This window comes from Cherax quadricarinatus, chromosome 76, assembly GCF_038502225.1.
Source record: "Cherax quadricarinatus isolate ZL_2023a chromosome 76, ASM3850222v1, whole genome shotgun sequence".
Classification (NCBI taxonomy): Eukaryota; Metazoa; Arthropoda; class Malacostraca; order Decapoda; family Parastacidae; genus Cherax; species Cherax quadricarinatus.
The window spans coordinates 20678794-20804741 of record NC_091367.1 but is presented as its reverse complement, the minus strand read 5'-3'; the positions used below and the strand labels follow the sequence as shown (position 1 = coordinate 20804741).

At 42.5% G+C, this 125948-nt stretch overlaps 1 protein-coding gene across 2 annotated transcripts; it reads left to right on the top strand.

Moving 5' to 3' along the window:
- Positions 1 to 30178: 30178 nt before the first annotated feature.
- Positions 30179 to 123074, top strand: LOC128703667 (zinc finger protein 630-like). Of its 2 annotated transcripts, none has more exons than XM_070101353.1 (2): positions 30179 to 30430; positions 116067 to 123074. In XM_070101353.1, the coding sequence occupies exon 2, from the start codon at positions 116282 to 116284 to the stop codon at positions 117233 to 117235; it is 954 nt and encodes a 317-aa protein (XP_069957454.1). In that variant the 5' UTR covers positions 30179 to 30430; positions 116067 to 116281; the 3' UTR covers positions 117236 to 123074. The 2 variants fall into 2 exon arrangements, with proteins under 2 accessions (XP_069957454.1, XP_053654398.1); XM_053798423.2 differs by lacking the exon at positions 116067 to 123074 and adding an exon at positions 33344 to 41791 and having other exon boundaries at positions 30181 to 30430.
- Positions 123075 to 125948: the final 2874 nt, after the last annotated feature.

The following is a 125948-nucleotide window of genomic DNA, read 5'->3' as shown; positions in this document are numbered from 1 at the left end:
GTGGGAACGCCGGCTCAGTTACCCTCGTTCACCATGCCTCGTCGCAAGTCAGCTCTCACTCCCCGGAAAATTGGGACTCTCCTCTTCCTATCTGATAGTTCTGACACTGATGGAAGTGGAAATGAAGATGAATTCTACGGCTTTGATCAGTTAGTGACCAAAAAGAATGACCAGGATATCGATAATAGTGCAGAAAACCCTGACGATCCTCAACCTTCTACCTCTGGTGTGGGCACTCGTGACTCACGGTCGGTTGTTCCTCATCGCAAGAGAAAACTAATATTTTGTGGCCAGGCCTCTGACTTCAGTAATGATGATGATAGTGACGTGGACTGTGATTTTATTGCGCTCGACGATCAATCGAGTAGTGATAGTGAGGAATCATATTCACCAGTGAAGTGTCGGTATGTTCGCCGCTGCATGCGCTCGGGTAGTGTACCCTATGCTGTGCCCAGGGGACGGAGTACATCCCGGAGTACATCCCGTGGCCCAACACCAGTTTTAGGTAGTGATAGTGAGGATGATGTGGCTACACTTGGCATGAATAGACCACAGGCATCAGTGGATGGTGTTAGTGGTGATGGTAGTGGCACCGCCATGCATGACTCACCAGGCCACGCTGGGACCCACGCTGCTGACTCGTCAGTTCAAGGACAAAGCGGAGCGCCAGCCACCAGCCCACCACAACCACAACCACCCGCACAACCAGCCTATGATGTCCAGTATCCACCAGCAAACCGTATGTGGGATTGGCAGCAAAATCCCAATTTTGTTCCCAAGCCTCACCACTTTGATGATTCTCAAAGTGGAATTCTACCTACTTGTCCCCTTGGAACCACGGCCAATGAACTGGAATTCTTTGAATTATTCTTTGACCAGTCATTGATGGAAATTATTGTCAGGGAAAATAATAAGTATTTTGAGTACACCATGGCAAATACGATCTTATCACCACAGTCAAGACTACACAGGTGGAAAGAGACGACTGTTGCAGAAATGTATTTGCTTTTTGCAACAATAATGCTTATGCCTCACGTCTATAAGCATAATATAAAAGCATACTGGTCCACAGATCGGCTAATTTCTACCCCAGTCTTCAGTGAAATCATACCAGTGAACAGGTTTATCTTACTCTTACGTATGTTGCACTTCTCTGACAAAACCAGGCCTGACAGAAGTGACAGGTTATACAAGATTAGAATAACTTGAAGGACATAACTTGAAGACAGTAGAACTATGTACAGAAGATGAGGTAATCAGTCCCTCAACCTAGGAGTAGGTGCAAAGAGCACCATAGTCTTGGAGATTCTGAAGCAGAAAAAAGGATCCTGGCACTTATATAGTAACGTCAGGTGTAGCAGACGAGGGCATATTCACTGGTAGGCGGGATTCCCCAGTGGAAGTAGGTCCTTCCCAAAGAGATGGGTTAGTTGTAGTAGTAGTTGTCATAGCCGTGAAGGTTATGTACATGTCCTCAGAATTAAGATTCCATGATGTTGCAGTGTCTGACAAGTTGTGTATGAATGGTATATAATACCGACAAGATGAGATTAAGACACATGGATGGCGAAACATCTACAATAAAGATACCCAGATGTTGCACATGTGTCTTAATCTCATCTTGTCGGTATTATATACCATTTGTACACAACTTGTCAGACACTGCAACATCATGGAATCTTAATTCTGAGGACATGTACATAACCTTCACGGCTACGACAACTACTACTACAACTAACCCATCTCTTTGGGAAGGACCTACTTCCACTGGGGAATCCCGCCTACCAGTGAATATGCCCTCGTCTGCTACACCTGACGTTACTATATAAGCACCAGGATCCTTTCTTCTGCTTTAGAATCTCCACGACTATGGTGCTCTTCGCACCTACTCCTAGGTTGAGGGACTGATTACCTCATCTTCTGTACATAGTTCTACTGTCTTCAAGTTATGTCCTAGAATTTGTATTGATAAAGCCACTGGATGGCGAAACGTCTACAATAAAGATACCCAGATGTTGCACATGTGTCTTAATCTCATCTTGTCGGTATTATATACCATTCGTACACAACTTGTCAGACACTGCAACATCATGGAATCTTAATTCTGAGGACATGTACATAACCTTCACGGCTACGACAACTACTACTACGCTTTCTTGATAGTTGTGACAGAACCCACAGGCATAACACCAGACACAAACATCTCTACGACATTCCCCGTGTCCGACTAAACCTTTACAAAAATTCAATGTATGTCAAAGGCCCTAAAATCTGGAATACCCTACCTGAGAACTCTAGAACTGCAGACACATTCATCACCTTCAAAACTACCATTAGAAAACATCTTATCTCCCTGATACACCCCGTCAACTAACTACACGAATACCACCTGGTGGTTCACACTTACACTCGCTCACTCATTTGACCATAAACAGAAATATTAATCTCAGTCTTAAAATAATGAATCCTGTGATACTCCAATACTGAAACTATATACTGTGCCAAAACAAAAGCATTCACATTGCTAAACTCATAAACTAGTATTTAGTCACTTAGCCATAAGACCAACTTACCTCATAATTTGTAATATTTTACAATTAAGAATAAAACTAAGTATGCCCGAAATGCCTAGCCATGCTAAGCGTTCTAGTGGTACACTCTGTAATCACAATTTTACTACATGTAAACCAAACAATAACCAAATTTCTGTAAACTCAGCATTGTAATCCTTATAGAGAATAAACTTTGAATTGAATTGAATTGAACTAACCCATCTCTTTGGGAAGGACCTACTTCCACTGGGGAATCCTGCCTACCAGTGAATATGCCCTCGTCTGCTACACCTGACGTTACTATATAAGCGCCAGGATCCTTTCTTCTGCTTCAGAATCTCCACGACTATGGTGCTCTTCGCACCTACTCCTAGGTTGAGGGACTGATTACCTCATCTTCTGTACATAGTTCTACTGTCTTCAAGTTATGTCCTAGAATTTGTATTGATAAAGCCACTGGATGGCGAAACGTCTACAATAAAGATACCCAGATGTTGCACATATGTCTTAATCTCATCTTGTCGGTATTATATACCATTCGTACACAACAGATGTCACATTGTTGACAACCATTCACCGTAATGAAATGCAAGACAGTGGCAAAGTTGATCGAGTGACTAATGAACGTATTCGAAAACCAGTGTCAGTGATTGATTATACACAAAACATGCGCTTGGTTGACAAGTGTGACATGCAGATTGGTTTTGTTGACTGTGTTCGTAAGAGTTACAAGTGGTACATGAAACTTTTCTTCCATCTCATGGACATTTCAATGCTCAATGCATATAATATGTACCAAATAAAGACTGGCAACAGACCACCGTATGGTGAATTTTGTTTGTCTGTTGTCAGACAACTCATAATGAAGTACCAGGTAACAACACCTGCTATACAACATGGTCCTCGAATTCCTCAGGATATACCCAAGCGTTTGAGGAGAGAAGGTGATCATTTCATAATACAGCTTCCTTCAACTCAGAAGAAATTTGCTCAGAAGAGATGCATTGTCTGTGCACAAACAAAACGACGGCAACAAAGACGCAAAGACACTCGGTTTATGTGTGAGGAATGTAAGGTGCCTCTGTGCATGGTGCCTTGTTTCAAGGAGTTCCACAAGCTCCAGCAGTTTTAAAACCATGTCCAGTGATTGTAAATATGTAAATATATGATAGAACATTAGTATTATACAATATTTGTGCATGTTTATTGTAATAAACAACAGTGGTAAACAATAATATGATAATAACTTTAGTGCGGTTATTGTGTTCAATACAGTGAGTTTATATATATACATTATATACAGTATTGGTCTCTCAGGCCCCAAATGTTAGTAGGAATAGAAAAAAAATTGGAAAAGAAAAGAAAAAATAACTAAAACCACAAAATAATGTAATGCGCGTATGTGGAATTCGTCGATGTTGCCGCCACCACATCATTTTTGACAAACTTCTTGGCACTGTATCTCGGTAAGTACTGATCAGATTTTTTTTTGTCTTATTACCTTCACAAAAACATGCTCTTTAATTCTGTAAGAAAAATTAATTTTTTTTTTTTCTTTCAAAATTTCTTTGACACTGGAGCACCACTTCAGATTTTGGCCTTGGACCCTGAAAGGGTTAAATTACCCCAGCACACCCAGGAAGTTTTCCATAAACCTGGTACCACCTTTGAGCAACACCTCGTTCCCTAAGTCTGGTGCCAGAGTTCTGGCTGATTATTCAGATACCTCTGATGTTCACTCATCCTTGACCATGATTTCGACTATTCTTCCTTTATTGTGTTGATTTTCAGATCGTCTGCACGTCACAGAACAGAACAGCTTGAGACCTCCATTCAGGTGACCCTGACCTGTAATTGGTGATGCTGACCCTGTTGCTGCTGCTCCTTGATCATATTCTCAGAAACATCCTTCTTGAAAATCTTTTCCCCTCTAATCTTTATTTCAGAATTGCTCCTGAACATTGTTGTAAGCATTCTACACAGGTTTTGCAACTACATGGGGAGCCCAAGACTTGTCATGTTCTTCTAGCACCACTTCAAAATAAGCAAGATAAGCTTGTTTGGCAAAATCTGTAATGTTTTTTCTTTGTTTTTGAATAGAATATTCGCCCCAAATGTAGCAAAATACATTGGGATTGTTTAAGCAGGCTCTTTGTGAAGAACTCATGTTTATCTGGAAAATATAGTAAAATAAAGGTTACAATATTGTCACATGGTTGGTGTTGATACAGCGCCTCTTGTTAAATATTAAATTATTTAAAAATAAAATCCTAATCCTTTTTAAAACTATTTGTATATACAAATTGTCACTACATATACACATGTATGGGTAAGTTCCTTGTTAATTGAGGGTTAATATGCAATATCTCACAATCTAGAGCCATTGTCGAATTCAGCAACCTCAAAATACCTTAAATACCTTCAAATAAATTTGACAACAATTTTTTGTTGTTCAGTAGTGTTATCTGTAACTGGTTTCTTCCTTGCATCCACCACTCTTTTCAGTAGGTCCTTTTCAAGGGGGGCTCCTTGGCGTGGTGAAGAGGCTCTCTTGGTCTGAGGAATTAGACCTGTCAGTCTCCTTCCACAGACTGAACCTAATTACCCCCCCCAATCCCCCCTTTCCTATCCCATCCTCCTCCTCCCCACCCCTCCCTTTTGCCCTTCCTCTTTTTGGCTTTGGGATTTTTCCCACAATCGCGCTAGTTCCTACCTGGAGTTTACCTGGAGAGAGTTCCGGGGGTCAACGCCCCCGCGGCCCGGTCTGAGACCAGGCCTCCTGGTGGATCAGAGCCTGATCAACCAGGCTGTTGCTGCTGGCTGCACGCAAACCAACATACGAGCCACAGCCCGGCTGATCCGGAACTGACTTTAGGTGCTTGTCCAGTGCCAGCTTGAAGACTGCCAGGGGTCTGTTGGTAATCCCCCTTATGTGTGCTGGGAGGCAGTTGAACAGTCTCGGGCCCCTGACACTTATTGTATGGTCTCTTAACGTGCTAGTGACACCCCTGCTTTTCATTGGGGGGATGGTGCATCGTCTGCCAAGTCTTTTGCTTTCGTAGTGGGTGATTTTCGTGTGCAAGTTCGGTACTAGTCCCTCTAGGATTTTCCAGGTGTATATAATCATGTATCTCTCCCTCCTGCGTTCCAGGGAATACAGGTTTAGGAACCTCAAGCGCTCCCAATAATTGAGGTGTTTTATCTCCGTTATGCGCGCCGTGAAAGTTCTCTGTACATTTTCTAGGTCGGCAATTTCACCTGCCTTGAAAGGTGCTGTTAGTGTGCAGCAATATTCCAGCCTAGATAGAACAAGTGACCTGAAGAGTGTCATCATGGGCTTGGCCTCCCTAGTTTTGAAGGTTCTCATTATCCATCCTGTCATTTTTCTAGCAGATGCGATTGATACAATGTTATGGTCCTTGAAGGTGAGATCCTCCGACATGATCACTCCCAGGTCTTTGACGTTGGTGTTTCGCTCTATTTTGTGGCCAGAATTTGTTTTGTACTCTGATGAAGATTTAATTTCCTCATGTTTACCATATCTGAGTAATTGAAATTTCTCATCGTTGAACTTCATATTGTTTTCTGCAGCCCACTGAAAGATTTGGTTGATGTCTGCCTGGAGCTTTGCAGTGTCTGCAATGGAAGACACTGTCATGCAGATTCGGGTGTCATCTGCAAAGGAAGACACGGTGCTGTGGCTGACATCCTTGTCTATGTCGGATATAAGGATGAGGAACAAGATGGGAGCGAGTACTGTGCCTTGTGGAACAGAGCTTTTCACCGTAGCTGCCTCGGACTTTACTCTGTTGACGACTACTCTCTGTGTTCTGTTAGTGAGGAAATTATAGATCCATCGACCGACTTTTCCTGTTATTCCTTTAGCACGCATTTTGTGCGCTATTACGCCATGGTCACACTTGTCGAAGGCTTTTGCAAAGTCTGTATATATTACATCTGCATTCTTTTTGTCTTCTAGTGCATTTAGGACCTTGTCGTAGTGGTCCAATAGTTGAGACAGACAGGAGCGACCTGTTCTAAACCCATGTTGCCCTGGGTTGTGTAACTGATGGGTTTCTAGATGCGTGGTGATCTTGCTTCTTAGGACCCTTTCAAAGATTTTTATGATATGGGATGTTAGTGCTATTGGTCTGTAGTTCTTTGCTGTTGCTTTACTGCCCCCTTTGTGGAGTGGGGCTATGTCTGTTGTTTTTAGTAACTGTGGGACGACCCCCGTGTCCATGCTCCCTCTCCATAGGATGGAAAAGGCTCGTGATAGGGGCTTCTTGCAGTTCTTGATGAACACAGAGTTCCATGAGTCTGGCCCTGGGGCAGAGTGCATGGGCATGTCATTTATCGCCTGTTCGAAGTCATTTGGCGTCAGGATAACATCGGATAGGCTTGTGTTAATCAAATTTTGTGGCTCTCTCATAAAAAATTCATTTTGATCTTCGACTCTCAGTCTGGTTAGCGGCTTGCTAAAAACTGAGTCATATTGGGACTTGAGTAGCTCACTCATTTCCTTGTTGTCATCTGTGTAGGACCCATCTTGTTTAAGTAGGGGCCCAATACTGGACGTTGTTCTCGATTTTGATTTGGCATAGGAGAAGAAATACTTTGGGTTTCTTTCGATTTCATTTATGGCTTTTAGTTCTTCCCGCGATTCCTGACTCCTAAAGGATTCTTTTAGCTTAAGTTCGATGCTTGCTATTTCTCTGACCAGTGTCTCCCTACGCATTTCAGATATATTGACCTCTTTTAGCCGCTCTGTTATTCTTTTCCGTCGCCTGTAAAGGGAGCGCCTGTCTCTTTCTGTTTTACATCTACTCCTCCTTTTTCTTAGAGGAATAAGCCTTGTGCATACATCGAGTGCCACCGAGTTAATCTGTTCTAGGCATAAGTTGGGGTCTGTGTTGCTTAGTATTAAGAACATAAGAACATAAGAATGTAGGAACACTGCAGAGGGCCTACTGGCCCATACGAGGCAGGTCCTTATCAAAACGATCTCTACCTAAAGCCACCCAAGAAATAACTCCCGTACCCAATGACACCAATCAAACCCAGCCCCTCCCACTCATATATTTGTCCAGTCTCTTCTTAGAGGCCTGGTCACAGACCGGGCCGCGGGGGCGTTGACCCCCGGAACTCTCTCCAGGTAAACTCCAGGTTAAAGCTACCCAAGGTCCTAACCTCTATCACCCCACTGGGAAGACTGTTCCACGCATCTACAACTCTGTTAGAAAACCAGTACTTACCTATGTCCTTTCTAAATCTAAATTTATCCAACTTATATCCATTATTTCTGGTTCTTACCTGGTTCGACACCCTCAGTACTTTATTAATATCTCCCTTGTTTATGCCTGTCATCCACTTATACACTTCAATGATATCTCCTCTCGTTCTATGCCTCTCCAGAGAGTGGAGATTTAAGGCTTTAAGTCTATCTTCATACGGGAGGTTGATCCTTGTGGAACGACACTAGTGACTAATCCCCATTCAGATTTCACTCCATTAATGGTAACTCTCTGCTTTCTATTGGTAAGCCATGCCTCAATCCATGCTAGAACTTTACCTCCTATACCATGAGCTGCCACTTTTCTTAAGAGTCTCTTGTGAGGTACTCTGTCGAAGGCTTTACTAAATCCAAATAAACAATATTATATTCCTTATCAATGTCAACTGCCTCAAATGTTCTATTGAAGAACGTCAGTAAGTTTGTCAGGCAGGAACGACCTCTCGTGAATCCATGCTGAGATTTATTTATCAAGTTATGCTCTTCAAGGTGACTTCTGATAATGTCAGCTATAATTGATTCTAATAACTTGCCCACTATAGATTGAAAAACATTATTGAAAAACATCTTTCAATTCCTGTAGTGGTACTGTCATTCTGCCCCATACCATAGTCCAACAGAATTTCCAGACATGTGGTAATAACATTCTTGAACAGCTGGAACTCCAGGATCTCCCAATCCTCAAAGTAGACACTTATGTCCTTCCTGCCCGCGGGCAGAGACGATAACCTTGCAATGTGGCTCGATTAGCTTTCAACAGTTGTGAACTCCCGTCCTCTGCTTATGTCGCGGGACATCAGTTACAAGTTCGAAAAGTGATCCCTGGAGGTTACCTGGAGGTTATTCCGGGGATCAACGCCCCCGCGGCCCGGTCCATGACCAGACCTCCCGATGGATCAGGGCCTGATCTACTAGGCTGTTACTGCTGGCTGCACGCAGTCCAACGTACGAGCCACAGCCCAGCTGATCCGGCACTGACTTTAGGTATCTGTCCAGCTCTCTTGAAGGCAGCCAGGGGTTTATTGACAATTCCCCTAATGCTTGATGGGAGGCTGTTGAACAGTCTTGGGCCCCGGACACTTATAGTGTTTTCCTTTAGTGTACCAATTGTGCCCCTACTTTTAATTGGGGGCATTTTGCATCGCCTGTCCAGTCTTTTACTTTCGTAGGGAGTGATTTCTATGTGCAGATTTGGGACCATTCCTTCCAGGATTTTCCAAGTGTAGATTATGATATATCTCTCCCTCCTGCGGTCCAACGAGTACAAGTCAAGTGCTTCCAAGTGTTCCCAGTAGTTAAGGTGCTTGACAGAACTTATACGTGCAGTAAAGGATCTCTGTACACTCTCTAGATCTGCGATTTCACCTGCTTTGAATGGAGATGTTAATGTACAGTATTATTCCAGCCTAGAGAGAACAAGTGATTTGAAAAGGATCATCATTGGCTTGGCATCTCTCGTTTTGAACGTTCTCATTATCCATCCTATCATTTTCTTTGCACGTGCAATCATGGCGCTGTTGTGATCCTTGAAAGTGAGATCCTCAGACATTGCTACTCCCAGGTCCCTTACATTATTTTTCTGCTCTATTGTATGGCCAGAGTCTGTAGTATACTCTGTTCTAGTTGTTATCTCTTCCAGTTTTTCATAACGGAGTAGTTGGAATTTGTCCTCATTGAACATTATATTGTTTACCATTGCCCACTGGAAAACTTTGTTTATATCTTCTTGGAGGTTAACCGCGTTCTCAGCAGATGACAGCCTCATGCAGATCCTAGTATCATCCACAAAGGATGATATGGTGCTGTGATGTATATCTCTGTTTATGTCTGATATGAGGATGAGGAATAAGATGGGGGCGAGTACTGTGCCTTGTGGAACAGAGCTCTTCACTATGGCAGCCTCCGATTTAACTCTGTTGACCACTACTCTTTGTGTTCGATTTGTTAGGAAGTTGAAGATCCATCTCCCCACTTTCCCAGTTATTCCTTTAGCATGTATTTTATGGGCTATTATGCCATGATTGCATTTGTCAAATGCTTTTGCAAAATCTGTGTGTATTACATCTGCACTCTGATTTTCTTCCAGTGCATCCAAGGCCATATCATAGTGATCCAGTAGTTGTGAGAGGCAGGAGCGACCTGGCCTGAACCCATGTTTCCCTGGTCACCCAGCGAAATATTGCAGATCTATAGCCGAATGCCCAGTCTGTGGTGCTCACGACCATTCTGATACGTTTTGCAGTCAACCTCCATCTTGCCTTAATTGTCATGAGGCTCACCCTTCGTACTCTCGCCATTGCCAGGTCTACTTAAATGAGCGTGAAATCCGTTGCCTCAAAGAGGCATAAGGTCTCCCTTATGCTATGGCAGTTTCTCATCATCGCCTCCAAGGGAGAATACCCTGTGTTTCTTATTCTCGTGTTTCAAAACGTCCCCCCACTTCTGGGGTCCCATCTTCTGCAGCCTTCTCTGTGGTTACCCCTCCCATAGCCACTCCGGTATCTAATCCTTTTGCTGTCCTGGCTCTGACGTCCCTTCTACAACACCTCAGTCTGTTTTCACATCTTTGTGTCCTTCCTCACAAGTCCCGGTATTGACAAGACCTCGTACAACACCTTATACCAATTGCCCCTCTACTTCTCAGAAGTCCAAAAAATCCCCATTGCTCAAATCTTCTTTGCCCCCTCCTTCCCTTCATCCACCTCTGCATTTTACCTTTCCCCTTTCTTTGGCTCTATTACAAGTGTGGAGGTTCACCCTCCTCCTCATACTATGCCTTCCACCCCCATCCCCTCCCAAATTTCTCCCTCTTTGCCACCTCCCAGGTTTCTGCCTCTTCTGTCCCCTCCCACACTTCTTCTCCAGTCCCCTACACTCTTTCGTCCCCCTCTACTATGGCACAGTCCATTACTGTCCCAATCTTTACTCACCCTCCTCCTTCTACCTCCAATATTGTCTCCCATACATCTTTGAATTCAGAAACACTTGAAGCCATTTCAAAATATATTGCAGAGACTAAACCTTCAATGGACACTGATCCACCTGTTCCTTCTCTTCCCTCTCCTCCATCTCCACAGCTCCATTCTTCGCAACGCTCCATTCTTCACAACTCTCCGTTCCTTCGCTGCTTGAATGTCTTCCGATGCCACCGCACGTTGACTTTTCTAACTCCTCTAGTCCGTAGGTGCCCTTCCCTACAGATTCCTGGCATTTTCCTCATTGCCAATCATGGCCAATTTACAGTGGAATATCCACGGCCTCAAGGGTAATCAGGGTGAGCTTCAGATGTTGCTTTCCAGGTTTTTCCCTGTTGGTGCTTGCTTACAAGAACCAAAATTACACTCAGCTGTTTTCCAACCTATCTCAGGCTATAATTTATTGTATTCTTTGGATCCTTTCTCAAATGGGACCTTTAATGAAAGTACCCTTCTTCTATGCAGTGATATACCATACTGTCAACTATTTGTGCATACCTCGCTGCATTACACTGCATCCCGTATCCACTTGAATAAGTGGTTTACAATATGCTCTTTATATCTCTCTCCTTCTCGAGCATTTTCTATCCCAGATTTTGCCTTTCTTGTTTCATCCTTACCACCACCACTTCTGTTACTTGGCGATTTTAATGCCCACCATTTCCTCTGGGGGGGTCTCATTGTGACTCACGTGGCATCCAGTTGGAGGCTTTTCTCGCCTCTCACCCCCTCCATGTTTTAAATATGGGTACTCCCACCCATTTTGATTCTTGTACTCATACTCTCTCTTGCATCGATCTATCAGTCTGCTCTTCCTCCACTGCACTAGACTTCACCTGGTCTGTTCTACCGGACTTACATGACAGCGATCATTTTCCAATCATTCTTACTTCTTCATATTCACCACCTTTCATTAGCCCTTGCTGGCAATTTGATCTGGCAAATTGGGACCTTTACTCGCAACTCACTGCTTTTAGTGAGGTTCCTTCTTCATCCTCCATTGATGAGCTCCTACACTTCTCGACGTCAGTTTTCACCGCAGCTTCTCATTCTATACCCCAAACCTCAGGCAGGCATTCTCAGAAGTGTATGCCTTGGTGGTCTCCTCTTTGTGCTCGTGCAGTACATTTGAAATGCACTGCATGGGGCAGGTACTGGCACAATAGAACCAATGAGAGACTTCTTGATTTTAAGCAGAAGCATGTGGTCACTCACCGTGTCATCTGTGATGCTAAACGCAATTGCTGGTGAGATTATGTTTCCACCATCACCTCTGCTTCCTCTATGAGTGCAGTCTGGAAAAAAAGTGAGGAAATTGAGTGGTAAATACTTTCCTGACCCGGCTACTGTTCTACGGGTTGCCGGTGTTGATGTAGCGAACCCTCTTGACGTTGCCATTGAAATTGGCATTCATCTGGTCCGTATTTCCCGGGAGCTCCATCTATGCCCCTTGTTTCTTTCCTCAGTCTGCCAGAGAGTTAGTACCCTTGGACTTTTCTTCTCTCAGAGAAGAGCAGTATAATGTGCCTTTTACACTTCAGGAACTGGAGGCAACACTCTCAGCTTGCCGATCATCGGCAGCTGGGCCTGACAACATTCATATTTGGATGTTACAACATTTACATCAGTCAGCCCTTGTAGTCTTCTTACATCTCTTCAATCTTATTTGGTCACAAGGAGTTCTTCCCAGCTGTGGAAATCCGCCATTGTTCTCCCTTTCCGCAAGCCGGGTACTACCGGACATGATGCCTCCCACTATCGTCCCATTGCTCTTACTAGTGCAGTTTGCAAAGTGATGGAACGTCTGGTAAATCGATGTTTAATGTGGTATTTAGAGAGACAACAGTCTCTCCACTAGTCAATATGGCTTTCGTAAGGGCCGATCTACCATAGACCCCTTACTACGCTTGGATACATACGTTCATAATGCCTTTGCATTATGAACGTATATGACACAACTTATATATGACACAACGTATATGACACAACGCATATGACACAACTTGGAGGTATAATATTTTGGCCCAAGCCCACTCCTTAGGCCTCCAAGGCAATCTACCATCCTTCCTTAAGAACTTTTTAACTTCCCCGGACTTTGTCCAAGCTGAAGGTGTCCATCAGGGATGTGTTCTGAGCACAACACTTTTTCTCCTTGCTATAAATGATTTGGCGTCTGTTCTTCCATCCAGTATTTGCTCATCACTCTATGTTGATGACTTCGCTCTTGCTTGTGCAGGCACTGACTGTCGCCTCCTTACAGTTTCTCTCCAGCATGCGGTCGACCGTGTTTCCAATTGGGCCACCATGCGTGGGTTTAAATTTTCCAGTACGAAAACTCACCAAATTACTTTCACTAGATGCTCTGTCATCTCCAATCATCCTTTGTACCTCTATGGCTCCCGTATCCCTGAACGTGATACAGTCAGGTTTCTAGCTTCTCCTCTATCTGGCGTGGCAGGGATTTCAGGTGGAATCCTGTCGCCTATGATGTATCCTACTGGGGATCTGTATAACCCAATTCCTTCCCTAAACGTCCGTCGTGTAGACAGGAAGTCATCTATATGATTGGCTCCCACCAGGATACCTGCATTTCTGACTGTGTCAGTAGTAATTCCCTGGTCTGCCAGCTTCACATCAAGGTCTTTCAATTGCTTAGCTGCTGCAGCAAGACCTCTCGCTGTAATTGCCCTGGGTAATGTCTCTACCACCAAGGCTGTAATGTCTCTGCGATGTCCACCTGATTTGACTGTGACATCCACCACATCATAAGATTTGGGTGGGACCTGACTTATAGCCCCTCCCAACATCATACTAACTTTCTTTGTGGCCTTCAACTTTAATTTAGCCACTAACTTCTTTGGTTGATCAGGCTCTGATCCACCAGGAGGCCTGGTCACAGACCGGGCCGCGGGGGCGTTGACCCCCGGAACTCTCTCCAGGTAAACTCCAGGTTATCAAGGATACTTGTGCTCCTGGGTCAAAGAATAAATGGGTTGTTTTGGACTTGTGCCCACTCACAACCTTTGCCATGACTGTAGGTAGGGCAGCACCTCGGTGATTCTCACTCGGATTAGAGACTTCACTCCCACTAATCACGCTGGCTACCATTTCAGGCACAGACTCACTTTCTATCTCTACCTGAGAGATATCCCTACTAGCCTGGGGTTCCCTTAAATTATTGGGACATAGTGCAGTATGGTGCTTACCTTTGCAACAGACTCGACACTCACTGAGCTGGGTGCCACAGTCTCTCGCAAAGTGTTCCCCACAACACTTGAAGCAGAGTCTCAACTCCCTTAGTCTCTGTTGCCTACTGTTCAGTGTTATATACTCCGGGCAACTCGTGCTAGCATGTTCGCCTTCGCAGAACACGCATATTCTGGCATGAGTGCCTCTGAGGCTCTGCTGAGAGGTTCTTACCTTAGACACTTCTTTACCATAGTACACTCCAACGTTAGTCGTACGAGCTTTAGACTGATCTCTCGAGATCTTTGAGTGACTGTCTGGGTTTTTATGTGGCGATGGTGTGACTCTTCTCTCACACCTATAATCAAATGAGAAATGAGATCTCCCAACCCCTCAACAATTTGTTTTATCGTGAACCTATTCGTCCGATATTTTAAGTGTAACTCATGCACTGTCGTGCTAGCCAGTTTCCTCTGAATCACCTGGCTAAGGACCCATTCCGACTTACCCCAATCATGTAAATCTTTAAGACTATTCGTCAAACTCATAACTTCGATTCGGAACTTCTCTAGGCTCTGACGGTCATGGCGACAAGCCTCTAGATCCAACAATCGATAAAGTATAGCTACCTTTATCTCCTCAGTGTTGCCAAACGTGTCCTTTAATTGGTCTTTGGCATGTTGGCAATTAGTGTCAGTAATCTGGTAGTGCCGGACCGCAAATACTGCAATTTGACGGCATCTGACAAATCGTTCCTGTCATCTATCTGGGCTTTAAACTGATCCCAGAAAGCAATGTACTCAGTTAGGGTTCCGTCAAATGTCGGTAAATTCAACTGGGGCAACCTGGGCAACATATTGACAGGTGTGTGGCTGTTTGGGGTACCTGCGGTGTTCGACACCACCCTTGGAATACTAGCCTTTATTGTACTTAACTTATCTTTGTACATATTCATCTCCTGATGACAATCTACATCATCCTTAGTGAATTCGTCCAGAGCCTGCTGAAGACTACCCTGGGATTCATTATCCTCAATAGCCTGTAGCTCATATGCTGAGAATGCTTGTTCATAGGCTTCCCATTTTTCCCCCAAACTCTTCAAGCAGTCTTGCAAATCATCGCAGTCTACATTACTGCATTGGCAAGTAGCCTTGCACCTGTTATGCATTCTGTTCAGATGCCTGGAGTTACCTGGAGTTTACCTGGAGAGAGTTCCGGGGGTCAACGCCCCCGCGGCCTGGTCTGTGACCAGGCCTCCTGGTGGATCAGAGCCTGATCAACCAGACTGTTGCTGCTGGCTGCACGCAAACCAACGTATGAGCCACAGCCCTGCTGATCAGGAACTGACTTTAGGTGCTTGTCCAGTGCCAGCTTGAAGACTGCCAGGGGTCTGTTGGTAATCCCCCTTATGTGTGCTGGGAGGCAGTTGAACAGTCTCGGGCCCCTGACACTTATTGTATGGTCTCTTAACGTGCTAGTGACACCCCTGCTTTTCATTGGGGGGATGATGCATCGTCTGCCAAGTCTTTTGCTTTCGCAGTGAGTGATTTCCGTGTGCAAGTTCGGTACTAGTCCCTCTAGGATTTTCCAGGTGTATATAATCATGTATCTCTCCCTCCTGCATTCCAGGGAATACAGGTTTAGGAACCTCAAGTGCTCCCAGTAATTGAGGTGTTTTATCTCCGTTATGCGCGCCGTGAAAGTTCTCTGTACATTTTCTAGGTCGGCAATTTCACCTGCCTTGAAAGGTGCCGTTAGTGTGCAGCAATATTCCAGCCTAGATAGAACAAGTGCCCATGCCCTTTGTATGCCGCCACTGATCGTTTTAATTTTGTTAACACTGAACCAGACTCTCCTGAACTCCCATCTGCCATTGTCGAAGTTTAATGAGGAGTGTGACACTAATTGTACTTTACCCAGTCCACCCCACAGCACGTCACGGTGTTAGGTAAGAATGAACGAGTCTCAAGGCTTCTCAACAAGCTTAACAATTCCCTTTGTTATATTGATTCTACTGTGAATAAAAAATGTACACTGTTAGCTCTCAAATCCCAATCAAAATGTGCATCGATGTGAAAGCTTAACCTAGCACTTTCCTGTACAATGCCAGCAAATAATTACAGGACTTAACCTAGTCTCAGGTACAATTCACAAATCCCACATTAACATGAATCAAAGACAATGAAAATCACACAATAAAAAGTGCAGTATACAAATTAAAATCACTTGGTTAACACAAATAAATTCAACAATTCAACTTGTGAAACAGCAAATGAATAATGTGTGTAAACAGCTTGACCTAGCTTACTCAGTCTAGCGTGGATGGTTGGATAAGGTAAATCCTAACCTAACTAGTGTGCTAGCTTAATTTAACCTAGCTTTAGAAATCCCTGTAAATAATAACTATGTTAAATCTGTCCTAGCTACTATAACTGTTGTAAATATTGCACAAGCCTAGCCTAACTGTGGCTACCTTGCAAATCCACTGTAAGTAATTAACACACAAGTCTCCTACTCTGGATTACTTGTAATCACTGTAAATAATTAAATTCACAAGCTTCTTTAGCCTACCTGGCCTGCCTGTAAATTACTGCAAATAACAACTACTTTTGTATAGTCAGCTTGGCCTAGCCTCTGTGTAACTCTGGGCCTATTTGTGCTAACTTAACCTAACTCTGTTAAACTGGTTCCTAACTGTGGCCTAGCTATGATAGCTTAACCTAGCTATTCCACATCACGGTTTTCGAAGGACCACTTTTGTGAAAATTTGTGTGGACTGCCTCCAAGTGAGTCGCCTACCCTGGCAAACTGTTGACACTGAGCTCTGAGGTGGGTACCTCAGCCTCACAAGTGGCTTATAGGACAGGTTTTCACAAATGATTGAAGGTGCAAGAAACTCGCCTGCATGCACATATAAAGGACTAACTTATTTGGTGTTGCAGCATATATCCTGATCTTCAACTTCCCTAAGCTTAGCCTTAGCCCCTTTGGACTTCCCCTCAGAAACCACGTGCAACCGGGAGCCTTAATTCCTGCAATATTCAATCATTATTAGTGACCTGCCTGCACCTCAGAAATTCCTATATCCAAGAGGGTGTGTATCCCCTAGTACAACTATGCAGACACGGACACTAGCTTCTACATAAACGAGAGACACTGGTACTTACTGGGCATGCACTCCCAGCTGCAACACAGGCCCACAGATCAACTCGCTCACAAACTCCCCAGACACTGGCCAGAAATCTACGAGATAAAGTGGAGGTTTTGTCTTACTGTATGGGCCTGACAGAGGAGGTCATCTACGGTGCATCGAGGTGCCTCTACCTGATTTCCCCTGGTCTGATCACGGCACGTCTTGTCCAGTTGGAGTCTATCTTAAGAAGAATGAGCTGGTCTCTCTTCCAGACCCTCGTCTCTTCGTTCAAACTAGGGCTGCCAGTTCTCCCTAGCTAACTTATCCTAGTGTTTGCCTACATTATCAGCCTATTACTACCTATGTTAAGAGCTTAGGTCTACATTATTATTATCTACAGTTGCCTTAGTAAACCTAATATTAGTGTACTAACAGTAAAACTACCTACTCCTTCCCTGAAGGGTAAATCTATAAATTAAATAAATGCCTACCATCAATCCACTCGGGGAGAGAAATGTGTTTGTTTGGGAGGGTTTAAGGGCCACCCAGCTCAGCCGTTCCATTACGGCCATTCTGGATCTGTCCTGTGGAACTTTAGGGACCAAATAAATTTCCACAACGCCTGTATGGCTTTCCTAAGACACACAAGCCTGCCATCCCACTATGGCCTATCACCTCGGGCATAGGGAGTGCACCACACAGACTAGCTGGCCACCTTGCCAAATTACCTTTCAGCACTTCTGGGCACCATCAGTCAAGCCCACCTCAAACACTCAGGTGACCTCTCCCGAATTTCCAACCTAAATGTTAAAAACAAAAGCATGGGTTCCTTCGATGTCACAGCCCTCTTTACCAAAGTTCCTACTGATGCAGCAATCAACATTCTGAGACAGAGGCTCACTGAAAACCACGACCTCCCTTTACCTCTTCTAGATTTCATCAATCTAGTGGATCTTTGTGTTAATTTCAACTTCAAGTATCAGGACAACTGTTACAAACAGTGCTTTGGGATGGCAATGGGCAGCCCGCTCAGTGCTGTGCTTGCCAACCTCAACATGGAAAACCTAGAGACAGAGAAATTCAGCAGCCTCATTTCCAACACCGTCACCTGGCTAAGATACATTGATGATATATTGGTTTTCTATCCAAGACGTCTCGATATCCAGGCCCTTCTCAACAAGATCAATGCAGCCGAACCATCAATAAAGTTTACACTTGAACTCGAAAACGATGGCAAACTTCCTTTCCTCGACGTTCTCCTGTGCAGATCTCCCGACAGTGACAAACTTCTCTTCAAAGTGTATAGAAAACCTACCAACAAGGACGATCTTATACACTTTTATTCACACCAAGACAACCACACTAAAAGAGGAGTCCTCACTGGCTTCTTCTTGAGAGCTCTTCGCATCTCTACCCCTTGTTTTCTTGAAGAAGAATGTACTTACATAACACAAGCCTTTACACATCTTCAGTTCCCATCTTCCTTCATCCAAGATTGCAGACTCAAGGCACAAGCTATCCTCAACAAACCGCCCATGGAACAACCACCTAAGCAGTTCATAGTGCTTTCATGCGGTGATGTTGCCACGAATACTCGCCGGGCACTTGCTATGAATAACATTAATGTTAGGTAAGACACATATGCAACAGTTAGGTATCTTTATTATGAAACGTTTCGCCTACACAGTAGGCTTCTTCAGTCAAGTACAGAAAAGTTGATAGAAGCAGAAGATACTTGAAGACGATGTAATCAGTCCATCACCCTTAAAGTTTTGAGGTGGTCAGTCCCTCAGTCTGGAGAAGAGCATTGTTCCATAGTATGAAACAATAGTATGAAACATATTGTTTCATACTATGGAACAATGCTCTTCTCCAGACTGAGGGACTGACCACCTCAAAACTTTAAGGGTGATGGACTGATTACATCGTCTTCAAGTATCTTCTGCTTCTATCAACTTTTCTGTACTTGACTGAAGAAGCCTACTGTGTAGGCGAAACGTTTCATAATAAAGATACCTAACTGTTGCATATGTGTCTTACCTAACAACCTGTCGGTATTTTATACCATTTTAATGTTCAATAACATTAATGTTTCCACCATAAACACATCTATCAAAGACCTCACTACGAAACGCAGCCCCGCACCTCTAACTTCTACAGCAGGCATCTACACTATCCCCTGTGGATTCTGTCCCAAGAAATATGTAGGCGAGACAGGCAGAGATCTTGCAGTCCGCCTGAATGAGCATCAAAATGCCTCTAACAGAGACGATGTAAGGTACGCCTGTGTGCTCCACAGAGACTCCACGGGGCATTTGATGAACTGGAATGAGGTACAACTCATTCTCTCTGAACCAGACCTCAGACGCCGACAGTGCCTAGAAGCCTCACTAATCACCGTCACCGACGCTACAGAACGTAATACTGGAAACTACAAAATTTCAAAAACATTGGCATACATGATACTTAAGTACCACCAACCCAACAACACAGGAGTCACATGATTTCATCGTCTACCCATCCTCATCCCAACATGACATTCTTCAGGTCACCGTGCGTCACTCACACCTCACTCTCCGCCTATATATATAATGTCTTTCTATCTCTGTATGTTAGAAGTGATCAAGGTCCCAGGACCAAAACGCTTTCTAATAAATATGTCATAATGTTTGCTTATGTGTCTTTCTAAACCATAGATAAGGTCTTGGGGATATCTCTCCAAGAGAGAACCCACAGTAATGGATTCAAATTAGACAAGTTTAGATTTAGAAAGGATATAGGAAAGTATTAGTTTGGAAATAGGGTAGTTGATGAGTGGAACAGTCTACCTAGTTGGGTTAATGAGGCTAAAACCTTGGGGTTCCGTGCCGCATCTGCACTACCAGTCGCACCGAGGGACCTCTTGGGTGCGGAGGGGGATATGTGATCCCTTTCATTCCTCCAATGAGCTTTTTTTGGAAAAAAAAAAACCTAACCACGGAGCCCCATGCACTAGTCAATGAAATTGCAAATATCGAACTTAAGCTGAAGGAATCTTATAGGAGACAAGAATCACAGGAAGAACTAAAAGCCATAAAGGAAACTGAAAAAAAAATACTTCTTCTCTTATGCCAAATCTAAGGGAAAAAACAAAATCCAGTATTGGGCCCCTGCATAGGCGGGATGGGACATACACAGATGATAGCCTCTTATCAACTGGGTTACCCTTACTGAGGTACTTATTCCTCTTACCTTGATGTGAGGAACCACTATTACTGATTCCTTTCACTTGATATGTGCCTATGTAACCCTTAATTATGATTATTGCCACTGGGATTATTTTTCAATTTTGAGACTTGCCAGATACCTCAGAGTCATTATGTGTCATATCCTTACAACTGTTTGGCTGACTGGTCTGCAATTGAACAATTAATTCTTGCCGACCTAGTTATGGAAAATTTTATAGGGGTTATCGGTATGTACTTCAACATTACATGCATACAAGTAATCTCATTGGGAGACAACAACCATATTGTTTACCGTAGTCACCCAGTGTAGACATGTGAGAAAACTTAGCCACCCCTGGTCACTGCAGGTAGCTCCTTCAACCTCACAATCTTACCCATATCTGTCCGAGACCAGTAGGAATTGGATAGCATCCACAAGTATGGCACTACTAATTAATTGTGGACTGTATAGATTATATTAGTTTAACTGAATGAAGGGGATGGGGGTAGGTTACGCATGGGTATATCCATCAAGGAAAAACACTTGTATATAATACCACCACTTACCAGATATTCTCTGGTGGTCACTTGATGTAGCTGGATCACCCACAACCTATCCAATTACAACATACCTAACTGGCCAGTATCAGTCTGCTATAACTAGAAGGGTTACTTAACTGTGGGTGATTGATGCTCCTTATTTCCTCCATTCACCATCTCATTTCGATGTCCTGCTACACCGACACGGTTCTTATTCCAGCAGGACGAGGTATCCGTTGGTTTGTCCCGGTTTAGAAGTCGTGACTCCATAAAAACTTCACTATCCTCAGGACAGGAACCACGAGGTAAACACGTGCACACTCACTCGGAGAACAGGCGACTTATTTCACTTCACACATTCTCTTAACTTAGTGTTATTATCACTGATTACTTCACAGCCCACCATACGGTTTAACGTCTCATAACTAGTATACACATTAGAGGTCAATCCATTAAGCTCTGAGACCGATGAGTGATGATTAAATCACGGGTATTTTCCCCTGGACACACTCCATGGCGTCGCACCAGTCACCACCAGTCCTACCATTATTCACTAATTTTACCACTTATTACAGCGGTCCCGTAAATCACGTTCCCTCATTCTTCACCAGGAACAGTTACAACACTTCCTATTATGAAGTGAGGCCTATATTAATCCTTAGGCCACCGTGAACGCCAATTTCCTGGTCCCATGCTTTCCCAGCCTCTTAACTCCATTCAAACCACTCCCGCTGCCTCATTCCCCGTCTCGACCTCTGCCCTGCCCATCAGCGCAGGCGCAGAGCTCCCTGTTGGTTCCATTCCATTTTCAAATACAGTTTTTTGACATATATCAACACATTAAACACCTATTAGGCACTATAGCTTTGGAACATTAAAATATTTTACTAGTAGAGGTGTGTGCAGTGAGAAAGGTGGAAATACAATTCTGCACACTTTTACCTTTCATAAACCCAACGAGGTAGGGGTAAAGTTGGTGTCTGATTCTGTAGTACAGTCTGTTAAGTATCATTCTTTCAAAAGTTTTACAAAGACAACTAGTTAGGGAGATCAGTCTAAATGTATCAGGCTGTTGGGGCTTAGGGATAGGCACAATGAGACTATTGGTCCTGGAAATAGGAAGAAAGCCCTCAGTGTAACCCTAGAACGCAGGCGGGAGAGATACATGATTATTTACACTTGGAAATTCCTAGAGGAATTAGTACCATTGGATCACTACGACAATGTCCTAAATGCACTAGAAGACAAAAAGAATGCAGATGTAATATATACAGACTTTGCAAAAGTACTATTAGTACTATTGGATCACTACGACAAGGTCCTAAATGCACTAGAAGACAAAAAGAATGCAGATGTAATATATACAGACTTTGCAAAAGCCTTCGACAAGTGTGACCATGGCATAATAGCGCACAAAATGCGTGCTAAAGGAATAACAGGAAAAGTCGGTCGATGGATCTATAATTTTCTCACTAACAGAACACAGAGAGTAGTCGTCAACAGAGTAAAGTCCGAGGTAGCTACGGTGAAAAGCTCTGTTCCACAAGGCACAGTACTCGCTCCCATCTTGTTCCTCATCCTCATATCCGACATAGACAAGGATGTCAGCCACAGCACCGTGTCTTCCTTTGCAGATGACACCCGAATCTGCATGACAGTGTCTTCCATTGCAGACACTGCAAGGCTCCAGGCGGACATCAACCAAATCTTTCAGTGGGCTGCAGAAAACAATATGAAGTTCAACGATGAGAAATTTCAATTACTCAGATATGGTAAACATGAGGAAATTAAATCTTCATCAGAGTACAAAACAAATTCTGGCCACAAAATAGAGCGAAACACCAACGTCAAAAACCTGGGAGTGATCATGTCGGAGGATCTCACCTTCAAGGACCATAACATTGTATCAATCGCATCTGCTAGAAAAATGACAGGATGGTTAATGAGAACCTTCAAAACTAGGGAGGCCAAGCCCATGATGTCACTCTTCAGGTCACTTGTTCTATCTAGGCTGGAATATTGCTGCACACTAACAGCACCTTTCAAGGCAGGTGAAATTGCCGACCTAGAAAATGTACAGAGGACTTTCACGGCGCGCATAACGGAGATAAAACACCTCAATTACTGGGAGCGCTTGAGGATCCTAAACCTGTATTCCCTGGAACGCAGGAGGGAGAGATACATGATTATATACACCTGGAAAATCCTAGAGGGACTAGTACCGAACTTGCACACGAAAATCACTCACTACGAAAGCAAAAGACTTGGCAGACGATGCACCATCCCCCAATGAAAAGCAGGGGTGTCACTAGCACGTTAAGAGACCATACAATAAGTGTCAGGGGCCCAAGACTGTTCAACTGCCACCCAGCACACATACCTGGAGTTTACCTGGAGAGAGTTCCGGGGGTCAACGCCCCCGCGGCCCGGTCTGTGACCAGGCCTCCTGGTGGATCAGAGCCTGATCAACCAGGCTGTTGCTGCTGGCTGCACGCAAACCAACGTACGAGCCACAGCCCGGCTGATCAGGAACTGACTTTAGGTGCTTGTCCAGTGCCAGCTTGAAGACTGCCAGGGGTCTGTTGGTAATCCCCCTTATGTGTGCTGGGAGGCAGATGAACAGTCTCGGGCCCCTGACACTTATTGTATGGTCTCTTAACGTGCTAGTGACACCCCTGCTTTTCATTGGGGGGATGGTGCATCGTCTGCCAAGTCTTTTGCTTTCGTAGTGAGTGACTTTCGTGTGCAAGTTCGGTACTAGTCCCTCTAGGATTTTCCAGGTGTATATAATCATGTATCTCTCCCTCCTGCATTCCAGGGAATACAGGTTTAGGAACCTCAAGCGCTCCCAGTAATTGAGGTGTTTTATCTCCGTTATGCGCGCCGTGAAAGTTCTCTGTACATTTTCTAGGTCGGCAATTTCACCTGCCTTGAAAGGTGCTGTTAGTGTGCAGCAATATTCCAGCCTAGATAGAACAAGTGACCTGAAGAGTGTCATCATGGGCTTGGCCTCCCTAGTTTTGAAGGTTCTCATTATCCATCCTGTCATTTTTCTAGCAGATGCAATTGATACAATGTTATGGTCCTTGAAGGTGAGATCCTCCGACATGATCACTCCCAGGTCTTTGACGTTGGTGTTTCGCTCTATTTTGTGGCCAGAATTTGTTTTGTACTCTGATGAAGATTTAATATCCTCATGTTTACCATATCTGAGTAATTGAAATTTCTCATCGTTGAACTTCATATTGTTTTCTGCAGCCCACTGAAAGATTTGGTTGATGTCCGCCTGGAGCCTTGCAGTGTCTGCAATGGAAGACACTGTCATGCAGATTCGGGTGTCATCTGCAAAGGAAGACACGGTGCTGTGGCTGACATCCTTGTCTATGTCAGATATGAGGATGAGGAACAAGATGGGAGCGAGTACTGTGCCTTGTGGAACAGAGCTTTTCACTGTAGCTGCCTCGGACTTTACTCTGTTGACGACTACTCTCTGTGTTCTGTTAGTGAGGAAATTATAGATCCATCGACCGACTTTTCCTGTTATTCCTTTAGCACGCATTTTGTGCGCTATTACGCCATGGTCACACTTGTCGAGGGCTTTTGCAAAGTCTGTATATATTACATCTGCATTCTTTTTGTCTTCTAGTGCATTTAGGACCTTGTCGTAGTGATCCAATAGTTGAGACAGACAGGAGCGACCTGTTCTAAACCCATGTTGCCCTGGGTTGTGTAACTGATGGGTTTCTAGATGGGTGGTGATCTTGCTTCTTAGGACCCTTTCAAAGATTTTTATGATATGGGATGTTAGTGCTATTGGTCTGTAGTTCTTTGCTGTTGCTTTACTGCCCCCTTTGTGGAGTGGGGCTATGTCTGTTGTTTTTAGTAACTGTGGGACGACCCCCGTGTCCATAAGGGGGATTACCAACAGACCCCTGGCAGTCTTCAACCTGGCACTGGACAAGCACCTAAAGTCAGTTCCTGATCAGCCGGGCTGTGGCTCGTACGTTGGTTTGCGTGCAGCCAGCAGCAACAGCCTGGTTGATCAGGCTCTGATCCACCAGGAGGCCTGGTCACAGACCGGGCCGCGGGGGCGTTGACTCCCGGAACTCTCTCCAGGTAAACTCCAGGTAAACCAAACTTGTACACAAAAATCACTCCCTATGAAAGGAAAAGACTCGGCAGACGGTGCAATATCCCCCAATGAAAAGCAGGGGTGCCACTAGCACGATAAGAGACAATACAGTAAGTGTCAGGGGCCCCAGACTGCTCAACTGCCTCCCAGCATACATAAGGGGGATTACCAATAGACCCCTGGCTATCTTCAAGCAGGCTCCAGACAGGCACTTAAAGTCAGTACCTGACCAGCCGGGCTGTGATTCCTACGTCCAACAGTAACAGCCTTGTAGATGAATGGTTCAGAGAACCGACATGTTGATAAATTAGACACATGTGCAACTCTTGGGTATCTTTATTGAGGAAGCGTTTCGCCACACAGTGGCTTCATCAGTCCATACATAGGAGAAACTTGAAGAACAGGAGGAGAATGAGGTAATCAGTCCCTCAACCTTGAGTCGATGTGTTCAGTCCATCAATCTTGAGTAGAATACGGCATATGAGCGGAGAAGCAGCTTATAAACCATATGGCAGGAGAGGTGCAGCAGTCATAGGTAGTGTCACATTTGTTCAATGTGGAAGTAGGTCGTGCCCAAGAATTAGGCAAGCGAAGAATTCCTAAGTAATAAGATCCCAAGAAGTTGCAGTGTCTGACAGGTTTGTAGATGAATGGTTCAGAGAACCGACATGTTGATAAATTAGACACATGTGCAACTCTTGGGTATCTTTATTGAGGAAACGTTTCGCCACACAGTGGCTTCATCAGTCCATACATAGGAGAAACTTGAAGAACAGGAGGAGAATGAGGTAATCAGTCCCTCAACCTTGAGTCGCTTGCCTAATTCTTGGGCCGGCCCGGTCTGTGACCAGGCCTCCTGGTGGATCAGCGCCTGATCAACCAGGCTGTTGCTGCTGGCTGCACGCAAACCAACGTACGAGCCACAGCCCGGCTGATCAGGAACTGACTTTAGGTGCTTGTCCAGTGCCAGCTTGAAGACTGCCAGGGGTCTGTTGGTAATCCCCCTTATGTGTGCTGGGAGGCAGTTGAACAGTCTCGGGCCCCTGACACTTATTGTATGGTCTCTTAACGTGCTAGTGACACCCCTGCTTTTCATTGGGGGGATGGTGCATCGTCTGCCAAGTCTTTTGCTTTCGTAGTGAGTGATTTTCGTGTGCAAGTTCGGTACTAGTCCCTCTAGGATTTTCCAGGTGTATATAATCATGTATCTCTCCCTCCTGCGTTCCAGGGAATACAGGTTTAGAAACCTCAAGCGCTCCCAGTAATTGAGGTGTTTTATCTCCGTTATGCGCGCCGTGAAAGTTCTCTGTACATTTTCTAGGTCGGCAATTTCACCTGCCTTGAAAGGTGCTGTTAGAGTGCAGCAATATTCCAGCCTAGATAGAACAAGTGACCTGAAGAGTGTCATCATGGGCTTGGCCTCCCTAGTTTTGAAGGTTCTCATTATCCATCCTGTCATTTTTCTAGCAGATGCGATTGATACAATGTTATGGTCCTTGAAGGTGAGATCCTCCGACATAATCACTCCCAGGTCTTTGACGTTGGTGTTTCGCTCTATTTCGTGGCCAGAATTTGTTTTGTACTCTGATGAAGATTTAATTTCCTCATGTTTACCATATCTGAGTAATTGAAATTTCTCATCGTTGAACTTCATATTGTTTTCTGCAGCCCACTGAAAGATTTGGTTGATGTCCGCCTGGAGCCTTGCAGTGTCTGCAATGGAAGACACTGTCATGCAGATTCGGGTGTCATCTGCAAAGGAAGACACGGTGCTGTGGCTGACATCCTTGTCTATGTCGGATATGAGGATGAGGAACAAGATGGGAGCTAGTACTGTGCCTTGTGGAACAGAGCTTTTCACCGTAGCTGCCTCGGACTTTACTCTGTTGACGACTACTCTCTGTGTTCTGTTAGTGAGGAAATTATAGATCCATCGACCGACTTTTCCTGTTATTCCTTTAGCGCGCATTTTGTGCGCTATTACGCCATGGTCACACTTGTCGAAGGCTTTTGCAAAGTCTGTATATATTACATCTGCATTCTTTTTGTCTTCTAGTGCATTTAGGACCTTGTCGTAGTGATCCAGTAGTTGAGACAGACAGGAGCGACCTGTTCTAAACCCATGTTGCCCTGGGTTGTGTAACTGATGGGTTTCTAGATGGGTGGTGATCTTGCTTCTTAGGACCCTTTCAAAGATTTTTATGATATGGGATGTTAGTGCTATTGGTCTGTAGTTCTTTGCTGTTGCTTTACTGCCCCCTTTGTGGAGTGGGGCTATGTCTGTTGTTTTTAGTAACTGAGGGACGACCCCCGTGTCCATGCTCCCTCTCCATAGGATGGAAAAGGCTCGTGATAGGGGCTTCTTGCAGTTCTTGATGAACACAGAGTTCCATGAGTCTGGCCCTGGGGCAGAGTGCATGGGCATGTCATTTATCGCCTGTTCGAAGTCATTTGGCGTCAGGATAACATCGGATAGGCTTGTGTTAATCAAATTTTGTGGCTCTCTCATAAAAAATTCATTTTGATCTTCGACTCTCAGTCTGGTTAGCGGCTTGCTAAAAACTGAGTCATATTGGGACTTGAGTAGCTCACTCATTTCCTTGCTGTCATCTGTGTAGGACCCATCTTGTTTAAGTAGGGGCCCAATACTGGGCGTTGTTCTCGATTTTGATTTGGCATAGGAGAAGAAATACTTTGGGTTTCTTTCGATTTCATTTATAGCTTTTAGTTCTTCCCGCGATTCCTGACTCCTAAAGGATTCTTTTAGCTTAAGTTCGATGCTTGCTATTTCTCTGACCAGTGTCTCCCTGCGCATTTCAGATATATTGACCTCTTTTAGCCGCTCTGTTATTCTTTTCCGTCGCCTGTAAAGGGAGCGCCTGTCTCTTTCTATTTTACATCTACTCCTCCTTTTTCTTAGAGGAATAAGCCTTGTGCATACATCGAGTGCCACCGAGTTAATCTGTTCTAGGCATAAGTTTGGGTCTGTGTTGCTTAGTATATCTTCCCAGCTTATATCGGTTAGGACTTGGTTTACTTGGTCCCACTTTATGTTTTTGTTATTGAAGTTGAATTTGGTGAATGCTCCCTCGTGACTAGTCTCATTTTGTCGGTCTGGGGCTCCTCGCATACATGTCTGAACCTCAATTATGTTGTGATCTGAGTATATTGTTTTTGATATGGTGACATTTCTTATCAGATCATCATTGTTAGTGAATATGAGGTCTAGTGTATTCTCCAGTCTAGTAGGCTCTATTATTTGCTGGTTTAAATTGAATTTTGTGCAGAGATTTAAAAGCTCGTGTGAGTGTGAGTTTTCATCAGAGCTGCCTCCTGGTGTTATTACTGCAACAATATTATTTGCTATATTCCTCCATTTTAGGTGCCTTAAGTTGAAATCCCCCAGGAGCAAGATGTTGGCGAAACGTTTCCTCAATAGAGATACCCATGAGTTGCACATGTGTCTAATTTATCAGTAACAGCCTGGTTGATCAGGCCCTGATCCACCATGAGGCCTGGTCACAGATCGGGCCGTGGGGATGTTGACCCCTAAAACCCTCTCCAGATATACGCCAGGTCTCCAGATATCAAACCTAACTTGCAACTGTCCTTGGACCCCTGCTCTTCCTCATTTACATCAATGATCTTCCAAACGTGTCCCATCACCTGAAACCCATTCTCTTTGCTGACGACACGGCTTATGTCATCTCTCACCCTAATCTTGCCACCCTCAACTCCATTGTTAACGAGGAACTGCTCAAAATATCAACTTGGACGGCAGCCAATAAACTTACACTTAACACTGACTAAACCTACTATATTATGTTTGGTAGCAGAGCAGGTGCTGCGCAACTTAACATTAAGATCGACAACACTCTAATTGCCAGACATAAAGAGGGCAAATTCCTAGGCCTATACCTCGACAACAACCTGAATTTCAGCACCCATATCCAACACATATCAAAAAAAGTATCCAAAACAGCTGGGATCCTCTTCAAGACAAGATACTACATGCCGCAAAATGCCCTTCTCACACTATACCATTCACTCCTTTATCCATACCTCACCTATGCTATTTGTGCTTGGGGATCAACTGCAGCAATACACCTAAAGCCAATAATAACTCAACAAAAAGCCACAGTAAGAATAATCACTAAATCCCATCCAAGGCAACTCCTTCCTCCCCCCCCACTATTCATAGATCTAAACTTACTCTCTGTTCAGAACATCCACACTTACTACTGTGCAATCTATATATACAGGACCTTAAATTCCAATATTAACCTTGACCTAAAGTGCTTTCTTGATAGTTGTGACAGGATCCACTGATACAACACCAGACACAACCATCTCTACGACATTCCCCGTGTCCGACTAAACCTTTACAAAAATTCAATGTATGTCAAAGGCCCTAAAATCTGGAACACCCTACCTGAAAACTAGAACTGCAGACACCTTCATCACCTTCAAAACTACCGATAGAAAACATCTTATCTCCCTGATACACCCCGTCAACTAACTACATAAAAACCACCTGGTGGTTCACACTTACACTCGCTCACCCATTTGATTATAAACACAGAAATACGAATCTTAATCTTAAAATAATGATTCCTAACTAGTTATAAGTTTGCCTGTGATACTCCAATATAGAAACTATGTGTTGTGCCAAAACAAAAGCATTCACATTGCTAAACTCGTAAACTACTGTTTAGTCACTTAGTATTTAGTCAACTTACTCCTTAATTTGTAATAATTTAGGGTTAAGAATTAATCTAAGTTTGCCCGAAATGCCTAGCCATGCTAGGTGTCCCAGTGGCCCCCTCTGTAATTAGTATTTTACTACATGTAAACCACACAATAACCAAAATCTGTAAACTCAGTATTGTAATCCTTATAGAGAATAAACTTAGATTTGATTTGATTTGAACTCTTTCTAGATACTTGCAACTGAACTCAGAGGCATAATACCTGACACAAAAATATCCATGATATTCCACACAGCCGCCTTAATTGTGCATAAAAGGATCCAATATCTGGAATTCTCTACTTGAAAGTTCCAGACCTGTATACCTTGTGCATGTACTTGAAGAAATAAAGATATTATTATTGAAATAAAGAGAAACATGAAGGAGCGGCTTGAGGTGTTGACCTGCCACCACCACAGCCACATTTCAAGTCTCCCATCCATATTTCTGTACATTCACCTTACCATATCCTATAATCACTAATTCTAGCATCCCTATCTGTACATTCAAAAGTAAAAACAAAACACAATCCGCCCAAATATAGGAAATTATTTATGTGAGTGTGTGAGCAGGAGTAAGTACGGCTCACACTTGGTGCTCCTCTCACATCATCACAACATCAACCTTCACCTCAACATCAACAATATTTACCAATAAAATAAGAGGTTAGTTCATCATTTATGATTAACAACCTTATTTGTTAGTGTTCAGTCAGTTATATGTGTGACACAAACTACAAAATATATTGTCTAGATGATTTTTTTAAGTAAAATAAGTTAGTGTTTGACTTAATTGGGGATTTTTAACCCTGGGGGAGTGTTAGCCACCCAGGATAACCTGGGGGAGTGTTAACCACCCAGGATAACCTGGGGGAGTGTTAGCCACCCAGGATAACCTGGGGGAGTGTTAACCACCCAGGATAACCTGGGGGAGTGTTAGCCACCCAGGATAACCTGGGGGAGTGTTAGCCACCCAGGATAACCTGGGGGAGTGTTAACCACCCAGGAGTGTTAGCCACCCAGGATAACCTGGGGGAGTGTTAACCACCCAGGATAACCTGGGGGAGTGTTAGCCACCCAGGATAACCTGGGGGACTGTTAGCCACCCAGGATAACCTGGGGGAGTGTTAGCCACCCAGGATAACCTGGGGGAGTGTTAACCACCCAGGATAACCTGGGGGAGTGTTAACCACCCAGGATAACCTGTGGGGACCAGGATAACCTGGGGGAGTGTTAGCCACCCAGGATAACCTGGGGGAGTGTTAGCCACCCCTGGGTAACCTGGGGGATAACCTGGGGAGTGTTAACCACCCAGGATAACCTGGGGGAGTTAGAGGATAACCTGGGGGAGTGTTAACCACCCAGGATAACCTGGGGGAGTGTTAACCACCCAGATAACCTGTGTTAACCACCCAGGATAACCTGGGGGAGTGTTAGAGGATAACCTGGGGGAGTGTTAGCCACCCCTGTTAGCCACCCAGGATAACCTGGGGGAGTGTTAGCCACCCAGGATAACCTTGGGGAGTGTTAGCCACCCAGGATAACCTGGGGGAGTGTTAGCCACCCAGGATAACCTGGGGGAGTGTTAACCACCCAGGATAACCTGGGGGAGTGTTAACCACCCAGGATAACCTGTGGGGAGTGTTAACCACCCAGGATAACCTGGGGGAGTGTTAGCCACCCAGGATAACCTGGGGGAGTGTTAGCCACCCCTGGGTAACCTGGGGGAGTGTTAACCACCCAGGATAACCTGGGGGAGTGTTAGCCACCCAGGATAACCTGGGGGAGTGTTAACCACCCAGGATAACCTGGGGGAGTGTTAACCACCCAGGATAACCTGGGGGAGTGTTAACCACCCAGGATAACCTGGGGGAGTGTTAACCACCCAGGATAACCTGGGGGTGTTAACCACCCAGGATAACCTGGGGGAGTGTTAGCCACCCAGGATAACCTGGGGGAGTACTAACTGAGAAACAGAGGAAATGTAATTTTAGTGCCAGGAATGTCTGCATTGTTTATTTTGGACCCCATTTTGAAATTAGAATATCTTGAACTATATGAAATTGACCAAATTATCAATTTCCTATCACTTTATTGGGCAGTTTAAATAGTTGATTGGGCAATTTCTTGTGCTCAATAGATAAGATGGAACATATTCTAGTGAAGCGGCTAAGAATTTGGTCCGATGGAACAATGTAACTGGCCAAAAATAGGACTCAACTTTGGCAAAAATTGCCAATGCATAAATATCGCTGACACAGCAAAATTTGTGAGAGTGTAATTTTGTCTTTTTTTTTTATGAAATTTCTTACTTTTTGTTTTATTACCTTCTAAAATGATTTTCTACCAATTCATAAGATTTTTTTTTTTTTTTTTTAAATTCTTGGACCCTGTGGGTTATTTTCAGATTGGGGGTCTGGACCCTCAAAAGGTTAAAAACTTCTACTTTGTAGTGTATTTTTCTTATGATGTTTATGATTGTATTCACATTTCTTGGTCTCATTTGATAGAATGGAAATTATTACAGAAATATACATGATACTGATTAGTTTTAGGACTGAAAATAGCTTGAAATTGGGCACAAAGCACATCACAGATCCAGTGCATATCAACTGGTGAGTCTATATGCATACACAAATGAGCTGATGTAATACAATTATTACAATATTGCATAACAGCAAATCTTTTATTTTTTGTGTGAATAAAAATTCATTGTGTGAATAAAAAATCAAAATGGAATTCATTTGTAAAGCCTGGAAACATAACTAATAAACAGAGGAAATGTTATTTTAATGCCAGGAATGCCTGCATTGTTTATTCTCGACCTTATTTTTAAATTTTTTGAAATTAGCCAAATTACCAATTTCTGATCACTTTATTGGGTAGTTGAAATAGTTGATTGGGTGGTTTCTTGTGCTCAATCGATAAAATAGAAGGTATGCTAGTGAAAAAGCTTAGAATTTGGTCAACTGGAAAAATGTAATTGGCTAAAAATAGAAGTCAAAGTGGGCAAAATCGACGATGCATAAATATCACTGGCGCAGCAAAATTTGTGAAAGTGCTATTTTGCCAATTTTCCATCAAATGTCATACTTTTTGTTTTATTACCTTCAGAAAAAGATTCTTTACCATTTCATAAGAAAAAATAAGAATTTTTTTTTTTTAAATTCTTGGACCCTGTGGACAAGTTTTAGATCAGGAGTCTGAACCCTGAATGGGTTAAGGTAAATAATGTGTTTACTTTCATTTTACTTTCATTTAACTTTTTTAGGCTTAGTTGTATTGCACACTTAATATACAATATTGTAAACATGTTGTAAGGCTTATACATCCAGTTGAAAGTGAAAAAATGCTATCTTTCACTTTTCAGTGATTTTTCACTTTACATCAGTAGCCTGGAACCCAACCTGCTGTATAAGCAGAGCCTGGCTGTATATTAAATGGAAAGTTTATTAAGGTTAAAGGAGTGGTTGATTGTCTATACAGTAGATGGTTAGTACATTTCTGAATATAATTTTGATATAGTTAATATTTTTGTTTACCATGTTACTTCAATTTATACTTTTCCTTCTTTTGCAGCACACACGAGGAGCCACATCAGTGTTCTGTGTCTAAACAAATTTAAATCTGCTTCAGTAATTCATTTGAGAAATTATCTAGGAAATAAATTTTTATCAGGGTTCAGTTTCCAGAACACTTTTCATAAAAACATTGGCAAATAAAACATTTGGAACTAAACATTGAAATAAAAGAACATCAATATTTGGTGTGTCAAAGACTTTGGAGTAAAAAATTGGCCAAAACATGAGTGATAATTCTGTTGAGAAACCATATCAGTGTTCAGTGTGTTTCAAAGACTGTACTAAAAAATCACATTTAATAAGACACATGAGAGTTCATACTAGAGAAAAGCCATATAGGTGTGAAATATGCAATGCAGACTTTGCACAAAAGGAACATCTGGCAAATCACATGAGAAGGCATACAGGGGAGAAACCATATCAGTGTTCATTGTGTTTAAGAGCCTTTTCTCGAAATAAAAGTCTGATTATTCACATGCAATGTCATACAAAAACGAAAGCCTTTAACAAATGTACGGATACTCTTAGAAATTTTAAACGTGAGTCGCACCAAGTGACGTGTGTGAAATCTCACACTGGGGAGACGCAAAATGAAGGATATGAGTGTCCCAGTTGTCCGAAAGTCTTAAAAACCGAATTAAATCTTGCCAAACACATGGAAAAACATGCAGGAGAGAAAACATACACTTGTGAAGTGTGTCACAAACTCTTTCATCGAAAGCCTCACCTAGAACAGCATATGAGAGTTCATACAGGAGAGAAACCATTTCATTGTACAGAATGTTTAAAAGACTTTACTCAAAGAGCTCATCTTGAGCTTCACATGAGACTTCATAACAAAGAGAAACCATATCAGTGTACAGAGTGTCTTAAATGCTTCACTCAAAAATCTCATTTAGTACTTCATTTCAGACTTCATACTGGAGAGAAACCATATCAGTGTTCAGTATGTCTGAAGGAGTTTTCAGATAAATCATCTCAAAAAAAACATATGAGAGTTCATACAAAAGAGAAGCCATATCATTGCTTAGAATGTCCACAAAGCTTTTCACAAAAGAGAACTCTTGTTCATCATATGACTCAGCACACAGGAAAGAAACCATACAACTGTTCAGAGTGTGGAAAAAACTTTGGTGTAAAATTAAGTTTAGTGTCTCACATGAAAAGAAGTCATATATGAAAGAAACATAAGAGAAAGAAACGTTTAACTCAAGTATATCACATTAGAAATCATACTGAAAGAAAATTATCATATTAGAGGTGTAGAAAAGACTTTCAGAATAAATTATTTCAAATATATGAGAATACATGTAAGTAATGTATCAACTAATATCTTAACCAGAAACATGGAAGAATCTCAAGATAAAAATGAATGTGACTAAATCACAGCAACAAACATGAGACTAGTCGTAGTTCATGTCACTGATTCATCTTAGTTTCTGTAAAACAGCAAAATTCTTTAAGGCTTTCACTGTCCTGACCCTGATATTACCCCTTTCGCTGTCCATCACGTAGAACTACGTTTTTGAGGTCAGGGTCTCTGATGTAGTTCTACATCATGAGCTCCGATATGCTGTGTATGGTATATTTTGGCCTTGATATGAGAGAATGGACCTGTGCAGTGTGTGCACCACAAAAAAGAAATCCTGCCCCCCACACAGTGCAAGATTTTTTCAAGTTGGGACGTAGCTTGAGATTAAGTTCAAATTAGTGGAGATATTCAATTTCTGCCAATATTCCAGAGGATGGGTGAAGCATCCCTACAACCTTCAGCCTCTTTTAGGTTGTTTTCTTAATTTGGACACTGTAAATCATGACCAATCTTTCCTGGTTATATTTTATCCTAGAAATAAAGTAAAAACTCAGATTGGAAGGCAAGTGTAATATAGGAGAGGCATGGGGTTGTGACACAAAGGAAATATTTTAGTGCCAGGAATATCCACATTGTTTATTGTGGACTATTCTTAAATTACAGTAGACCCTTATATTACACAGATTTATTTGGCACATTTTGGTTATTACACTATTGAAAAATTGCTGCATAATTTTATGCAACACTTCATAAAATTAACCTAACATGGTTCGGTTTGTGGGAGGGGAAAACATTTGGAGTGGTGCCTATAGGATATTTCCCTAGCTCTGGCCACCGCTTTGCTGTGGGGGTAAGAGCACTGTCTCACCCACACCATTCCCTGCCACCCCTGTCACAGTCTTCTGTTCATGTGCATCTAGAAGTTAGCTGTGTTTATGAATTGCCATATCTTGTATCTGCCAAGCAGTCATTGCACCCAGTAGGCACATGGGTTGCTGAAAGTGGCAAGAAAAGGGTTAAGCATTTAAGTCTTGGAATTACAAAGAAAATTGAGATATTAGACAAGCTTAAGAATGGCTCACGTGTGGTGGATATAGCGAGAGTCTTAATGAATCGCCAGTTTGTACAATTAATAAGAATGAGGTAAATATACGAGTTTGTGTGATGAATAACTGACTGACTTCCTGACTGATTTGACTGACTTACTGACTGACTTACTGACTTAAAGTTGGACTTTTTCACTGAAGAGGACCCTAACAAATCTAGAAGCAGTGCTCTGAAACGGTGTCTAGAGCAGCTGATTCCTCACCGTCAGCTGTATAATGTACTGCAGGGTAAAATAGCCCAGAATTCCATTACAGAATTTATGCACACTCCAGTACAACCATTGACTTCAATATCAGAACCTCCACCATCCACCTCAGCCCAGTAGGGCCACAACATAACTCTCCACTCTCTTCACAATCATCCACAAACACCAGCACCCACAATTTAAGGTAAGAAATACTATTATTTCTGTTGCATTTGTAGTCTTAACCCTTTCAGGGTCCGTCCCGTAGATCTACGGCTTTACGTTCAGGGTCCAAACCGTAGATCTACGCCATGAGCTCAGCTCACTCTGATAAACTGTGAGTGGTACATTTGGGCCTAGATATGAGAGAATACATCTATGTGGTATGTGTGCACCACATAAAACAGATCCTGCAGCACACTGTGTATAATGAGAGAAAAAAAATGAAATCATGATTTTTCGATTAAAACAGCAACTTTGCAGTGTTTTTTCGTATGTTTTTTATAGTTGTATTTGCGATTTCTTGGTCTCATTTGATAGAATGGAAGACATATTACAGAAATAGAGATGATTTTGATTGGTTTTAGCATTGGAAATGGCTTGAAACTGAGCTCAAAGTAGCGGAAATGTTAAATTTTTGCCGATATTCAAGAGTAAACAAACGACCTCACACGTCTAATACACGTCAGCTGGTGGGTCTAATATACATTCACAAATATGGTGATGATATTTATACAATTATTACAGTATTGCATAACAGTAAATCTTCTATTTTTTGGTGTGAATAAAAATTCATTATGTGAATAAAAAGTCAAAATGGAATTTATTTGTAAAGCCTCAAAACATAACTAATGAACAGAGGAAATGTTAGTTTAGTGCCAGGAATGCCTACATTGTTCATTCTGGACCCTATTTTGAAATTGGAATATTTTGAACTTTGTGTTAAATTGGCCAAATTAACAATTTCCGATCACTTTATTTTGTAGTTGAAACAGTTGACTTGGCGATTTCTTGTGCTCAATCGATAGAATAGAAGTAATACTAGTGAAATAGCTAAGAATTTGGTTGATTGGAATAATGTAATTGGCCTAAAATGGGAGTCAAAGTCGGCAAAATCGCCGATTCGTAAATATCGCTGACACATCAAAATTCGCGAGAGCATAATTTCGTCTATTTTCCACCAAATTTCGTACTTTTTGTTTCATTACCTTCACAAAAAGATTCTCTATGATTTCATAAGAAAAAATAAAAATTTTTTTTTTTTTTAAATTCTTGGACACTGGTGCGTGACTCCAGATTTGGGCCTTGGACTCTGAAAGGGTTAAGCAGTAAAAACAACATAATACATTGCAACAATGAGCAACAATGACATATTCACTTTTATATTTGTAAGATCTGGAGGTCTAAAAAAAAGGTGTTTGGCTTTTCTGGGGTTCCTAGGAATGTAACCCTATTTTTCCAATAAGTTCTTCAGTTTAACACAGATTTATCTAACAGGGCGTTTTTCAGGAATGTAACTACTGTGTAATATAAGGGTCTACTGTAGTATTTTTTTAATTTTGTGTAAAACTGGCCAAAATGCCAAATTCTGGTCACTTTATAGGGTGGTTGCAATAGTTAAATGGGCAGTTTCTTGTGCTCAAGTGATATAATGGGCTGCATTCTAGCAAAATAGCTAAGAATTTGGTCAAGCGAAACAATGGAATTGGCTTAAAATAGGACTAATTGGGCAAAATTACCAGTGCATAAATTCCATCAAGATTGTTAACTTTGCACCTGTGTAATTCCGTAAGTTTAAGATCAAATTTCATACTATTGGTTTCATTGCCTTCAAGAAAAGATTCTCCACCATTTCAAAAGAAAAAATATTTAGTTTTTAAAAGTGGACACAGCATTATTGAGTTTTGGGGTTTGTACAGTGAAAGGGTTAACATTTCAGTGTCCACTATTTAAAAAAATTATTTTTATAAAATGGTAGAGAATCCTGTTCTGAAGATTACACCAAGAGTACAAAACTTGATGGAAAACTTGTGGAATTATGTACACATGTCCAATGTTAGTGGACTCAGCACAATTTACTCACTCTGAATTGAGAGGCATTCTGATTTGCCCTAGGCCCAAGCTCATGGAACTCCATGTTCATCAAGAACTGCAAGAAGCCCCTGTCATGTGCCTTCAGCATTCTATGGAGAGGGAGCATGGACACAGGGGTCATCCCACACTCACTAAAAACAACAGACATAACCCCACTCTACAAAGGGGGCAGTAAAGCAATTGCAAAGAACTACAGACTGATAGCATTAACATCCAATATCATAAAAATCTTTGAAAGGGTTCTAAGAAGCAAGATCCCCAACCACCTAGACACTCATCAATTATACAACTTGTTTAGAGCAGTTCACTCCTGCCTTTCTCAGCTACTGGATCATTATGACCAGGTCCTGGATGCTGTTAAGGATAAAATACAGATGTAGTATACAAAGACTACAAAAGCCTTTGACAAGTGTGACCATGGTGTAATAGCGCACAAAATGCGTGATAAAGGAATATCATGAAAATAGAACACAAAGAGTAATAGTAAACAGAGTAAAGTCCGAGGCAGCTACGGTGAAAAGCTTTGTTCCACAAGGCACAGTATTTGCTCCCATCCTATTCCTCATCCTCATATCTGACATAGAGATGTAAGCCATAGCTCCGTGTCTTAATTTGCGGATGACACCTGAATTGCCTTGACAGTGACCTCCATTGAAGACACCACAAGACTCCAAGCGGACATCAACCAAATCTTCAAATGGGCCACTCAAAACAATATAAAGTTCAATGAAGAGAAATTTCAACTACTCAGATATGGAAAACTTGAGGAAATTAAAACTATATCAGGATATACAACAAATTCTAGCCATACAATAGAGGAAAAAAGTAATGTGAAGGACCTAAGAGTGATAATGTCAGAGGATCTCACCTTCAAAGACCACAACAATGTATCTACCACATCTGCTAGGAAAATGATAGGATGGATAATGAGAACTTTCAAAATTAGGGACGCAAAGCCCATGATGATTCTCTTCAAGTCGCTTGTTCTCTCTAGGCTGGAATACTGCTGGACACTAACTGCCCCCTTCAAGGCAGGCAAAATTGCTGACCTGGAGAGTGTATAAAGAACTTTCTCGGCACACGTAAGTACGATAAGGCACCTAAATTAATGGGAAGAGTTGAAGGCCCTTGATTTGTATTCCCTGGAATGCAAGTGAGATAGATGCATGATAATATACACTTGGAAAATCCTAGAGGGATTAGTACCAAACTTGCACACAAAAATCACTCCCTATGAAAGCAAAAGACTTGGCAGGAAATGCAACATTCCTCCAATGAAAAGCAGGGGTGCCATGAGTACACTGAGAGACAACACAATAAGTATCCAGGGCCCAAGACTGTTCAACTGCCTCCCAGCATACATAAGGAGAATTACCAATAGACCCCTGGCTGTCTTCAAGAAGGCACTGGACAGGCACCTAAAGTCAGTACCTGACCAGCCAGTCTGGTTTGTACATCAGTTTGTGTATGGCCAGCAGTAACAGCCTGGTTGATCAGACCCTGATCTACCATGAGGCCTGGCTCAAACCAAGCTGCAGGAGTGTTAGCCCTCAAAACCCTCTCCAAGTACATACTCCAGGTAAGCATAGAAAAGGTCAATCAAGTTCCTTGGATCAAGAGCCCCTCTTGAATAATGTAAAATAATTCTATATTATTTTGAGACTAAAGAGAGGCAAAATGGCATCCATACACACAATAAAATTTACCAACATTTTTGCAAGTAAAATACAGTGGTACCCTGAGTTTCGTACTGCTCCCAACTTCAACTGTTATATAAGTGTATTATTGTAAGTGGTTTTGTAAGTGTATTGAGGATCTGAAATGGACTAATCTAATTTGCATTATTCCTTATGGGAACAAATTCGTTCGCTAACGGCACTCGAACAGCCTTCTGGAACGCATTATGTACGAAACTCGGGGTACCACTGTACGAATTGAAATTTTAATGCTTATCGGAGAAGGCTGTTTTTATACATCTCACTGAAACAAAGTGTGGGGAATGGCCTTTGTAACATTGCCCAAAAGGGCAACCACACATGTAAATAATCCCATGAATCTTGCCACACACTAGCACTGAAAATTTAAAGCTCATTGAGTAAGGCCTACTAGAGTTATAAATGAAATTTTTGGACAAAAAAGAAAAATGTTGCCATGTTACGAAAATAAAGCCAGTCGTTACAGGCATTTTTTGTCATGTTCTGTGTTGTGAGTTTCTGTGTAAAGAATGCAGTCTTTAAAAGAAAGAACAGCATGTTTGTGTGTGTGAAACTGTTTCAAGCTCTGTAAAATGGTTAGTGAAAGTCGCAAAATGTTTCAGCAAGTATTTGGCGACAAAGTAATGGATCGGGCACAGCATTTTGAATGAGTTAAGGATGATGAACGCTCTGTGCGTCCATCAATGTCAAAAACAGACGCCAACAGTGAAAAGCGAAAATGAAGATCCAGAACATTGCCAATACTGTAGAAATTTCTTATGAGTTGTTTCAAAGAATTCTGACTGGAAATTTGAAAATGAAACGAGTAACTGAAATTTGTAACCCACCTCCTGAGTCAAAACCAGAAAGACCATCATTTTCTGGCCAAAAACAACATGACAGCCATTCCCCACCCTTCCTACTCTCCAGATCTAACCTACTCTGACTTACTCTTCCCAAAAATAAAAATGGCATTCAAGGTGTGGAATTGTAATGATGATATTCGAGCAGAATTGCAGGCCACACTAGATGCTGTTAAAAGAAAGTTCTTGAAATATTTAAAGAAGTTGCAAATTATTATTATAATCAAGAGGGGAGCACTAAATCTGTAGGATTATGTAGTGCCTGTGGGGAGGATGTGGAAGGTATTCAGGCTTAATTCAAGGAACCAGAGCACCGATTCAACTTCCTAGATCAAGAGCCCCTCACCAGCGTCAAGGAACCTTCCTTGAGGGGAAGAAGTTGCAAAACCAGTGGGACTGGTGTATAGCCTCCCAAAGAGAGTACACAGAAACAAACAACTTCAATTAGGTGATTAGGTATGACTATTTTTTTTTTTATGTCTAGGAGTTTTGTGATTGCACCTCATATACATTAAACATACACACAGTATGAATTCATATGATTGAAACCTAACCATGGAAAAATATTTATAATTCTTCCCTAAGAAAATCGTATATAGTTCAGTTGGAAATGCATGTAATTTGTTGGTGATTAATTGGTTCCAAAATACCAGCAACATAAGTGGGAAATATCATTACTCAAAACATTGTAAGTTGGGATTGAATTACACTGTATTCCAAGTGTTTTGTGTTGAATGTTTGTTGTATAATACTTTTTTTTTATCTACCTTACCTATAACTTAATAATTTAAAAAAAAGACAACTGTTTTCTCTGTTTATCATAATTTTAAAACAAGTTTATTAATATATTTATACAACACTTTAATGATACTTAGCTTTGCTGACAATTAGAGCATAATTTTGTTTTCTCAAAATACTTCTCATCAATAGACTTAGCTTTTATATACACTTCCTCGCTTTTGTTCACATTTGATTTTTTATTTTCAGGCATAGTAGTATTGTTATGTATTTCTACTCTGGTATTGTATTATTTATGGTAAAGTGTTCTATGTTTTGTATTTCATTAGAAAAATATAGAAAGAGAAGTGCATAAATGTTGTACAAAACAGTTCCCCAATTTGTAAGCTTCTTGGTTATAGTTACCCTTACTGGTTTAGAGCTGCTTATAAATATAATAAAAAATACTATAGTTTCTGGTGTTTCCTTTTCTGCATACAGTATCAGCACTGTATAACCCCATGGATTCTTTTATTACAAAAAAAAAAAAGAGGTTAATCAGTATTATGTACAGCACAGTACTGACAAATTAGTGTTAATAAAATGCACTGAGAAAAAATTAGATATCAATAAAGACTTTCAATGATCAGTGTTACAGTGTGATGTCCTAAGGTTAGAAATAGCTGTCTCTCTCTTTTTAGATAATCTTAGCAAGAAGAACCGCTGACAGTCTTAACACTTCTTGGTAATTTTTCTGATAGTGTGATTATAATAATAATTATGTTCTGCTATTGGAAAAGACATGAAAGCAATGAATTCTTTATTTTGACGTATCACCGAACATTCAGTTTGTCATGTGCATAGTTAAGAGAGACTAAAGCTTATATATAAGTCACAGGAAGCAACCTCACATGCTAAGGAATAGTGTTTGGATGTGAGTCGGCTACTCGAGGGCAGATGGAGCACTGCAGGAAGCCTAGTGATCCATGCTGTTTAATACACCACATGCGGTCGAAGTGGATACAGTAAACATCACCTTGTTTTGTTGGTTAGTTTAATAATCAATGATTCTAAACTTCTAAGCTTCTCTTGTTCCTGGTACTGCAGATCAGTGTTTTTCTTATGAAGTATGAATGCAAGTTGTGATGCTGTATACAGGCATTATGCCGTGTGTTCTGAGATCATACCTGTGTTCCGGTATGTACACCTGGTCACAACCATCATACACAATATTGCAACTGCCTTCACCTTTAGGTTTGATGTATGGCATCAAGGTCCTTGTATGTTTTTGTTCAGACTATGACAATGTCAATTCTGGATTTTTGAAAACTGGGTAATGCAGCTTCTCTGATGGTATGAGTGGGTAACACGTATCTCTGTGTTATTTTCTCAGCTTCTGGCATTATTATGTATCTTCATATGTGGTTCAACAGGAACACTGTGCATAGGGAGGAAGCCTGAGGCTTGTGAAGGCATTCATGTAGTTAAGTTCCTCTTCCAGGAACTCTTCATGGCAGATTATCAATGCCCTACGAAGGTCTCAAGCAATACACCTTTCTTGGTTTGAGATCTACGGTGGGGGAAAAACGGGTAAGATTGTGGGTCCTCATGGCTTGGTAGGGTCTTCACTGTCCACACTAATTGTCTGGGGATTGATTCTGGCATTGGTGAAATGTTGAGCATGTTTCCTTAAACCTGCTACCCTCTTCACCTAGACAACTATTGTGGGTTGCATCCTGAGGAACAAAATTAACCTAAGTTGCCCAAAATGCTCTGCATAACCACAGGCCTTCTATATAGTATGCCAAAGATGTCAGCTTGGCCTGTAATAGTTGTCTCATGTATTGAAGGATTTTGACATTGAGGAAAGGAGTATCATGTGCCTTCTCTTCCAGAGTAAATTGTATGAATTGTTCTCTTTGGTTATGATATTCCAGATTAAGTTAAACCATCTGGGCATGATGAGCAAATGTCAATTATTATGCACCTCAATCAGTTGATATTTTGTGATATGCATGTCAGGAAATCTATCTATCTAGAAGTTCCATGCATAGGTTTGGCAGGAGAGCCCTTTTAGGTTATCCCATTGCTAATCCAAACTTCTGCTTGTATGGTCCTTCCTGTTGGAAAATACATTAAAGCTGATATATTCTTTTATTAAATCAATAATATCAAGGTTGGGTAATGAGAGGTTCCGGTTTGAAGTCTTATAGGAAGGACATGACTTTATCTATGGGTACTTTGTAAGTAGGGAAAACATGCCCAATCTGGCTATCTTTTTGTTTTTGAAAATGATGTGTTCGAGTCTTGAGATAGAGTCCTTGAAGTGTTGCAGGTAAGACTGACATGTGGTTCAGATCAGTTGTGTGACATATAGCCAAAACTCCTGCTATTCCTTATAGTTTTCAAAAGGAATTCCAGGTTTGTTATTTTTGGAAGATGTGTGCTTAACACAGGTTGGTAGGTAGGAGTAGACAGAGATGTTGACTTGCACAGACCTAGATAGGATCTTCCTTACCCTTCACGAGAAAGACCAAGTTTCCTCGACCACAAGTTGCGAGATCATTTATGCGTTTGTGTCGACAGTAATCATCTGTCTTACTGTTATGTCATTTTTTCATCTACTGTTGGTATCTTGCTCTTGTCTCTAGTATTTGCCCTGTTTATCAGAGAGCATGCCAACTTTATCTTAGATGTCTTTCTCCAATGCCCTGGTATGTTGGCTTGTATATGTCAACTATTAGCCACCATCCTTTAGCAGATGTTCTTCCTTCAATATCTCTGTCATTTTTTTGCACTTGGTGCTCTACCTACTGACCATAAATTGCAGTTACTCCATAGAAAACAATGAGAAAGAGTTCTTAGGAAAGCTTATTTTTTAATTATGTATCTTCAATTGCAACATTATTTTCATGCAATAATAGCTTAAGACTACTGGGTAGTGATTGAAGTATGGTGTAGCTGACAAAAGGCAGAGAATACAAGGACTTCACAATAGACATTGTCCTATTAAAACTAGGATCACAGCGAAGAGATTGTGTTGAATAATGTTAGGGCGAGGTGGGTGAGGGTGGAAGATGTTGTCTCAGGTGTGGGTCTGAGATGTGTGTATTGTTGTGGGTGATGTGTTTGAATTTGTTGGTGGGAGTTGTGCCTCTGATTTTTATGATAAAGTTCCAGAAAGCTTTGGTGTTTTTGATACGCTGTTTGTCAGCTTGAAGTATGAGCTGTGACCAGTGATTTTGTGGTCTTGGACTAGACTGTGTAGAATGTTGTTTCTAAGGTAAGTGAGATCTAATCGGACTTGATTAAATCTGTGTGTTGTAGAGGAAGCGGTTGTGGTAGCAGATAATTAGTCTTCTTGTCCTGAGTGAGGGTTTGAAGGAATAACGAGTGGTGTGAGTTTTCTTTGGTATTGCGGTGTTGGCTGCTTGTGTAATGGTGTCCTGGATGAGATCAAGTTGAGTATCGATGTCAGAGAGGTTTGGTGTTGTAGTCATAGGTGAGGTTAGTATTGTCCATGTGCTGTTTGAAAGCATCCCAGTCAGCATTCTTGTAGGAGAAGGAAGGTATGCCTGGGATGAGGATAGGGTTGGAGGAGATGTGTAAGATGACTGGGATGTGATCAGAGCCTGTAATTGGGCTAGGTGAGATGTAGTGTTGAAATAGAGAGCTGGCTTGGTTTGCCTTGGCCCGTGTGGTTGTAGAAAGTGTTAAAGTCTGGGTTGAGATGAATTAGGTGTTTATGGTTTGTGAAGTTGAGTAATTGGTGACTAAGTTGGTTGTTACTGGTGTGACGAAAGGCGGTGTGTTTGGCATTCATGTTAGCTAGTAGGTATGTTGGCATGTTGGTGTAGTTGAAGACTTAGGAAAGGTTGTGTATGTTGAGAATAGTGCTTGGGCGAGTATAGGTGGTGAAAAAGATAAAGGGGCCAAGGTGGGTGTGTATTCTGACTGCAAGACAGTGTTGGTGAATAAAAGGGATTGGGAGAAATTCGTGTTTTGTGTTGGGTTTGACAAGGACGGCAACCCCATCATGGGGATCATAGGGGGACTGTAGTGCAGTATAACCATAATTGCAGATATGTTGAGGGGCTTTGAGGCAAGTACTGTTTAGCAAAACAATATCTGGCCTCTGCTTCAAGGAGCTCAGCCAGTAGGTGTCTAATTGTAAAGTAAGAACGTACGTTGAACTGAATCACTTTAAACATGATTTAATGGTTTTGTCATAGCAAAGTTAATGTCGGGGGAGGAGTTTGGCTTAAAGCCTGTGATAGTGGTGCCATCAGTGGATGTGTGTTTGTAGGTGTTATGGACCCATTTCCTTGAGGGGGAGGAAGAGATGGATCTGTTTTATAATCTTTGGTCTGTCTGTCAGAGGTTGGGGCAGGTTTAGGTTTGAGTGGATTTTGTCTGGAGGAGGTGAAGTTGGACCTGGATGAAGTTTTGGTTGTGGTGGAGTGGGCGAAGGTAGATGCAGAGGAAGTGGAAGCTTTGGTAGGAGATGAGGAAGTGGAAGCTATGGTAATGGATGAGGAAGTGGGTAAGGAGGTGGGGGGAGGGGTGGTCGTAGCAGCAACAGTCGGGGTGTTGGTGGGAGGGGTAGTAGTAGTGAAGAGGGGTAGGGGAGGAGTCGAGCTGATGGGTGTAGGAAGTGGGAGGGTGGGAGAGAGGGAGGAGGGAGAGGTTGTAGGGGGCTTAGAAGAGAAGCAGGAAGGAGGGATAATTAAAGAGGGAAGATTATTAGCAGACAAGATTAGGTTAAGGACATGTGAGTAGTCTGATTGGTAAGCTTGAGAGATTACCATCACAGAGTGGGCAGCAGTGGCGAGTTGACAGTTAGTTTTGTAGTCTAGTGTGGGTGTTGGTGTAGAAGGAGAGGTGTTTGTTGTCTGTGTGTTGGTGTTTGATGTGTGTAGAGTAGAAGAGGTAGACCAAGTGCCTGGAGTAACCCAGGCATTGGGGGTAGGGGAGGGAGTTATGGAAGGGGGGGGGGAGGTGCAGGGAAGGGTTTGGGGAGGGATGGAGGTTGGCTTGCTCTGAGGGAGGAGAGAATGTCTTGACTATTGACTAGAAGGGCAGGAATTTGCAACTGCAGTGTGTGACCCACCACATTTAAGGGGGAGGTTGCAAGTATTCCAGAAGTGGCCAGTTGCTGAACATCTGGAGCAGATTTGTGTGGATGTGCATGAGATTTTGTCATGGCCGAATTTGTAGCATTTCAGACATTGTGTGATGGGGTGAAAGTTCAGATTGAAGAGAGTGTTTGGAGGAATGCGGATGGTCTTGGCAAAGATTCCTTGATTGAAGAGTGTAGAGGCGTCAGAAGGAGTTGAACAGTGTATTTTGAGGATGGTAGAGTTTTCAGGTCTAAATATCATCAACAGAGACTTTGTCCTTAGTACTAATGTCTTTGATTAAGTCTTCTTTGTCTGTGTCATAGGCAGTCAGGAGAGAATAGTGTACGTGTTTTGCGATCACTGTGCATTTGGCGTGGTGCTCAAGAGTCCAAATAATAGTGAAGCCTGCGCTGAGAAGCTTTTGTCTGGTCTCGGTTGAGGTGTATGTTTCGTAAGAATGTCTGTCAAGAAGGAGTTTGAAGCCTGAGTTGGTCTTAAAGACTTTCAGCTGAGGTGCGCCAGTGATCTGGTACAATAAATTTCCAGGACAGATAGTGGCATGATCAGAATTAAGGTATTTGAGGTTAAGTGAGAAATAATTGGGTTTGGAAGAGGTAGAGGCAAGGTAGGGTTTAGAGGCAGGAGTAGACAGAGTAGAGGCAGGTGTTGGCGGTAGAGGAGGAGTGGTAAGGGGGAAGGAAGTGGAAGGCATTGTAAATCAGATGTGGCGGCCAAATCTGTGAGAATACTCGGCTAGGCAAGTACGTGTGAAGTAGACACACGTACTTGCCTGGCTATAACTTTAAAGTTTTCTTGTGGAGTCCGTCGCTGGAGGCACAGGACACTGAGGAGGTGAGCTGTAGCTTGATGGAGCACTGTATGCCCTGAAACGGCGAGGAGAGGCAACACTGGCTGTATGACATGCAGACCACACGTACAGACTGAGGCGTGGAGACTTCAGACAGCAACGGGAGTGCAGAAGAAGGCTGCCTACCCAAGGGCAGGAAGCCACCGATGCACCAATCCTGATGGTCTAGACGAAGGTTCAGTAACCCCCACTGGATGAAGAGAGGCGACACTGGCTGTGGGCGGTGAGGAGAGCCAACACTAGCTGTATGGTGTGTAGACTACACATACAGTCTGAGGCGTGGAGACTTCAGACAGCAACAGGAGTGCAGAGGGAGTCTTCCTGCCCTTGGGTAGGCAGCCACCGACACACCAATCCTGATGGTGAAGACGAAGGCCCAGTAACCACCACTCTGCGGAAAGTCACTCTCAACACGGGGTAATAAGAGAGACGAGATAGCTGGTCAATGAAAGTGTGTGTGTGATTGATTAAGAACGTACGTTGAACTGAGTATATATAGGCAGGAGGTGGTAATAGTAGTAGTGGAGGTAGAAGGTAGTAGTGGGGAAGGTAGTATGGTGGAGGTGGAGTCGGTCAAATACAAAGAAAGAGGAGCACTGCAAGGGAGCTGGTGCCCACAGAGGGTAGGAGCAAAAACACAGAAGAGGGAAAATAAGGAACAAATACCCTAGGCAGAAGAAAGACAACCCAAAGGAGAAAGAGGAAAGGGGAAGAGGGAGAAGAAGAAAAAGGAATCAGGTTAAGTCACAGGTGTTCGGAAGTTTGGAGCATTTTACAATGTAGTGGGAAAGGAAGGCATCTACAGAGACGAAGCCAGGACTAAGATTCATACAAGGAAAGTTGTGTATAAGGGAGGATTCAACCAGACGGTGACTGTAGGGTAGACAGTTTTAGCGGAAGACCAGTCAACAGGATGACTCTGATCTCTGATGTGACAGAAAAAAGCATTGTTGGTGTCGGCAAGCCTTATACTACTTTTGTGCTCCTTAAGTCTGTCAGAAAGAGTTTGGCCAGTTTCTCCAAAGTACTGAAGAGGACAGGAGGAACAAGAAATAGACTGGACACTAGGAGCATCTATGCAGCGCTGTATAGTCCTTGTGGCTTAGCGCTTCTTTTTGATTATAATAATAATAGGAGCATCTATAAAGGGAGGAGAGGTATGAACTAGATTTGTGCGAAGAGTATTAGTCTGGCGGAAAGTAAGTTTGATGTCTAAGGAACGGAGAGAGGTGCAGAGATTAGAAAGACCGGAAATGTAGGGAAGGCAGAGGACAGGAGAGTTCCCAGGGGTAGAGAGTTTGGGAGAAAGGAAATTCCGTTTAGCACGTGAGAAGGCAGAGTCTATGAAATGGAAAGGGTAGCCAAGATGGGAAAATGAATTATGAAGAGTGGAAATTTCTCATTCAAGGAACTGAGGATCACAAATGTGGAGAGCACAGAGAAAGAGGGGAACAAGAACACTTTTCTTGACAGAGGAAGCATGATAAGAAAAGTAGTGAATGGACATGTCACTGTACACAGGCTTGCTGTACACGGAAAAGGCAAAACCTGTATCTGAGCTGTGGACATGAACATCAAGGAAAGGAAGCAAGGAATTAGATTCCCATTCAGCTTTAAACTTAATGGAAGGGGCAAGATTATTAAGAGCATCAAGAAAAGGTTGGAAGAGACTAGAGTCATGAGGCCACAGAGCAAAGATGTCATCTACATAGTGGAGAAAGAGTGAAGGGCGCACATCATTAGTAGGAAGAACATAATCGAAATATTCCATGTAAAGATTAGCAAGAACAGGACAGGGACAGGATGTTCCAGAGATGGGATGCAGAAACAAGGGGTCACAATTCGAAGCTGAAGACTCAGATGAGTCAAAGGATGGTAGGAAGTATTTCTTCAGCCACTGAGTTGTTAGGAAGTGGAATAGTCTGGCAGGCAATGTAGTGGAGGCAGGAACCATACATAGTTTTAAGACGAGGTAGTTATTTATAGTTTAATATCTTTATTATGCACCCCATACCCATCGTGTGGGCGGTAGTCAAAAGATTACAAAGGTACACAATGGGTCCAGGGACTGGACCCCAAAGTTATGATAGCTGAACTAGTTACAAAGGTAATGAACTCCAGGTAGATCTGATCACAATCATGGCAAGTTACAAAGGTAATGAATCAGCGTCACTTCTATACATGGTTACAGTCATGAACAAATTACAAAGTAATGAGCCACTGATACATCCACACCTGGTCACAATTGTAATGAGTTATAAACACAAATATTAAGTAGGTCATACACATACACGAGGGCGCACGCACAGACATATGCACACGAGTGTACAAATATATGCATACACACAAGCGCGCAAACCCACACACACCCACGCACACACACACACACACATAATAATAACAGATTCAATCTTTCCATCCGGATATCAAATCCTCAGGAAAGACAGAGGGAGGAGAGGGGGAGGAGGAGTTGCACTGCTCATTAAAAACCAGTGGGGTTTTGAGAAAATGGAAGGAATGGATGGCATGGGCGAAAGGGACTACTTAGTAGGAACAATCCAGTCTGAGGGACATAAGGTGATAATTGCAGTAATGTACAACCCACCACAGAACTGCAGGAGGCCAAGAGAAGAATACGATGAGAGCAACAGAGCAATGATCGACACACTAGCCGAGGTGGCCAGGAGAGCACACATGGGGGGAGCAAAGTTACTAGTTATGGGTGATTTCAATCACAAGGAGATTGGGAAAACCTGGAGCCCCATGGGGGTCCCGAAACATGGAGAGCCAAGATGATGGATGTGGTACTGGAGAACCTCATGCATCAACATGTTAGAGACACTACCAGAGAGAGAGGAGAGGATGAACCAGCAAGGTTGGACCTTGTATTCACCATGAGTAGTTCGGACATCGAGGGTATCATGTATGAAAGGCCCCTGGGAGCTAGTGATCATGTGGTTCTGTGCTTCGACTACATAGTTGAGCTCCAAGTGGAGAGAGTAGCAGGAATAGGCTGGGAAAAACCAAACTACAAAAGGGGGAACTACTCAGGCATGAGGAACTTCCTTCAAGGCATTCAGTGGGAGAGGGAACTGACAGGAAAACCAGTTCAAGAAATGATGGACTATGTAGCAACAAAATGCAAGGAGGCAGAGGAGAGGTTTGTTCCCAAGGGAAACAGAAATAATGGGAAGAACAGAACGAGTCCTTGGTTCACCCAAAGGTGTAGGGAGGCAAAAACTAGGTGTACTAGTGAATGGAGAAGGTACAGAAGACAGAGAACTCAGGAAAATAAAGAAATCAGCCGAAGAGCCAGAAACGAATATGCACAGATAAGAAGGGAGGCTCAGAGACAATATGAAAATGACATAGCATCAAAAGTAAAGACTGACCCGAAGCTGTTGTACAGCCACATCAGGAGGAAAACAACAGTCAAGGACCAGGTAATCAGACTGAGGAAGGGTGATGGGGAATTCACAAGAAACGACCGAGAGGTATGTCAGGAGTTCAACACAAGATTTAAAGAGGTATTTACAGTGGAAACCAGTAGGACTCCAAGAAATCAGAACGGGGGGGCACACCAGCAAGTGCTAGATGAGGTACATATAACCAAGGAGGAGGTGAAGAAGCTGCTATGCGAACTTGACACCTCAAAGGCGGTGGGACCAGACAACATCTCTCCATGGGTCCTTAAAGAGGGAGCAGAGATATTGTGTGAGCCATTAACAAAGATCTTCAACACATCATTTGAAACTGGGCAACTCCCTGAGGTATGGAAAATGGCAAATGTAGTCCCAATTTTTAAAAAGGGAGACAGACATGAGGCACTAAACTACAGACCTGTATCACTAACGTGTATAGTATGCAAGGTCATGGAGATCATCAGGAGAGTGGTGGGGCACCTGGAAAGAAACAAGTGTATAATTGACAACCAGCACGGTTTAAGGGAAGGAAAATCCTGTGTCACAAACCTACTAGAGTTTTATGACAAGGTGACAGAAGTAGACAAGAGAGAGAGGGGTGGATCGACTGCATATTTTTCGACTGCAAGAACGCCTTCGACACAGTTCCTCACAAGAGGTTACTGCAAAAGCTAGAGAACCAGGCACACATAACAGGAAAGGCACTGCAATGGATCAGAGAATATCTGACAGGGAGGCAACAACGAGTCATGGTACGCGACGAGGTGTCAGAGTGGGCGCCTGTGACAAGCGGGGTTCCACAGGGGTCAGTCCTAGGACCTGTGCTGTTCTTGGTATACGTGAACGACATAATGGAAGGGATAGACTCAGAAGTGTCCTTGTTTGCAGATGATGTGAAGTTAATGAGAAGAATCAAATCGGACGAGGATCAGGCAGGACTACAAAGAGACCTGGACAGGCTACAAGCCTGGTCCAGCAACTGGCTCCTTGAATTTAACTCTGCCAAATGCAAAGTCATGAAGATTGGGGAAGGGCAAAGAAGACCGCACACACAATATAGTTTAGATGGCCAAAGACTGCAAACCTCACTCAAGGAAAAAGATCTGGGGGTGAGTATAACACCGAACATATCTCCTGAGGCGCACATCAATCAGATAACTGCTGCAGCATATGGGCGCCTGGCAAACCTACGGATAGCGTTCCGATACCTCAGTAAGGATTCGTTTAAGACTCTGTATACCATCTACGTCAGGCCCATACTGGAGTATGCAGCACCAGTTTGGAATCCACACCTAGTCAAGCACGTCAAGAAATTAGAGAAAGTGCAAAGGTTTGCAACAAGACTAGTCCCAGAGCTACGGGGATTGTCCTATGAAGAAAGGTTGAGGGAAATCGGCCTGACGACACTGGAGGCCAGGAGGGTCAGGGGAGACATGATAACGACATATAAAATACTGTGCGGAATAGACGAGGTGGACAAAGACAGGATGTTCCAGAGATGGGACACAGACACAAGAGGTCACAATTGGAAGTTGAAGACTCAGATGAATCAAAGGGATGTTAGGAAGTATTTCTTCAGTCATAGAGTAGTCAGGCCATGGAATAGCCTAGAAGGTGATGTGGTAGAGGCAGGAACCATACATAGTTTTAAGGCGAGGTATGATAGAGCCCATGGGGCAGGGAGAGAGAGGACCTAGTAGCAATCAGCGAAGAGGCGGGGCCAGGAGCTGTGACTCGACCCCTGCAACCACAAATAGGTGAGTACAAATAGGTGAGTACACACACACACACACATGTATGAAAGGCCCCTGGGAGCTAGTGATCATGTGGTTCTGTGCTTCGACTACATAGTTGAGCTCCAAGTGGAGAGAGTAGCAGGAATAGGCTGGGAAAAACCAAACTACAAAAGGGGGAACTACTCAGGCATGAGGAACTTCCTTCAAGACATTCAGTGGGAGAGGGAACTGACAGAAAAACCAGTACAAGAAATGATGGAATATATGGCAACAAAATGCAAGGAGGCAGAGGAGAGGTTTGTTCCCAAGGGAAACAAATAATGGGAAGAACAGAACGAGTCCTTGGTTCACCCAAAGGTGTAGGGAGGCAAAAACTAGGTGTACTAGAGAATGGAAAAGGTACAGAAGACAGAGAACTCAGGAAAATAAAGAAATTAGCCGAAGAGCCAGAAACGAATATGCACAGATAAGAAGGGAGGCTCAGAGACAATATGAAAATGACATAGCATCAAAAGTAAAGACTGACCCGAAGCTGTTGTACAGCCACATCAGGAGGAAAACAACAGTCAAGGACCAGGTAATCAGACTGAGGAAGGGTGATGGGGAATTCACAAGAAACGACCGAGAGGTTTGTCAGGAGCTCAACACAAGATTTAAAGAGGTATTTACAGTGGAAACCAGTAGGACTCCAGGAAATCAGAACAGGGGGGAAGGGGCACACCAGCAAGTGCTGGATGAGGTACATATAACCAAGGAGGAGGTGAAGAAGCTGCTATGCAAACTTGACACCTCAAAGGCGGTGGGACCAGACAACATCTCTCCATGGGTCCTTAAAGAGGGAGCAGAGATATTGTGTGAGCCATTAACAAAGATCTTCAACACATCATTTGAAACTGGGCAACTCCCTGAGGTATGGAAAATGGCAAATGTAGTCCCAATTTTTAAAAAGGGAGACAGACATGAGGCACTAAACTACAGACCTGTATCACTAACGTGTATAGTATGCAAGGTCATGGAGAAGATCATCAGGAGGAGAGTGGTGGAGCACCTGGAAAGAAACAAGTGTATAATTGACAACCAGCACAGTTTCAGGGAAGGAAAATCCTGTGTCACAAACCTACTAGAGTTTTATGACAAGGTGACAGAAGTGAGACAAGAGAGAGAGGGGTGGATCGACTGCATATTTTTGTACTGCAAGAAGGCCTTCGACACAGTTCCTCACAAGAGGTTACTGCAAAAGCTAGAGGATCAGGCACACATAACAGGAAAGGCACTGCAATGGATGGACCTGGAGTTTACCTGGAGAGAGTTCCGGGGGTCAACGCCCCCGCGGCCCGGTCTGAGACCAGGCCTCCTGGTGGATCAGAGCCTGATCAACCAGGCTGTTGCTGCTGGCTGCACGCAAACCAACATACGAGCCACAGCCCGGCTGATCCGGAACTGACTTTAGGTGCTTGTCCAGTGCCAGCTTGAAGACTGCCAGGGGTCTGTTGGTAATCCCCCTTATGTGTGCTGGGAGGCAGTTGAACAGTCTCGGGCCCCTGACACTTATTGTATGGTCTCTTAACGTGCTAGTGACACCCCTGCTTTTCATTGGGGGGATGGTGCATCGTCTGCCAAGTCTTTTGCTTTCGTAGTGGGTGATTTTCGTGTGCAAGTTCGGTACTAGTCCCTCTAGGATTTTCCAGGTGTATATAATCATGTATCTCTCCCTCCTGCGTTCCAGGGAATACAGGTTTAGGAACCTCAAGCGCTCCCAATAATTGAGGTGTTTTATCTCCGTTATGCGCGCCGTGAAAGTTCTCTGTACATTTTCTAGGTCGGCAATTTCACCTGCCTTGAAAGGTGCTGTTAGTGTGCAGCAATATTCCAGCCTAGATAGAACAAGTGACCTGAAGAGTGTCATCATGGGCTTGGCCTCCCTAGTTTTGAAGGTTCTCATTATCCATCCTGTCATTTTTCTAGCAGATGCGATTGATACAATGTTATGGTCCTTGAAGGTGAGATCCTCCGACATGATCACTCCCAGGTCTTTGACGTTGGTGTTTCGCTCTATTTTGTGGCCAGAATTTGTTTTGTACTCTGATGAAGATTTAATTTCCTCATGTTTACCATATCTGAGTAATTGAAATTTCTCATCGTTGAACTTCATATTGTTTTCTGCAGCCCACTGAAAGATTTGGTTGATGTCTGCCTGGAGCTTTGCAGTGTCTGCAATGGAAGACACTGTCATGCAGATTCGGGTGTCATCTGCAAAGGAAGACACGGTGCTGTGGCTGACATCCTTGTCTATGTCGGATATAAGGATGAGGAACAAGATGGGAGCGAGTACTGTGCCTTGTGGAACAGAGCTTTTCACCGTAGCTGCCTCGGACTTTACTCTGTTGACGACTACTCTCTGTGTTCTGTTAGTGAGGAAATTATAGATCCATCGACCGACTTTTCCTGTTATTCCTTTAGCACGCATTTTGTGCGCTATTACGCCATGGTCACACTTGTCGAAGGCTTTTGCAAAGTCTGTATATATTACATCTGCATTCTTTTTGTCTTCTAGTGCATTTAGGACCTTGTCGTAGTGGTCCAATAGTTGAGACAGACAGGAGCGACCTGTTCTAAACCCATGTTGCCCTGGGTTGTGTAACTGATGGGTTTCTAGATGCGTGGTGATCTTGCTTCTTAGGACCCTTTCAAAGATTTTTATGATATGGGATGTTAGTGCTATTGGTCTGTAGTTCTTTGCTGTTGCTTTACTGCCCCCTTTGTGGAGTGGGGCTATGTCTGTTGTTTTTAGTAACTGTGGGACGACCCCCGTGTCCATGCTCCCTCTCCATAGGATGGAAAAGGCTCGTGATAGGGGCTTCTTGCAGTTCTTGATGAACACAGAGTTCCATGAGTCTGGCCCTGGGGCAGAGTGCATGGGCATGTCATTTATCGCCTGTTCGAAGTCATTTGGCGTCAGGATAACATCGGATAGGCTTGTGTTAATCAAATTTTGTGGCTCTCTCATAAAAAATTCATTTTGATCTTCGACTCTCAGTCTGGTTAGCGGCTTGCTAAAAACTGAGTCATATTGGGACTTGAGTAGCTCACTCATTTCCTTGTTGTCATCTGTGTAGGACCCATCTTGTTTAAGTAGGGGCCCAATACTGGACGTTGTTCTCGATTTTGATTTGGCATAGGAGAAGAAATACTTTGGGTTTCTTTCGATTTCATTTATGGCTTTTAGTTCTTCCCGCGATTCCTGACTCCTAAAGGATTCTTTTAGCTTAAGTTCGATGCTTGCTATTTCTCTGACCAGTGTCTCCCTACGCATTTCAGATATATTGACCTCTTTTAGCCGCTCTGTTATTCTTTTCCGTCGCCTGTAAAGGGAGCGCCTGTCTCTTTCTGTTTTACATCTACTCCTCCTTTTTCTTAGAGGAATAAGCCTTGTGCATACATCGAGTGCTACCGAGTTAATCTGTTCTAGGCATAAGTTGGGGTCTGTGTTGCTTAGTATATCTTCCCAGCTTATATCGGTTAGGACTTGGTTTACTTGGTCCCACTTTATGTTTTTGTTATTGAAGTTGAATTTGGTGAATGCTCCCTCGTGACTAATCTCCTTATGTCGGTCTGGGGCTCCGCGCATACATGACTGAACCTCAATTATGTTGTGATCTGAGTATATTGTTTTTGATATGGTGATATTTCTTATCAGATCATCATTGTTAGTGAAGATGAGGTCTAGTGTATTCTCCAGTCTAGTAGGCTCTATTATTTGCTGGTTTAAATTGAATTTTGTGCAGAGATTTAAAAGCTCGCGTGAGAGAATACCTGACAGGGATGCAACAACGAGTCATGGTACGCGACGAGGTGTCAGAGTGGGCGCCTGTGACAAGTGAGGTTCCACAGGGGTCAGTCCTAGGACCTGTGCTGTTCTTGGTACATGTGAACGACATAACGGAAGGGATAGACTCAGAAGTGTCCTTGTTTGCAGATGATGCGAAGTTAATGAGAAGAATCAAATCGGATGAGGATCAGGCAGGACTACAAAGAGACCTGGACAGGCTACAAGCCTGGTCCAGCAACTGGCTCCTTGAATTTAACCCTGCCAAATGCAAAGTCATGAAGATTGGGGAAGGACAAAGAAGACCGCAGACACAATATAGTTTAGATGGCCAAAGACTGCAAACCTCACTCAAGAAAAAAGATCTGGGGGTGAGTATTACACCGAGCATATCTCCTGAGGCACACATCAATCAGATAACTGCTGCAGCATATGGGCGCCTGGCAAACCTACAAATAGCGTTCCGATACTTCCGTAAGGATTCATTTAAGACTCTGTATACCATTTACATCAGGCCCATACTGGAGTATGCAGCACCAGTTTGGAATCCACACCTAGTCAAGCACGTCAAGAAATTAGAGAAAGTGCAAAGGTTTGCAACAAGACTAGTCCCAGAGGTACGGGGATTGTCCTACAATGAAAGGTTGAGGGAAATCGGCCTGACGACACTGGAGGACAGGAGGGTCAGGGGAGACATGATAACGACATACAAAATACTGCACGGAATAGACAAGGTGGACAAAGACGGTATGTTCCAGAGAAGGGACACAGACACAAGAGGTCACAATTGGAAGTTGAAGACTCAGATGAATCAAAGGGATGTTAGGAAGTATTTCTTCAGTCATAGAGTAGTCAGGCCGTGGAATAGCCTAGAAAGTGACATAGTGGAGGTGGGAACCATACATAGTTTTAAGGCGAGGTATGATAGAGCTCATGGGGCAGGGAGAGAGAGGACCTAGTAGCAATCAGCGAAGAGGCTGGGCCAGGAGCTGTGACTCGACCTCTGCAACCACAAATAGGTGAGTACAAATAGGTGAGTACACACACACACACAGAAGGTTTGCAACAAGACCAGTCCCAGAGCTAAGAGGTATGTCCTACGAGGAGAGGTTAATGGAAATCAACCTGACGACACTGGAGGACAGGAGAGATAGGGGGGACGTGTTAACGACTTACAAAATACTGAGAGGAATTGACAAGGTGGACAAAGACAGGATGTTCCAGAGACTGGACACAGCAACACGGTACCTGGAGTTTACCTGGAGAGAGTTCCGGGGGTCAACGCCCCCGCGGCCCGGTCTGTGACCAGGCCTCCTGGTGGATCAGAGCCTGATCAACCAGGCTGTTGCTGCTGGCTGCACGCAAACCAACATACGAGCCACAGCCCGGCTGATCCGGAACTGACTTTAGGTGCTTGTCCAGTGCCAGCTTGAAGACTGCCAGGGGTCTGTTGGTAATCCCCCTTATGTGTGCTGGGAGGCAGTTGAACAGTCTCGGGCCCCTGACACTTATTGTATGGTCTCTTAACGTGCTAGTGACACCCCTGCTTTTCATTGGGGGGATGGTGCATCGTCTGCCAAGTCTTTTGCTTTCGTAGTGAGTGATTTTCGTGTGCAAGTTCGGTACTAGTCCCTCTAGGATTTTCCAGGTGTATATAATCATGTATCTCTCCCTCCTGCGTTCCAGGGAATACAGGTTTAGGAACCTCAAGCGCTCCCAATAATTGAGGTGTTTTATCTCCGTTATGCGCGCCGTGAAAGTTCTCTGTACATTTTCTAGGTCGGCAATTTCACCTGCCTTGAAAGGTGCTGTTAGTGTGCAGCAATATTCCAGCCTAGATAGAACAAGTGACCTGAAGAGTGTCATCATGGGCTTGGCCTCCCTAGTTTTGAAGGTTCTCATTATCCATCCTGTCATTTTTCTAGCAGATGCGATTGATACAATGTTATGGTCCTTGAAGGTGAGATCCTCCGACATGATCACTCCCAGGTCTTTGACGTTGGTGTTTCGCTCTATTTTGTGGCCAGAATTTGTTTTGTACTCTGATGAAGATTTAATTTCCTCATGTTTACCATATCTGAGTAATTGAAATTTCTCATCGTTGAACTTCATATTGTTTTCTGCAGCCCACTGAAAGATTTGGTTGATGTCCGCCTGGAGCTTTGCAGTGTCTGCAATGGAAGACACTGTCATGCAGATTCGGGTGTCATCTGCAAAGGAAGACACGGTGCTGTGGCTGACATCCTTGTCTATGTCGGATATGAGGATGAGGAACAAGATGGGAGCGAGTACTGTGCCTTGTGGAACAGAGCTTTTCACCGTAGCTGCCTCGGACTTTACTCTGTTGACGACTACTCTCTGTGTTCTGTTAGTGAGGAAATTATAGATCCATCGACCGACTTTTCCTGTTATTCCTTTAGCACGCATTTTGTGCGCTATTACGCCATGGTCACACTTGTCGAAGGCTTTTGCAAAGTCTGTATATATTACATCTGCATTCTTTTTGTCTTCTAGTGCATTTAGGACCTTGTCGTAGTGATCCAATAGTTGAGACAGACAGGAGCGACCTGTTCTAAACCCATGTTGCCCTGGGTTGTGTAACTGATGGGTTTCTAGATGGGTGGTGATCTTGCTTCTTAGGACCCTTTCAAAGATTTTTATGATATGGGATGTTAGTGCTATTGGTCTGTAGTTCTTTGCTGTTGCTTTACTGCCCCCTTTGTGGAGTGGGGCTATGTCTGTTGTTTTTAGTAACTGTGGGACGACCCCCGTGTCCATGCTCCCTCTCCATAGGATGGAAAAGGCTCGTGATAGGGGCTTCTTGCAGTTCTTGATGAACACAGAGTTCCATGAGTCTGGCCCTGGGGCAGAGTGCATGGGCATGTCATTTATCGCCTGTTCGAAGTCATTTGGCGTCAGGATAACATCGGATAGGCTTGTGTTAATCAAATTTTGTGGCTCTCTCATAAAAAATTCATTTTGATCTTCGACTCTCAGTCTGGTTAGCGGCTTGCTAAAAACTGAGTCATATTGGGACTTGAGTAGCTCACTCATTTCCTTGCTGTCATCTGTGTAGGACCCATCTTGTTTAAGTAGGGGCCCAATACTGGACGTTGTTCTCGATTTTGATTTGGCATAGGAGAAGAAATACTTTGGGTTTCTTTCGATTTCATTTATGGCTTTTAGTTCTTCCCGCGATTCCTGACTCCTAAAGGATTCTTTTAGCTTAAGTTCGATGCTTGCTATTTCTCTGACCAGTGTCTCCCTACGCATTTCAGATATATTGACCTCTTTTAGCCGCTCTGTTATTCTTTTCCGTCGCCTGTAAAGGGAGCGCCTGTCTCTTTCTGTTTTACATCTACTCCTCCTTTTTCTTAGAGGAATAAGCCTTGTGCATACATCGAGTGCCACCGAGTTAATCTGTTCTAGGCATAAGTTGGGGTCTGTGTTGCTTAGTATATCTTCCCAGCTTATATCGGTTAGGACTTGGTTTACTTGGTCCCACTTTATGTTTTTGTTATTGAAGTTGAATTTGGTGAATGCTCCCTCGTGACTAATCTCATTATGTCGGTCTGGGGCTCCGCGCATACATGACTGAACCTCAATTATGTTGTGATCTGAGTATATTGTTTTTGATATGGTGACATTTCTTATCAGATCATCATTGTTAGTGAAGATGAGGTCTAGTGTATTCTCCAGTCTAGTAGGCTCTATTATTTGCTGGTTTAAATTGAATTTTGTGCAGAGATTTAAAAGCTCGCGTGAGTGTGAGTTTTCATCAGAGCTGCCTCCTGGTGTTATTACTGCAACAATATTATTTGCTATATTCCTCCATTTTAGGTGCCTTAAGTTGAAATCCCCCAGGAGCAAGATGTTGGGTGCAGGAGCTGGAAGGTTTTCCAGACAGTGGTCAATTTTTAACAGCTGTTCCTGGAATTGCTGGGATGTTGCATCCGGAGGCTTGTAGACTACCACAATGACTAGGTTTTGGTTCTCGACCTTTACTGCTAAAACTTCCACTACATCATTTGAGGCATTTAGCAGTTCTGTGCAAACAAGTGACTCTGCAATGTACAGGCCAACCCCCCCCTTTTGCCTGTTCACTCTGTCACATCTGTATAGGTTGTAACCTGGGATCCATATTTCGTTGTCCAAGTGATCCTTTATGTGGGTCTCAGTGAAAGCCGCGAACATTGCCTTTGCCTCTGCAAGCAGTCCACGGATGAAAGGTATTTTGTTGTTTGTTGCTGGCTTTAGACCCTGTATATTTGCAAAGAAGAATGTTATCGGACTGGTGGTATTGTTGGTACTGGGGGGGGGGATTTTTTTTCCGGCATTAGTATCTGTATCTGTTGGTTTGGAGTGGAGGCCATCGACTGTGGTTCCACTCCAGGAATGACTGGATTTGGTGTACGATTTCTGCCATTTCCTGCCAGTTTTTTTTCCTTCCTGGCACTAAAAAACCTCTCCCTCTTGAGTGGCTGTGGCTACCCAGGTTTTCCCATGGCCTGGATGTTTTGTATCTTTTTGTCCCCTTTAGATGGTATGCCTGGCAATTTAAGTTATAGCACAGTCTTTCCTGTACTGAAGAGGTACACAGTTCAGGGTGAAAAAGCTTACAGGAAGGGAGTTTGCATTTTCCTGTTGTCATATGGGCATGGCATTTTCTAGGGTGGTCATAGTTGCACGTCCCATCTGTTTTTCCAGATTTCCCATGCCAGCAGATACCGAGTGCATAGTATGTGCACAGGCTTGGTTTCCGTTTGCCTTGGGTTTCTGTGACTGTATTCCCTGTTGGTGCATGTTTCCCTGTCTTACTTCTATCCTCCCTAGCACCAACAATGGAGCTCCCACCATTTGTTTTTGGTAATATATCCTCACTATTGCTAGTGGAGTCCTCTTGTTTGCTATTTCCTGCGGTATTTCTAGTTTGCAATATTGGTTTTATCTTATCTTTGACTACACTTGTTTCCCTACTATGGCTCCTGTCCCCTATGGGGTCATTTATATGTATTCTTTCCTGCGTATAGTTCCCAACTACCTGGACAAAATCTCCAGCTTCACCATTACTGTCTCCCAGGACAGCATCTCCAGATACATTTCCAGATACATTTCCAGATACATTTTCCTTCTGTTATGTAATTGTGTATATATACATAACCATTTATTATTTTCAATATACAGTCAACAAATTTATATATTCACCAGTATTCCTGGTGCATGTATATTTCATTTAATTAATAGGTCCAGAGCAACTTGTGGTTATGACAGTGGTAGGTATCGAAGGGGGACATTTTTTGCGACCTAGGTGTCCCAAATTCCTACTTGTCTATGTAACATTGATAAATAATAATTATCTTTGTTATCATTTACTGTTATGTACATAATTAGTTACATTCAGATAAATGCAATTTTCCACATTTAATTTGCCCGTTGGTCTTTCTTGAACCGGAGGTAATTAGTGAAGTCATTAATTAGTTAATTACTTAATAATTATATGTGAAATAACAGAAGGAGGTGGATGTTAAGTTCACAAATTTACTTAATGTGTAGTGGATTATAATTATTACAATATTAATTTTGATAAGTCAAGTGTGGCTAAAGATTATATTAATGGTATAAGTGTATGTGTAATTAATAAGCCAAGTGTAATAATTAATGTGTAAATTTTGCAAAGCTAAAGTGGCTAGGATTTATATTAATGTATTTGTATAATATTAATTAGATAGACAATTCTGGCCAAGATTTATATCAGTTTATGTGTAATTGATAAGCCAGGTGTTGCTAATTATATTAATGTGTATAATATTAATTTTGCTATGCCAAATTCTGGCAAGGATTTATATTAATTTGTATAATAATTTTGATAAGCCAAGGCTGGCTAAAGGTTTGTATTAATGTACATTTAAAATTTATATATAAATTTCTTACATGTGTAATTGCTAAGCTCAAGTGTAGCTAACATTATTAATGTGTATTTAAATTTATATTACAGTTTTTTACATGTAGTTGCTAAGCTCAAGTAGCTAGAATTTATTTAAAGGTAAGTTGTACTATTTACCTTTATAAAGTGCATAATTTAGTACATAATCAGTGTTATTAAGTTGAATTTAATACATTGCATCATGGCTGAAAATGAGGAAATTAATGTAGAAGACAAACATATGGAATATAGAGCAAAAAAGCATCACTACAGGCTAGAAAGGGTCATGTAACCAAGGCATATAATAAATGTTTGGAATTAATGAATCAAGAAACTGTGAATACTGATGATTTAAAATTGTATTTAGATGCTTTAGGTAATAGATATGATTCATACAAATTATATTACAACAAATATGAAGGAGATTTATTAGTAAACTGTGTAGATGAGACTGAAGTAGATCTTATGATTAATCAGTATTATGAATTAGAGGAAAAGATTCTTGTAAAAGTCAGGCCTTGAATAAATTAAAATGTGTAAACCAGGCAGTTGGTCAGTCTGCGCCAAAACTCCCAGAATTGTGTTTACCTGTATTTAATCCTGGAGAAAATTGGGAGGAATTTTGCTCAATTTTTAAAGCAGCTGTGCATGACAGGAGTGACCTAGCCTGTGTAACTAAATTATTTTACCTCAAAGGACAGGTAAGAAGAGATGCTCACATACTCATACAAGCCTTTCCCAATGTAGATGACTCTTACAAGGAAGCAGTTGACTTGTTGAAGGTCACTTATGGTAATATAGAACAAAGTAGGTTGGATCTAGTGAATATCATTGTTAATTTAAAATCTCCAGATCACACTTACAAAGGTTTACAGCAGTTTAGAGTTAAACTGGAGAGCACTCTCAAAACTTTAAGTAATAAATATAATCTGAAGGAATCAGACTGGTTATTGAGTGCCATGGTACAGAATAAATTAAGCTGTAAAACACTTGAATGGCTCTCGAACAAATATCACAAAGGTTATTTTGGTCTGGAGGAAATAAGACTAGGTCTACAAGAATTAATTGTTCAGTTGCAGACCAGCCAACCAACTCATTTTAAAGATGCAACACATAATAACTCTGAGGTATCTGTCATGTTTCACAAAGGGAAAAATTATCCTAATAGTAATAATCAAAATTCATTTCCTAAAAATGTTGCATAGGTAATTCATATCAAGTAGCAAGAATCAGAAATAATGATTCTCCACAAGGTAAGAAGAATAAGTACCCTCCTAAGAGTAGCCCAGTTAATAAGAAACCAGTCAAAGAAAAGAGAGATTGTCTCTTCTGCAAGGGTACTCATTTTTCTAAGAATTGCAATGCATACAATTCATGGAATGATAAAGTTGAAAGATTGGAGGAACTTGACAGATGTATCAGGTGTTTAGGTAATCACAATGTAAAGGATTGTTATGCCAAATTAAACAACTGTTATCAATGTCACAAAGGAAGACACCATATAGTCATGTGTAAGGGTCTATATGATAATGTTGATAATAATGATAATGTTGACAATCCTGACACAACAGTGGCTAATGTAAAAATTGCTGCTAATGTTAATAATGATGGTTTTGCTGAAGTAGCCTTACCTGTGTTACAGGTAAAAATTGATGATAAAAGGCATAAATCAAAAAATGTAACTGCATTATTGGACCAGGGATCCCAGCGTACTTTCATAAAACGTAAATGTCTTAATGGGATGAAAGTTCAAATGGGAGATCCTACAACTCTAAAATTATCTGGTTTTCTCTCAGATAAAAGGGCTCAATTGTATGACACTGTTTATGTAACTGTCAGTTTGGGCAATGAGAAAAAACGTGTTAATGCAGTAATTGTAGATAGACTTCCAGAGAAAATATCTACAGTAGGGCTTAGTAAAGCTACTGAAAGACTTTCACATAATGTAAATTTAGCACCTTCTGGTGTAAGTGATGATTCTGTAGGCCCAATAAATATTTTGATAGGTAGTGACTATTATGCCTCCTTTGTAAAGGGTATGGTAAAGAAATGTGGTGTCACCCTTTTGAAGACTGCAGGAGGCCATGTAATGTATGGTAGGATTCCTCGTAATAATAATTCATGACTAGAGGAAACTACAAATACCATAACTGTGTGTCTTACTCATGAAATCGTACCCCAGTATAATTCTTCCATAGAGGATGGTGTTGAGCCAGTGCATAAATTGTGGGAATTAGACAGCATTGGAATAAATGTAAATGAAGAAAGTCCAGACGATTCTTTTACTCAGGAACAGTACCTGAGAGATGTAAAATTTGAATCTGGACAATACTGGGTACGACTTCCGTGGAGACTGAACCATCCAGAATTGCCCACTAATTACAGAATGGCATATGGACAATTAAAGGCTCAGCTCCGCGAACTGAGTAAGACACCAGAATTGTTAACTGCCTATAATGATATAATTGCTGAGCAGTTAATTAATAAATTTATAGAAGAGGTACCTCCTGAGCAAGCCAAAATTTATGGTCACTATTTGCCACATCACGGAGTGAAGAAGGATTCTAAGACCACTCCTCTGAGGATTGTGTTTAATTGTAGTGCCAGGAGTAACAAAAATGTACCTAGTTTAAATGACTGTTTGATGACAGGTCCGTCGTTGACGGAAAAATTAGGAGATATCTTATTAAATTTCAGGGTGAAGAATTATGCCTTTACGGCTGACATAAGTAAAGCTTTCCTAAGAGTGGGTTTACAAGAGGCTGACCAGGATTGTACCCGCTTCTTATGGCCTGAGAATCCTAGTGACCCACTTAGCCCTCTGAAAACCTTTCGCTTTAGGAGCGTATTATTTGGTGCTACATCCAGTCCGTTCCTACTTCAAGCGACGATAAATGCACACCTTAAACGTATGGGAAGTCCATTGAGTAAAGTAATGAGCAAACAATTTTATGTGGACAATTTCCTGGGTGTGACGTCAACTGAAGAGGAACTGTTAATGACTTATGGAGAGGCTAATAAAATAATGCAAAGTGCAAATATGCCTCTGAGAGAATGGAATAGTAATTCGTCCAAATTAAAGGACAAAATAAGTAAAGATTACCCTGGAGATGAAGTACCAAAATGTAGTAATGTATTGGGATTAACTTGGGATACTGAGAGAGATTTGTTAATGTTAAAACCTAATAATTACAGTATGCCCAATAAATTAACTAAGAGAGTTTTGCTTGCTGAAGTTTCCAAATGTTTTGATCCACTAGGTTTAGTGTCACCCCTTACTATAAGAGGGAAATTATTAATTCAGGAAGCATGGAAACTTAAATGTGCTTGGGATGAAATTCTACCTGAGGAATTCATTAACAGGTGGGATGAATTAATTGGTGATTATGAAAAAATTCCAATGTTGGAGTTCCCACGCCAGGTGGCCAATCCAAATGGGAAAAATGTACTCCACATTTTTTGTGATGCTTCAAAATTGGCATATGGAGCAGTTGCTTACCTTCAATGTAATAGTGTTATTTCTCTTGTTATGTCTAAGGCTAAAGTGTCTCCAATTAAATCACGTACCTTACCTCAGTTGGAATTAACAGCCATTTATGTAGGTGTCAAATTAGCTAATTATATAAGAAATAAGTTGCAGGAGATAAATATTAGCGACACTGTAATTTGGTCTGATAATGAGGTATCCTTACAATGGATTCGTAATGGAAACAGTAAAATTGTGTACGTACAAAACAGAGTTGCTGAAATTAATCAGATGCAAGAGAAGTATAATAGTTTGGGTCAGCATATGTTAACATTTAATCATATACCTGGTGAGGAGAATCCAGCTGATTTCTTGTCTCGAGGTTTACCTTATGCTAAATTTGTAAATGCTGTATCATGGTTTAAAGGACCGAGCTGGTTGGTAAATAAAGCTAATTGGCCTGTACAAAAGGCGTATATTGCTCCTGTTGAAATTACTGTGACCACCGCTCCAATAGTTTGTCCTTCCTTAGCCATTGATATAAATAGGTATTCTTCTTTACCCAAACTAATCAATGTAACTAAGTTGGTGTTTAAATTTCTAAGCAAGATGAATATTTCATATAAGTTTTCACATCCTCTTGAATATTGGATAAAGAGGGTACAGGAGGAAATCTATGGAAATGAGATTAAATTGATGATGGAAAGAAAAATTGTGAAAAGTTCCATAATAGAGAAATTGGGGCAGTATTTAGAGAACAATATCATTAGGTGCAGAGGTAGGTTACAAAATGCTGAATCGGGTGATTATGCTAAACACCCTATCTTACTGCCCAAAACTCATCATCTAACAAATTTGATTGTTCTGAATGCCCATAAAAAATGTATTGCATGGTGGGGTACAAGATGCCTTAAATTGTATTAGGGAAACTTTCTGGATTCCACAAGGACGGCAAAGTGTAAAAAAGGTGATTAAATCTTGTGTAATATGTCGCCGTGTGGATGCCAGATCCTATATGTACCCAGGTCCTCCACCATTGCCAAAGGAGCATGTACAATTAGTGAAACCATTTGATGTAACAGGTGTAGACTATAGTGGTCCAATAATTTTAACAGGTACGTCAAATGGTGTTCCACTGAAAGTGTATGTTTGTTTGTTCACCTGTACTGCTACTAGGGCAGTTCATTTAGAAGTGGCACAGGACTTGTCTGCAGAACAGTTTATACAGCTGTTTCGAAAATTTGCAGCTAGGAGATCCTGTCCGAGGTTGATGATTTCGGATAATGCCACAAATTTTGTAGCAGGTGCTCAACACTTGATAGAATTAAATAATAGTAACGATGTTCAATCTCTGTTAACCCAGCGAGGGTGTACCTGGAAATTTATTACTCCTAGAGCCCCTTGGCAGGGGGGGCTGTATGAAAGACTGATAGGCACAGTGAAGAGGTGTCTCCGCAAAGTACTACACCAGAAGAGAATTAATTTGGAAGAATTCCATGCAGTGTTAGTGGAGGCAGAAAATCGTATAAATAATAGGCCTCTCTCGTACATGAGTGATACACCTGATGCAGATGTATTAACACCTTCTCACCTAATATGTGGAAGGAAATTGGAAGCTGCCCCTGTCTATAGAGATAATCCGGAAGAAAGTGATGAAGAGTACAATGATGCGGCAGTGTTGTGTAATAAATTTAAAATGTTAAATAAAGTAATTGATCATTGGTCTAATGTGTGGCGTAAGGAATATCTTCTTACACTACGTGAACACTTTTATGGTGCGACAGAGGCAGTAAATCGACAGACCATTCAACCAGGTGACATTGTGCTAATTTTTTTTTTTTTTTTTATTTAAAATACAATACATAGCTTAACATAAAAACCCCTTAAACTAGGGTTGATACACATTGTATATAAACACATTTTGAAACACAATCTCTCAGAACGTACAATAGCAAATAACAAACACAATATTAACAAACACAAGAGGTTACACAATTATACTAGAAAATATCGCTTGTGACAAAACATAACATTAAGAAGATGGGCAATCTTAACCCTATGTACACAAGAACAACAACAAGAACATAACATGTAGGTGACCCCTGTAGCAGGTTCAATAATATAAATAAAACCATAATCCCTTCGGGTATACACTATTTACATAATATTACTGGGACATATTGCCAATGCACTATACAATACAATAAGAAGAATATTATGATAAATATATAAATATATCGGTTACTCACAACCAACACAAATAATCGATAACCGAAAGAACCTACATCACAATCTCATGATAAAACAAAGTACATACTCTTACTCACCTAACTCCCAGTACATAAGTTCCCTACAGTCACACATACTCGCCTTACCACAAGTCTTACGAGTCAGCCACAAAACTAGAATAGCCATAAGCATTCCGCACTCATCTACAGGCTATACACATTATATAATATAGCAATAAAATGCTCAGTGCAAACACATAAAACCCCGTTTGCCAGGCCATAGCCGAAAGGTACATCAAGTACTTCAACAAAGAAAGAAGGCAGTAGACTCTGACTTAAGACATCTATAACACATATAACTTCACCACCACATCCACTCACACAACCACATTTTCCTCAACCACGCATTACACAGATACACACAGTAAACCAGCTGTTGTGCATACCCAACCCCGGAGACAAGCCCGTTCCATCCCCTGAAATTCACTCCCCCCCCCTTTCACAACGTTAACAATGCTCTCACACTCATACTACGGTACCCTGCTGAAAAAGCCTGGTCCCAGCGACTTCCATATATTTCCCGATTATAACACAACGTTCTATAAATGGTCCCCGCCAACACCCTTTTGCGCACCTCCCAATCCCCATTCCTTCTCATTGCCCAGGATACAAAAACAAAATCCGCAATTATATACGTGATTGCACGTTGCACAGGCGCCTCGACGCCTCCCACGTCCAAACTTAACGCCCTCAATACTAATATCCCGCCTCCTCCCACTGTCCTCAGAACCTTACCCATCCATTCCCTGATACTCCCCAAATTATCACAAAAATACACTACATGAAACGCAGTCTCCTCATCCCCGCACACCCGACACGCGCCCTCCACCATCAACCCTCTTTCCTTAAGTGCAGCACCCGACGGCAGTATACCATGGAGAAAACGGAAAAATACCTCTCGCACATTTGGACGCACGCGCATCAACCGTAATCTTTCCCATATATCCTTCCACGCATACATAGGGTAGATACTCTCAGCCTTCACGACTACCTTCGCCCTTACAACACGCTCTAAAACACCCACTCGAACTTTATTAGGGTCCCGTACATGCAGCAACGCCCGCAACACGTCTTCACACACTTTCATCTCCGACCCTCCCCACCACATTCGCACCTCTTCATGCAAGCCATTCACGCCCCTCCCTGCATGACCCCGCACACGGCGTAACCCCCACTTCAAATAAATGCACTTGACTCTTAACCGTAAATCAATCAACCCCAATCCTCCTCTGTTGACCGGTAAAGTAACCACACTCCTACTCAACCATTCACACCCGGAACCCCAAAGAAAATGGAAAACCCTCTTTAACAGCCTCGTAACATCCGGACCTGCTAACGGATATACCGCAGCCACGTGCCAGACTTTACTGTATAACAACACATTCACAACAATCGCACGCTGATGTACTGTCAAATGAGTTGGTCTCAACCCATCCAATCGCCCCACCATTCGATCCACAACAAGTCCAGAATTAACCATCCTCGCCTCTCTCGCACTACTCATATACACTATTCCACACACTTTTATCCTGTCCACCATATTCCAACGTACATTCCTTCCCCAACTCTCTCTTCCCACCCAATCTCCTAAGACCAGTAATTTTGATTTTTCCACATTAACTCTTAACCCGGTAACCCCCGCGAAATTATCAATAACATCTCCAACCGCACGTAAACTCCTCTGCGTTCGCACGAGTATTGTCGTGTCATCCACATACCCTATTATTCCCTGCACTCCACTTCCTACTCCCCAATCCACCTCCATACACGCTTCCACCTTTCTATAGAAAGGGTCTGTTAAACAGGCAAACAACAATTGAGACAGGGGACAACCCTGCCTAATACCCCGACCCATGGATACCCACTCCCCCAACTTCCCATTTACCTGTACACACACTCCCACACCTGTATACAATGTCTCTGCCCAACGCACCACCTCCTCCCCAAAACCCTGCCTCCTTAATATGTACCACAATACCTCACGTTCTACACTATCATATGCCGCCTGCCAATCTAACGCTAAGACACCCCCCCCCTGCTCCCCTCCCGACCCTTCCACAAAATTCTTTATAATACTATGCCCGTCATACATCGTCCTCCCAGACACACCATATTGTCCTCTCGCAACCACTCTATCCACCACACACTTCATCCTATTTCCTAAAATTTTTGCAAAAATCTTATAATCAGCACACAGCAATGATATTATCCTAAAGTCCCGCACCGTGTCCTGTTTCTTACCTTTTGGCACTAAAACCACAACCGCAGTTCCTTGCAACCTGCCCATCCTCCCCTCCCTTTTCATCGTATTCATTAGTTCTACTAAGAAGGACTTCAACACATTCCAATGGCTCACATAAAACTCGCAGGGCAAGCCATCCAGACCTGGAGCCTTACCACGTGCCATCCCCTCCAAAGCCCTCCACACCTCCCCTTCTTCAATATCCCCCCCCAACGCCATGCGATCACTGCTACTTAGCACACAAGATACATTCTCCCCCAACCTCCCGAAAGCCTCCCCATCCACCCCTACACTCAGTAAATTTTTTCCAAACCACCTATCCACGTAATCACTCATTGCCTCCGTTGTTCTTAACTCATGTCCCGCCCTATATCCACCTAAGTCCTCATGTACCACCAGCCTATCAATTTCCATAGCCATACGTCGCTGCCTCTGTCCCCTTAACACACAGGCCGATGGTCGGTCACCCCACACCGCCTCTTCAATTCCACCCTGCACTCTCACCGCATCAAATCTATCATTCTGCAAATCACGAATCCTTCCTTTTAACAACTCGATTTCCTCCATGGGATACTGCCCTGCCTGCACGCCCCTCTCATAACAACTTTGCAACCTACCCTCGAAATACTGCTGCAACCCGTACGTCATCCAACCCTGGTACTTTCCCCATCGCACATAAAACCGCCGGATCCTCTCCTTAGCTACCCCATCCCACCACCCCAGCAAGTCACCCACATCCCTACCCTCTCCCCACAAATTCTCCCACATTGTCCTAAAATCTAACCCCGCCTCCTCCACCCCAAGAAGTCTCACATTTAACTTCCAATACCCTGGATACCTCTTAGGTAAGCTGGCCCAAGTCAAGTCCGTATAAACAGCTCTATGATCCGTGTATACAGCTTCCACCGTACGCACACACATCACTCGCACACTTCTCGTCACATATAACCTATCGAGCCTGGCCGCGTATCCCTGTCTATGAAACGTATGCTCAACCATTAGGTCCCCACCTCCAATAACATCCCTTAACCCCACGCCCAGCAAAAGATCCCTTAGGCTAACCAAAAAACACCCTGCCCCCCGTGGCTCCACATCCTTTCTACGTACTATACAATTCCAATCACCGCCCACGATTGTTACCGAGGGAAGAGATCTCAAATAATAAACCAAAACATCACGCACAAATTCATTCTTCACCCGTACATCACGCTCCGCCGGCGCATACACACAAACCACTGCCAGTCGCTCACCTCTCCACCATCCATCTACCCGGAGTACCCTACCCTCCTCCCCTCCCTCACATCTAATTACAACAAACGGGCTTGTCTCCCGAATCAGAATTCCAACCCCACCTTTCAAACGGTCCGAATATGCCACAAACACACGATATCCGTCCACATTCAAATCCCGACCCGCCTTAAAGTTATGCTCCTGCATGAATACAATATCTATGGCATGACGCCTCAGAAACCCCTGGAGCCACAAACGCTTCACATTCATACACAACCCATTTACATTCACAGTCATACACCTGAAACCTTCTTGAAGGGTTTTACACGCTGCCCTGTAACTCCTTTCATAGACACGTCACCAGCCTTCCTATTTTTCCCACCATGCTCACCACAGTGAGCTCTATTCCCTCCCCGGTCGAACACCTGACCGGACACACCTGTGGCGCCTCCACTCACCACATCAGCCCACGGTTTCTTCCCCGGTCTTTGCGCCGGGGTCAAGACATCATCGGAATCAGAGTGCGTTGCCGCCCTCTTCCGCCGAACACTCTCTGCATCCATGGTCTGGTCGGGGGATGCCTCACAATGCACCTCCGCCGCCACCTCGACCACGGTCACCATTCCCGTAGAAGAGGCACCTGCAGTCAGCTGGCTGTCTCTCCTCTCGTCCTCACTCTCCTCAGGTCCCACCACCGATTGTACATCATCTCCAGCTCTCTTCGTCTCCAAAAACTTTTCCGTCAACTGCTCCAAAGCCACATCCTCTGCTCGTTCTCCTCCACTCAACTTGGTCTCCCCTTCCACCAAAGCGGAGACTGTAGATCCTACAGGCATTGATGGGCTCGACCCCACCGTCGGGAACTCTCTCTCCACCTCCTCGCTCCAAGACGAACTATGGCCCTTTACAGGCGTCCCGCTGGCAGGCCCCGCCTTCGGGTCAGGCCCTCGCTCCGTCCTTCTGTCTGCAACCTGTCGTTGCTGCTGCCTCTCACACTGTGCTGCCATATGGTCATAAGCACCACATAGCCTGCAGGTCTTGCGCTGCCCTGCGTAATACACCATCACTTGCGTCCTAAAGTCGTCCAGGATGACAAACGACGGGATGGGATGCCTCAGCGTCATCTTTAGGTTGAACGTACCCTCCGGCCAGCCGGCGTACGCCCCATCCACCCAGGTACCTGCCGTTGCCAGATGCACAGTACCATAACGTTCAAAAACGTTCCGTATATCTGCCTCGTCAGCTTCGAAAGGCACGTTGCGTACCTTCACCCAAGTGTAGTGTCGCGACACGTCAATTAAACGAACTCGTATTGCCGAGTTTACGTCCACACAGCCATCTTGATACTGCTCCACCAGGCGCTCATACACTGCCGTCGATCGTAGCTTAACGAATATTCGGTAAGCCCCGTTGAGCGATACTCCATACAAATCTTGATCAGCAATGCCGTATGTGTCGCGAATAATCAAAGGTAGAAGCACCTGTGCGGACTGAGGCGTAACTACACCCCGCACTAAATCAAAGCACACAGTGTTGACGCGCCTTCTGATAGTCTGCGCCATCTTGTGAAAATCAATCTGCGCAGGAAGGCCTCTCAACCAGGAGCGTGTGCGCAGCACAACCTCACGGCAATAAAGCGATGAGGTCAATCAGTAGTAATTTGAGTTGTTTAGCAACGAACTCCGCCCGGCCATAGTGTGGAAAATACTGTATATATTTTCCAGAAATTCAGTATTTATATGTAAATAGATGGCCATACTGTATTTAATAATATTTATGTCATAGAAAACGGAAAACCTGCGTCTGCGCAGACAGGACTCGCCATCTTGGTTTTGAATTGGATACAACGTTAATATAATGGGAAGAATTTTTCGTGCTTTAGAGGTTAAAATTGGATTGACACCTCTCAAATAGGAGGCAAAATTGTTGGATGTGCATTCCTGCATAACTTGAGATATCAGACGACTGGACAAGACAGCTATAGGAACCTCAGATAAGCTCTCTAGATTTGTGTATAATTCTGGCCAGTGTTTTCATAAATTTAGTTAGTGAGGTTTTTCTGAGTATGATACAACTTAATATCCAGTCAAATTGGTGAGTGATATTAAGATATATTTTCCTTCTGTTATGTATATGTGAATTTATATATAATCAATTTTTAATATACAGTCCACAAATTTATATATTTACCAGTATTCCTGGTGTATGTATATTTCATTTAATTAATAGATCCAGAGCAACTTGTGGTTATGACAGTGGTAGGTATCGAAGGGGGACATTTTTTGCAACCTAGGTGTCCCAAATTCCTACTTGTCTATGTAACATTGATAAATAATAGTTATCTTTGTTATCAATTACTGTTATGTACATAATTAGTTACATTCAGATAAATGCAATTTTCCACAGGGATGTTAGGAAGCATTTCTTCAGCCACAGAGTAGTCATGAAGTGGAATAGTTTAGGACGCGATGTAGTGGAGGCAGGATCCATACATAGCTTTAAGCAGAGGTATGATAAAGCTCATGGTTCAGGGAGCGTGACCTAGTGATAAACAAGGGTGGAGGTCGACCGTTCGTCATTGTAGGAGTGCCAGCAGTCACTGGCTCTTCAACACGCAAGTTATACTTTTGTATCAATCAAATCACATATTTAAATGGGGGGCTGATAGTGCTGTCCTGGGAGACAGTAATGGTGAAGCTGGAGGTGCTGTCCTGGGAGACAGTAATGGTGAAGCTGGAGGTGCTGTCCTGGGAGACAGTAATGGTGAAGCTGGAGATGCTGTCCTGGGAGACAGTAATGGGGAAGCTGGAGATGCTGTCCTGGGAGACAGTAATGGTGAAGCTGGAGATTTTGTCCAGGTAGTCGGGAATTATACGCAGGAAGGAATACATATAAATGACCTCATAGGGGACAGGAGCCATAGTAGGGAAACAAGTGTAGTCAAAGATAAGATAAAACCAATATTGCAAACTAGAAATACCGCAGGAAATAGCAAACAAGAGGACTCCACTAGCAATAGTGAGGATATATTACCAAAAACAACTGGTGGGAGCTCCATTGTTGGTGCTAGGGAGGATAGAAGTAAGACAGGGAAACATGCACCAACAGGGAATACAGTCACAGAAACCCAAGGCAAACGGAAACCAAGCCTGTGCACATACTATGCACTCGGTATCTGCTGGCATGGGAAATCTGGAAAAACAGATGGGACGTGCAACTATGACCACCCTAGAAAATGCCATGCCCATATGACAACAGGAAAATGCAAACTCCCTTCCTGTAAGCTTTTTCACCCTGAACTGTGTACCTCCTCAGTACAGGAAAGACTGTGCTATAACTTAAATTGCCAGGCATACCATCTAAAGGGGACAAAAAGATACAAAACATCCAGGCCATGGGAAAACCTGGGTAGCCACAGCCACTCAAGAGGGAGAGGTTTTTTAGTGCCAGGAAGGAAAAAAAACTGGCAGGAAATGGCAGAAATCGTACACCAAATCCAGTCATTCCTGGAGTGGAACCACAGTCGATGGCCTCCACTCCAAACCAACAGATACAGATACTAATGCCGGAAAAAAAATCCCCCCCCAGTACCAACAATACCACCAGTCCGATAACATTCTTCTTTGCAAATATACAGGGTCTAAAGCCAGCAACAAACAACAAAATACCTTTCATCCGTGGACTGCTTGCAGAGGCAAAGGCAATGTTCGCGGCTTTCACTGAGACCCACATAAAGGATCACTTGGACAACGAAATATGGATCCCAGGTTACAACCTATACAGATGTGACAGAGTGAACAGGCAAAAGGGGGGGGGGGGGGTTGGCCTGTACATTGCAGAGTCACTTGTTTGCACAGAACTGCTAAATGCCTCAAATGATGTAGTGGAAGTTTTAGCAGTAAAGGTCGAGAACCAAAACCTAGTCATTGTGGTAGTCTACAAGCCTCCGGATGCAACATCCCAGCAATTCCAGGAACAGCTGTTAAAAATTGACCACTGTCTGGAAAACCTTCCAGCTCCTGCACCCAACATCTTGCTCCTGGGGGATTTCAACTTAAGGCACCTAAAATGGAGGAATATAGCAAATAATATTGTTGCAGTAATAACACCAGGAGGCAGCTCTGATGAAAACTCACACTCACGCGAGCTTTTAAATCTCTGCACAAAATTCAATTTAAACCAGCAAATAATAGAGCCTACTAGACTGGAGAATACACTAGACCTCATCTTCACTAACAATGATGATCTGATAAGAAATGTCACCATATCAAAAACAATATACTCAGATCACAACATAATTGAGGTTCAGTCATGTATGCGCGGAGCCCCAGACCGACATAATGAGATTAGTCACGAGGGAGCATTCACCAAATTCAACTTCAATAACAAAAACATAAAGTGGGACCAAGTAAACCAAGTCCTAACCGATATAAGCTGGGAAGATATACTAAGCAACACAGACCCCAACTTATGCCTAGAACAGATTAACTCGGTGGCACTCGATGTATGCACAAGGCTTATTCCTCTAAGAAAAAGGAGGAGTAGATGTAAAACAGAAAGAGACAGGCGCTCCCTTTACAGGCGACGGAAAAGAATAACAGAGCGGCTAAAAGAGGTCAATATATCTGAAATGCGTAGGGAGACACTGGTCAGAGAAATAGCAAGCATCGAACTTAAGCTAAAAGAATCCTTTAGGAGTCAAGAATCGCGGGAAGAACTAAAAGCCATAAATGAAATCGAAAGAAACCCAAAGTATTTCTTCACCTATGCCAAATCAAAATCGAGAACAACGTCCAGTATTGGGCCCCTACTTAAACAAGATGGGTCCTACACAGATGACAGCAAGGAAATGAGTGAGCTACTCAAGTCCCAATATGACTCAGTTTTTAGCAAGCCGCTAACCAGACTGAGAGTCGAAGATCAAAATGAATTTTTTATGAGAGAGCCACAAAATTTGATTAACACATGCCTATCCGATGTTATCCTGACGCCAAATGACTTCGAACAGGCGATAAATGACATGCCCATGCACTCTGCCCCAGGGCCAGACTCATGGAACTCTGTGTTCATCAAGAACTGCAAGAAGCCCCTATCACGAGCCTTTTCCATCCTATGGAGAGGGAGCATGGACACGGGGGTCGTCCCACAGTTACTAAAAACAACAGACATAGCCCCACTCCACAAAGGGGGCAGTAAAGCAACAGCAAAGAACTACAGACCAATAGCACTAACATCCCATATCATAAAAATCTTTGAAAGGGTCCTAAGAAGCAAGATCACCACCCATCTAGAAACCCATCAGTTACACAACCCAGGGCAACATGGGTTTAGAACAGGTCGCTCCTGTCTGTCTCAACTATTGGATCACTACGACAAGGTCCTAAATGCACTAGAAGACAAAAAGAATGCAGATGTAATATATACAGACTTTGCAAAAGCCTTCGACAAGTGTGACCATGGCGTAATAGCGCACAAAATGCGTGCTAAAGGAATAACAGGAAAAGTCGGTCGATGGATCTATAATTTCCTCACTAACAGAACACAGAGAGTAGTCGTCAACAGAGTAAAGTCCGAGGCAGCTACGGTGAAAAGCTCTGTTCCACAAGGCACAGTACTCGCTCCCATCTTGTTCCTCATCCTCATATCCGACATAGACAAGGATGTCAGCCACAGCACCGTGTCTTCCTTTGCAGATGACACCCGAATCTGCATGACAGTGTCTTCCATTGCAGACACTGCAAAGCTCCAGGCGGACATCAACCAAATCTTTCAGTGGGCTGCAGAAAACAATATGAAGTTCAACGATGAGAAATTTCAATTACTCAGATATGGTAAACATGAGGAAATTAAATCTTCATCAGAGTACAAAACAAATTCTGGCCACAAAATAGAGCGAAACACCAACGTCAAAGACCTGGGAGTGATCATGTCGGAGGATCTCACCTTCAAGGACCATAACATTGTATCAATCGCATCTGCTAGAAAAATGACAGGATGGATAATGAGAACCTTCAAAACTAGGGAGGCCAAGCCCATGATGACACTCTTCAGGTCACTTGTTCTATCTAGGCTGGAATATTGCTGCACACTAACAGCACCTTTCAAGGCAGGTGAAATTGCCGACCTAGAAAATGTACAGAGAACTTTCACGGCGCGCATAACGGAGATAAAACACCTCAATTATTGGGAGCGCTTGAGGTTCCTAAACCTGTATTCCCTGGAACGCAGGAGGGAGAGATACATGATTATATACACCTGGAAAATCCTAGAGGGACTAGTACCGAACTTGCACACGAAAATCACTCACTACGAAAGCAAAAGACTTGGCAGACGATGCTCCATCCCCCCAATGAAAAGCAGGGGTGTCACTAGCACGTTAAGAGACCATACAATAAGTGTCAGGGGCCCGAGACTGTTCAACTGCCTCCCAGCACACATAAGGGGGATTACCAACAGACCCCTGGCAGTCTTCAAGCTGGCACTGGACAAGCACCTAAAGTCAGTTCCGGATCAGCCGGGCTGTGGCTCGTACGTTGGTTTGCGTGCAGCCAGCAGCAACAGCCTGGTTGATCAGGCTCTGATCCACCAGGAGGCCTGGTCACAGACCGGGCCGCGGGGGCGTTGACCCCCGGAACTCTGTCCAGGTAAACTCCAGGAGCACTCAGTGAAGAGACGGGGCCAGGAGCTGAGTCTCGACCCCTACAACCACAATTAGGTGAGTACAGGAGAAAGAGAGCCCATAGCGACACCGATGGTTTGAGAATAATATTTACCTTGGAAGGAAAAGGAATTTGAGTCCACACAAAGGCGGATAAAATAAAGAAAGACATCAGTAGGTATAGAGAAATGAAGAGACCCTTCACTGGCCTTCTCTCTAAGAAAATCAAGGACATCATCAAGAGGGACATTGGTGAAGAGGGACTCAACGTCAAGACTAAGCATCTCACAGGTCGGGAGAGAGAGAACCCGTTCAATGAAGTCTTGAGAGTGATGGAGGTGGGCAGGAGAAAAAGTACCAAGAAAGGGAGTAAGGGTTTTGGCCAGCCAAGAAGCAAGAGAATAAAAGAAAGATCCTCTGGAGGATATGATAGGACGTAGGGGAATATCAGGTTTATAAATTTTGGGAAGCCCATAGAAATAGGGCAGAGAGGGACAGATGACACGAAAACGTTGAACAAGGTCAAAGTCAGGAGGAAAGAGGTCGGAGAGAGTCCAGCCGTACTGGAGGAGATTCGAACTCCGGACCTCAGTGTGAACTGAGTGCACTAGTGATCGAGCTACGGGACACTGATGACGCTACTTCGATTACTTCTCACTCTGCCCAGAAAAGGCCAGTACAACACTCACTTCCCTTACACACCACATTTCAAAGTACACAATGGACTAAGTTTTTTACTCTGCAACTGACATCTACTGACTATCTTTCAGATCACAGTATCATCAAAGCGCTTCTACACCAAGTTAGTCGAGATATTTCATTTCATGCTCTCAAGAACGGTGCATGCATCGTCACTGTACAGAATGCTAACCATGCTCATGATCTTTCTCTCCTTACCACCATAGACACTATTCCTGTAACAATTCAAAAATACCATTCTCTGAATTCTTGTAGTGATACCGTCATTCTACCTAACACCATTGCTCAGCATTATTTCCAGACATGTGGAAACGACATTTTGGAACAGCTTGAGCTCCAAGACCTCCCAATTCTCAAAGTAGATACACATGTCCTATCTGCCCATGGGCGGAGACGCTACCCCTGCAATGTAGCCTGCTTAACTTTTGACTGCCGTGAGCTTCCGTCGTCGGCTTATATCATGGGACACTGTGTACAAGTCCAAAAGTTGATCCTTGCACCACAACAATGTAGAAATTGCTGGCATTTTGTCCACCCAGCGAAATATTGCAGGTCCATGGCAAAATGCCCAGTCTTTGGTGCCAGCGACCATACCAATCCATCCTGTAGTCTTATTCTCGTCGTTGCTAGGTTTACTTAAACGAATGAGAAATCCATTGTCTCAAAGAGACAGAAGGCTTTCCTTATGCCATGGCAGTCTCAATTACGCCTCCAGGGATTACTTCCCCGTATATCTTATTCTCGAGTTATTAAGAGGCCCCCAACCTCTGGGGTCCCAATTCCCACAGTCTCCCCTGTGGTCACAACTTCCACAGTCACCTCTGTATCTAATTCTTTTGCAGTCCTCAACTCTTCATCTTCTCTCTCACAAGTTTCAGTGTCTACACGACTTCACACAACAACTCGTCCCCTTCGTCCCTCTATTTCTCGGAAGTCCAAAAAATTCCCAAAGTATAAATCTCCTTTAACTCTCCTTCACTTATCCTACTCAGACATTTTTCCTTTCCAGTCTCTCTACCTGTTTCTTTACCTCTTACTAGCTCTGTTACAAGTGTGGAGGTTCATCCTCCCCTTCGTACAGTTCCTTCCTCTCCTGTCCCCTCCCAGGTTTTTTTTCCTCTTTTGTCCCCTCCCAGGTTGCTTTCTCTTCTGTTCCCCTGCAAGCTTCTTCCCAAGTTGACTCTCACCTTTCGTCTCCCCCCTACTTTGATAACTAACATCGTCGCCTCGATCTTTACTCCCCCTCCCCTTTCTATCGCCAATATCGTCCTACATGCAACGTACTCGAAGCTATCTCCGAATATACTGAGGAGACTAAACCATTGATGGACAATGTTCCACCTCCCGTCGCTGCTCTACACTCTTTTACTCCATCTGCACAACTCTTCACAGCGTTCCAATCCTTCATTGCTTATTTATTTTCTGCTACCTCCACATGTGGATTTTCTTAATCCTTCTAATCCGTAGTTTAGTTTAATATCTTCATTATGCACTCATACCCATCCTGTGGGCGGTAGTCAAAAGATTACAGAGGTACATACTGGGTCCAGGGACTGGGCCCCAAAGTTTTGATAGCTGAGCAAGTTACAGAGGTAATGAACTCCAGGCGTAGATCTGGTCACAGTCATGACAAGTTACAAAGGTATTTACAGATTACGAAGGTACATAATGGGTCCTGGAACTGGGCCAAAGTTCTGATAACTGAACAAGGTACAGAGGTAATGAATCACGTGAGTAAATTTACTTACTTACGTTTATACATGGTTACAATCATGAACAAATTATAAAGGAATGAGAAATTCACACATCCGCACCCAGTCACAACTGAGGTACACACACCCGAGGAGGAGGTGAAGAAGCTGCTATGTGAACTTGATACCTCGAAGGCGGTGGGACCAGACAACATCTCTCCATGGGTCCTTAGAGAGGGAGCAGAGATGCTGTGTGTGCCATTAACAATAATGTTCAACACATCCACTGAAACTGGGCAACTACCTGAGGTATGGAAGATGGCAAATGTATTCCCAATTTTTTTAAACGGAGACAGACAAAAGGCATTAAACTACAGTCCTGTTTACCTGGAGAGAGTTTACCTGGAGAGAGTTTCGGGGGTCAACGCCCCCGCGGCCCGGTCTGTGACCAGGCCTCCTGGTGGATCAGCGCCTGATCAACCAGGCTGTTGCTGCTGGCTGCACGCAAACCAACGTACGAGCCACAGCCCGGCTGATCAGGAACTGACTTTAGGTGCTTGTCCAGTGCCAGCTTGAAGACTGCCAGGGGTCTGTTGGTAATCCCCCTTATGTGTGCTGGGAGGCAGTTGAACAGTCTCGGGCCCCTGACACTTATTGTATGGTCTCTTAACGTGCTAGTGACACCCCTGCTTTTCATTGGGGGGATGGTGCATCGTCTGCCAAGTCTTTTGCTTTCGTAGTGAGTGATTTTCGTGTGCAAGTTCGGTACTAGTCCCTCTAGGATTTTCCAGGTGTATATAATCATGTATCTCTCCCTCCTGCGTTCCAGGGAATACAGGTTTAGAAACCTCAAGTGCTCCCAGTAATTGAGGTGTTTTATCTCCGTTATGCGCGCCGTGAAAGTTCTCTGTACATTTTCTAGGTCGGCAATTTCACCTGCCTTGAAAGGTGCTGTTAGAGTGCAGCAATATTCCAGCCTAGATAGAACAAGTGACCTGAAGAGTGTCATCATGGGCTTGGCCTCCTTAGTTTTGAAGGTTCTCATTATCCATCCTGTCATTTTTCTAGCAGATGCGATTGATACAATGTTATGTTTATAGTATGCAAAGTCATGGAGAAGATCATCAGGAGGAGAGTGGTGGAGCACCTAGAAAGAAACAAGCGCATAATCGACAACCAGCACGGTGTCAGGGAAGGAAAATCCTGTGCCACAAACCTACTGGAGTTTTATGACAAGGTGACAGAAGTTAGACAAGAGAGAGAGAGGGGTGGATAGATTGCATTTTCTTGGACTGCAAGAAGGCCTTCGACACAGTTCCTCACAAAAGGTTAATGCAAAAGCTAGAGGAGCAGGCACACATAACAGGAAAGGCATTGCAATGGATCAGAGAATACCTGATAGGGAAGCAACAACGACTCATTGTACATGACGAGGTGTCAAAGTGGGCGCCTGTGATAAGTGGGGTTCCACAGGGGTCAGTCCTAGGACCTGTGCTGTTTCTGGTATATGTGAATGACATCACGGAAGGGATAGACTAAGAAGTGTCCCTGTTTGCACATGATGTGAAGTTAATGAGGAGAATCAAATCGGTCGAGGATCAGGCAGGACTACAAAGAGACCTGGACAGACTACAAGCCTGGTCCAGCAACTGGCTCCTTGAATTTAACCCTGCCAAATGCAAAGTCATGAAGATCGGGAAAGGGCAAAGAAGACTGCAGACTGAGTATAGTCTAGGTGGCCAAGGACTGCAAACCTCACTCAAGGAAAAAGATCTTGGGGTAATATAATACCGAGCACATCTGAGGCGCACATCAATCAGATAACTGCTGCAGCATACGGGCGTCTGGCAAACCTAAGGATAGCATTCCGATACCTCAGTAAGGAATCGTTCAAGACTCTGTATACCATATTCGTCAGACCCATACTGGAGTATGCAGCACCAGTTTGGAATCCACACCTTGTCACAAATGGAGAGATGTTGCGGCCTCTTACCACACTGGTGGTTGGGTAGTTGACCTGCTGGCCGGCGGTACCATGATGTCATCAGACCCAATGTTAGGACTGCTGAGCCGGCCTGAATGTCAGTATTTGCCAGACTCTCACGGAATACACCTGATGGTGAATGTCAGTATTCACCAGACTCTCACGGAATACACCTGCTGGTGAATGTCAGTATTCACCAGACTCTCACGGAATACACCAGCTGGTGAATGTCGGTATTCACCAGACTCTCACGGACTACACTTGATGATGACTGCCTCTGTCAGTATTCAGCGGACTCTACACCTGCTGGTGATTGTGTTCACCAGACTGCCTCACGGCATACATCTACTGACTGTTGTGTGTTTACCAGACTGCCTCGGAGCGGATACCTCGTGACTTAGGCTTCTGTGGACCTCAGGGACATGTGGGTCTCTGTATAGGACGGACGTGGAACACCAGTATGTGTAACCCGGTGAGCGTATGTTGTGACACAGACAGAAGTATGAGTCAGGGTATTGTAAATGGTGAGCGTTGTGTGTCAGGTAAGATAAGAGATAAGATTTCGTTCGGATTTTTAACCCCGGAGAGTTAGCCACCCAGGATAACCCAAGAAAGTCAGTGCGTCATCGAGGACTGTCTAACTTATTTCCATTGGGGTCCTTAATCTTGTCCCCCAGGATGCGACCCACACCAGTCGACTAACACCCAGGTACCTATTTGCTGCTAGGTGAACAGGACAACAGGTGTAAGGAAACGTGTCGAAATGTTTCCACCCACCGGGAATCGAACCCGGGCCCTCCGTGTGTGAAGCGGGAGCTTTAGCCACCAGGCCACCGGTGACACAGACAAGTACCGTAGAAAGCCAGGGTGTATGTTGTATCCTGTGAGTATTGTGTGTCATGTGACACAGACAAGTACTATGGAAAGCCAGGGTGTGTGTTGTACCCTGTGAACATTGTGTGTCAGGCGATACAGACAAAGTACTGTGGAAAAACAGGGTGTGTGTTGTACCCTGCGAGCACTGTCAGGCAACACAGACACGAAAGTATAGTTCAGGGTGTGGTAACCCAGTGAGTGTCAGGTGACACGACACACAAGTAAAGGGTCATGTAACTCGGAGTGTTGAAGTGTCAAATGCCGCAAAGGTGTGTATGACGCAGAGAAAAGGGTGTCATGTGACACAGAGGAGTGTCGTGTGACACAGAGACAAGGGTGTCAGGTGATTTAGATTTTGCCACCGAAGTGGCTAGTTTATTGTGCACCCCATATCCATCCTGTGGACGGTAGCGCGAGAGCATATGGATACACAAAAGGCCTAGGAACTAGGCCCCAAAGGGTTAACAGGAATACATATGGATTTATATCTACATATCTATAGTTCACTTATCTGTTACAAGCAAATTTAGGAAATTTGCTTAGTATATCTGGTATCTTATTTTCATTAATAAGATATCTTGACATGTCACATAGGTTATTATACTGTCTGTCTCTGTATTCCTCAATAAGTGGACAATTAAGCACATAGTGTTCAAGAGAGTGACCATATGCCTGATCACATAATTTACATTTAGTTTGATCATCATCTGTGTGTCTCCCAAACTGCCAGAAGTACTTGTAACCAAGCCTAAGCCTGGCCACTACAACATCAGTCAGTCTGTTCACATTGCAAGTTGCTCCATAAACATACTTATCTACGTTCATGTTATCATAGTGGGTTATAGATCTACTCAGGCTTCTAACTGCATTCCTATAACAATCATTTTAATTATTTACTTCTCTCCTAATATTATTCCTAATGCTAGACACAGTTATACCAAAGTTATATTCTACATTCTCCTTCTCGATACTCTTCTTGGCTAACATATCAACTTTATCATGAAGGAGTAATCCAATGTGTGATGGGATCCATAGCAATAGTACATTAATTCCTTTGTCCCTAATTTTTGAGTATCTATACCTGGCTTCCCCAATGACACAGTAGAGAAGGAGCATCAGTACACAGAGATGAGGGTGTCTTGTGACACAGAGAAGTAGGCGTCATGACATTGGGATTAGTAGTGCTGTAAGATACTCAAAGATGGCAGTAACATGTGACACTGAGGCATTAGGGTTATTATAAGATAAGATAAGATAAGATTTCGTTCGGATTTTTAACCCCGGAGGGTGAGCCACCCAGGATAACCCAAGAAAGTCAGTGCGTCATCGAGGACTATCTAACTTATTTCCATTGGGGTCCTTAATCTTGTCCCCCAGGATGCGACCCACACCAGTCGACTAACACCCAGGTACCTATTTGCTGCTAGGTGAACAGGACAACAGGTGTAAGGAAACGTGTCGAAATGTTTCCACCCGCCGGGAATCGAACCCGGGACCTCCGTGTGTGAAGCGGGAGCTTCAGCCACCAGGCCACTTTTTACTTTGTATATAAAATATGTAGCTATATCAAAGATAAAGATTCCTTATGTTTTTATACAGAATATATTTATAGTAAAGAGTATAAGCTGTAGTGATATTTGTCATCCTGAACTCCTATATTACAACGCTATTAACAGGCTGACGTAAACATACACTCTACTTGTGTAGAAGTTATGGTGTTTATGTGCTAAATTAGTGTTTTGTAATATATGGGGGCATGTCTGGAAGGATGATCATCTGGGATGATGCTGTCAGGGATGATCATCTTACCGTGATGACTGTTCGGGATACATTTTAACGCAATTTTAGAATAATACTAATTATCTTTGTGTGTCTGTCATTTTTTCGTGAGGAGTTGTGGCCTACCACACTGGTGGTTGGGTAGTTGACCTGCCAGCCAGCGGTACCACGATATATGTCATCAGACCCAATGTGGGGGCTGCTGAGCTGGCCTGACTTTCAGTATTCGCCAGATTCCATCTGTAACAAGAAACTAAGCAGTTTGGACGTGACTTCCCTCTTTGCTAAGGTACCTACCACACAAGCTATCGAGGTTGTATGACGTAAAGTCAATCAGGACCTTAATCTTCCTCTACTTCCCGGGGATTTTGTTGACCTGATTGAGTTTTGGATTAATTTCAACTGGTTTTTCTTTCAATAACAGGCTCTACAAACAGATCTATGGTATAGGAATGGGGTCCCCCATCAGTGCCATCTTAGCCAACTTATACATGGAACACCTAGAGGCTGAACACTTCGCCAACATCATTCCCTCAAGTGTCACTTGGTTATGTTACGTGGACGACATCCTCATAATAACTCCCAAACGTTTTGATGTACGGAATCTTTAGGCAAGGGTCAACGCAGTTGAAACAGTGATCCAGTTTACACTAGAAGAGGAGTCCAATGACAAGCTACCTTTCCTAGACGTCCTCATTCACAAAGTAGATAACCTAAGATTTCAAGTTTACCAGAAACCTACAAATAAAAATGATCTCACACACTTCTATTTTAGTCAAGATACTAAAACCAAAAGAGGCATCATCATCAGATTCTTCCTGAGAGTGTTCTGAATTTGTAGTCCTGAGTTTCTTGACGAGGAATATACATTCACCAAACTTTCACTGATTTACATTTTCCCTCCTTTTCCATCAAAGACTACAAGAAAAGAGCTCTTCAGATCATTAATTCTCCACGCACCAACACCACTCCTAACAAAGTTATATTTCTTCCCAACAGCCAGGTTGCCTTTAACGTTTTTAAAGTACTTGCACAAGCTAATACTAGAGTCGCCATCGCTTCCAGCACTTCAGAAAAGGACCTAACCAGGACAAAATCCAAACACCATGAACCAGTCAACGCAGGGGTTTACACTATACCCTGTGGAGGCTGCGACAAGATTTAGGTAGGTGAAACAGCAAGAAACCTCGAAACCCGCCTCAGTGAACACATTTATGCATGTAGGAACCATAACTTGAACAACGCCTGCGTACAACACCAAAATTCCACCAATCATCTCTTGAAATTCAGGAACGGCCGATTAGTGATCAAAGAAACTAATTTCCGAAGACGCAAGTGCCTTGAATCATCACTAATCGCTGTTTCTAATACAATTAAACAAAACAAAGGCAGTTTCACCATCTCTGAAGTCTTAGCAAGAATCCTCCTAAAAACAGTAAACCCTGGCATCACATAATCTTTCCTGCTAATACTACACAAGCACATTACGGAGGATGAACATTGAAACAGGCCTTCTCCAATCCAGCCTCCAATAGAAATATTTGTCTAACCTATTTTTGTTACCCAAGTAATAGCTTTTATATCCTTTTACTCATGTACAAGTTAACTATTCTACCATACTGTATTACTACTACTACTACAACTGCTTCTACCACCACTAGTATTGCACCTCACTCTGAGCCTATATATACCCTCTGTGTCCATGTACTGTTTGTAACGGCTTGACAAAGCTCCTGGAGAGCGAAACGTTGCCACAATAAAATGTCACATTAGTTGCACTTGTGTCCTTTTACTTTACACAATTTATACTTAATGAGTTGAGAGCATTTATGGATGACAGAGAATCGATTACAATTAAAGTGTCAACCTTAGATACATGGACGCACTTGAGGGTATGGAGTATGGCAAATAGCTCTGTTTGAAGGATAGAGGTCCAGTTATTGATGTGTGCTCCAATTTCTTTATGAGAACCATCACTCTGTACGACAACAGCAGCACTACCGGGTGCTCCAGTGGATTGGTGAACAGAACCACCAACGTAAATAATTTGTGAAAGATTCAGATTAGATTTTGCCACCGAAGTGGCTAGTTTATTGTGCACCCCAAATCCATCCTGTGGACAGGATTAACAGGGTTAACAGGAGTACATATGGATTTATATCTACATGTCTATAGTTCTTTTATCTGTTACAAGCAAATTTAGGAATTTGCTTAGTATATCTAGTATCTTATTTTCATTAATAAAATATCTTGACATGTCACATAGGTTATTATACTGTCTATCTCTGTATTTCTCAATAAGTGGACAATTAAGCACATAGTGTTCAAGACAGTGACCATATGCCTGATCACATAATTTGCATTTAGTTTGATCATCAACTGTGTGTCTCCCAAACTGCCAGAAGTACTTGCAACCAAGCCTAAGCCTGGCCACTACATCAGTCTGTTCACATTGCAAGTTGCTCCATAAACATACTTATATATGTTCATGTTATCATAGTGGGTTATAGATCTACTCAGGTTTCAAACTGCATTCCTATAACAATCATTTTCATTATTTACTTCTCTCCTAATATTATTCCTAATGCTAGACACAGATATAACAAAGTTACATTCTACATTCTCCTTCTGGGTACTCTTCTTGGCTAACATATCAACTTTATCATGAAGGAGTAGTCCAATGTGTGACGGGATCCATAGCAATTGTACATTAATTCTTTTGTCCCTAATTTTTGAGTATCTATACCTGGCTTCTCCAATGAGCATGTTGTGGAGTCATTATATGAGTCAAGAGCCTTCAGTGATGACATAGAATCAGTAATGATGATAGAGTCAAGCTCAGTGTCATTGGTTAGCTTTAGCGCCATTAGGATTGCAAACAATTCAGTTTGCAATGTAGACGCCCAGTTGTTAATGAGTGTGTTGTGTGACTAAGTTTCCAATACAGCTTAAAACATCCTGTTGGGTTTCACGGCGAAGCTTTGGTTGAGATTTAAGAAGTATTTTGGGGGAATGGAGGAATGGTAGTTTGGAATGGGGTAATATTCAATGGAGCGGAGAAGTGCCTCTGTTGCCTTACCGGACATAGATCATGTATCTGGCTCATGCGGAGGTCTGTTTCAGTTCTTTCGATCCATCTGGAAGGGTGTTCACCAGTGCTGAGGAAAGTTTGGAGGGCTTCTGTGCAGGGGTTTGAATGGACTAACCTAAGCATATTGACCTAAGCACCGTGTCTTCCTTTGCAGATGACACCCGAATCTGCATGACAGTGTCTTCCATTGCAGACACTGAAAGGCTCCAGGCGGACATCAACCAAATCTTTCAGTGGGCTGCAGAAAACAATATGAAGTTCAACGATGAGAAATTTCAATTACTCAGATATGGTAAACATGAGGAAATTAAATCTTCATCAGAGTACAAAACAAATTCTGGCCACAAAATAGAGCGTAACACCAACGTCAAAGACCTGGGAGTGATCATGTCGGAGGATCTCACCTTCAAGGACCATAACATTGTATCAATCGCATCTGCTGGAAAAATGACAGGATGGATAATGAGAACCTTCAAAACTAGGGATGCCAAGCCCATGATGACACTCTTCAGGTCACTTGTTCTATCTAGGCTGGAATATTGCTGCACACTAACAGCACCTTTCAAGGCAGGTGAAATTGCTGACCTAGAAAATGTACAGAGAACCTTCACGGCGCGCATAACGGAGATAAAACACCTCAATTATTGGGAGCGCTTGAGGTTCCTGAACCTGTATTCCCTGGAACGCAGGCGGGAGAGATACATGATTATATACACCTGGAAAATCCTAGAGGGACTAGTACCGAACTTGCACACGAAAATCACTCACTACGAAAGCAAAAGACTTGGCAGACGATGCACCATCCCCCCAATGAAAAGCAGGGGTGTCACTAGCACGTTAAGAGACCATACAATAAGTGTCAGGGGCCCGAGACTGTTCAACTGCCTCCCAGCACACATAAGGGGGATTACCAACAGACCCCTGGCAGTCTTCAAGCTGGCACTGGACAAGCACCTAAAGTCAGTTCCTGATCAGCCGGGCTGTGGCTCGTACGTTGGTTTGCGTGCAGCCAGCAGCAACAGCCTGGTTGATCAGGCTCTGATCCACCAGGAGGCCTGGTCACAGACCGGGCCGCGGGGGCATTGACCCCCGGAACTCTCTCCAGGTAAACTCCAGGTAAACAACTTTAACTGCTCTCAGCCTTTCTTTGCATTGGAGACGAAGTCTCGTTACAACAGGTCCAAGCAGTGGAACCTCGAAGCCTAGATATGTGTATCTGGTTACATATTCTAGAAGAGACTCATCATGCAACAGGATTTGACGAAGTGTGCCTCTCTGTCGAGGAGGACGCCTATTGAGTATCGTTGTTTTATCAGTAGAGATTATCAACCCCAGGTCCTGACACGAGGCTAGTACATGGTTAAGAATGTAATTTGGGTGATGGAGAATCCGGTGGTGGGCACAACAATTAACATTTGCACCAATAACTCATTACAGTTATGACAGGGTGTAGACGTGTAAATTGCTCATTACTCAATAATTTGTTCATAATTGTAGCCATGTATAAACGTAAGTAAGTAAATTTACTTACATGATTCATTACCTTTGTACCTTGTTCAGCTATCAAAACTTTGGGGCCCAGTCCCTGGACCCATTATGTACCTCTGTAATCTTTTGACTACCACCCACAGGATGGGTATAACTGCCGCCCACAGGATGGGTATAACTTCCGCCCACAGGATGGGTATAACTACCGCCCACAGGATGCGTATAACTGCCGCCCACAGGATGGGTATGACTACCACCCTCAGGATGGGTATGACTACCGCCCACAGGATGGGTATGACTCCCACCCACAGGATGGGTATGACTACCACCCACAGGATGGGTATAGCTACCACTTCACAGGATGGGTATGACTACCACCCACAGGATGGGTATAACTACCACCCACAGGATGGGTATAACTACCACCCACAGGATGGGTATAACCACCCCCCACAGTATGGGTATAACCACTGCCCACAGGATGGGTATAACCACCGCCCACAGGATGGGTATAACCACCGCCCACAGGATGGGTATGGGGTACATAAACAATAAACTAAGTCCTTTGCATTCCCATAGGGGTCTTTACACCAGTGGATTACTAAACACAACAATCAGCATAAATAATTACATGGGTGCTAGTGGACTGGTGTGGGTCACATCCTGGGTGCTAGTGGACTGGTGTGGGTCACATCCTGGGTGTTAGTGGACTGGTGTGGGTCACATCCTGGGTGCTAGTGGACTGGTGTGGGTCACATCCTGGGTGTTAGTGGACTGGTGTGGGTCACATCCTGGGTGTTAGTGGACTGGTGTGGGTCACATCCTGGGTGTTAGTGGACTGGTGTGGGTCACATCCTGGGTGTTAGTGGACTGGTGTGGGTCACATCCTGGGTGCTAGTGGACTGGTGTGGGTCACATCCTGGGTGTTAGTGGACTGGTGTGGGTCACATCCTGGGTGTTAGTGGACTGGTGTGGGTCACATCCTGGGTGTTAGTGGACTGGTGTGGGTCACATCCTGGGTGTTATTGGACTGGTGTGGGTCACATCCTGGGTGTTAGTGGACTGGTGTGGGTCACATCCTGGGTGCTAGTGGACTGGTGTGGGTCACATCCTGGGTGTTAGTGGACTGGTGTGGGTCACATCCTGGGTGTTAGTGGACTGGTGTGGGTCACATCCTGGGTGCTAGTGGACTGGTGTGGGTCACATCCTGGGTGCTAGTGGACTGGTGTGGGTCACATCCTGGGTGCTAGTGGACTGGTGTGGGTCACATCCTGGGTGTTAGTGGACTGGTGTGGGTCACATCCTGGGTGCTAGTGGACTGGTGTGGGTCACATCCTGGGTGCTAGTGGACTGGTGTGGGTCACATCCTGGGTGCTGGAGACCTGGAGTTTACCTGGAGAGAGTTCCGGGGGTCAATGCCCCCGCGGCCCGGTCTGTGACCAGGCCTCCTGGTGGATCAGAGCCTGATCAACCAGGCTGTTGCTGCTGGCTGCATGCAAACCAACGTACGAGCCACAGCCCGGCTGATGAGGAACTGACTTTAGGTGCTTGTCCAGTGCCAGCTTGAAGACTGCCAGGGGTCTGTTGGTAATCCCCCTTATGTATGCTGGGAGGCAGTTGAACATTCTCGGGCCCCTGACACTTATTGTATGGTCTCTTAACGTGCTAGTGACACCCCTGCTTTTCATTGGGAGGATGGTGCATCGTCTGCCAAGTCTTTTGCTTTCGTAGTGAGTGATTTTCGTGTACAAGTTCGGTACTAGTCCCTCTAGGATTTTCCAGGTGTATATAATCATGTATCTCTCCCTCCTGCGTTCCAGGGAATACAGGTTTAGAAACCTCAAGCGCTCCCAGTAATTGAGGTGTTTTATCTCCGTTATGCGTGCCGTGAAAGTTCTCTGTACATTTTCTAGGTCGGCAATTTCACCTGCCTTGAAAGGTGCTGTTAGTGTGCAGCAATATTCCAGCCTAGATAGAACAAGTGACCTGAAGAGTGTCATCATGGGCTTGGCCTCCCTAGTTTTGAAGGTTCTCATTATCCATCCTGTCATTTTTCTAGCAGATGCGATTGATACAATGTTATGGTCCTTGAAGGTGAGATCCTCCGACATGATCACTCCCAGGTCTAGTGGACTGGTGTGGGTCACATCCTGGGTGCTAGTGGACTGGTGTGGGTCACATCCTGGGTGTTAGTGGACTGGTGTGGGTCACATCCTGGGTGCTAGTGGACTGGTGTGGGTCACATCCTGGGTGTTAGTGGACTGGTGTGGGTCACATCCTGGGTGTTAGTGGACTGGTGTGGGTCGCATCCTGGGACAAAACTGACCTACATAACAAGTGTCATTGATGTCACCTATGGTCTATATACCTTGTACTTGTAGTAAATAAAGATATTATTATTGGTAGTGTACTGATAGTGAGGTGGGTCACCTGAGGACCCCAGGCTGGATCCTGCTCTAGGAGAGACGTATGGGCACGTCTAGAATGCCTGCTGTTACCCCAGTGGAAATAAATCACTGACTATTTTTGGGTTATCCTAGGAAATTTACACTATGTATCATAATTGTAGTGTATAACTGTGCCTAAATAAAAATTACTTGTTACCTTTGCAGTTAATAATGTCTGGGTGTTGATAACTGTAGCGAGTTGCATCCTGGGGTACGACCCAGTGAGGACTTATTGGTACTAAGCCATATTAAAGGGATTTATTGAGTTGTCCTGGGTTAATCCAAGTAAAATATTGTAGGATAGTTCACCCATAAATTTCCTTATAATTTAAGAAGATTTCTATATAGAAACCTGGATAAAAAACCTGCTTTCTAATGTAATTTGTCGTATTCACAGTGTATATATATATACACTGAGAGATGCGTTTCTTTCTGTATGTGTATATATATTTATGCTGAGAGGTTTGTGTAGGTGTATAGGCTGAGGTGTATATAAGAACGTAATTATGAAAGAGCAGTGCAGCAGGCCTACCTGCCCATACTAGGCAGGTCTAACTCACTGTCACATGTATACCAGTACAACCAATATTTCAAGTTACCCAATGTTCTCATGCAAATGATGTTACTTTGGAGTTTGTTCCACGGAATTTGTTTCTTACTTCTATGTTTGGAACTACTAAACACCTCAAATGATGATGATAATGATGCACAAATAACCCACACATAAAAGAGAGAAGCTTACGACGACGTTTCGGTCTGACTTGGACCATTTACAAAGTCACACAGTGTGGCTTTGTAAATGGTCCGAATCGGACCGAAACGTCGTCGTAAGCTTCTCTCTTTTATGTGCGGGTTATTTGTGTATCGTTCCAGTCACGGTATTGTGCCTTTTTTTGTTATTGATGATGATAATGTTTTGGCAGTAAAGATCGAGAACCAAAACCTTGTCACTGTGGTTGTATACAAGCCTCCGGACGCAACTTCCCAACAATTTCAGGAACAGCTTTTGAAAATCGACCTCTCCAGCTCCTGCCCCAAACATCTTGCTCCTGTGGGATTTCAACCTAAGACACCTAAAATGGAGGAATGTAGCAAATAATGCTGTAGCAGAGAACCCCAGGAGGCAGTTCAGATGAAAATTCGCACACATGTCCTATTAAATCTCTTCACCAAATTCACCTTAGACCAGCAAATAATAGAGCCAACAAGATTGGAGAATACACTGGACCTCATGTTCACTGACAATGATGAACTGATACAAAATATTACCATATAAAAACAATTTACTCAAATCACAACATAATAGAGGTACACACATGTATGTAGATGAATGGTTCAGAGAACCGACATGTTGATAAATTAGACACATGTGCAACTCTTGGGTATCTTCATTGAGGAAACGTTTTGCCACACAGTGGTTTCAACTTCAATAACAAAAACATAAAGTGGGACCAAGTAAACCAAGTCCTAACCGATATAAGCTGGGAAGATATACTAAGCAACACAGACCCCAACTTATGCCTAGAACAGATTAACTTGGTGGCACTCGATGTATGCACAAGGCTTATTCCTCTAAGAAAAAGGAGGAGTAGATGTAAAATAGAAAGAGACAGGCGCTCCCTTTACAGGCGACGGAAAAGAATAACAGAGCGGCTAAAAGAGGTCAATATATCTGAAATGCGTAGGGAGACACTGGTCAGAGAAATAGCAAGCATCGAACTTAAGCTAAAGGAATCTTATAGGAGTCAGGAATCACGGGAAGAACTAAAAGCCATAAATGAAATCGAAAGAAACCCCAAGTATTTCTTCTCCTATGCCAAATCAAAGTCGAGAACAACGTCCAGTATTGGGCCCCTACTTAAACAAGATGGGTCCTACACAGATGACAGCAAGGAAATGAGTGAGCTACTCAAGTCCCAATATGACTCAGTTTTTAGCAAGCCACTAACCAGACTGAGAGTCGAAGATCAAAATGAATTTTTTATGAGAGAGCCACAGAATTTGGTTAACACAAGCCTATCCGATGTTATCCTGATGCCAAATGACTTCGAACAGGCGATAAATGACATGCCCATGCACTCTGCCCCAGGGCCAGACTCATGGAACTCCGTGTTCATCAAGAACTGCAAGAAGCCCCTATCACGAGCCTTTTCCATCCTATGGAGAGGGAGCATGGACACGGGGGTCGTCCCACAGTTACTAAAAACAACAGACATAGCCCCACTCCACAAAGGGGGCAGTAAAGCAACAGCAAAGAACTACAGACCGATAGCACTAACATCCCATATCATAAAAATCTTTGAAAGGGTCCTAAGAAGCAAGATCACCACCCATCTAGAAACCCATCAGTTACACAACCCAGGGCAACATGGGTTTAGAACAGGTCGCTCCTGTCTGTCTCAACTATTGGATCACTACGACAAGGTCCTAGATGCACTAGAAGACAAAAAGAATGCAGATGTAATATATACAGACTTTGCAAAAGCCTTCGACAAGTGTGACCATGGCGTAATAGCGCACAAAATGCGTGCTAAAGGAATAACAGGAAAAGTCGGTCGATGGATCTATAATTTCCTCACTAACAGAACACAGAGAGTAGTAGTCAACAGAGTAAAGTCCGAGGCAGCTACGGTGAAAAGCTCTGTTCCACAAGGCACAGTACTCACTCCCATCTTGTTCCTCATCCTCATATCTGACATAGACAAGGATGTCAGCCACAGCACCGTGTCTTCCTTTGCAGATGACACCCGAATCTGCATGACAGTGTCTTCCATTGCAGACACTGCAAGGCTCCAGGCGGACATCAACCAAATCTTTCAGTGGGCTGCAGAAAACAATATGAATACCTGGAGTTTACCTGGAGAGAGTTCCGGGGGTCAACGCCCCCGCGGCCCGGTCTGTGACCAGGCCTCCTGGTGGATCAGAGCCTGATCAACCAGGCTGTTGCTGCTGGCTGCACGCAAACCAACGTACGAGCCACAGCCCGGCTGATCAGGAACTGACTTTAGGTGCTTGTCCAGTGCCAGCTTGAAGACTGCCAGGGGTCTGTTGGTAATCCCCCTTATGTGTGCTGGGAGGCAGTTGAACAGTCTCGGGCCCCTGACACTTATTGTATGGTCTCTTAACGTGCTAGTGACACCCCTGCTTTTCATTGGGGGGATGGTGCATCGTCTGCCAAGTCTTTTGCTTTCGTAGTGAGTGATTTTCGTGTGCAAGTTCGGTACTAGTCCCTCTAGGATTTTCCAGGTGTATATAATCATGTATCTCTCCCTCCTGCGTTCCAGGGAATACAGGTTTAGGAACCTCAAGCGCTCCCAGTAATTGAGGTGTTTTATCTCCGTTATGCGCGCCGTGAAAGTTCTCTGTACATTTTCTAGGTCGGCAATTTCACCTGCCTTGAAAGGTGCTGTTAGTGTGCAGCAATATTCCAGCCTAGATAGAACAAGTGACCTGAAGAGTGTCATCATGGGCTTGGCCTCCCTAGTTTTGAAGGTTCTCATTATCCATCCTGTCATTTTTCTAGCAGATGCGATTGATACAATGTTATGGTCCTTGAAGGTGAGATCCTCCGACATAATCACTCCCAGGTCTTTGACGTTGGTGTTTCGCTCTATTTTGTGGCCAGAATTTGTTTTGTACTCTGATGAAGATTTAATTTCCTCATGTTTACCATATCTGAGTAATTGAAATTTCTCATCGTTGAACTTCATATTGTTTTCTGCAGCCCACTGAAAGATTTGGTTGATGTCCGCCTGGAGCCTTGCAGTGTCTGCAATGGAAGACACTGTCATGCAGATTCGGGTGTCATCTGCAAAGGAAGACACGGTGCTGTGGCTGACATCCTTGTCTATGTCGGATATGAGGATGAGGAACAAGATGGGAGCGAGTACTGTGCCTTGTGGAACAGAGCTTTTCACCGTAGCTGCCTCGGACTTTACTCTGTTGACGACTACTCTCTGTGTTCTGTTAGTGAGGAAATTATAGATCCATCGACCGACTTTTCCTGTTATTCCTTTAGCACGCATTTTGTGCGCTATTACGCCATGGTCACACTTGTCGAAGGCTTTTGCAAAGTCTGTATATATTACATCTGCATTCTTTTTGTCTTCTAGTGCATTTAGGACCTTGTCGTAGTGATCCAATAGTTGAGACAGACAGGAGCGACCTGTTCTAAACCCATGTTGCCCTGGGTTGTGTAACTGATGGGTTTCTAGATGGGTGGTGATCTTGCTTCTTAGGACCCTTTCAAAGATTTTTATGATATGGGATGTTAGTGCTATTGGTCTGTAGTTCTTTGCTGTTGCTTTACTGCCCCCTTTGTGGAGTGGGGCTATGTCTGTTGTTTTTAGTAACTGTGGGACGACCCCCGTGTCCATGCTCCCTCTCCATAGGATGGAAAAGGCTCGTGATAGGGGCTTCTTGCAGTTCTTGATGAACACAGAGTTCCATGAGTCTGGCCCTGGGGCAGAGTGCATGGGCATGTCATTTATCGCCTGTTCGAAGTCATTTGGCGTCAGGATAACATCGGATAGGCTTGTGTTAATCAAATTTTGTGGCTCTCTCATAAAAAATTCATTTTGATCTTCGACTCTCAGTCTGGTTAGCGGCTTGCTAAAAACTGAGTCATATTGGGACTTGAGTAGCTCACTCATTTCCTTGCTGTCATCTGTGTAGGACCCATCTTGTTTAAGTAGGGGCCCAATACTGGACGTTGTTCTCGATTTTGATTTGGCATAGGAGAAGAAATACTTTGGGTTTCTTTCGATTTCATTTATGGCTTTTAGTTCTTCCCGCGATTCCTGACTCCTAAAGGATTCTTTTAGCTTAAGTTCGATGCTTGCTATTTCTCTGACCAGTGTCTCCCTACGCATTTCAGATATATTGACCTCTTTTAGCCGCTCTGTTATTCTTTTCCGTCGCCTGTAAAGGGAGCGCCTGTCTCTTTCTATTTTACATCTACTCCTCCTTTTTCTTAGAGGAATAAGCCTTGTGCATACATCGAGTGCCACCGAGTTAATCTGTTCTAGGCATAAGTTGGGGTCTGTGTTGCTTAGTATATCTTCCCAGCTTATATCGGTTAGGACTTGGTTTACTTGGTCCCACTTTATGTTTTTGTTATTGAAGTTGAATTTGGTGAATGCTCCCTCGTGACTAGTCTCATTTTGTCGGTCTGGGGCTCCACGCATACATGTCTGAACCTCAATTATGTTGTGATCTGAGTATATTGTTTTTGATATGGTGACATTTCTTATCAGATCATCATTGTTAGTGAAGATGAGGTCTAGTGTATTCTCCAGTCTAGTAGGCTCTATTATTTGCTGGTTTAAATTGAATTTTGTGCAGAGATTTAAAAGCTCGTGTGAGTGTGAGTTTTCATCAGAGCTGCCTCCTGGTGTTATTACTGCAACAATATTATTTGCTATATTCCTCCATTTTAGGTGCCTTAAGTTGAAATCCCCCAGGAGCAAGATGTTGGGTGCAGGAGCTGGAAGATTTTCCAGACAGTGGTCAATTTTTAACAGCTGTTCCTGGAATTGCTGGGATGTTGCATCCGGAGGCTTGTAGACTACCACAATGACTAGGTTTTGGTTCTCGACCTTTACTGCTAAAACTTCCACTACATCATTTGAGGCATTAAGCAGTTCTGTGCAAACAAGTGACTCTGCAATGTACAGGCCAACCCCCCCCCCCCTTTTGCCTGTTCACTCTGTCACATCTGTATAGGTTGTAACCTGGGATCCATATTTCGTTGTCCAAGTGATCCTTTATGTGGGTCTCAGTGAAAGCCGCGAACATTGCCTTTGCCTCTGCAAGCAGTCCACGGATGAAAGGTATTTTGTTGTTTGTTGCTGGCTTTAGACCCTGTATATTTGCAAAGAAGAATGTTATCGGACTGGTGGTATTGTTGGTACTGGGGGGGGGGGATTTTTTTTCCGGCATTAGTATCTGTATCTGTTGGTTTGGAGTGGAGGCCATCGACTGTGGTTCCACTCCAGGAATGACTGGATTTGGTGTACGATTTCTGCCATTTCCTGCCAGTTTTTTTTCCTTCCTGGCACTAAAAAACCTCTCCCTCTTGAGTGGCTGTGGCTACCCAGGTTTTCCCATGGCCTGGATGTTTTGTATCTTTTTGTCCCCTTTAGATGGTATGCCTGGCAATTTAAGTTATAGCACAGTCTTTCCTGTACTGAAGAGGTACACAGTTCAGGGTGAAAAAGCTTACAGGAAGGGAGTTTGCATTTTCCTGTTGTCATATGTGCATGGCATTTTCTAGGGTGGTCATAGTTGCACGTCCCATCTGTTTTTCCAGATTTCCCATGCCAGCAGATACCAAGTGCATAGTATGTGCACAGGCTTGGTTTCCGCTTGCCTTGGGTTTCTGTGACTGTATTCCCTGTTGGTGCATGTTTCCCTGTCTTACTTCTATCCTCCCTAGCACCAACAATGGAGCTCCCACCAGTTGTTTTTGGTAATATATCCTCACTATTGCTATTGGAGTCCTCTTGTTTGCTATTTCCTGCGGTATTTCTAGTTTGCAATATTGGTTTTATCTTATCTTTGACTACACTTGTTTCCCTACTATGGCTCCTGTCCCCTATGAGGTCATTTATATGTATTCCTTCCTGCGTATAATTCCCGACTACCTGGACAAAATCTCCAGCTTCACCATTACTGTCTCCCAGGACAGATCACTCACTACGAAAGCAAAAGACTTGGCAGACGATGCAACATCCCCCCAATGAAAAGCAGGGGTGTCACTAGCACGTTAAGAGACCATACAATAAGTGTCAGGGGCCCGAGACTGTTCAACTGCCTCCCAGCATACATAAGGGGGATTACCAACAGACCCCTGGCAGTCTTCAAGCTGGCCCTGGACGAGCACCTAAAGTTGGTTCCTGACCAGCTGGGCTGTGGCTCGTACGTTGGTTTGCGTGTAGCCAGCAGTAACATCCTGGTTGATCAGGCTCTGATCCACCAGGAGGCCTGGTCACAGACCGGGCTGCAGGGGCGTTGACCCCCGGAACTCTCTCCAGGTAAACTCCAGGTAATTGAGGAAGTGTCGTCTGACCCTGTAATGCTCTAGTTTTAGGTGCAAGATATTGTGGTCTACTGTATCAAATACTTTCCGTAGGTTTGTGAAGAGCCCCAGAGGATATTCATTTTTTCATATGCTGTATATAGGAATTCATGCATCTCCATACAGCCTCTCCTCACTTAGCGATGTTCTCATTTGCCGACGACTCGGACGTATGACAAGCTGTCTGACCAGTATGCATACCTAAATAATGTATATTAGAGATGATTTCCTCTATTCTGCTTATTAGAATACACAATACACTACTGCATAAGCATTTAAAAATACAGTGGACCCCCGGCTTACGATATTATTTCATTCCAGAAGGATGTTCGGGTGCCATTACTGAACGAATTTGTTCCCATAAGGAATATTGTGAATTAGATTAGTCCATTTCAGACCCCCAAACATACACGTACAAACGCACTTACATAAATACACTTACATAATTGGTCGCATTGGGAGCTGATCGTAAAGCGGGTGTCTACTGTATATCAGAAATGTTATAAATGGTGCAAAGGTGACATTAAACCACTATCAAAGATGGTTGAAACAAACCCACTACCATTATAGTATGCTGCTCACTTAGCAATGAATTTGTTTACCAACGTGGTCTTAGGAATGGAACTCCGTCGTTTAGTGAGGAAAGGCTGTAATTGATTCATTTGTGCTTTTTTTTTTTTTGGCCTAAAGCCAAACTGGCAGGGGTTCAGTATGTTAAGGGATAGGAGGTAGGAGTAGATTTATTTTTTTCAAAGATTTTAGAGTAAAAGCAAGTTAGATATCGGTCTGTAGTTATTTAGCTCTGTAGAATTTCCTCCTTTGAGGATTGGGGTTGTGGGATTGTCTCCTTGGAGGATTAGGGTGACCCTTGTTGTCTCGAGTATGGAGGGAAATGCTGAAGATTCAACAGATTAGTTAAATAGTGTTGCAATAATGGGGGACAGCACATGAGCTGCTCTTTTATACATGACTGATGGCAAGTTATTTAGGTCTCTTTATTTCAATATACAGTGGACCCCCGGTTAACGATTTTAATCCGTGCAAGAGGGCTCATCGTTATGCGAAATAATCGTTATGCGAATGAATTTTCCCCATAAGAAATAATGGAAATCAAATTAATCCGTGCAAGACGCCCAAAAGTATGAAAAAAATTTTTTTTACCACATGAAATGTTAATTTTAATACACACAAACTGAAAAAGGCATGCACAATTAAATGACACTTACTTTTATTGAAGATCTGGTGATGATTGATGGGATGGGAGGAGGGGAGAGCATTATCTTCTTACTGTTTAGAAGGGGAATCCCCTTCCATTAGGACTTGAGGTAGCAAGTCCTTTTCTGGGGTTACTTCCCTTCTTCTTTTAATGCCACTAGGACCAGCTTGAGAGTCACTGGACCTCTGTCGCACAACAAATCTGTCCATAGAGCTCTGTACCTCCCGTTCCTTCAAGACTTTCCTAAAATGGGCCATAACATTGTCATTGAAATAGTCACCAGCACGGCTTGCAACAGCTGTGTCAGGGTGATTTTCATCTATAAAGGTTTGCACTTCAACCCACTGTGCACACATTTCCTTAATCTTTGAAGTAGGCACAATGGATTCCACAACTGGCATAGGCTTCTCAGGGTTAGCCCCAAACCCTTCAAAATCTTTCTTAATTTCCATACTAATTCTCACCCTTTTTACCACAGGGTTGGCACTAGAAGCTTTCTTGGGGCCCATGGTCACTTATTTTCCAGAAACAGCACCGAAAACACTGTAATAATACGAAATATTCCGAGTGTATGCTTGGATGTTACCGCGGAGGCTGGCTGGTAAACAATGGGACGGCCGGCACATGTGAGGGCACATTGGACGCGTCTCGGACGAAAATCGGTAAGCGGGTTTTTAATCGGTATGCGCGGCAAAAATTTTGCGATAAAAGTAATCGGTATGCGGAAAAATCGCTATGTGATGCCATCGTTATGCGGGGGTCCACTGTATATATATATATATATAAAAACAAATTTTTAAAAAATTAAGTCGAATTTTTAACTTGCACTGATCAAGTCCCATATATATATATATATATATATATACAGGGGACCCCCGCATAACGATCACCTCCGAATGTGACCAATTATGTAAGTGTATTTATGTAAGTGCGTTTGTACGTGTATGTTTGGGCGTCTGAAATGGATTAATCTACTTCACAATATTCCTTATGGGAACAAATTCGGTCAGTACTGGCACCTGAACATACTTCTGGAGTGAAAAAATATCGTTAACCGGGGGTCCACTGTGTATATATACATATATATATATATATATATATATATATATATATATATATATATATATATATATATATATATATATATGCGCGACCAATTATGTAAGTGTATTTATGTAAGTGCGTTTGTACGTGTATGTTTGGGGGTCTGAAATGGACTAATCTACTTCACAATATTCCTTATGGGAACAAATTCGGTCAGTACTGGCACCTGAACATACTTCTGGAGTGAAAAAATATCGTTAACCGGGGGTCCACTGTATATATATATATATACAGTGGACCCCCGGTTAACGAACTTTTTTCATTCCAGTAGTATGTTCAGGTGCCAGTACTGACCGAATTTTTTCCCATAAGGAATATTGTGAAGTAGATTAGTCCATTTCAGACCCCCAAACATACACGTACAAACGCACTTACATAAATACACTTACATAATTGGTCGCATTTGGAGGTGATCGTTAAGCGGGGGTCCACTGTATATATATATAATATATATATATATATATATATAATATATATATATATAATATATATATAATATATATATAATATATATATAATATATATATATATATATATATATATATACAGTGGACCCCCGCATAACGATGGCATCACATAGCGATTTTTCCGCATACCGATTACTTTTATCGCAAAATTTTTGCCGCGCATACCGATTAAAAACCCGCTCACCGATTTTCGTCCGAGACACGTCCAATGTGCGCCTCAGCCAGCCTCACATGTGCCGCCCGTACCATTGTTTACCAGCAAGCCTCCGTGGTAACATCCAAGCATACACTCGGAATATTTCGTATTATTACAGTGTTTTCGGTGCTGTTTCTGGAAAATAAGTGACCATGGGCCCCAAGAAAGCTTCTAGTGCCAACCCTACACCAATAAGGGTAAGAATTACTATAGAAATGAAGAAAGAGATCATTGATAAGTATGAAAGTGGAGTGCGTATAGCCGACCTAGTCAAGCTGTACAAGAAACCCCAATCAACCATCGCTACTATTGTGGGCACCAGAAAGACAATCAAGGAAGCTGTTCTTGCCAAAGGTTCAACTGTGTTTTCGAAACAAAGATCGCAAGTGATGGAAGATGTTGAGAGACTCTTATTGGTGTGGATAAATGAAAAACAGATAGCAGGAGATAGCGTCTCTCAAGCGATCATATGTGAAAAGGCTAGGAAGTTGCATGAGGATTTAATTAAAAAAATGCCTGCAACTAGTGATGATGTGAGTGAATTTAAGGCCAGCAAAGGTTGGTTTGAGAGATTTAAGAAGCGTAGTGGCATCCATAGTGTGATAAGGCATGGTGAGGCTGCCAGTTCGGACCACAAAGCGGCTGAAAAATATGTGCAGGAATTCAAGGAGTACATAGAAACTGAAGGACTGAAACCTGAACAAGTGTTTAATTGTGATGAAACAGGCCTGTTCTGGAAGAAAATGCCAAGCAGGACCTACATTACTCAGGAGGAAAAGGCACTCCCAGGACATAAGCCTATGAAAGACAGGCTTACTTTGTTGATGTGTGCCAATGCTACTGGTGATTGCAAAGTGAAGCCTTTATTAGTGTATCACTCTGAAACTCCCAGAGCGTTCAGGCAAAAGAATGTCCTCAAGGATAATTTGTGTGTGCTGTGGAGGGCAAACAGTAAGGCATGGGTCACTAGGGAATTTTTCTATAACTGGTTACACCATGCATTTGCCCCCAATGTGAAAGATTACCTAACTGAAAAGAAATTAGAACTTAAGTGCCTCCTGGTGTTAGACAATGCCCCTGGTCATCCTACAGACGTGGCAGAGCGACTTTATGGGGACATGAGCTTCATTAAGGTGAAGTTTTTGCCTCCTAATACCACTCCTCTCCTGCAGCCCATGGACCAGCAGGTTATTTCCAACTTCAAGAAACTGTACACAAAAGCTCTGTTTGAAAGGTGCTTTGTAGTGACCTCAGAAACTCAACTGACTCTAAGAGAGTTTTGGAGAGATCACTTTAATATCCTCAATTGTGTAAACCTTATAGGTAAGGCTTGGGAGGGAGTGACTAAGAGGACCTTGAACTCTGCTTGGAAGAAACTGTGGCCAGAATGTGTAGACAAAAGGGATTTTGAAGGGTTTGAGGCTAACCCTGAGAGGATTATGCCAGTTGAGGAATCCATTGTGGCATTGGGAAAGTCCTTGGGGTTGGAGGTTAGTGGGGAGGATGTGGAAGAGTTGGTGACCATCATTCACTCCATCACTGTCTTGCCAGAAGGGTGCTTTACACTACAGTTTTTAAACTGCAACATTAACACCCCTCCTTCAGAGTGCAGGCACTGTACTTCCCATCTCCAGGACTCAAGTCCGGCCTGCCGGTTTCCCTGAACCCCTTCATAAATGTTACTTTGCTCACACTCCAACAGCACGTCAAGTATTAAAAACCATTTGTCTCCATTCACTCCTATCAAACACGCTCACGCATGCCTGCTGGAAGTCCAAGCCCCTCGCACACAAAACCTCCTTTACCCCCTCTCTCCAACCTTTCCTAGGCCGACCCCTACCCCGCCTTCCTTCCACTACAGACTGATACACTCTTGAAGTCATTCTGTTTCGCTCCATTCTCTCTACATGTCCGAACCACCTCAACAACCCTTCCTCAGCCCTCTGGACAACAGTTTTGGTAATCCCGCACCTCCTCCTAACTTCCAAACTACGAATTCTCTGCATTATATTCACACCACACATTGCCCTCAGACATGACATCTCCACTGCCTCCAGCCTTCTCCTCGCTGCAACATTCATCACCCATGCTTCACACCCATATAAGAGCGTTGGTAAAACTATACTCTCATACATTCCCCTCTTTGCCTCCAAGGACAAAGTTCTTTGTCTCCACAGACTCCTAAGTGCACCACTCACTCTTTTCCCCTCATCAATTCTATGATTCACCTCATCTTTCATAGACCCATCCGCTGACACGTCCACTCCCAAATATCTGAATACATTCACCTCCTCCATACTCTCTCCCTCCAATCTGATATTCAATCTTTCATCACCTAATCTTTTTGTTATCCTCATAACCTTACTCTTTCCTGTATTCACCTTTAATTTTCTTCTTTTGCACACCCTACCAAATTCATCCACCAATCTCTGCAACTTCTCTTCAGAATCTCCCAAGAGCACAGTGTCATCAGCAAAGAGCAGCTGTGACAACTCCCACTTTGTGTGTGATTCTTTATCTTTTAACTCCACGCCTCTTGCCAAGACCCTCGCATTTACTTCTCTTACAACCCCATCTATAAATATATTAAACAACCACGGTGACATCACACATCCTTGTCTAAGGCCTACTTTTACTGGGAAATAATTTCCCTCTTTCCTACATACTCTAACTTGAGCCTCACTATCCTCGTAAAAACTCTTCACTGCTTTCAGTAACCTACCTCCTACACCATACACTTGCAACATCTGCCACATTGCCCCCCTATCCACCCTGTCATACGCCTTTTCCAAATCCATAAATGCCACAAAGACCTCTTTAGCCTTATCTAAATACTGTTCACTTATATGTTTCACTGTAAACACCTGGTCCACACACCCCCTACCTTTCCTAAAGCCTCCTTGTTCATCTGCTATCCTATTCTCCGTCTTACTCTTAATTCTTTCAATAATAACTCTACCATACACTTTACCAGGTATACTCAGCAGACTTATCCCCCTATAATTTTTGCACTCTCTTTTATCCCCTTTGCCTTTATACAAAGGAACTATGCATGCTCTCTGCCAATCCCTAGGTACCTTACCCTCTTCCATACATTTATTAAATAATTGCACCAACCACTCCAAAACTATATCCCCACCTGCTTTTAACATTTCTATCTTTATCCCATCAATCCCGGCTGCCTTACCCCCTTTCATTTTACCTACTGCCTCACGAACTTCCCCCACACTCACAACTGGCTCTTCCTCACTCCTACAAGATGTTATTCCTCCTTGTCCTATACACGAAATCACAGCTTCCCTATCTTCATCAACATTTAACAATTCCTCAAAATATTCCCTCCATCTTCCCAATACCTCTAACTCTCCATTTAATAACTCTCCTCTCCTATTTTTAACTGACAAATCCATTTGTTCTCTAGGCTTTCTTAACTTGTTAATCTCACTCCAAAACTTTTTCTTATTTTCAACAAAATTTGTTGATAACATCTCACCCACTCTCTCATTTGCTCTCTTTTTACATTGCTTCACCACTCTCTTAACCTCTCTCTTTTTCTCCATATACTCTTCCCTCCTTGCATCACTTCTACTTTGTAAAAACTTCTCATATGCTAACTTTTTCTCCCTTACTACTCTCTTTACATCATCATTCCACCAATCGCTCCTCTTCCCTCCCGCACCCACTTTCCTGTAACCACAAACTTCTGCTGAACACTCTAACACTACATTTTTAAACCTACCCCATACCTCTTCGACCCCATTGCCTATGCTCTCATTAGCCCATCTATCCTCCAATAGCTGTTTATATCTTACCCTAACTGCCTCCTCTTTTAGTTTATAAACCTTCACCTCTCTCTTCCCTGATGCTTCTATTCTCCTTGTATCCCATCTACCTTTTACTCTCAGTGTAGCTACAACTAGAAAGTGATCTGATATATCTGTGGCCCCTCTATAAACATGTACATCCTGAAGTCTACTCAACAGTCTTTTATCTACCAATACATAATCCAACAAACTACTGTCATTTCGCCCTACATCATATCTTGTATACTTATTTATCCTCTTTTTCTTAAAATATGTATTACCTATAACTAAACCCCTTTCTATACAAAGTTCAATCAAAGGGCTCCCATTATCATTTACACCTGGCACCCCAAACTTACCTACCACACCCTCTCTAAAAGTTTCTCCTACTTTAGCATTCAGGTCCCCTACCACAATTACTCTCTCACTTGGTTCAAAGGCTCCTATACATTCACTTAACATCTCCCAAAATCTCTCTCTCTCCTCTGCATTCCTCTCTTCTCCAGGTGCATACACGCTTATTATGACCCACTTCTCGCATCCAACCTTTACTTTAATCCACATAATTCTTGAATTTACACATTCATATTCTCTTTTCTCCTTCCATAACTGATCATTTAACATTACTGCTACCCCTTCCTTTGCTCTAACTCTCTCAGATACTCCAGATTTAATCCCATTTATTTCCCCCCACTGAAACTCCCCTACCCCCTTCAGCTTTGTTTCGCTTAGGGCCAGGACATCCAACTTCTTTTCATTCATAACATCAGCAATCATCTGTTTCTTGTCATCCGCACTACATCCACGCACATTTAAGCATCCCAGTTTTATAAAGTTTTTCTTCTTCTCTTTTTTAGTAAATGTCTACAGGAGAAGGGGTTACTAGCCCATTGCTCCCGGCATTTTAGTCGCCTCATACGACACGCATGGCTTACGGAGGAAAGATTCTTTTCCACTTCCCCATGGACAATAGAAGAAATAAAGAAGAACAAGAGCTATTTAGAAAAAGGAGAAAAACCTAGATGTATGTATATATATATGCATGTGCGTGTCTGTGAAGTGTGACCAAAGTGTAAGTAGGAGTAGCAAGATATCCCTGTTATCTAGCGTGTTTATGAGACAGAAAAAGAAACCAGCAATCCTACCATCATGCAAAACAGTTACAGGTTTCTGTTTCACAGTCATCTGGCAGGACGGTAGTACTTCCCTGGGTGGTTGCTGTCTACCAACCTACTACCATGTCATTCTACTTTGATCCATTCTCTCTAAATGACCAAACCACGTCAACAACCCCTCTTCAGCCCTCTGACTAATACTTTTATTAACTCCACACCTTCTCCTAATTTCCACACTCCGAATTTTCTGCATAATATTTACACCACACGTTGCCCTTAGACAGGACATCTCCACTGCCTCCAACCGCCTCCTCGCTGCTGCACTCACAACCCAAGCTTCACACCCATATAAGAGTATTGGTACTACTATACTTTCATACATTCCCTTCTTTGCCACCATAGATAACGTTTTTTGTCTCCACATATACCTCAACGCACCACTCACCTTTTTTCCCTCATCAATTCTTTAATTAACCTCATCCTTCATAAATCCATCTGCCGACACATCAACTCCCAAGTACAGTGGAACCCCGACATTCGATAAATCCGACATTCGATGGAAAACCCGACATTCGATGTGATTCGTACGAGACGTGAACTGCACTGTGTGTGCCAGTGTTTACAAGCCAGCCAGTGTGCGCGCATCTAAGGATACATTCGGTACATTCCATATTATCACTGTTTTTGGTGCTTGTTTCTGCAAAATAAGTAACCATGGGCCCCAAGAAAGATTCTAGTGCCAACCCTTCGAGAAAAAAGGTGCTAATGAGTATTGAAATTTAAGAAAGAGATAATTATAAAGTACGAAAGTGGAGTGCATGTGTCGGAGTGCATGATGATTTGGTAAAGAAATTGCCTGCAACTAGTGGTGATGTGAGTGAATTTAAGGCCAGCAAAGGTTGGTTTGAAAGATTTAAGAATCGTAGTGGAATACACAGTGTGGTAAGGCATGGTGAGGCTGCCAGTTCAAGTCCTAATGGAAGGGGATTCCCCTTCTAAACACTAACACCATCCACATTCTCCCCTCCTCCCATCCCATCAATCATCACCAGATCTTCATTAAAGGTAAGTGTCAATTATTCTATTGTTATTAATCTATTGTTATTGTTGTTATTGTAATTATTCTATTGCATTAAACTTAATACAGTGGACCCTCGCCTAATGCTATTAATTTGTTCCTGAGAGCTCAACGTTAGGCGAAATTATCGTTGGACAAATTAATTTTCCCCATAAGAAATAATGGAAATCAAATTAGTCTGTTCCTGACACCCCAAAGTATGAAAAAAATTTTTTTTTTACCACATGAAATATTAATTTTAATACACACAAACTGAAGAAGACATGCACAGTTACATGACACTTACCTTTATTGAAGATCTGGTGATGATTGATGGGATGGGAGGAGGGGAGAGTGTGGATGGTCTTAGTGTTTAGAAGGGGAATCCCCTTCCATTAGGACTTGAGGTAGCAAGTCCTTTTCCGGGGTTACTTCCCTTCTTCTTTTAATGCCACTAGGACCAGCTTGAGAGTCACTGGACTTCTGTCGCACAACATATCTGTCCATAGAGGCCTGTACCTCTCGTTCCTTTATGACTTTCCTAAAGTGTTTCACAACATTGTCAGTGTAATAGTCACCAGCACGGCTTGCAATAGCTGTGTCAGGGTGATTTTCATCAAAAAAGGTTTGCACTTTAGCCACATTGCACACATTTCCTTAATCTTTGAAGTAGGCAACTTCTTCAATTTCTCTCTCCCCTCCTCCAAAGCAGTTTCCTCAGGTCTGGCCCCTTGCTGTTGAAGATGATCTAGCAGCTCATCAGTGGTTAGTTCTTCATTGTCCTCCTCCACCAACTCTTCCACATCCTCCCCAATAACCTCCAACCCCAAGGACTTCCCCAATGCCACAGTGGATTCCTCAACTGGCATACGCTTCTCAGGGTTAGCCTCAAATCCTTCAAAATCTCTTTTGTCTACACATTCTGGCCACAGTTTCTTCCAAGCAGAGTTCAAGGTCCTCTTAGCCACTCCCTCTCAAGCCTTACCTATAAGGTTTACACAATTGAGGATATTGAAGTTATCTCTCCAAAACTCTCTTAGAGTCAGTTGAGTTTCTGAGGTCACTACAAAGCACCTTTCAAACAGAGCTTTTGTGTACAGTTTTTTGAAGTTTGCAATGACCTGCTGGTCCATGGGCTGCAGGAGAGGAGTGGTATTAGGAGGCAAAAACTTGACCTTAATGAAGCTCATGTCTGCAGAAAGTCGCTCTGCCACGTCTGAAGGATGACCAGGAGCATTGTCTAATACCAGGAGGCACTTAAGGTCAAATTTATTTTCAATTAGGTAATTTTTCACAGTGGGGGCAAATGCATGGTGTAACCAGTCATAGAAAAAGTCCCTAGTGACCCATGCCTTACTGTTTGCCCTCCACAGCACACACAAATTAGCCTTGAGGATATTCTTTTGCCTGAACGCTCTGGGAGTTTCAGAGTGATACACCAATAAAGGCTTCACTTTGCAATCACCACTAGCATTGGCACACATCAACAGAGTAAGCCTGTCTTTCATAGGCTTATGTCCTGGGAGTGCCTTTTCCTCCTCAGTAATGTAGGTCCTGCTTGGCATTTTCTTCCAAAACAGGCCTGTTTCATCACAATTAAACACTTGTTCAGGTTTCAGTCCTTCACTGTCTATGTACTCCTTGAATTCATGCACATATTTTTCAGCTGCTTTGTGGTCCAAACTGGCAGCCTCACCATGCCTTATCACACTATGTATGCCACTACGATTCTTAAATCTCTCAAACCAACCTTTGCTGGCCTTAAATTCACTCACATCACCACTAGTTGCAGGCATTTTTCTAATTAAATCCTCATGCAACTTCCTAGCCTTTTCACATATGATCGCTTGAGAGATGCTATCTCCTGCTATCTGTTTTTCGTTTATCCACACCAATAACAGTCTCTCAACATCTTCTATCACTTGCGATCTCTGTTTCGAAAACAAAGTTGCACCTTTGGCAAGAACAGCTTCCTTGATTGCCGTTTTCTTGGCCACAATAGTAGCGATGGTTGATTGGGGTTTACTATACAACCTGGCCAGCTCGGAGACACGCACTCCACTTTCATACTTAGCAATGATCTCTTTCTTCATATCCATAGTAATTCTCACCCTTATTCCTGTAGGGTTGGCACTAGAAGCTTTCTTGGGGCCCATGGTCACTTATTTTGCAGGTGAAATCACTAAAAAACGCAGAAAAATACAAAATGTTCCGATTGTATGCTTGGATGTGACCGCGGAGGCTGGCTTGTAAACACTGCCACCCACGGAACAAGTGAGGCTGGCTCAGGCCGCACGTGGACGCGTCTCGGACGAATCGCGTTGAGCGAGTTTTTTAGCGCTAGGCGAGGCAAAATTTTTGCGTTAAAATGTATCGCTAGGCGGATTTAACGTTATGCGATGCCATCGTTAGGCGAGGGTCCACTGTATTTTATGTGGTAAAATTTTTTTTTTTCATACTTTTGGGTGTCTTGCACGGATTAATTTAAGGACATAAGAACATAAGAAAGAAGGAACACTGCAACAGGCCTACTGACCCATGCGGAGCAGGTCCATGTCCCCCCCCCGGATTAGACCAATGACCCATCCCAATGACCCACCCAGTCTGGTCATCCCCACTCAAGGATGGAGCACTGTACCAGACCCAGCAGCACAAGCTAGTCAGGTCCAACTCACACCCACCCACACCCACTCATGTATTTATCTAACCTATTTTTAAAACTACACAACGTTTTAGCCTCAATAACTGTACTCGGGAGCTTGTTCCACTCATCCACAACTCTATTACCAAACCAGTGCTTTCCTATATCCTTCCTGAATCTGAATTTTTCCAACTTGAAACCATTGCTGCGAGTCCTGTCTTGGCTGGAAATTTTCAGCACACTATTTACATCCCCTTTATTTATTCCTGTTTTCCATTTATACACCTCGATCATATCCCCCCTAATTCTACGCCTTTCGAGAGAGTGCAGATTCAGGGCCCTCAGTCTATCCTCATAGGGAAGATTTCTGATACATGGGATCATCTTTGTCATCCTCCTTTGTACGTTTTCCAGAGCATTTATATCCATTCTGTAATACGGTGACCAGAACTGAGCAGCATAGTCTAAATGAGGCCTAACCAAGGATATATAGAGTTGAAGAACAACCTGAGGACTTCTATTATTTATACTTCTAGATATGAAGCCAAGAATTCTGTTAGCTTTATTGCGAACACTAATGCACTGTTGTCTTGGTTTTAGGTTACTGCTAACCAGAACTCCTAAATCCTTTTCGCAATCGGTAGTATTAAGATCTACATTATTTAGTTTATATGTGGCATGGTTATTTAACTGTCCAACATTTAGAACTTTGCATTTGTCAATATTAAACTGCATCTGCCACTTCTCCGACCATTGCGTCAGTCTATTCAAATCATCCTGGAGTGCTCTAATGTCCTCATTAGAATGAATTGGACGGCCTATTTTGGTGTCATCAGCAAATTTGCTTATGTCGCTATTTATTCCCTCATCTATGTCGTTTATGTAAATTGTGAACAACAACGGGCCCAACACTGACCCCTGAGGAACACCGCTTGTGACGTGCCCCCATTCTGATTTCTCCCCATTTATGCAAACTCTCTGCTGTCTATTTGTCAGCCATGCCTCTACCCAGGAAAAAATTTCTCCTCCTATTCCGTGTGCCCTAAGTTTCCTCAATAGCCTCTGGTGTGGAACTCTATCGAAAGCCTTACTGAAGTCCATATACACAATATCATATTCATTACCATGATCTACCTCCTCAAACACCTTAGTGAAAAAAGTTAGTAAATTCGTAAGACAGGAACGCCCCTTTGTAAAACCGTGTTGAGAATCATTAATCAATCTGTGCCTGTCAAGATGGCTACGAATTGCTTCGGCAATTATTGATTCCATAAATTTTCCCACTATGGAGGTAAGGCTTATTGGTCTATAGTTCGAAGCCAAGGACCTGTCACCTGCCTTGTAAATAGGTATTACATTTGCCATTTTCCACTTATCAGGCACTATGCCAGTTTGTAGTGATATGTTAAAAAGATTAGCCAAAGGTATGCTAAGTTCCTCTTTACATTCCTTTAACACCCTTGCAAACAGTTCATCAGGACCTGGGGATTTGTTAGGTTTTAGTTTCTCTATTTGTCTGAGGACCATGTCACTAGTTACCGCAATCGTACATAGTTTATTATCATCCTGTTCTACGTAATCTATTATTTCAGGAATATCGCTAGTATTTTCCTATGCACATAAGTCGAACCTTTGAAAATTGCCGACATGCTGGGTAGGGCATAATGTCAAACTTTTCCTATATAAACTACCTACATAGTACTGTAATGTAATGTACAATCATTATTTCATTCTTTTTACCATAATTTACTTCTATTGTTATATTTTAATTATTTATGTACTGTATATAATGTATAAATGGTAGTGAACTGTATTGTAAATTTTACATCGCATACAGTATCATATGTTACTGTTATCTTTATGTATTGTCGACACAGTGGAATGGGAGAATACCACTGGTAGTGTCATCCTACCAGAATGTTGGTTGGCTGGTTGGCTGACTGAATGTGGATGTGTGTCTCTCTCTCTCTTAGGTACACATAAGTGAAGTTATCATACATAGTATAAATTACCTAGGATAACCCAAAAAATCCTTGCCCAACATAAGTATAGTATAAATCTGAATGTTGCAAACTTGCAATTGTTAATAAAACACCCAATAACTATTTTTTAAATTTATTATACAAACAGACAATATTAAAAACATAATGGAACTTGTATCAAAACAGTTTGTATGTATTAGAAAAATATAAAAATGAAACAAATAGCAACATGGACACATTGCAAAGGGATAAAACTTTCAAGTCCCATATTGCTGAGATTCATGAGGAAGACCAATTATTCTATATTGCTAATTGATAGTATGGTAGTTGCTGAAGCAATTTCTATTACTCTTTATGCACAGATTTACTTTGCATACAGAACATTGGAATGAGGATGTGACAAATTTCTTTGAGTTGCTGCAATACTTGCAACTAAGCGGCTTTTTCCCTGCCAGTGGCAAGTGGTTTAGAGTTCTGTCAAGCCTAACACTGTCATCAGGCCTTTCTGCACGTTGGCCCTGCACAGCTTTCACTACGCTAACACTATTGGAAGTACATGGTGAATTACTTGGTGAATGTAGACATATTTTGACCTGGTGCTGGAGGGCTCCCCATAAAACAATTTCTCATTGATCTGGAAGGACAATAAAAACCTTTTGTATAGATCCAGACCACTACAGAATTCATATATACAATAGAAATTTTTTTATAAATATTTATTTTACTGAAATTGTACTATGTCACTTCTAGGGCAGCAACGAAAATTTTCGTGCTTCCTTTGTTGCACTTTTTTCAACTGCATGCTACACTCACATTATGCTTCACACGGACTTTATATATATATATCAAAATATGCCTAAACTATCCATGTACGCACTAAACACAGCAATCAGTACTTACCGACATTGTAGAGGGTAAAATCCAAGAGTATATTAGTGACACTGGAAGGAAAAAACCCACTCTGGGTGACGCCAAGCCACAAGTGTTTATGTTTTGTTATCTCATCCAATGGGAAGGCGGCAAACGCCATCACCACTTATCTGAAGCGACTCAGGGAAGGCTTGTGATTGGTTAGAATTAAAGATCGGGAATCCAGATGCGCGGTGGGTGTAGGATGACATGCGCAAACTTGCACGTGTTTTAAGCGAGAAAATTTTCCCCGCTGCGCGACAAAGGGTTAATGTAGAGTGAGAGGTGAGTAAACAAGATTAAATGAGAGAGAATGAGAGGTAGAAGGTTCGCGAGTTATGTAAAAAAACATTGTTGTTGTTGTTATCAGCCCGGACACGAATGGTTTTTGTTCACTCTGTCAAGCCGACCAGAAAAACATCTCATATTTGTTAATTTATATGTTATGTAGCATGTTTATTATATAATTTTGAAAAAAAATTATAGATGGATTAAGCCAAATGTCTATATTAACATTTTATACACATTTAATGCGCCTCAGTGATTATTATTGTGTTATTATCATTGTTAATATGGCGTCTTCAAGACCAATTACACTCTTAATGAGTGGCTCTGATACAGACAAGCAGACAGAAAGACAGACACACAGGTAGACAGAAAGACAGACACACAGAAAGACACACACAGGTAGACAGAAAGACAGACACACACTCAGGTAGGCATAAAGACAGACACACAAGTAGACAGAAAGACACACAGGTAGACAGAAAGACACACAGGTATACAGAAAGACAGACACACAGGTAGACATAAGAACATAAGAACGAAGGAACACTGCAGAAGGCCTACTGGCCCATGCGAGGCAGGTCCAAGTCTCCTACCGGCTTAAGCCAATGCACCCAACCTAGTCAGGTCAGGTCACATTGCCTTAAGGGAGGAACACGGCAACCGACCTGGTAGCACAAGCTATCACGTCTAACTCACACCCACCCACATCTACTCATGTATTTATCCAACCTATTTTTAAAGCTACACAACGTTCTGGCCTCTATAACGGTACTTGGGAGTTTGTTCCACTCATCCACAACTCTATTACCAAACCAGTGCTTTCCTATATCCTTCCTGAATCTGAATTTTTCCAACTTAAAACCATTGCTGCGAGTCCTGTCTAGGCTAGATATTTTCAGCACACTATTTACATCCCCTTTATTTATTCCTGTCTTCCATTTATACACCTCAATCATATCCCCCCTAATTCTACGTCTTTCTAGAGAGTGCAGATTCAGGGCCCTTAGTCTATCCTCATAGGGATAGACAGACAAACAGACGCACAGAGATACAGACAGACACAGGCAGGCAGATACAGGCAGACAGATACAGACAGGTTTATGTGCAACAGTGAAAACAAATAGAGAGTTGGAGAGTAAGAGCCTTTCTTTCCACAATCTCCAGTGCAAGATTCAGACTTCATCTTAGGGGCCATGGTGAAATTTACTGTCCAGTTAGCACAGTTAATACAGTATGATGCTGCTGATACGGCAGAGTTACTCAAACTGATGCTGCCTGCATGACGCATTTGCTGCCGCGAGTATTGTCAAATACTGTACAGTGGTGTGCATCAGCCGGCCCAGCCCAGCTACCAGATGCACGGTCGTAAGTCGAGTGGACGTATGTCGAGCAGGCCGTAAGTCAGATGGTAGGTGTATATATATATATATATATATATATATATATATATATATATATATATATATATATATATATATATATATATATATATACACACACACACACACACACACACACACAGACACACAGACACACACACACAGACACACACACACACACACACACACACACACACACACACAGTAGGGCCCTACTTTTTGGCATTTCGCCTTACAGTGTTCCGCTAATATGGCTTTCTCAAATTATGACCAAAACTCACTATATGGCTTCCCCTGTCTTTCTAATGTGGCACACCTCACCCAGTTTGTTTACATTCTCCATGAGCACATCTCTCTATTATGTCTGGAAACTTTCCAAAATTTCAAGTGTTTTAAAGTTATTGCATATTTTACGTGTACTCTGATAATTATACTTATGTGTACCTGTACCTAAATATACTTACATACTGTGCTGGCATGCAGGTACATATTAAAATCACTAAGAGTGTCCCTCTAATCTTAATGCCATAGTAATAAGGTATATTAAATTCAAAGTTTATTACTTTATTGCCTATTCAGTAGATGGTGTGTGCATTTCTGAATATATTTTTTATTTTTAATATTTTTGTTTCTGTCATATTACTTCATTTTATATTTTTATTTTATTTTTTTTTTTTGCAGCACACAAGAGGAGCCACATCAATGTCCTGTATCTAAATAATTTTAAGTAAATCTGCTTCAGTAAGTCATCTGAGAAGTTATCTAGGAGATAAATCCTTTTCAGGGCTCAGTTTCCAGAACAATTTTCATAAAAATATCGCCAAATAAAACATTTGGAATAAAAGAATATTAGTATTTGGTGTGACAAGGATTTTGGAAGAAACATTGGCCAAAACATGAGTGATAACTCTGTTGAGAAACCATATCAGTGTTCTGTGTGTCACAAAGACTGGACTAAAAAATCACTTTTAATGAGACACATGAGAGTTCATACCCGAGAAAAGCCATATAAGTGTGAAATATGCAGTGCAGACTTTGCGCAAAAGGAACATCTGGTAAATCACATGAGAAGGCATACAGGGGAGAAACCATATCAGTGTTCATTGTGTTTAAGAGCCTTTTCTCGAAATAAGAGTATGATTATTCACATGCAATGTCATTCAAAAACAAATCCCCTTAATAAGTATGCAGAGACTATTAGAAAACTTAAAGAGTCACGTCAAGCCACATGTGAGAAATCTCAAACTGGGGAGACACAAAATGAAGGCTATGAGTGTCCCACTTGTCCGAAAGTCTTAAAAAGTGAATTAAACCTTGCCAAACACATGGAAAAACACGCAGGAGAGAAAACATACACATGTGAAGTGTGTCACAAAGTCTTTCATCGGAAGCCTCATCTTGAACAGCATATAAGACTACATACAGGAGAGAAACCATTTCATTGTACAGAATGTTTAAAAGACTTTACTCAAAGAGCTCATCTTGAGCTTCACAAGAGACTTCATAAGAAAGAGAAACCGTATCAGTGTACAGAGTGTCTTAAATGCTTCACTCAAAAATCTCATTTAGTACTACATTTCAGACTTCATACTGGAGAGAAACCATATAAATGTTCAGTGTGTCTGAAGGAGTTTTCGGATAAATCATCTCAAAAAAAACATATGAGAGTTCATACAAAAGAGAAGCCGTATCATTGCTTAGAATGTCCGCAAAGCTTTTCACAGAAGAGATCTCTTGTTCATCATATGACTCAGCACACAGGAAAGAAACCATACCACTGTTCAGAGTGTGGAAAAAATTTTGGTATAAAATTAAGTTTAGTGGCACATATGAAAAGAAGTCATATATGAATGTAACATAAGAGAAAGAAATGCTTAATTTGAGTACAGCATATTAGAAATACTGAAAGGAACCTTTATCATATTGTAGGAGTAGAAAAGACTTCTAGAATATATCTCAAGTATATGAGAGTATTTGTAAGGCAATATATCATCTAATATCTGAACCAGAAACATGGAAGAATCTTGAGATAAAGATGAATGTGACTAAATCACTGCAACAAATGTGAGACCGTAGTAATAGTTCACTCCAGCATATTAATTTGTCTTAGTTTCTCGATTTGTGTATACTACTTTCATAAATATACACCACTACCTTGTAACACCTCAATGTTTTCTGTAAAATAGCATTAGTTTTTAACCCTTTTGAGGTGCGTCCCATAGTGCTGTGGCTTTGAAGCCCAGGTCAGTCCCATTGGTCTACATGATGAGCTTAGCTCTCTCAGATAGACTATGAGCAGTAAATTTGGTAAGTGTGCACCATATAAAAAAATCCTGCAGCACGTAATGCATAATAAAAGAAATGCCACTGTGTTTTTGGTTTAAAACAGTGACTTTGGTGTGTTTTCGGTTTCTTGGTCTCATTTGATAGAATGGAAGATATATCAGGGAAATAGAGATAATTTTGATTGGTTTCAGGACAAAGTAGCTGAATTTGAGCTCAAAGTAGCGGAAATGTTAAATTCTTGCTGATGTTCAAGAGTACAAAAATTACGTCACTTGTCCAATACTTGTCCAACTGGTCGGTCTAATACGTGTTCACAAACACTGACATTGTTTATACATTTATTACAATAATGCGATAGTCTGCATAAGAGTAATTTTTTTTTTTGTATAAAAATTTAAAATGGAAAGCAAGTGTAATGTGATGAACAAAGGAAATGTTTTTTTAGTATCAGGGGTGAATGCATACACTGTTTATTCTAGACCCTATTTTTAAAGTGGCAAATTTTGAATTTTGTGTCAAATTGGCCAAATTACCAATTTCTGATCACTTTATTGGGTAAACTCCAGGTAGTTGAAATGGTAAATGGATGGTTTCTTGTACTTAGTCATTAGAATAGAAGGAATACTAGCAAAATAGCTGTGGGTATGGGCGACTGAAACAATGGTATTAGCCGAAAATATGGCTCAAAGTGGGTGAAATTGCCAATGCATAAATATCACCGAGACTGCAAACTTTGCCAGCGCCTATTTCGGTAAATTTTTCATCAAATTTTGGTTTCATTACCTTCAAGAAAAAGATTCTCTTGTCATATCTTAAGTACATACATATACAGTGGACCCCCGCATAGCGAACTTAATCCGTGCAAGAGGGCTGGTCGTTATGCGAAATGTTCGCTATGCGAATTAATTTTCCCCATAAGAAATAATGGAAATAAAATTAATCCGTGCAAGACACCCAAAAGTATGAAAAAAAAATTTTTTTACCACAAAAAAATGTTAATTTTAGTACACACAAACTGAAAAAGGCATGCACAATTACATGACACTTACTTTTATTGAAGATCTGGTGATGATTGATGGGATGGGAGGAGGGGAGAGAGAGTGTTAGTGTTTAGAAGGGGAATCCCCTTCCATTAACACTTGAGGAGGCAAGTCCTTTTCTGGGGTTACTTCCCTTCTTCTTTTAATGCCACTAGGACCAGCTTCAGAGTCACTGGACTTCTTTCTGTCCATAGAGCTCTGTACCTCCCGTTCCTTTACGATTTGTCTAAAATGGGCCATAACATTGTCATTGAAATAGTCACCAGCACGCCTTGCAACAGCTGTGTCAGGGTGATTTTCATCCATAAAGGTTTGCAGTTCAACCCACTGTGCACACATTTCCTTAATTTTTGAAGTAGGCACAATGGATTCCACAACTGGCATAGGCTTCTCAGGGTTAGCCCCAAACCCTTCAAAATCTTTCTTAATTTCCATACTAATTCTCACCCTTTTTACCACAGGGTTGGCACTAGAAGCTTTCTTGGGGCCCATGGTCACTTATTTTCAACAAACAGAACCGAAAACACTGTAATAATACGAAATATTCCGAGTGTATGCTTGAATGTTACCGCGGAGGCTAGCTGGTAAACAATGGGACAGGCGGCACATGTGAGGCTGGCTGAGGCCGCACATTGGACGCGTCTCGGACGAAGTTCGCTGAGCGGGTTTTTGTCTACTATGCGGGGCAAAATTTTAGCGATCAAAGCGTTCGCTATGCGGAATGTTCGCTATGCAAGGCGTTCGCTATGCGGGGGTCCACTGTATACATATTTTTAAATTCTCCGATCCTAAGAGCAAGTTTCAGATCAGGGGTTCCGACCCTGAAAGGGTCAAATTGAACATCCTCAATAACTATGTTTTCTTTATGCTCAGATCTTTATTTACTTTTTTTTGTTTTTTGGTCTTTGGTTAAACATTTAATTAGTTCCTTAACCCTTTGTGTTGAGACCTCTGCTCACAAACTTGCTCTCAGTGTCTAAAAGAAAAAAAGAAATGTTTTTCTTATGAAATGATAGAGAATCTTTTCCCAATGGTAATGACACCAAAAGTACGAAATTTAATGGAAGACTCATGAAATACCGCTCTCACAAAGTTGGCAGTCTTGGCGATATATATGCATCGGTGATTTTGCCCACTTTCAGCCCAATTTTCAGTTAATTTCGTTGTTCCAGTTGATCAAACTAATAGCTATTTTGCTAGAATTCCATTTGTTCTATAGATTGAGTACAAGAAACAGCCCATTTACCGATTTCAACTACCCAATAAAATGGTCAGAAATTGGCAATTTGGCCAATTTCACACAAATTTCAAAAGATGCCAGTTTCAAAATAGGGTCCAGAATAAACAATGCAGACATTCCTGACACTAAAATAACATTTTCTCTGTTTATTAGTGCCCACAGGATGGGTTTGGGGTGCATAATAAACATATTAAATTAAACTAACTAACTCTGTTTATTAGTCACGTTTCCAGGCCCCTCTTATGTTACTCTTGCTTTCCATTTTGAATTTTTATTCACACAAAAAATAGAAGATTTACTGTTGTGCAGACTACTGCATTATTGTAATAATTGTTTAAATAATGTCAACCCATTCGTGACTGTGTATTAGACTGGCCAGTTGGACACATATTGGACTGTGATGTCATTTGTTTACTCTTGAACATTGGCAAAACATTTATGCTACTTTGAGCTCAATTTCAAGGTACTTTTCATCATGAAACCAATCAAAATCATCTCTATTTCGGTAATATATCTTCCATTCTCTCAAATGAGACCAAGAAAATGAGAATACAACCATAAATGTTATAGGAAAATACACCTCAAAGTCAGCGCTTTAAACCAAAAATACGGTCGGATATTTTTTTTCTCATACACTGTGTGCTGCAGGATTTTTTTTATACATACTGCTCACACCGACCATGCAGACCCATTCTCTCACATGTAAGTCTACCAACTTTCTCCCGATAGATATGAAGCTGCTAGAATTTTGGCATAATACTAGGGCATCAACACTGGTTTGCGAGCTGTAGTACTACAGCACCGACATTGAAAGGGTTAATGCTATAAAGGTAGACCTCACATAACGTGGCACTTCTATTCTCGAAATTGGCACTTTATGTAAATTCATGCTGTGAACTGTATCGAAAAAAATTGGGTTAAGTACATAGCACTTTCAAAATAACAATTTAACAATTTTTTTGTGTATATCACAAAAAATAATGAATGTTTTGACAAAATACATTAAAGAAGTTGTTACTTGTTCAAGAAACGTGCATCACATGTCTAAATCCTAAATTAAAGCTTATTAAATAAGCAAGTCCCTTGAGAAGCTTGTGTTTTATGTGGTATGCCTCTTCCTAAGAAAATTAGCATGGTTCTCAGTCCAGAGAAAATGAAGATGACTAAATACACAACCAGTGACTCTTGTTAATATAATACACAGTCTTCTCTTGTTCAGTGCACCAGCCATATGCCACCGAAGCAGGCTGGCCCAAAAAGAAAAACAAAAGTTTCTCTTTATAAATTTAGTAATGTATACAGGAGAAGGGGATACTAGCCCCTTGGTCCTGGCATTTTAGTCACCTCTTAAAACACGCATGGCTTTTGGAGGAAGAGCAGCGCTGTATAGCCCTTGTGGCTTAGCGCTTCTTTTTGATTATGATAATAATAATTTTGGAGGAAGAATTCTGTTCCACTTCCCCATGGAGATAAGAGGAAATAAACAAGAAGAAGAACCAGTAAGAAAAAAGAAAACCCAGAGGAGTATGTGTATATATATGCTTGTACATGCATGTGTAGTGTGACCTAAGTAGCAAGACGTACCTGAAAACTTGCACGTTTATTAGACAGAAAAAAAGACACCAGCAATCCTACCATATAAAACAATTGCAGGTTTCTGTTTTACACTCAGTAGGATGGTAGTACTGTCCTGGGCGGTTGCTGTCTACCAACCTGCTACACAATCTTATCAGTAGAAAATATTTTTGTAAAAAAAAGAAGAGTTTTACCTTAACTTAGATTCTTTGTTTCCTTTGCTTGTTTATATATGATTATGTAGCTCAAGGAGTAGTAGATGGTTATATAAGTACTGAGGAGTAGACAACTGAGAGTAGTATATTTCATCACAGTGATGAATTTTATACATTAAATCAGTGATGAAGTCACACCTTTCACTATGCAGTTTGACCTTTATAATAGTGACAAGGAAGAATTTTTATCATACTGAACCTTAAATATATTGTTCAGCTTCATATTGATAAGAATTGTTTGGAGATGATTAATAAGTACTGAAAAATAGATAGTTCAGTAGTGCATGTGTTGTTTCATCACAGTGATGCCTTTCATATATTTAATCAGGTGATGCAGTTATGCCTTTATACAATTACCTTATTTATAATAGTGACAAGAACAAAATTTTATCATACATTAAATTCCCTTTGTCTTGCATGTTGATGAAGAATTGTTAGAGAGATGTTTATGTAGCTTAGTAAGCAGTGACTGCTGTAGGATGTTTGATCAGTTGACACTATCACATTTCACCACAATTTTGTCATTTATAATAGTAACAAGTAAGTATTTTATACCGTAATTTTTTTGTTTTATTGCTTACTGATAAACAAGTGCTTGGAGAGTTTATTTGACAAATGAGCAGTAGACAGATGTTTTATTTTTATCATCTGATGCCACACATTAATTCATAGCTGATCCACCATACTTCACTATATAATACAGTGGACCCCCGGTTTACGATATTATTTCATTCCAGAGGTATGTTCAGGTGCCAGTACTGAACGAATTTGTTCCCATAAGGAATATTGTGAATTAGATTAGTCCATTTCAGACCCCCAAACATACACGTACAAACGCACCCACATAAATACACTTACATAATTGGTCGGATTGGGAGGTGATCGTAAACCGGGGGTCCACTGTATTTTTGTTTATAATAGAGACAAGAATGTATTTTATCATATCTTAAATTTCTTGTTTCATTACCTGTTGATAAAGATGTGTTTAAAGATAGTTATAAGTCGACAAGTGTGAATTGTGTTCAGCTATGCACCACACATTTCAATTTACAATTTTTTTCATTTATAATAGGGAAAAGGGAATTTTCCTAGTGGGAATCAACCTAAACTATTTTTTTCTAATTTACCCATGTTGGAGCAGTGTATTATTAATTTTGGGAAGTAAATACAGTGGTACCCCGAGTTTCCGTCATAATTTGTTCCAGAAGGCTGTTCAAGTGCCATTACTGAATGAATTTCTTCCCATAAGGAATAATGTAAATTAGAATAGTCTGGTTTAGACCCCCCAAAAATACGCTCACAAAAGCACTTACAATAATACACTTACATAATTGTTTATAGAGGGGCCACAGATATATCAGATCACTTTCTAGTTGTAGCTACACTGAGAGTAAAAGGTAGATGGGATACAAGGAGAATAGAAGCATCAGGGAAGAGAGAGGTGAAGGTTTATAAACTAAAAGAGGAGGCAGTTAGGGTAAGATATAAACAGCTATTGGAGGATAGATGGGCAAATGAGAGCATAGGCAATGGGGTCGAAGAGGTATGGGGTAGGTTTAAAAATGTAGTGTTAGAGTGTTCAGCAGAAGTTTGTGGTTACAGGAAAGTGGGTGCGGGAGGGAAGAGGAGCGATTGGTGGAATGATGATTAAAGAGAGTAGTAAGGGAGAAAAAGTTAGCATATGAGAAGTTTTTACAAAGTAGAAGTGATGCAAGGAGGGAAGAGTATATGGAGAAAAAGAGAGAGGTTAAGAGAGTGGTGAAGCAATGTAAAAAGAGAGCAAATGAGAGAGTGGGTGAGATGTTATCAACAAATTTTGTTGAAAATAAGAAAAAGTTTTGGAGTGAGATTAACAAGTTAAGGAAGCCTAGAGAACAAATGGATTTGTCAGTTAAAAATAGGAGAGGAGAGTTATTAAATGGAGAGTTAGAGGTATTGGGAAGATGGAGGGAATATTTTGAGGAATTGTTAAATGTTGATGAAGATAGGGAAGCTGTGATTTCGTGTATAGGGCAAGGAGGAATAACATCTTGCAGGAGTGAGGAAGAGCCAGTTGTGAGTGTGGAGGAAGTTCGTGAGGCAGTAGGTAAAATGAAAGGGGGTAAGGCAGCCGGGATTGATGGGATAAAGATAGAAATGTTAAAAGCAGGTGGGGATATAGTTTTGGAGTGGTTGGTGCAATTATTTAATAAATGTATGGAAGAGGGTAAGGTACCTAGGGATTGGCAGAGAGCATGCATAGTTCCTTTGTATAAAGGCAAAGGGGATAAAAGAGAGTGCAAAAATTATAGGGGGATAAGTCTGTTGAGTATACCTGGTAAAGTGTATGGTAGAGTTATTATTGAAAGAATTAAGAGTAAGACGGAGAATAGGATAGCAGATGAACAAGGAGGCTTTAGGAAAGGTAGGGGGTGTGTGGACCAGGTGTTTACAGTGAAACATATAAGTGAACAGTATTTAGATAAGGCTAAAGAGGTCTTTGTGGCATTTATGGATTTGGAAAAGGCGTATGACAGGGTGGATAGGGGGGCAATGTGGCAGATGTTGCAGGTGTATGGTGTAGGAGGTAGGTTACTGAAAGCAGTGAAGAGTTTTTACGAGGATAGTGAGGCTCAAGTTAGAGTATGTAGGAAAGAGGGAAATTATTTCCCAGTAAAAGTAGGCCTTAGACAAGGATGTGTGATGTCACCGTGGTTGTTTAATATATTTATAGATGGGGTTGTAAGAGAAGTGAATGCGAGGGTCTTGGCAAGAGGCGTGGAGTTAAAAGATAAAGAATCACACACAAAGTGGGAGTTGTCACAGTTGCTCTTTGCTGATGACACTGTGCTCTTGGGAGATTCTGAAGAGAAGTTGCAGAGATTGGTGGATGAATTTGGTAGGGTGTGCAAAAGAAGAAAATTAAAGGTGAATACAGGAAAGAGTAAGGTTATGAGGATAACAAAAAGATTAGGTGATGAAAGATTGGATATCAGATTGGAGGGAGAGAGTATGGAGGAGGTGAATGTATTCAGATATTTGGGAGTGGACGTGTCAGCGGATGGGTCTATGAAAGATGAAGTGAATCATAGAATTGATGAGGGGAAAAGGGTGAGTGGTGCACTTAGGAGTCTGTGGAGACAAAGAACTTTGTCCTTGGAGGCAAAGAGGGGAATGTATGAGAGTATAGTTTTACCAACGCTCTTATATGGGTGTGAAGCATGGGTGATGAATGTTGCAGCGAGGAGAAGGCTGGAGGCAGTGGAGATGTCATGTCTGAGGGCAATGTGTGGTGTGAATATAATGCAGAGAATTCGTAGTTTGGAAGTTAGGAGGAGGTGCGGGATTACCAAAACTGTTGTCCAGAGGGCTGAGGAAGGGTTGTTGAGGTGGTTCGGACATGTAGAGAGAATGGAGCGAAACAGAATGACTTCAAGAGTGTATCAGTCTGTAGTGGAAGGAAGGCGGGGTAGGGGTCGGCCTAGGAAAGGTTGGAGGGAGGGGGTAAAGGAGGTTTTGTGTGCGAGGGGCTTGGACTTCCAGCAGGCATGCGTGAGCGTGTTTGATAGGAGTGAATGGAGACAAATGGTTTTTAATACTTGACGTGCTGTTGGAGTGTGAGCAAAGTAACATTTATGAAGGGGTTCAGGGAAACCGGCAGGCCGGACTTGAGTCCTGGAGATGGGAAGTACAGTGCCTGCACTCTGAAGGAGGGGTGTTAATGTTGCAGTTTAAAAACTGTAGTGTAAAGCACCCTTCTGGCAAGACAGTGATGGAGTGAATGATGGTGAAAGTTTTTCTTTTTCGGGCCACCCTGCCTTGGTGGGAATCGGCCAGTGTGATAATAAAAAAAAATACCTCCAGACCCTGTTCTTCAGTGAATGTGATTGGAAAAGTGTAGAGTGCAGCATGAGTTTGTAATGCAGTTGAATATTAGATTTGAAGATTTGTAATGAATCAGAGGAGGCATTCACAAGTGATCATATGGAAATTACTGTCTCAATTTCTATCTCAATTTCTATAGTGGCACATTAGCCCCTTGACGGTCTGTGCTGTAGGTGTACGGTTTTAAAGCCAGGGTCCATGCAGTAATATACTACATTATGAACTCAGCTCACTCAAATAAGCTGTGAGTGTTAAATTTGGGTCTAGATATGAGATAATGCATATATGTGGTAAGTGTGCACTATATGAAACAAATCCTGCAGCACACAGGGTATAATGAGAA

Bases quoted from the DNA above. Each gene is read 5' to 3' on its own strand.
- LOC128703667 (XM_053798423.2), top strand. From the start codon at position 33,569: ATGAGTGATAATTCTGTTGAGAAACCATATCAGTGTTCAGTGTGTTTC.